Source organism: Peromyscus leucopus, chromosome 22 (assembly GCF_004664715.2).
Source record: "Peromyscus leucopus breed LL Stock chromosome 22, UCI_PerLeu_2.1, whole genome shotgun sequence".
NCBI classification, from domain to species: domain Eukaryota; kingdom Metazoa; phylum Chordata; class Mammalia; order Rodentia; family Cricetidae; genus Peromyscus; species Peromyscus leucopus.
The window spans coordinates 7,731,013-7,873,730 of record NC_051081.1 but is presented as its reverse complement, the minus strand read 5'-3'; the positions used below and the strand labels follow the sequence as shown (position 1 = coordinate 7,873,730).

General features: G+C 46.9%; 4 protein-coding genes, 1 long non-coding RNA gene and 2 pseudogenes across 7 annotated transcripts in view; 1 reads left to right on the top strand and 6 right to left on the bottom strand.

Moving 5' to 3' along the window:
- Positions 1-3,419, bottom strand: part of LOC114680865 (cytochrome P450 4F1-like) — a 16,743-nt gene extending 13,324 nt beyond the window's left edge. The window contains exons 1-2 of the mRNA XM_028854035.2: positions 3,380-3,419; positions 2,644-2,842 (exon numbers count right to left, since the gene is read on the bottom strand). Of these exons, the coding sequence (XP_028709868.1) occupies positions 2,644-2,841 (198 nt within the window). The 5' untranslated portion in view covers position 2,842; positions 3,380-3,419. The remainder of the gene's footprint in view (positions 1-2,643; positions 2,843-3,379) is intronic.
- Positions 3,420-29,220: 25,801 nt separating this feature from the next.
- LOC114680851 lies at positions 29,221-51,683 on the bottom strand (annotated as a pseudogene).
- Positions 51,684-59,534: 7,851 nt separating this feature from the next.
- Positions 59,535-61,751, bottom strand: LOC114680861 (annotated as a pseudogene).
- Positions 61,752-61,852: 101 nt separating this feature from the next.
- On the bottom strand, positions 61,853-75,077 carry LOC114680859 (cytochrome P450 4F5). Of its 2 annotated transcripts, none has more exons than XM_028854023.1 (13): positions 74,969-75,077; positions 74,450-74,648; positions 71,844-71,988; positions 69,635-69,688; positions 69,420-69,547; positions 67,813-67,934; positions 66,333-66,603; positions 65,943-66,009; positions 65,615-65,744; positions 63,250-63,383; positions 63,074-63,138; positions 62,856-62,938; positions 61,853-62,642 (listed from the first exon to the last, which is right to left on the bottom strand). In XM_028854023.1, the coding sequence occupies exons 2-13, from the start codon at positions 74,645-74,647 to the stop codon at positions 62,465-62,467; spliced, it is 1,575 nt and encodes a 524-aa protein (XP_028709856.1). In that variant the 5' UTR covers position 74,648; positions 74,969-75,077; the 3' UTR covers positions 61,853-62,464. The 2 variants fall into 2 exon arrangements, with proteins under 2 accessions (XP_028709856.1, XP_037053810.1); XM_037197915.1 differs by having other exon boundaries at positions 62,550-62,642; positions 63,263-63,383.
- An 8,004-nt stretch (positions 75,078-83,081) lies between these two features.
- Positions 83,082-99,664, bottom strand: LOC114680862 (cytochrome P450 4F5-like). Its single transcript, XM_037197914.1, has 13 exons — positions 98,710-99,664; positions 98,159-98,357; positions 95,083-95,227; positions 93,361-93,414; positions 93,146-93,273; positions 91,692-91,813; positions 90,033-90,303; positions 89,649-89,715; positions 89,272-89,401; positions 84,288-84,421; positions 84,130-84,194; positions 83,888-83,970; positions 83,082-83,516 (listed from the first exon to the last, which is right to left on the bottom strand). The coding sequence occupies exons 2-13, from the start codon at positions 98,354-98,356 to the stop codon at positions 83,282-83,284; spliced, it is 1,632 nt and encodes a 543-aa protein (XP_037053809.1). The 5' UTR covers position 98,357; positions 98,710-99,664; the 3' UTR covers positions 83,082-83,281.
- Positions 98,292-106,787, top strand: LOC119086424. Its single transcript, XR_005089708.1, has 2 exons — positions 98,292-98,378; positions 105,478-106,787. It is a non-coding gene; the product is annotated as an uncharacterized LOC119086424 (long non-coding RNA).
- An 11,528-nt stretch (positions 106,788-118,315) lies between these two features.
- On the bottom strand, positions 118,316-129,992 carry LOC114680860 (cytochrome P450 4F6-like). 2 transcript variants are annotated; one of them, XM_028854024.2, is made up of 11 exons: positions 129,819-129,992; positions 127,384-127,437; positions 127,167-127,294; positions 125,907-126,028; positions 123,779-124,049; positions 123,377-123,443; positions 123,049-123,178; positions 120,324-120,457; positions 120,176-120,240; positions 119,931-120,013; positions 119,285-119,562 (listed from the first exon to the last, which is right to left on the bottom strand). In XM_028854024.2, exons 1-11 carry the CDS (start codon positions 129,931-129,933, stop codon positions 119,385-119,387), a joined length of 1,347 nt encoding a protein of 448 aa, XP_028709857.1. In that variant the 5' UTR covers positions 129,934-129,992; the 3' UTR covers positions 119,285-119,384. The 2 variants fall into 2 exon arrangements, with proteins under 2 accessions (XP_028709858.1, XP_028709857.1); XM_028854025.2 differs by lacking the exons at positions 119,931-120,013; positions 129,819-129,992 and having other exon boundaries at positions 118,316-119,562; positions 127,384-128,506.
- Between the last annotated feature and the right edge of the window lie 12,726 nt (positions 129,993-142,718).

Below are 142,718 nucleotides of genomic sequence, written 5' to 3'. Positions count from 1 at the left end.
AGAGCAACCAGTGCTTTTAACCACTGAGCCGTCTCTCCAGCCCACATAATGTTTTGTTGTTGTTGTTGTTGTTTTTTAACCAACAACGTACTGTAAATACTGCCTTGGTTACATAAAATTGTAACAGACCTGAAGATTATCTATGGTTTACAACTTTTGCTACTATTCTTATGTTTAGATACATTTAGCTAAGTAAATACCATGATCTAAAACTTGTCTGCAGTGTTCTCAACAGTGTCGTGATATACAGGTTTGTATTTGTGAACAATAAGTGGTCTTTCATAACCTAGATTTGCAGTAGGCTCCTCCATGATGGTTTGACTAAGTGTACTTTGTAGTGTTAGTAAAACGACAAAATCACCCAGTGAATTTTTAGAATTTGTCCCTATTGCTAACTAGTGCAAGATGATGTTTGTATGTGCATGTGTAAATGTGTGTGTGTGCACTTGTGTGGGGGGGGGGGTTGTGGGTGTTACTGTGTGTGTGCATGCCTTGCTTCTGCTTCTCTGCGGGCACTGATGCACCCCCTCAGCACCTTCAGCAGGTTCCTCCTGAAGCCTTTGGAGGTAACACAGCCTCTGCAATGAACGTGCGTCTGGATGTTGCAGGATGGAGGAGGGAATCCCTGCTTCTTCTTGCTCTGTACCTATCAGTCATGTCTCAGTACCAAGCCTGCATCTTACCAAGAAGTTACATTGTCACACTGTCTGCCTCAGAGAAGCCCCCTTTGTCTTGAGAAGATTAACTTCTCAGCCCCAGCAGAAGCCTCAAGCTTCTGAAAGGGACATGTGTGGACCACACTGTGGCCTCAGGGTTTGTCCCCAAGGTTTCTCTCACATGCTCTTCTTCAGTTCCAACTATGCAGAAAGGTTCAAACACTGGAGCCCTAGTGGTGGCACAGTCTCAGCAGACCTCGGGACAGCAGAGGGGACCCCTACGTCTCCATGGGAGTGGCAGCTCACCTAATCAGAAACCACTCCCAAAGGGTAGAGGGTGCATGGTTGCAAGGACTTGTGTGCATGCTGTGAGCTCTGCTAGTTGTAAATGAAGCAACTGAGACCAAGTCAACCAATGGAAAGAATGGACCTATGTCAAAGTCCAAGTGCTGCGTAAAGGTTAGAGTCAGGGAAGGTTCATGGAAGGATGAATGGACACTCTAATCCAGGTTTTGCAACAGGCCTCAGTGATCCATCTTAGCTGAAAAGAGCAATCTAAGGAAAGTACTATCCTGGAGGTGAGGGATCAGAACAGAACTCTCCTATGACCCAGCTGTGCCCTGGGTTTATTGGGGGAGACATAAAAGTCCCTTCTGGAATAAAGTAGAAACCCAGAGATGGACTAACAGAAGGAAATTGACCAGACAGGAAGCTGGCTCTGAATCAAGGCCCTTCAGGAGGCCTGAGCAGCAGACAGTGCATGAATGTGAGGGGTCCTGGCTCTGTTGCAGCCCATGCTGGGAGCACTTCAGTATGTACTAGACAGGTAAAAACCGGCTAGAAATAAATCCAGAGTAGACTAGGGATGGAGAACAGTTGGCACGGACTGTATGGCAACCATCGCTGCTTGACAAAGTTCCAGCATTTCATCATTGCAGACCACACTTCTCCAGCACCTTTTTACCTTCATTTTTAATGATTCTCGACATTAATGCCTTTCCAATTTTGTGCAGGCTTTTGTAAATGAGAAAAATGTGTACAATGGTAGACTCTCTAAACAAAATATTTCTTTGGAAAAAAAATCCCCGCCACCACAGAACCAGGAATTCCATTGCGCCCTCCTAATTACATCAAGAACAGAAAAGTTAGAGATTTACTAGACACACCTGATCCCAAGGATGAAAAGCCTACAATCCAGATCCGAGCCTGAGGCCATAAGGGCAAGAGTTCAGTTAATAAATACAGAGCAATCAGAATGTATGGTATAATGGAAAAGAGTAGGACATCAGGACCTTCCCTTTGGGAGTGTTATGAGGGCAGCAGCCCCATATAGTAAGACTAAGAAATTGTAGTATAGTGACCGGTCCCCAAAAGTCCTTCTCCCAAGGTCAGGCATTTGGACAGGGGTCTCCATTCCCTCGGGGGCTTGAGAAAAGCTCCTGCTTGCTAAAGCACTCATTCTCCTTATCTCTGGCAAGTGGAACTTGTGGCCCTTTCATTAACATGACTGGTGTCTATTGTCAAGGTAGATTCCTCAGCCACTGATCTCAAGCCACACCCCAGCTCACATGCCCTCTTCTCTCCCATTTAATCCTACGTGCAACTATAGATTATAGAAGGTGTATTCTTCTTTCAAATAAACGCTGTTGACAACCATCCTGATTCTACCTTGGATCGTGTCTCCCCACACCTCACTGACTCCACACATGCTCTTTGAGACCTGAGCGCCAAGCAGGTCTCTGGCTAACACGGATGTGAGAAAGGCTTAAGACAGAACACACAAAGACCCTAATCCATTCTACCCCCAATTCCCTGATCTGTGGGGGAATCTCTGTACCCTCAAACCCCAGCTCCCAGCCCACGCCAATCCCTGGCTCTGTCCATGCATGGATACCCAGATCCCAGGCCACCCTACTACTAACTCCTTGACCACTGGGAGTTCCCTGCACTCTTATACACCCCTGACCCATCCTGTTGCCACACTCACCATGCCCAAGTGACCCCAAAACCAATTCCTCTTGGGTGGCTGAGAGAAACCACGGAGACGATGACACTTTCCATACAAAGTGAAGATCTGGATGAGGCAGTGGGCCAAGAGCCAGGAAGTCCCAACCAAGACAAAGAGAAGCCATGGTGAGGCTGACGTGGGCCCCAGTCCCAGCCAGGATAGGTCCAGATGTCGCATCCTATAAGACAGATGATAGAATGTGAGTTCCTGAACTCAGGGAATCGACAGGGGCATCCTGTAACGGTGGACGGGGGGGGGGGGGGGGGGGGGGGGGGGGGGGGGGGGGGGGGGGGGGGGGGGGGGGGTGGAGACTGTGACAGGGGCATCCTGTAACGGTGGAGGGGGGGTTGGAGACTGTGATGGGGGCATCCTGTAAGGGTGGACGGGATGGAGAGTGAGAACCTGGTGTCAGATCAGGTGGTGGTGGAGCCCCAGTGCAGGAGAGAGGCCGTGAAGCAGGACATGATGAGTAGGACAAGAGGCAGATGACAAGGGAAGACATGGAGAGGGGAGTCTAAATAGTGTCCCAAACTGCAGGATGACACTAAGATTTGTAGGAGCTGCTACCCAGAAGCCACCGTATTTTCAGGATCAGCTGGATCACTGGAGCCACCCCGCTTTAGCCATCCGGCTCCCCAACACCACCCCAGACATGGTCAGATCTCTTTCTAACCCAGGAAAGCACCCTTCAGGTCCACCTCCCCTAGCCTGGCACCTTCTCTCGGGAGCCGTGTCTCTCTCACAGCTCCTCTCTCTCTTCTGGGACCTCTCTGTCTTTGGTTTATTGCCTAAAGGAAATGACGGGAGGCTGGGCTCATCTGTGCCAGCCAATCCTTCCCAGACCTGACTGCTTCCTCCTAGCCTGGGCAGGAGGCCAAGAAAAGTGGGCTGAGTCACCCAACCGCACCGTGGAATTGAGTCAGGGTCACCTGAGCACGGGGACCAGATCCTCAGGACTTGACCCATCCCACATGTGGTGGGAGAAAAGACTCTTGTGAGCAAAGGTGACATGGAGCCCCACCTTTTCAGCCCCTCCTGCCCTTCCAAGGACAAGGTATATTGTATTTTTAAAAAATCATTAACGTGGGATTTCAGGTGCCAGGAGACCAGGGCCAGGCGTGTCCCTGAACTTCTCCAGAGCTCCTATGCATGTTGGTGTGGGAGGAAGGCCTGCAGGATTCCTTGGTGCAGAACAGGGAGGCTCTACACCAAGGAATCCTGTGTCCACCAGCAGCACAGCAGGCAGCAGTCAAGTCCTGCCCCCTAGCAAGGCAGGGTCTTGGTAGCCACAGTTCTTTTGGAAGCTGTCAACCATTGATTGGTTTCCCAGATCAGATTCCAGGGATCAACAGCCCAGCTAGAAGAGCCCAGCTAAGGCTGGACTGGGCTGGAGCTAGGGTGTGGAAGGAGGAGGGAAGTGTGTGAGAGTGAGGCCAAGAGGGGCTATCAACAGATGGGGGTCAAGATGGAAGAGCCCAGGGCCCTTCTTGTTCTTATATGAAGCATAGATGGCATTTAAAATAATATATCCTAGGGCTGGAGCAATGGCTCCATGGCTTTGATTCCCAGCGCTCACATAGTTAGTGACCTGCCCTTTGGAGACACACCCAGCATCCTGATGCCATCTTACTGTTAAAACCCCCTTCAGAGGGAAAAATCCTCCTCCTCTCTCTCTCCCCTCTCGCCAAAGGTAGCGCTCACCTCCTTCTTTTTCTCTCTCCCCCTCTCTCTCTTTCTTCCTATCTCTCTCTCCTCCCCACTTCCTTCCATTCCCTCTACCAGGGCTAACTCTTTTTCAGCCTCAGCTGTTAACTGTCTTGGACTGTTTCAATCTGAGTCACCTTGCAGAATTTGAAACAAATTATGTTAATTCTTGAGCAGACGATCCAACTGTAGGTCGCAACCAGTTAATATCACCCAATAATTTTTGAAAATCATTAAGAGTATGCAGTCGAGCTCTCTTAGTCTGTATCTTCTGCAGCTGAATTCTCAGTTTACTTAATTTATAGCCTAAATAGCTAAGAGAATCTCCTCTTGGTATTTTTTTTTTCAGGAGAAATTTGTAATTCCCAACAGAGTAAATTTTTAATGTACTACATTAAACATTTTTCTAAGGTATCTATCAGAAGCAGCCAAAAATATCATCCATATAATGATAAATAATAGATTGAGGAAACTGTTTACGTACCACTTCTAGTGGCTGATTTACAAAATATTGACACAAGATTGGGCGATTTAGCATTCCCTGTGGGAGGACATTCCAATGATACCTCCTTTGTGGTTGAGCATTATTGTAAGTAGGAATTGTAAAAGCAAAATTTTCTCTATCCTGTTCTTGTAAAGGGATGGTGAAGAAGCAATCTTGTAAATCAATAACTATAAAAGGCCAATTTTTAGGTAATAAAGAAGGTAACAGAATCCCAGACTGTAAGAATCCCATACATTGAATTATCTTATTAATAGCTCTTAGGTCAGTTAACAATCTCCACTTTACAGACTTCTTTTTTTATTACAAATACAGGATAATTCCAAGGACTAGTAGTTTCCTCGATGTTTAGCATCTAACTGTTCTTTTACAAGTTCTTCAAGTGCCTGCAATTTTACTTTAGTTAAGGGCCACTGCTCTACCCATACAGGCTTCTTGGTTAGCCATTTTAAAGGCAGAGCAGTTGAGCTATCCACAGAGATACCTACTCTAAATTTGGATAGCCAATTCCTGTCCTACCTTGCCTTTGTAAAACCTGCTAAGACTGTGACCTTCCCTTATTATTTTTTCCGGAGGCCTCTTCCAGGAATATGTCCCCATTTAAACATCAATTTACGAGCTGTTTCTGAAATTGTAGTAATATTAATTTGAGCTCCCCATTGTTGTAACAAATCTCTTCCTTATAAATTCATGGCTATATCAGCCACATAAGGCTTTAACATTCCCACCTGTCCTTCAGGCCCTACACATTTAATACACTCTATACTCTATTTTACTTGAGATAAGGTTCCAGTGCCAACAAATTGAGTGGAGACTTCTTGTAGAGGCCATATGGGATCCTCGTATTCTTGTGAAATTATAGATACATCCAGAATCCAATAATCCTTCAATCTCAATCCCATTAAATTTTATTTTTAATTTAGGTTGTTTATTATTGATAACTGTTTGCCAAAACATCTATTTTTCTGTACTTACAAAAATACTTCCTATTTGGAGTTCTACATATAGGCACCACTTTGCCTTTAAGATCTGTAAGCAATAATAATTGAGCAATTCTATCACCAGCTTCTATTTCCATGGTCCTTTTTACATATGACATCTATAAAAACATTAAATACAATATCTATAGGATTTTAAGAGGTAACTTTAGGTAATACTCTGGAGTATTTTTATAAAATCTTAAAAAGAGGATCCTGTTTTATAGATCCCAATTAACACATTAATGCAAATCACCAATTATTAACAATGTAGATGAAACAATTTACCTGTATTTTATTTACTGGAAAAAAAATTTTGTAACCTCTTTATCAGCAACGGATTATTTTCTATGGGCTTTTATCCTAGCAATCACATTATTTAATAACCTAACAACCCAATCTGTTTCAGGTGTTACATTTCTATAGATTTAAACAAGAATTTCTAGAAAGCAACTTAAAGAGCAGAGCCATATTCTCAGTAATGATCAACAGACAAGAGCATAACTAATATATAGTTGAAAATTATGGATCTTGTTCCTTTAGTTAATCTACCATGGAAATCAATCATTCATCTAAACGTTTATTAGACAATCAAAAGAAGAGAACATCTTTTATATATTGAATGATTAATATCCCTGGAAATTCAAACATCATTGACTTAGCATTCCATGTCCCGACCTCAACCATTCTTTACCGGAAGTTGGGTTGGCTTAAACTTCCTCTTTCTCCCATGAAGGGACTACTAATAATGAGTTATTCCCACCATTAGGGGAAAACAGAAAACATTTCCCATGAAGGGATCTTTAATATTTAGTTATTCTCTCTCTGAGGGAAAAATAAAATACATTTAAACCAAAGTTAAGCAAACAGACAACACAATTCTAAGCTCTGGGCTTGCTGTTCAGGCTGCAGCAGTGAGGTCCACCTGTTGATTCTGTGTAATTCAGATGCTGCCGCTCTGTGCAGGCAGGCAGAAAGAATTCTGAGTATTAGCTATCCTGAAACTTTTATATCAGAAAGAGCCTGTTCTTCCTCTATTTCTACTGGAAAGAGGCTTTTTACTTTCCTTTATTTTTCTTTTACAAGGCCTTATAATCTTTAGACATAGTTTCAATATTTTCCCACTTTTTAATGGGAAAATCACTTTTTCTTGATTAAAATTTTCTTCCTTTTCTATTGGGAAATTTATTTTTAGTTCCTTTCCTTCCTTCTTCTCTATTGGGAAAATTCCCCTTTTTATTTTCTTTCTTTCCCTCTTCTCTATTGAGAAAGGTCTTTTTCCTGTCTCAGGAGCCATTCTATTTCTATCTTTTAAAATTGTGCAGTTACCACTTTTTCTTTTGACAAGCATTTTAGCAACTGTACATTTTGTTGCTCCTGAGATGGGGAGTTTAAATGCACCGTGACCATGCCAATCCTGGAGTCCTCTTACCCTGAGAGCACTTCCCTCCAGTTCTTAAGACAGCCAGCTCCTCTGTCCTTCTCCAGCAGATCCTTTGTCCTTCTTCAGGCCACGAATGTGGTGTTGGGCACCAATTGTCGATGTATATCCCAGCATGGGTGTATGGGTTCATACGGATCCATAGAAAGAAGACTCAGAGACATCTTAAGAATGAATCTAGCCATTAATGGCTGGCTGCAGGGGGGTCCAGTCTCGAAGGACTGGAGCACTTTCCCTTTGCCTATGGCACTTTTATTTTCTCTATATTTACAGTTTGGCCAGTTAATTTCCATATGCTCAAAACAACCTGAAAGGAGCTCCCAAAGATACAATGCCAAGTGCAAATTCCTCGATTTCTCAGATACCATGGTTTTCCAGGTTTCCTGAACCAAGATTTGCATAGGCCTTTGTATCCTAAGGAAACTCTCAGACAAGATTCACATAGGGTGGCTAGAGAAACAAAAGGTATCAGTTACACAAAGGATGGGTTAGGGCTAGGTGCTACTCTCTGGAGCCAGGTCAGGTGTAGCTCAGCAGGAACGCAGCCACAGGGGCAGATTCTGGATTCTAAACCTCTGATGGGGCAGGAGTGAGGCACAGACCAAACCAGGATTAGTACTGGCATCCCTGCAAGGAAATTGGAAACTTATATACAAGTGATGTAGGCTATCTTTAATGTTCTGAAGCATCTAGTACTTTTTTTGTCTCAATTCTGATTGGCCTCCCTGTTAGAATTCTGCCCTTACTTCAGCTACACATGCACAGTTCAGGGTCTTGCATCTTACAGGAGTGCAGCATGGTCACATAATCTGCCCCTTTAAAAAGCCAGACGCAGACCCCACCCTCTCTCTGCTCTCTCTCTCTGCTCTGCTCCCTCTCCCCCCACTCCACCATCTTTCTCTCTCTTTCCTCCCCAGGCCTGGTCCTTTTATCACACCCCTCTCTTCCTCCTAATAAAGCTCTCTGTAACTAGGCAGTCGTGGCCATAGCTCGTGACATTTCCATGCAGTAACCAGCGCTGCTACCAGCACCATTTATCATTCATTTCATTGGTGTCATGACTCAAATAGGACATTCCGCCTGCTCTGTGTCCAGGGCTGAGCATTGTCAGAAACCTATACCAAGGACCTGCGACTACCTGCTCCACATTTTTATTTGCCCAGCTACCAGACCCTTGCACCACACCAGCCAACCAGATTGGTGAGTTTTTCCCCCTTTCCAGTCCCTGCTATTTCCCGCAACTGTAGCCTGAGATATATTCCTCGTGCCAGACCCCCAGGAGGTCCTCAGGCTGTGTTTGACTAAGAGGTCAATGCTGTCAGACCCCTGGGAGGTCCTTATGCTGCGTATGCTCCCAGCCTTTACTCCTCTCTTGCCGAAGAGGGGAGTAACCTGGCCTGATTCATAGATCCTTCTCCAGCCTTGGGGACACCTGGGACTGGAGTCTGATCCTGTTTCTTTATTTTAATTTTTTATTTTTCTCTCTCGGCTGCAGCCATGTGACATAGGGGCTTTCTTCTCGTGGTTCCATTCCTTCTCTAACAAATGCCTTAAATATCCTCAGATACCAGTAAATTTGGCTACTTGAGCCCCAATATTTCATGGGAATTATCTAACTTCTGCCAGCGAACAGACAAATGAAAAGTTACCTTAACCCCAAGCTTTCTACTGAAGCTCTGAACCCTTCTCACTCTGTTTCTGATTCTTTCTCTACCATGTGCAACCACTTCTGTCTATCTGACTTCCACTTACCGCTCTCTAGTATTGGGTGGTCCGTCTCTTGTCTCCCAAACCTTTCCAACATAAGGGCTAAAACTTAAGCATCTGGAGAGCAAGGCTCCTGACCGCACAGGTGGAAGTTTCTGCTGTGGCATTTAAGGTGTGCCATGGGAGAGATGAAAAAGCCTGCAAACAGAATTGCCAAGTGCTGGCACACGCTGTCCAACTGGCTCCCAAAAGCCGCTGGGTCCCTGTTTTAAGTGGGGTGGGGGTTGGCCATGCAGGCTAGTGCATGCCCTGCCAGGCCATCAGTTGAGTCTTGTTCAAAGTGTCACCTAGAAGAACAACTGATCAGCTGACTGCACCCAGGCACCAAGGGGCATGGGAGCATCAACCTAAGACTTCCAGCAGACCTAGGCTCGGCCACAGGCTTGTTCACAGGGAACCCAGAATGCAGCATGGAAGAGATCTGTTTCTTTCCTTATGGATACCAGAGCCACTCACTCAGTCCTGGGAGTTTTGGGGTCTCACCTCTCCTTGTTTCCCAATTGTAAGGGTAGGGAGGACAGCCTTACCCACCTCACCAGACTTAATTGCACTTTCAGGGTTACTTAATGGGAAAAGATTTTCCAGCTAAGACAGGAGTTTTCATTTCATTGCTCCCTCCATGTGCCTCATTCCAGACCTGTCAGTGTGTGTATATATATATATATACATATATATATATATGTGTGTGTGTGTGTGTGTGTGTGTGTGTGTGTGTGTGTGTTCTCGTGCACCACAAGCTAAGCTTTTCTCTTCTAAGTTCCCTTTTCTAACTCACTGCTCAGCTAATGGTACAGGACCACCACAGAACTGGAGTCCAGAGATCATCAAGTAAGAAATTGTAACAGCTAAAAGGTATTTACACTCTCAGGCCAAAAGTGTCTGTGTTCTACAAAAACAGACTTTAATATAAACGTCTATTACTGTTAAATACTCTCAGCAATTGATCACCTGTGTCCCCTGAATATGAAACTAATAAAAGAAACAGGTGCCTTAAATAAACTACATCTAATAAAGCTTATCTCAGGTAAAAATTAAGCAGAGTACTAAACACCACAATAGTCACTAATTTTCTCATGGCTGCTTCTTAACATGTTCACAATTTTTCCCAAGCTCCAGAAACCAGCTTAAATCCAGATATACTTCAGGTAAGTGCCAATTCCGCTGGTCTGGGAACACTCCAAAGAAAATAAAAATAATAATGACTCTTTTTTCCTAAGCCTTTTCTGTCTCACCAGTATCCTGTCTGCCAAAGAGTTCTGAACCAGAAAGAATGGACAACTCCAGGGCAGCAGACGACAGACAGTCCCAGGACTTCAGAAGCCCCTTCCTTATCCACTCCCCAAGAGCCAACTGACACCCACCAAGTCAGCTGGAAGCAGTTTTTCTGGGAGAAACGACGACGATGACCCTGTTCCTATTCACTCACTTTTTTAATAATAAGCAAAAAGGCTAGAATGTTAGGATCCTGCCCTCACTCCAGCTGCACATGTGCAGTTCAGGGTTTGCATCTTACATCATCAGTGGGTGCTGGCGACTACATGAGTGCAGCGTGGTCACATAATCTGCCCCTTAAAAAGCCAGACTCAGACCCCACCCTCTCTCTGCTCTCTCTGCTCTGCTCTGCTCCCTCTCCCCCCACCCCACCATCTTTCTCTCTCTTTCCTCCCCAGGCCTGGTCCTTTTTTTATCCCACCCCCCTCTTCCTCATAATAAAGCTCTTTGTAACTAGTAGTCATGGCCGTGGCTCATGACCTTTCCAAACAGTAACCTGCGCCGCCACCAGCGCCGCTTATCATTCGTTTCACTCCCACAAGATACAATTTGTGGCTTTTCCTGGTTATTGGAATGGTGAGGCCTAGCCCCAGTGTTGTTAGTCTGAAGCCTGTCATGGCTGCACCAATGTTAAGTTAGGCCTCTTCAGCATCTCTTTGAGGTGATCCCAAGAAACAGCACCAGCAGCATGGAAAAGTGGGACGGGAAGAGGAAGCACGGGTTAAAAGCCGCTTGCGGAGTGAGGTGTGCACTATGGTCATTGGGGCTCAGCTAGGTGGGAGGTGGGGCTCTGGGAGATATAGAACTGAGCATGCTTTTTAATCACCCCACTCAGTCCAAAGGAATATGGGCATTCATCCAGCCACACCCATCCCTGAGGCCTCAGGGCTGCTCCCAAGGATAGTGTTGGCACCGAGTGTGGGGCTTGCACTACAAAGGCCTGGCCTGGGAGCAAGGCCAGAGGACTCCAACAGCTGCTCCAGCAGTGTGCTCAGCCCTGTGTAGACAGTTTAGTCCCTCCGTGACTCCAGTGCATACACACACACACATGCTCAGATACTAATGCACTGTATAAACACACATACACAAACAGGCACATATGAAATCTCCAGGCTATACATAATTACCTCCCTCCATGCACATATGAAACATATATACATACTGTTGGAATTCCTGGGCACTCCCCCCAGCTACATGACCGCACATGTGCAGTTCAGTAGCCAAGTAAGGGACTTATCGCATAATTCGTCAGCATGATCATGTAGTTTATGTGCATGCATGGCACAGGCCTGTAAGCCCATATGCACATGTGCAGGGGAATCCATAAGAAGCGGATCACAGACTCCTCCCCCAGCTTCTCTCTCTGCACATGTCTTCCACAGGCCTGGTCACGTTCTTCTCTGTCCCTCCCTTTTCCTAGTAAAACTCTTATAGTGGGTTTTGTTGTACCTCGTGGCTTTTCTTGCATGGTAACAGCGCCGCTTAATGAATAACATTGTGCTGCCACATTAAAACCAACACACATACACCTGCACAACTGTACACACTTAACACATACTCATACATACAAACACATACATGTAGTCTATCACTTTGAACTACTAATAAGGCTTCTTAAGGAAATATTATTTCATTATATTAATATAATTAAGAATTGCATTCTTCCTTATATTAGTGTTATTGTTATTCCCAATCCTGTCCAGCAAAAAGTGAGGTTCCTCCACCCTCAGGAGACCATCATGCCCCACAGCAGTCAGGGACAAGCAAGCCTGGGCTTGTTTTGAAAATTACACAGGCAGCTGTAGCACAGACCCACATTGCTCCACTCGGTATTCATCCACCAGCCCAATCCTAAGCACACTCTCAAAGAAAGCCTGTTCAGAGCAGGAAAATGGACATTTAGTACCCCAAATATCCATCACTCTATGAAGCAGCTTGCAAAGATTGAAAAAAATAAGACCAAGCTGTGGTCAGCCTAAATGAGACATCTACTGTTAATCCCACCGGGGAATAAGACCAGCACCACAAATTTTCAGCCAAATTTAAAGTAAGCATTAATATATATTGGTTTTTTGAGACAGGGTTTCTCTGTGTAGCCCTGCTGCTCTGGCACTTGCCCTATAGACCACGTGGGCCTTGAACTCACAGAGATCCTCCTGCCTCTGCCTTCTAAGTATTGAGATTATGTTGTACCCATTTCGAAAAAACCCCAGAGACCACCAAGGAGCCAGTTTCTGATGCAAGCACATAGGTTTCTCTTATTGTCAGGTTCGAACCTGGGCCACTGCATGGCAGGTGGAGGGAAATGTGGCAGCAGTGGGCCCAGGGGTAGAGAGTTTGTATAGGGAAAAACCATGGGAACTACATGCTTTGGTAACTTGGGATTGGGTAGAAGGGATATGGGCAAGGTGATTTTTTGAAACTATTGGTCTAGATTTTGGGTGCAAAACCATATTTGAAACTATTGGGCTAGACTTTTTGGCAGGAACCACAACTTGCTGAGCAGTATTATCTGGGCTGCTCAGCAGGATTATCTAGATATCTTCAAGGGCCATAAACCATAGACAAGATATCTATAGAAGCATACTGCCCGGTATCTGTTCGAATTGTCATGGCACATTCCTGAAGTCCTTCCTGGAACTGAGGAGAGCAGGTGGTCTAAAATGGTGGCCCTCCCCTAAGATGGAGTCTGTATTGCCTTCACAATTAAAGGTGTGTGCCACCGCCACCTAGCAAAGCAAGCTTTATTAAATACTGACCAGGACTATGGACACTGGCCAGGTCTATACCTCAGATCCCAGAAAATGGTTGCAAATTGTGTTAGTTGGGTGTTTATAAAGGCAAAACCCATAAGGCTACATACTTCCTGCCTTCGTCCAAGCAGGGCCAAGCACACATTCTGACATACTTCCTGCATATGTATAATCAAGCACATCTTGTGAAGTTGTTTACAGAAGTGAAAACTTGTGACTTGTTATCTTCCATGAACAACAGTGCCCAGCCTTCTAGGAAGTTATCTGTCCTTAGGCAAGTGGGGCTTACAACAGGTCAGAGGCATTTTTGTTTTACAGATCTCCTCAGCACAACAATTTAAACTTAGAACATAACTTTTGGCCTCACACGTTGTCACACCATGTCCTTATGAGGTTCAGGAATCATCAAGGAAGAAGGATCGTAAATGCCAGAAATCATGGATGACTGTAGTGAAACAGTGCTTTCCAGATGTGACAATGCTGTTGCCCTGTTGGGGGGGAGGCACAAAAAGGCTTGACCACACAGCTGCCATGACAGGCTTAGAGGCCCAGACACAGCTTCTGGCAGGCAACACCTGGACCCAGGAAAAGCCATAAGCTGACCCCACCTAGTGGAGCCTGCACCTAAGGGGAAATACCTACATTCCCTACACCCCTAGAGAAATGTCAGTCCCTCAGGGTCCTGAACCCTAGAAATCCCCTCACCCCAACCTCTGCTATGCTAAAAAACAAAACAAAACAAAACAAACAAACAAACAAACCTTGCCAGGGCTCAGGCTTTCTGCTGTCATCACTGTGTTGGACAGACAGTTCAAGATCTGAGCTTGGAATAAAAAGGCTCTTTGCTTTTACATATGGGATTCAGCCTCCATGGTAGTCTTTTGGGGGTCCCACCATCTGGGCATAACATTGCCCACATGACTTCACTGTTAGGATTCTGTACATGCACAGCTCGGGGTCTTGTCTGGCACCTTACATCATCAGCGGGTGATTGCATCCCTGCCATAAAAGGCCACACACGGACCCCCACGCTCTCTCTGCGCTTCTCTTCCTGTGTTTCCTCTCTCTGTCCATGCTCTGTTCCCTCTGCCAGGCCTGGCTCCTCACCCCCTTTTCCCTCCATTACAGCTCTAAAAACTAATATTGGGTTCTGCCGTGGCCCTGACTCTTCCGCCGACCAACCAGCGCCATTCACCCTTTCATTGGTGCTGTGGACTCAGATCTCAGCTAGGAAGGTCTCTTCACACCCAGCGTCTGGGGCTGAGTGTTGCAGGGAACCCCGGTACCAAGAGCCTGCGAGTGCCCACCGCTAATGCCGACTGGGCTTGTGCAACCACCGCGACCTCCGCCATGTCCCACCGCTGCTGTATCCAGCAACTGCCGAGTCTCACTACTGCCGCCGCATCTCCCCAAGATTGGTGAGTCCTGTTTCCCTGCCGCGGCAGCCTGACCTATATTCCTCGCTCGCTGGACCCCCTGAGAGTGGTCCTCAGGCCATGCTAGCAATGACACATTTTTCTCTCCTGACAAGGAGGTCAATGCTGTCGCACCACCAAGTGGTCCACGTGCTGCATACACCTCAGCCCTTACTCATAAAGTCACGGCATTTTGGGTAACTTGTACTGATCCATAGATCCTTCTCCTTGCCTCAAGGATGCCTGGGATTGGAGTATGATCCCGGTTTGTTATTTTAATTTTTTATTTTTCTCTCGGCGGCAGCCATGGGTCAAAGGGGCAGATACCAGTAAATTTGGCGGATACCAGTAAATCTGGCCACATAACAGCTTTGCAGGAACTTTTGCCAGTGAATGGGCAAAGGAAAAGAGGTACTTTTGTTGTGCCCAGATCGTGACCCCCAGAGAGACCACCAAAGACGAGCATGCCGGAATGCAAAAGCAAGGTTTAATTCTGGATATCCAAAAGCAATACAAGCCTAGGCAGGGACTTCGTCCAATACATCCAACTCAGTGGAGGCTGGAGGAAGCGCCCACCTGTCTGCAAGCTCAGTTTTTAAAGGGAAAAGTCACAAGGTTACATCATTTAGGGGTGCTAGTACGGGTACAATTCTGATTGGCTCGCTTCTAGGGACTTGTAGAAATTACTTCTAAGGGAGTGGTTGCCCGCCACCATTTCTCATTGGCTGCCCTCAGGTGGAGGCATTTCTGTGATCAGTTACCCTGGAAACCAGGGAGAGGACATTCCATAGTCTGGCAGGCATTACCTCGTGACTATCTTGTGGCTCTGTACTTTTACACTTCCTGGTTTCTGGAATCTGAACTGACTGGTCTCAGTAACTTCTGGCCTGTTCCAGTAACTTATGGCCTGTAGCTAAAAGAAGCAGTCTTAGGCCTTTAGTTTTGGGGTGAGAGCATTTTGGTCTTATTTTGGTTCCACACTCCCTCCTCATTTCTGATGTTTTCTCTGCCACGTGCAACCATTTCTGTCTACCTGACTTCCGCTCTCTGCTCTCCGGCATTGGGCCGGCTTTAGCCCACCTCACCTTAACTCCTGAACGAGTGGGCGGGCTCTCCAGTGCTGGGTTGGCTGCTTCTGCTGACTGTCACCCTAACTCACCTTAACTCCTCCCACTCGTTCTCAAGCTGCTGTGAGAGGCATAGATGGGTCTGGAAGCAGGCTAGGATCCATGCAAATAAGTTTACAGTAGTCAGAATGGCTCTTGAGCCAGAAATCAGTTTGTAGTCTTCCAAAAGCGGTCCTCAAGCCAGCAAACATCAAGGAAAAAAAATTCAAGACAAGGAATAAAATTTGTCTCTTGTTCCCCAGACCTCCCTGACTAAAACTTAACCATCTGCAGAGCAAGGCTCCTGACCCCACAGATGAAAGTGTCATCTGTGGCATTCAAGGTGTGCCAAGGGAAGAGATTAAAAAGAAGAAAAAAAAGCCTGAGGACAAAATTGCCAAGTGCTGGCACACCCTGGCTCCTGAAAGCTGTTGGGTCCCTGTTTCAAGTGCGGGAAAGATGGCCATTGAGCCCAGGCTTGCACCACCGCCCCACGGGGGGTGGGGGTGGGGGACCGATAGGGCCTTGTCCAAAATGTTGCCAAAAGGATCACTGGTCAGCTGACTGTCTTAATGTACCTAGTCACATAGGAACACCAGATAAAGACCACCCTCTGGCTGACTTTGTAGGCTTGGCTTTCAAGGATGACTGAAGCTGCCTGGGTCCCACCCTGGCCATTTCCCTCTCACACAGGGAACCCAGGGTAGCAATCCATTTCTTCCCTTCTGGACACCAGAGCCACTGACCCAGTCCTGGGAGTTTTGGGGTCTCACCTCTCCTCGTTTCCCTATTGCCAGGGTAGGGAGGACAACCTTACCCACCTCACCAGATTTAATTGCACTTCCAGGGTTACTTAATGGGAAAAGATTTCCAGCTAAGATGGGAGCTTTCATTTTATTGCTCCCTTCCATGTGCCTCATTCCAGACCCACCCACCTGTGATTGCAGGGCCCTGCTCTCTGCCTTGACCCTAATTCCAAAGAAATAAGTTCTCATGCACCACAAGCTTTTCTCTTCCCAGTTCCCTGTTCTAACTCACTGCTCAGCTAATGGTACAGGATCCCTACAGAACTGGAGTCCAGAGATAATCAAGTAAGAAACTGTAACAGCTAAAAGGCATTTATACCCCCAGACCCAAAATTGTCTGGCCTCTACAAAAACAGACTTTAATCTGGGATCTACAAAAACAGACTTTAGAGCCGGGCGGTGGTGGTGCACGCCTTTAATCCCAGCACTCGGGAGGCAGAGCCAGGTGGATCTCTGTGAGTTCGAGGCCAGCCTGGACTACCAAGTGAGTTCCAGGAAAAGGCGCAAAGCTACACAGAGAAACCCTCTCTTGAAAAACCAAAAAAAAAAAAAAAAAAAACAAACAAAAAAAAAAACAGACTTTAATATAAACATCTATTACTGTTAAATGCTCTCAACAATTGATCACCTGTCTCCTGGATGCCAAACCTATAAAGGAAACAGGTACCTTAAATAATCTGTATCTGATAAAGCTTAACATGTTCCAATCTCTCTGTCTCTCTCCCATTAACACTAACCAATACAAGCAGAGTACTAAACACCACAAAAGGTCACTAATTTTCTCATGGCTGCTTATTAACATGTTCAATTTTTTTCCCAAGCTCCAGAAACTAGCTTAAATCCATCTGGACAGGTAGGATCTACTTCAGGCCTTTCCTGTCTCATCAGCATCCTGTTAGATACAAAAGCAGCCAGGGTGCCAAGCCAAGAGGGATGCACAGCTCCAGAGCAATGGACAACAGACAGTCCATCATCCCACAATACCTGTCTACCTCGGAAGACCCCCCCCCTTCCCTATTCCCCCTAAGAGCCAATTGACGCCCACCAAGTCAGCTGGAAGCAGTTTTCCGGGAGAAACGATGCTCCTGTTCCTATTTACTTGCTTTTTATAATAAGCAGAAGTCTAGAATGTTAGGATTCTGTATATGCACAGCTCAGGGTCTTGTCTGGCACCTTACATCATCATCAAGTGACTGTGTCCCGGCCTTAAAAAGCCACACAGTGGGACTGGAGAGATGGCTCAGAGGTTAAGAGTACTGACTGCTCTTCCAGAGGTCCTGAGTTCAATTCCCAGCAACCACATGGTGGCTCATGACCATCTGTAATGAGATCTGGTGCCCTCTTCTGGCCTGTAGACATACATGGAGGCAGAATACTGTATACATAATAAATAAATAAATCTTTAAAAAAAAAAAAAAGCCACACAGTGACCCCCACGTTCTCTCTCTCTCTCTCTCCCTGTTTCTCTCCCTGTTTCTCTTCCTGTGTTTCCTCTCTCTGTCCCTGCTCTGTTCCCTCCACCAGGCCTGGCTCTTCCCCCTGCTTTCCCTCCATTAAAGCTCTAAAAACTAATATTGGGTTCTGCTGTGGCCATGACTCTTCCGCCGACCAACCAGCACCATTCATCCTTTCATTCACCACAACTGTGACCTCATGCACAAGATCTGCACAAAATCAAGTCAGAGGAAATCCTAGCATGGATGGGGAGGGGCTCTAAAGTCCCACTTCCAGCTGAGAAGCTATTGACAGGTAAAGACTACTGGAAAAAAAGAGTCAATTTTCTTCAGGAATGTGGTCCTAAAAGTCTACTCATCTCCAGTATTAGATGGCACTACACCTATGTAGGTACTACCAACATTAAGTAGACTCATTGGGTTTAAAAAAGATAACATAAAAGTGGGAGGGTATTGGGGAGTAATTGGAGGGAAGGAAATGAGGGTGGCTTTTTGAAAATATAAACGTATATATGAAATTCTCAAATAACAAAAAGAAATTGTCTTTATTTGTTTTTTTAAGTGAGACCAAGGGAAGGTTCTATTTTGTATGTGACTGGTAGACATTCTGTTCAAAGGGAACTATTTCCTGATATGCATACAGAAATCAACTCTAGAAATTGTGGATTAGAAGCTGTGCCAGGGACCCCACCCTGTAACACACCCAGAGAACCTGGAGGATTACAGATGCAGATCAGAGTCCAGAAAGCACCTGGTCAGATCTCCAGATTCTGATGTCCCAGAGCAAAGAGTTGGACCTGGGGCATTTGGACGCATGGCAGAAATACAGACAATTTATCAAGAAAGAGAGCACTACTGAATGTGGAAGTGGGCCAGAGAACTGAAAGGTTAGAAGTGCTAGTGGTCTTCGGCCAGGGGGTGGTTACAGATCATTTACATAAGCATTCCTTCTTGGAAATCATGTCCTTGTCTCAGTTTGGGGAGTTTCAAGGTCTTGTTTGTTTGTTTTTGTGTTGTTTTGTTTTTTATCAATTGGCTTCTTTCATAGTTAACTATAATGCCTGGCTCTCTCCTTGCTCCTGCCCAGAAAGGTGCAGGTATCAGGAAGCTGACTCAGGCTGATAAAAAGCTTAAGGAGAGGCTCACCCTTAGATTGAAAGCCGAACAAATCTTGTCAAGTGAGAATCGCCCTGGAGTTTCATAGCTTCCAGCCAGAGACCAGAGGGCCTATCTAATTCAGTTGTTAGAGTTCTGTCTAGCTCTGCTGTAGAAACACTAAGGTTCCAGAGATGCACATGATGCCTACATCAGCATTCATCCAGCCCGGTGATTAATTCACAGGAAGCCTTGAAAATACAAAGGCAGAGCCTCTGCCTCGCCATTCTCAGGACCCCGGCTGCTTTTCACACTCCCAACACAGAGGGGAGACTCCCTACAGCTCCCACAGCCATCCTGAGGGTGGTCTGGGGAGTGAGGAGTCCCAGAGATCTGCTCAGCCCAGAATGCAAAGTTAAGTCCAGACACCAGAGGCGTCAGGTACGGAAGGAGGGAAAACAGTCACCAAAAATAACATCAGACACTTTTCCAACACAAACTGAGCAACAGTGTGAACTCCAGGAAAGAGGAGAGTTCACAGGCTCAGCTATTCCCCCATCCCCTCATGCTTACAACTCACAGTATCTAATTTCTTTTAAGACTTATTTTTATCTCCCCCACCCCATGTATGTGTGTGGGGGGGGGGTGTTGGTGCACACACACACACACACACACACACACACACACACACCCCTTATGTGTGGAGCGGAGGTACTTGCAGAGACCTGAAGAGGGTGTCATATTCCCTGGAGCTGGAGTTACAGGCAGTTGTGAACCATGCTATGTGGATGCTCAGAACCAAACTCAGGTCCCCTGGGAGAGCAGCAAGCTTTCTTAACCACTGCATCATCTCTCTAGCCCCAGCCTCTAATTTTTTTCTTTTTTTTTTTTTTAATGTAGTATTTTTTTTAAGATTTATTTATTTAGTATACAGAAGAGGGCGCCAGATCTCATTACAGATGGTTGTAAGCCACCATGTGGTTGCTGGGAATTGAACTCAGGACCTCTGGAAGAGCAGTCAGTGCTCTTAACCTCTGAGCCATCTCTCCAGCCCCTCTAATTTTTAAATATATTTTATTTATTCTTTAAGAATTTCATGCGGTATACAATGTATTTTGATTAAGTCCAGCCTCACCTAACTAATTAACTCCTTCCAGATTCTTTCCACCACAATGTTCTCTCTCCAACTCATCTTCAAAAACAAACAAACAAACTGTGGTGTTTTGAAAGAAAATGGCCCCCCAAAGGAGTGGCACTATTTGGAGGTGTGGCCTTATTGGAGTACATATGGCCTTGTTGAAGGAAGTGTGTCACTGTGAGGGTGGCCTTTGAGGTCTTCTATGCTCAAGCTATGCTCAGTGTCACAGTCTACTTCCTGCTGCCTGAAGAACAAGATTCAGAATTCTCAGCTTTTACCCACACACTGCTGTGTCCTACCATGATGATAATGGACTAAGCCTCTAAACTGTAAGCCACCCAATTAAATGTTTTCCTTTATAAGGGTTGCCATGGTCATGGTGTCTCTTTACAGCAATAGAAAACCTAAGACACAAACCAACCTTTTATATGTAATTTCTTTTTAAAAAGTTTTTCTTAGCCTGGCGGTGGTGGCAGACGTCTTTAATCCCACACTTGAGAGGCAGAGGCAGGCTGATCTTTGTGAGTTTTAGGCCAGCCTACAACTCTACAGAGCGAGATCCAGGAAAGGCACAAAGCTATACAGAGAAACCCTGTCTCAAAAAACAAACAAAAAAAAGTTTTTCTTTATTCTTGAGACATTCACACATGTATAATGAGATGTGATCATATCTACCTCCTCCAAACCCTTCCAAGTGCCTGCCTTTACTCTACCAGCACATCCCCTTCCCAACTTCATCTCTTATTTCTTTTCTTTTCTGTTCATGTACACACACACACACACACACACACACACACACACACACACACACACACAATTATAAATAAATATATTGTTTTTAAATTTTAACTCTAGTTGGCCTGGAATTTGCTATATAAACGAGGCTGGGTTGAACTCAGAGATTCACCTGCCTCTTAAGTTCAGGGCTTTAAAAGTGTGCCACCACTCACAGTTTAAAAAAAAAATCAATAAATATATCCCTCACCCTGACTTTATCTCAAAAGATTTTTCTCCCTCAGTCACAGCAGGTATTTTTACTGGGTGTATTAGTCTAGGTTGATAGCTGTGGTCCTTTTTTTTTCCCTCCACTTTTCAAGACAGGGTTTCTTTGTAGCCCTGGCTGTTCTGGAACTCACTCTGTAGAACAGGCTGGTCTGGAACTCATAGAGATCCTCCTGGCTCTGCTTCCCATTGCTGAGACTAAAGGTGTGCACCACCACTGCCCTGCTGACAGCTGTGGTCCTTTGAGACTGGGGATAAGGGCACAAATCTCTATTCCCAGTCCACCCACATATGTACTGCTCACTGAAACAGCAGGCCCCTGACAGCTAGATTCCCCTTGGCATGGCTCATGCTCTTCCCAGCTTCTATAAGGCTTAGAGCTGATCTCCAGAGAGCAGTCTCTTCCCTGTCCTCTTTGCGCCTGAAGGATATTCTGAGCCAGTGTCTGGGGCCAACTCTTGCTCCAAGTATGCATCTGGATCTGACTCTCATTCTGTATCTGGCTCCTGCTACAGTTTATGCTATGGCTTTGGATCATACCCTGGAAGTCATTACAAAGCCGGATTTCCATCCCAAGAGACAGTACCCCTAGGTTTCTTTTCACCAGGGAGCAGTTTATTAGGTCAGCAGGTTTCTCATGGGCTATTACCCAAACAGCTAGAGCCTCAAATGTAGCAAAGTTGAGACTTCTGTGTGTTTTTGGCTTTTTGTCTCCCATATATGGCTACATGCATTCTGGTTGGCTGCATCAGACTACCAGGCAGTCATGACTAGAATGAGAAGGTAGAGGGGAGGAAAGGAGTTGCAGGAGAAGACCTGGTCAGGCACCGTGTCCTCACTGGGGTGCTAACCAACTAGCACATACACAAACATGGACCCTGAGCAGCCTGCATGGCTGTTTCCTGTTTTGTTTTGTTTTGTTTTTTATTTTTCTTCCCTTGGGGTCTACAGTTATCAAGCATGCTCACCTTTTGAGCTAAGTTTCTGGCACTTATGCATAGAGGGAGCACTTGGCCCAGCGTTTGCCGTTTCCTTCACATTAGACTGGCCTGATTCGGATGCTACACCAGGTTCAGTTCCGGAGACAACCTGTGCTGATTCATGTGATACATGAGCATGCACATCACAAAGTCTCGAGGTGTGACAGCAGTATTTGGTTAGACAGAGAGAGTGGCATAGGTCTTTGATCTACTCAGAGCTGGTCCAAGGTCCCATGTAGTGCAAGAAGAGCCTGCTGCCGCACAGGGGCTAAGAGCGCCTTTGTTAATGTATGAATCTGAAATGCCCCAGGAGGCTCATGATTTGAACACTTGGTCTTCAACTTGTGGTACTACCTTGAAGACAAGGGATCTTTTAGGACATGGATGTGGTGATATTTTGTCTGTGCTCTAACAAATAAAGCTTACTTGGAGATCAGAGTGCAGAGCCAGGCAGTGGTGGCACACACCTTTAATCACAGCACTTGGGATCTCATGCCTTTAATCCCAGCACTAGGGAGGAGGAAATAGAAAGTGATATGGCTGGGCGGAGAGAGGAATATAAGGCGGGTAGAGACAGGTGTCAGAATTCTGTATATGGGCAGCTCGGCACCATATTACATCACCAGCAGGGGACTTCGTCCCAGCCTAAAAGGCCTGACATGCACTCTGACGCTCTCTTTCTGCATCTCTCTCTCTCTGCGTGCTCTGTCTCTCTGTCTCTGTCTCTGTCTCTGTCTCTGTCTCTCTCTCTCCTTCTCCTAATAAAGCTCTAAAAGGTATCACTGGGTTCTGTTGTGACTGTGACCTTTCCACGCGGTAGCCGCGGCCAGCCACCAGTGCCACCATATACCCTTACAACAGGAGCTCAGCCCCCTTTTCAGACTGAGGAGTTGGCGAGGTAAGAGGTGGCTGTGGCTTGCTCCTTTGTCTCTCTGGTCTTTCAGCATTTACCCTGAATTCTGGCTCTGGGATCTTAATATTAAGACCAATTATGATTTGTGTTACACATGGAACCTGGCTGGCAACAGTAAATCATGAATTACCAGCCTTCGGAGATTAGGCCTGATGTTGGTTCCAGACCAGGTCTCAGCTTCCATGCAGGCCATGCTAACACGCTCCCATTCCCATGCCCTGCCCGCGATGATGGACTGGAAACACGTAACTCTTCCCTTGGGTTGCTTCTGCCAGGTGTTTGGTAGCAACGGTGTGAAGCCTAATCAACCCAGGGCTCCAGTGAACACTCCTGTGCACATTTATGTCCAAGCACCTATTTTCACTGTGTTAAACGCACGCCTAATGAGGCTGCAAGATCATGTAAAAATGTGCCTTTGCTTCCCATATGAAGTTCTGAGCTGCTTTCCATGCGGCTGCACCATTCTGTATTCCCACCAGGAATGTAGGAGGGCCCCAACAACTCCACATCCGTCCTCGTCAACGCTTGTTACTCTTCAGATTCCAATCTGTCCTAGTGGGTGTGAAGTGCGTGTTATCATGGTTATCATTTACAGTTCTCTAGCGAGCATTCTTTTAGGTCCTTCACAGCCAGCAAAACAGCATCTTTAAATGGGACAGTGTTTGTGATATGATACTATTAGAGGTAAATACAAATATTCACGTGCAAAACTATCACTAGACATAAGCCATGAAAGCATGGGTGGCAGCGATAACAGTTATTTTCTAACTTGTTGGAATTATAGATGATATTGACTTTCTTTTAAAAGATTTTATTTGTATTTTTTAGATTATATGGAGAGGGGCGCTTCTGTATATGCTTGCAGGTGCCAGTGGTGCCAGAAGGAGCCGAATCCTCTGGAGCTGGAGGTATGGGCAATTGTGAGCTGGTGCTGGGACCGGAACCCCAGTCCCTACAACAACAGCACTACATGCTCTTAACGGCTAAGCCACCTCTCCAGCTCCTTATTCTTATTCTGCAGCCCCTTCTTTTATGGATATATGTAGAGGAAAAATTAGTACAACCATTGTATCTAGGGTAAACTGTAAGCCCCTTGAGCCACACTAGTGGCCAGGCCCCTCCCCCCAGGGCCTCTTGCTGCCGGGTCCCACCCACATAATACTCTAACTGCCCTAACTGCTGGACCCTGCCCCCACCCTACACAATAAAAAGCCCAATCTTGGGACATGAAATTCTACCAATCTGCACCCTGGCAAGTTCCACCTTGAAAAGTGCCCCCTCCTTCCTAAGTAACTCCCTGTAAGTCCTGTATCCCATTCGGTTCTCTGCCGTTCCTTACCTGAGCAGAGGCAGCCACCTTCCTGGGTTTTTCCCTCCCAATAAATCTCTTGGGTGAGGTTTGTTGTGCAGTGGTATTTCTTGGCTCCCAGTCGCCAGGATACCTTTCCATCCGAGCTGTAACTCTGGACAGGCTCTCCTAATGCCTGCATCTCCCCTCATGATCTAAGCTGCGCTGGGATCCTAGTCCTCATCTCCACCCATAGCAGACTCACCTTCTGGCTCATCATCACTCAGCACCCCATCCACCAGCAGCAATTAGGTAAGTTTCCATTTTGGTCAGTGTAAATGTTTCCCTGAGTCTGAGGAAGTGACCGTTGAGTGTCGGTACATGCTTGGTGCTCTTGGAGGTAGAGGTACCCTCAGCCATGGTCGGCCCTCTTCACCTGACCCCATCCCACCCCTCTTGAAGCTGCAATCCTGCAGTTTCCTTAGGCTGAACCAAGCTAGTGCACCCCTTCCGGCCCTCTTCTCCCACCTTCCCCAGCTGCCCAAAGCCCCACAGCTCCTTTAGACCCTGTGGCTTTTGTGACCCCATTCCCTGACCCTTCCCTGTGGATGAGACCTCTCCTCCTAGAGCTCAGTTTTCGTTCTTGCTTCTTGCCTCTACAAAAGCCCAGGCACCAGGCACCAAGTCTCTCTGCTGGCTTAGCCAGGCTAAACCCCTGACCCCTGGTGAGTGTGGTGATGACCCACTGAATGGCATGGTCCTCATTCAGTCCTTTCTGAGCCCCCACAACTACATTTTCCCTTTCTCTCATCCATGGGAACAAGTCTTCTAGACCCTCTCATTCCTCCTTAGAATGCCTCTTAGAAAACCTCCAGCCTCTCCACTGACACCCAACCTAAAGGACCGAAATTTATTCACTTTTGCAATCAAATGTGGCTTCAGTACCCCTTAGATAATCAATCCAAAGGGCCACCTAATGGCACCTTAGATCCTAATAGCATTTGGGGCCTTTACAAACCCTGTGAGCGACTGGGGAAATGGAAAGAGATTCCCCATTCTGTGTTTCTCTGCTCCAAGCCCTGTTTGTTTTTGTCTAGTCTTCCCTCCCTTCACACACACACACACACACACACACACACACACACACACACACACACTGTGTAAATGTCCTGTCTTTTAAGTTACCAGAGATGTATCTCTAAGTTTGTTGCAAAGTGGGAATGAAGAGGGAGACCCAGGAGGAGGGGGAGAAAGCAAAGGTGTAGGCCAGCTGCAGCGTGCACACGCCCCGCACATGCCCTGCACACACCCTGCACACACACACACACACCCCACACACACACACACTCCTCGCTGGCTGGTGCTTCTCCCAGCTTCCTCCTGCCCCATCCTCTGTCAATAGCCAGGACTCGAAATTTTCCTCCCTAAGCCTTCTCTGTTCTCAGCTTACTAGATTCAGTTTTACGGGGATTCAGGTGTCGTTTTAGGTACGAGTGGCATTGGACCGTTGTTTTATGCTGTCCCACTTCAATTAAAAGCTGGCTCTAGAGTTAGGGTGTGGCTCCCCCTCCTCTAGACCCAAGCATGCTTGTTTGAGGTTTCCTCCAAAATCTCTGTCCCATATCAGGAGAGCCACCTGCTGTGTGACAGAGAGAGGAGAGCAAAACAAAACAAAGGGACGGACCGTTCCCAGTGGGGACCATTGCTACTCATCTCATACTCCTGTGGTTTGGGTTTAACCCTAAAACTTTTTATAAGGTATAAATCTTATCTCAAGATTTGTAAAACTATTGTGTGAACATCCTGTACCTCAAGATTTGTAAGCATATTGGGTCTGATTAAAACCCTGTAAACTCTGTAACAAAAGGGTTAATTTAAGACTCATAACACCAGGGTTGGTAGTTAAAAATCTATACATAAGTATAGGAGACACGTGGCTTCCTGCCACCTTGGCTGCTGTCCCCCGCTGGGATGGAGGTGGCCACATGACTGACAGCCATCTTTGCTGGTGTTGGAAAGGATGGACTCTGCCGTGTGACCTCACTCCCATCTTGATAAAAGTGACCACATGACATAAGCCATCTAAGGAAAAACAACTCCTCCAGCTGTGAGGCCCAGAGCAGATGTTTCTCCCACTCTTTTCAATCACAGTAACAAGCCTCCACCCACATTCTCTTCTCTTCCTCTCCAGCCTCTCTGGTTTCCCTTTGTCCCTTCTCAGTGACAGGCTGCCCACGCAGTCAGAGCTAAAGCACTCCCTGAGCAGGACCCTGAATGAAATTACAATACCCCAGGGATCCTTGCTAGGGATCAGTTTGTAATCTGCCTCCTGGCTGGCCACCCTTAAAGAGGGAAACAATGAGAAAATCCAAGAGGTCATTCAGGACAAACACGATAACCCATCTCAATTCTTACACCGCCTCACAAAAGCCCTCTTACAACATACCAGTCTGGATCCCGAGACCCCAGATGGAAAACAACTCCTATGACCTACTTCTTCCCCGAGTTTCCCTGATATTAGGGCCAAACTTAAACATCTAGAGAAAGCACCCAACTCCACAGAAGGAAGTCTTAGTAGTGCCTTTAAGGTACCATGGAAGAGATGAAAAAGCCCCAAAACAAAAATTCCTGATGCTAGTGAAGACCTTTCCACTGTCCACAGCAACTGCCCAGGCTCTCTGACCTCCCAAAGCCTGAGAACCTCCAGGTCCTTGTTGCCGTAAGGAGGATCACTGGGCCCCTGGCCTGTTGATCCCTCATAAACCACCCAGACCATGTCCAAGATGCCATCAAGAAGGCCAGTGGGGTGTTGATTGCCCTCATGTCCCTCGAGGCGTGGGAACATCAAGCCCAGATGACCTTTCAGCCAGCCTCCTAGATCTGGCCATGGATGACTGAGGGGGCCCGGGCTCCTTTGGCCTGGCCACTGCCATCTCTCACTGGGAGCCTCAGGTACACATCACAGTATCAGGGAGATCTATCTCTCCCTTCTGGACACGGGGGCCACCTGTCTAGTCCTGACGGAGTTCTAGGGACCCACATCTTCTTGTTCCCCTATTGTCGAGGTAGGGTGACAGCTCTCCCTCCTTGTCAGACCCCAGTAAATATATCACCCAGGCTCAATACCCACTCTCTCCACAGCCTCAGGGGACTTAAGCCTCTTATCTCTGACCTTCTAAAGAAGACTCTTCTGCTCCCTTTGGCCTGCCCATGCATGGAAGTACGCCCTGCAACGCTCTTCAAGACCCCACCCACCACCTGGGCAGTTCTGCTCACTAAGACACCTGCACTTCTCCAGCTGTGTGCTCCTCAACCTGCTCTAACCACTAGTCTTTCCCCTCCCACCGAGTAAGTGTCACTATGGAGCTCCAGGCTTTGTTTACTTTTACTACAAAAGCCACACCCTTGTGCCTGGATACCTTTCCCTTCAGAGCTATAGGTGTTACTTGGCTTCCGACTGCCAGGAATCTGGAATTCCAGCTGAGATCTCCAGCTGGGATCCATTCCTGCCTCTCCAAACCCTGTCCTCTCAGAAAAACCACCCAGCTCCCCCTCCCCAAGCTGCTAGCTGCTCAAGACCCCGCCCGAAAGTGTACCACACACGGACAGACATGTCATCATCCCTCAACTACAGGGTACACAAACACCTGCTTTAAATTGACCATGTGATTTTTCTCCTGCCCCCTTTCCCCACCTTGACCTCTGGGGGCTGGAGGGTCACCCGGCAGTGCTTTGACCAAATAAAGCTAGTTTTTTACTTTTTAATCTGGCTTGATCTGGATTACTAGGTTAGAGGAAAAACCTATTATCCAGGTACAGAAAATCTATCAGATTCCTTTCCCTTCTGACCTGTAGGTATTCCTTGGCCTTCGACAGTGGCTATATCTGGCCTTCTGCTCTGCACACCAGAAGAGGGCAGCAGATATGTGAGCCACCATGTGGTTGCTGGGAATTGAACTCAGGACCTCTGGAAGAGCAGCCAGTGCTCTTCACCTCTGAGGCATCTCTCCAGGCCCCAGGTCTTTGTTTTTCTCATCCCATGTTGTCTGTTTTTAATAAATGTTGTGTTGAGAGGAAAATACACAGTATTTCCCACATGCTCAGAGCTCCATCAGTAGGCTACATTTCTACCCCACCACGTTCCTTCCTATTTTATAGATGTTATTAGTCCCACGTTCCCTGGGAGAAGTCAGTCACTGGACTCTGTCCTGAAGGAGACGCCTGCAGAGCAGAAGTCCAGATATGGCCACTGTTTGTAGTACTTTCCAAATCTCACCATCATCCCGGAATCCCTCACTCTCCTCTCACTAGATAAAACCTGTAGGATGCTGCAGTGATCAGACGTACTACAGAACAGCCAGGATTACCCGGTGTAGTGCCCGATGGGTTGTAGTCCCACAACTGTTGGGAAGGCAGAGGCAAGGTTTCTTTAACACCATAGTCTGAGACTGTCCAGTGAAACAAAGTGAGAACCCTCTCAAAAGTATCAACAAAAAAGGCCTGGCTTGTTAGCCTTAACAAGAAATTAGCAAACCATTGAAACAGTGAAGAATCCCAAGGTAAGAGAAGACAGGCATATGAGATTAAAACAGATGTTCAAAGGTGGAAATACAGTGTGGCCAAGGGTTTGCCTCTGAGAATCAGAGCCTTAATCTTGCCCTTCATCCTGGTCCCTCTCCTGCTCACACACCAACCCGTGGTTCTCTATTGCCCAGAGAACAATACAGCTTGGATGGAGGAGAATTCGTCATCATCATAGCGGTCTGTGGCCTGCCAAAGAAGTCAGAGGTCTTGGGCATTAGTTGGCCTCCTCCTCCCAAGTCTCGAATCTCTAGACTTTCCTGCAGGCTTTCAGTGAGTCGAACAGGCAACAGCTCCGTTTATTCTAGGATCCGCAGAAGTGGGTGGGTGGGTAGGGCGGTTCCAGGTCAGGTGTAGAGGGGTCACTTTGTGCCCACACTCAGCGGCTCCACCCTCAGCCACAGCCCTCCCTCTGAGCGCAGGATCAGCTCCGGCTTCCTGCGCAGGACGCGGAAGCGCAGCAGGGTGAGCGCCAGCGCCACCTTCATCTCGCTCATGGCGAAAGTCTGTTCTATGCAGTTCCTGCGGGAGGACAGGATAGAGATTCTTGACTGTGCCGGGACCCAGACAGACAGCGTCCGACACAACCTGACCGGGTTCCCTCTGTGCCAGGTCAGCATCAGGGACAGGAGGGATGGTACACAGGGCCTAGGACCCCTCTTGGGCATCCGCATCCACGGAACCTGCCTGGCTCAACCTCAGCTCCCATCTTGGGCTGGGACAGGGCTCTGAGCACAGGGCTACCCGCCCTTTACCTTCCAACCCCAGGTTCTACAAACCTTTACTCCTGAACAAAGGATGGGAAAGAGACTCAAAACAGACCCAAAACAGACCATCCCAACTCCCCCCGCCCCCCATTCTCACCCTCAGCTCCAGACTCGTCCTCTGGCCTCATCTGGGCCCCGCAGAGAACGGAATAAAAGCCAGGGGAGATCTGTCTTTGATGTTCTCTAGGTCAAAGCCGAAGGGATCATAGACCTGGCAGAAGACACGAAACCATGGTGCATAAGTGAATTCTCCCAGGACAGCCAAGAGAGTCCTGCGCGTGCTGGGGGAAGGTGACATCTGATTTCCTGTGTCAAAGCCCTGCCCCCTCCCCTAGGACCACCAACCCATAATATAGGAGAATAGGTAGTAAGACAGGCAGCACCTCGGGGTCCTGCCACACAGACGGGTTGTGATGAATCCCAAAGATGCTGATGATGCAGGCGACACCTGAGGGAGAAGAGGGGGGTGTACCGAGAAGCCTGGGGGATGCAGCTGCAGACTCTCCTTGATGCACATGGTCAGGAAGGGCAGCTGGGCCAGGTCGTCCCTAAGGAACCACCACACAGTTATCCAACAGCAAAACAGAAGCTGCCAGCCCATGTGGATCAGCAAACCCGGTTTCTCAACCACTGAAGGGCTCTAGCAGACCAGAGCGTGGCAAACAAGGCGCTGATAGGTTTGCCTTTTCCCCCTCCCCCAGACCCCCTCCCTCGCCTCTTGTTAAACCATAGATTACATCCCTAAAGCTAGCCACCGATGTCTATTCCCTTATTTGGCCATTTCTTCCTCCTGAGGCTGACCACCAAAGTCCAGCTATCAAAGTATTGAAGTCTAGCGATCAAAAGCCAACTTTGGCTCACCTAATTAGCATGCCCAGTCAAAACATCCCAGCACAGGCTTCCTCTTTCCCCTTTATAAACTGCCATTCACCTATGGACTACATCTGTCTCCTCTCTATCCAGAGGCAGTCTTTTGTCCCTCCAGGGTAAATATCACTTCCCCCTCTCCCTTTCCCCTTTTCTCCTCTCTTCCTTGTCTCCTGTCCCCTGACTTTGTCCCTCTCGGGCAAATAAATCTCCTTTGCGCTAAGAACTTGGTCTTGTTGTACCTCTGCTGACTCTGGGCCTTTTAACCAACTTAAAACAATTCCCAAAAGTATCAAATATGTAAGAATTAGAAAAGCAGAGACATGAGGGAGGAGGCTGTAGGGATGGCTCAACAGTTAAGAGCACCTGCTGCTCTTGCAGAGGACCTGGGTTGGTTCCCAGCACCTACATGGTGGCTCACAGCCATCCAGAACTCCAGTTCCAAGGGATCTGACCTTGTCTTCTTACCTCTGTAGACACATGTAGACATGCACATGATAAAATACATGCAGGAAATACACTATTGTGTTGTTGGAGGGCTTCTCTCCAGGTTCCCCAAGCCCCGCAGTCCCACAATCTACATATAAAATAATCACTCAGATGTTTATATCACTTATAAACTGTATGGCCGTGGCAGGCTTCTTGCTAACTGTTCTTTTATCTTAAATTAACCCATTTTTATAAATCTATACCTTGTCACGTGGCTGGTGGCTTACCAGAGTCTCTACATGCTGTTTGTCCTGGCGGTGGCTGCAGTGTCTCTCCCCCTTCTTCCTGTTTCCCCAATTCTCCTCTCTCTTTGTCCCGCCTATACTTCCTGCCTGGTCACTGGCCATCAGTGTTTTATTTATATAGAGTGATATCCACAGCACTATTGTGTGTAAAATAAAGCATAGAAATCTAACAAAGTGAAGAGTTGGGAAAGCGTCCTGAATGAGCACTCTCCCACCCTTTTGAGAGCTCCAGGCAGTCAGCTTCCTGGCCTGAACCAATCTCAGGTCTCTGGAGCCCAGATGGGGGCGGACACAAAACTGAGGTGGGAAGACAGTTGACAAGGTTTACTGAACGAATGAACAATGACGAATGGATGACCCAGGGGAACTGGACAGCACATAGATCACCACCAAGGTGTCCCTGTGAATCCCTGGACCTGGCAGTGCAGTAGGAACTGAGGTGAATGAAAAGAGCAAGCACTCAGGGAAGCAAAAGAGACTACTGGGAAGAAGGGTAGGTTTGTAACCACACGTGCATGTGTGGTTATTGTTGCCTCAGCAACACAAATCTCTCTGTCTCATAAGCCGAAAACCCTTCCCTTGCTGGCCAGGCTGAGTATCCCCCTCTGAACTCAGCTCCTGTGTGTACTGAACAATAAAAGAAGAATTAGAAGAATTAACAAAAAGAGCATCTCTTCCTCATCTGGGAAGCAGAGCTGAGAAGAAGGTCTACAGAAGAGACCACAAACCAGAGCTCACCATTCAATCTCCTCAGGCTCTCGGTCCCTCAGCAGCTCCCGCACCTCCTGCCGGCAGCGCTCCTGGTATTCCGGGTGCCTCGCCAGGTTGTACAGGACCCAGGAGAGTGCACTGGCTGTGGTGTCATGGCCTGAGGGGCAGACAGGCAGGCTTGGGTCTATGTATTGTTTCAGCACCACCAGCTGGATAGCACACACATGGTTATAAACCACAAGGGTGGTGGAATGAAGGAATAGAACCCCTCAACATGCTCCAAGGATGGAGTGTCTGCTCTAGTCCCCCAGTGGGACCCTCACCCTCAAACATGAAGGTGTCAGCCTCTGTTCTGATGTCCTCATCTGGCACCTCCTTTCCAACTTCATCCTGGAGACAAGGCAAGAGCCCAAACTCCAGACACCAAATCTCACAGTATTCTTACACTACATTTTTTAGTCATCGTCAATAAAGTCCCCCATCCCACAGGCTTCATGGTGGCCACTCTACCTCTTGATTTGTTCCTGAATAAATATTTCCATGTCTCTGTGTGATGAAATTTTTTTTTGAAAAAGTGGCTAGTGATCTGACATGCAAGATGAATTCGTGACAATTTGCCTCTGAAGGTAGAGGTGAAGGCTTACTGTAAAGACTTCTGCTCCCCGTCTAAAGTGCTGGGTCCAGGGAATCTTACGTCCTGTGGAGTCATTGGTCTGCCACTGTATAGACTTCTCCTTTGCCATGGAGAGAACATGTTTAACCTCAGAACACAGTCTCCTCTCTCTCCCACCCTCCCTCCATCAGTCTCGTCCTCTCTCATCCCTGTATCTCTTGCTCCCTCCCTGCCTCTTTGGCCTCTCTACCTCCTTGAGGGGAACTTGACCCGGGTGTACCCGTTATTCTATATGAACCACAAGATGCTAACCTGATATTCTTCTTCCTGTGATATATAAGCCCTGCTGCATGTACAGGTAAACACATTGCCTGGAAAATGGGATGCAGACAACAGGAAATCACTGCTACAGTCCCATTCTGGCTGTGCCTACTGCCATGACTAAGGAGACTGTTCTGATCATGGATTTGGTCAGCATAGATATGGACAGATATAACTGCCACTCAATAATATATTAATTTGAAAAAGCTTCAGGTTCTTCAAAGTTTCAAACTCTGTTGTCTTCTGCGTCTAAATCCCTCTATGCCTAAAGTGTCCTCCCCAACCACAAGGACATACCCTGGCTCCACAGCACCAGGTTATCAGACCTGACGTCTGGCATCAATACCCATTCCATTTCTTGAGAAGCTCACCTTGGTCAGCAGCAGCACATCAATGAAGTCCAAAGTCTTGGACTTGGACTTGTCTTTGAGGAAGTCATCCAAACCCTGACTGGGGAGGGTGTGGCGCCGCTCCTGGATGACAGCGTCAGTGAATTCATGCACAATGCTGCAAGCCTTTTGGAAGCACATCCCATCTGGGGTGAGATGGTACAGCATGTCCATGTGTAGCAGGGGCTGTGGTTCCTTCTAGATACCAGTTCACTGAGCTCCAAGGTGGTGGCAATATATTCACTAGGCTTCCTGCAGGATTTGGGTATAGAGGAGGAAAGTATTTAACACATGTGAGTCCCAAGGACCCGCTCTAGGAGGTTAAATCCATCTGGAACAGATGAACTAGAAGGCCACATAGATGCAGTATGGTGGGGGCTGAGACTTCTCTCTATAGTCTCTGCTCATTGCATCTCTGAGCTGACGCCACCTCCGTAGATGCTACAGTAAGTGGTGTGGACAGCAGACTCCTCTCCTTCCTCTACCACCCATGATCCAGACTGTCTCACTTCTTTCTTGAAACTCCTACCCAGCTCAACTCCCAAAGACCCAGTTCAACTCCCAAAGACTTCATTCTCTTTCAGCAGGTTCACACTCAGCTCCCTCTGTGATGTTTCTAAATCGAGTGTCAACTGATTGGTAGAGTCTGTAGGACAACCGGTGGTGACAGCTTAGTTCTGATCATTTCCAACATCAGCTCTACTACAATTTGGAACTGTCTCCCAAAGGCCATGGAGTAAATAATCCTGGTACCCTGACTGTGAGAGCATTTGGAGCTAAGAGTCTTTAAAACATGGTGTCTCAGGGCTGGAGATCTGGCTCAGAGGTTAAGAACACTGGTTGTTCTGCCAGAGATCCTGAGTTCAATTCCCAGCACCTATATGGTGGCTCACAACCATCTGTAATGAGATCTGGCTCCCTCTTCTGGCCTGCAGGGATACATGCAAATAGAACACTGTATACATAACAAATAAATCAATCATTAAAAAAAAAAAAAAACCATGGTGTCTCAGCAAGGGGATAATCGTTGGGGGTGGTCATAAATGAGATATTGGCACCCTGGTCTCCTCTCTGTCTGTCGTCTGTCTGCCCCCCCTCCTCTCCCTTTACTTTTTGGATACCATGAGGTTTTCAGCCTCCTCTCTCATACGCTCCTAGCTGAGACGTACTGCCTTTCTACGGGCCCCAAAGCATTAGACCCAGTGGTTCTATTTGCCTTAATTGTCAGCACAGCCTGTAGTCTCCTGACAGGACAACCTTGACTGAAGAATTGCCTGGACTGTAGGGACAGCTCCTGCAGATTTCTGCAGCTGGTTTGGTTCCAGAATGCCAGCACTTAGCTTTAATCTGCCTTTTGTCTCTGGTACCTTCTGATTGAAATATGTGAATCTTGTCTGAGAGTTTCCTAAAGGTGCAAAGCCTGTGCAAAACTTGGTTGGGGGAGAACCTGGCAAACCCAGGTGTCCTTTAATTGAGAATTTGCATTTGGCATTGTTCCCCTGAAGAACTTAGATAAGAGGTTTGGGTATACAGAAATTAACTTGGTAAAGGTGTAAATTGGATAACAATAAAAAAGCCATTTGCTCAGCAACAGTGAGTCCATCTGCCTGAGGCTGATCCCCCTGCAGCCGGAAAAGGCTAAAACTTCATCCTCAGAGTGCCTCTGTCTTTTCTCAGATTCACTTGAACCCACACATCATATACAACACTAGACCATGTCTGTGGGGATTGTCTTGATTTTTAATTGATGCAGGAGAGCCTACCCCACTCGGCAGCACCATCTCTAGAAAGGCGGTCCTGGCCTGTATAAGGAAGCTAGTTAAGCAGATCTGCAAGTTTCCGGGAAGCAGCATGCCTCCATGGTTTCTGCCTGAGTTCCTTCTCTGACTTCCCTCAATCTTGGAGCATGACCCGGAAGTGTAAGATGTGATAACCATTTTCTCCCCAAAGTGTTTTTGATCAAAGTGTTTGTCACAGCACGAATGAAACCAGAACTCTGACACCAGTAGCCAAAATAAGCCTTTTCTCATCTCAAATACTTTGGCACATTGCTGCTAGAAATATGGCTAATAAGACCTCAGGCACCTTCATAGTTGTCCTGGCAACCTCAGGAGTCATCACTTTGCCTGGCCTTTCACTGTCCTTATGGTCAAACTGATAAGGTTTTTGCACCCCGATAAGCCTTTCCGCCAATGCAGCAATCCAAATCAAACCAAATCAGACCAAATTAGAAAAGCCACGAGTCTGTTTTCTGGGATGCAGCGTATATCCCCTGTGGGAGTGGTCTTGAGCCTCTCTGGGGCAGGAACTGTGTTTGGCGGGCTTTGAAGGGGCGGGTTTAGGGAAAGAGACAAGTAGGGGAGTTGAGGTAGATCTTCTACCAGAACATTCCAGACTCTTTGGGTATAGGGATGCCAGGGTGCCAGGGGATGAGGTGGAGCTTCACCAAACACAAGCCACTGTCAATCCCCCGCCTTCTCTCCCTCACTTCCAGAATGCCTCACTTCCAGAATGCCTCCCCACGTGCCCCCCCACGTGCCCCCCCATGTGCCCTGCCGATCTGCATTCTCTATCTTATGCAAACAATCCTATTTCAGGGAACAAGCACTCTCTCCCTCTGCTCCCCCAGGTGCTTCCCTGACAGTTCTGATCCACTTCCTGCAAGAAGGCGCTCTAACCACTCCGCCTTACCCTTTCTCCTTTGCTTCCATGGCCCAGGTTAGGGACTCACTCACTATCAAAGCTGAAGACACATTACTGCAGACTGTCCAAGGTCATGAGGCTGACATGCTCAAATATATTCAGGAGGGTGTTACCCTCAGAGATCAAGCGCTGCCATTTTGCCTAGCCAGAGAGAGAGACATAGTCAATGTTTGGTTTTGGTCCTTGGCTCTCCCACCCCAAACCACCTCTACCCCCACAGAACCAGCCTCCTTATCCATGCTCTGTTGCAATTACACAAATGGTTATTGTAGATGAGAGCAGACATTGTAACCCTGGGCTCCAGGGACTCACGTGCATGATGTTGGTGCTGTCATTGAAAATCTTCATATAGGGCTTCAGGATGTTGAAATGGAAGGTGGGCATCAGTATGAACCGGTGGTGGCTCCATTTTTCACCAGCACTCACCAAGAGCCCATCTCCTGGTAAGGCAACCAACCAAAGAAGTGAGCGAGGACAGTGCCTTCTCCTGGCCTCCATCAGTGCCCCTTGCCCCTCGCCTACAGATACTCACCCAGCCAGGGTTTCAGAAAGCTGTAGAATATCACATCCTTCAGTGCAACAGCAGCTGACATGAACAAGGACAGTCAGGGAACATAGAGCATATGAGGGCAAATTGTGGGAGGGAATGGGGTCTACTAGCCATGGGTCTGCTGTTCCCCTCCAAACTCAGGATGGCTGGAAAGGAGGAGTTAAGAACTGAGTAAGCAGTGAAGGGGAGCAAACTGGGGGTTTGGGATGGGGAGACAAGAAAACAGCAAGTGGGCAAAGACACAGCCTGACATGGTACATCATGTCCCAGCATGCCTTCACATGGCTTCTACATAGACCAACATGTCTGCTACACATGAGCCAATAGCAACACTCTATAGACTTTTACAAAGACCTACTGCCCCTCTGACCACCCTGATAATCCCTTACATCTCCTAAAATAGACATGGAAAGCATGTCAGGAACACACAAGAGCTAACATGACCTGATCCCGCCTTAACACACATCTCTGCCCTGCCATGACACCACATGCTATGACATGGACCAGCAATGGTCTAACTGTTGGTGGATCAGTTGAAGAGAGTGAGCAGCAGCAGGGGAATCAGCCTCTGAGGGACAAGTGCCTTTTCGCTTCACAAAAGCCTCTTTCTTGTTACACAAAACGGACCTTTAGCAAGTCAGTTTCTGCATACCAAAACCTCTGATCTGATCTAGGAGTTGTCTGAAGGAACCATTACCTAAGCAATTCTCAGCCACACAAGGCTTCCTGGTTTGCCAGCTTTGTCTCAGGCTAAGTCATGCAAAGGCTGGGAATCCTTCAGGAAGAGCAACTCACGTAGCAATCACTGACTGTTTACAAAAGGCCACTTCAAAGCATGGGTGCCCTCACTCCAGAATTCACGCCAGACTCCATGGATCTGTTGCATCTTTCACTACAGTCTGGCAGGTCTCAGTGTGCCCCAGAGACAGGCCTCTGACAGGATTTGGAAGGCATCTCACTGGTCTGTTGTAGGGTGAACTGCTGTAATCTGTAAAAGGGAAGTTGCAACGGGAGAATTCGGAGTTTAAGAACAGCCTGGGCTAAGGTAGCAGGACCCTGTCTCCGAAAAAGTCCATCAACATGCCATACGTGGCCCAAATATGACCAGACTGGGCCACTGGTGTCACCCGGACTTATTTAAATCCCTTCCCTAAACAATACTCAGAAAAGATCTGTCACTTCTCAGTGGGACACCAGGTCCCACAATTTAGGCAAATCCCAAGCAGAAGCCAGATGTAACAAACAAGAGAAAATAGACAATCCAAATGCCTCCTCAAGCAGCACCTGACATGCCTCAAATATCAAGGTCACCAGCTCAGCCAAGGCGTGGCCATCATAGGGTCCCCAGTACAGCATGTACCAGATATGGACGGGACTCACATGTAAAAGGAAATGGGACCTTAGAGCCGATGTGGCTACACAGAAGACATCACAGAGTTGTGCTCCAGACAAGCTACATGACCAGAGGGAAAGTGGGTGACATCCACGTGAGACTGAGGCAGGGGCATAATTGTCATGGCCCAGGCTTCCTGCTCTTGGGGTACATGAGCAGGAAGGAGCACAAGAATTTCAGAGGTGGGCAAGCAGGGTTGAACTGGAGCAGAGTTTAGGAAAGATGGGGTGGAAGGTTGAAATGAACACATGTCATAGCCCCACTACCCACAGGAAATTCTGGGAATTCTATCCGGCACCTCTTCATGCTCCATGCTGAGCCCTGCCAGAGTTTCCACCCAACAACCTGGCTATACACCAATCCTAATCTCAGTTACCACAACAAAAAAAAAAAAAAAAAAAGTCATTCTCAACTTGAATCCAAAACACCATATTAGCCTGGGTTCCCCTCTATCCCATCTTCCATAGAAAGAGCCTGAATCTGGAGGATACAGACATTTGCCCATCATCTCTCATAAGTCAATAGCATACATGGGACTGAAAAATCAATGGCCTGAGTTCTCCATTCAACTGCTTTGTATTCCCCAAGCAATAGCACTGGAAAGATTGTTCCTGTCCAAATTGGGCAGAGTTGCAGTAACTAAATGAAGAATTTGCATTGTGAATCAGGCCAGAATAATTAAGTCAATCATGGGAATGCTGGGGGAAAGGCTAGTTCTCCCATAGTGTTGAACTTCTGGAACTCATTTCACTATGAAGAAAGATATGCCTTGAATGAACAGTGATACAGAGGAAGGTAAATATGAAAGAAAACAGATTCCTGGCAATGTGGTTTTGAGAGATGAATCCATCTGTGCCTCTGGATCAGTCTCCATGGTCTCTACAGTCAACAGATTCCTCTCTGTCTCTGGACCACATGAAGTTGAGTTTCACAACTGAAAAATAATTTAGCAGCCAGAGACAGCCAGGAACCTGCTTTGCAGGTGTCAGAGCCATGTTTTTTGTGGGACTCTGTGACTCCCCAAAATAGGAAAGGAAAGGGCAGAAGAAGGAGATCATAACACACTGAGAGGTCTTGGAAAAGATTTGTGAGCAAGACAGCAATGGATATAAAATGGCCAACCAATGGAAGGGGTAGAAAGATCAACCCAGCAGAACTGAGTGGTATAGAAACAGCAGCCTAGATCTTCCACCAGCCACAAGCCTTCTCGTTATTCCAGGCCTAGGGATGGCTCTGCTGATGCCCACTGAGCCACCCACCCCTGACTTCAACATTCCTGCAAATGGCTGGAACAACTCCTTCTACAGGAACCCTCTAAATACGTCCTAGTAGAGACCGCACTTCTCCACTCAGCTCTGAGGGAAAATAGACAGAGCGTGAGTTTCCAAGGCGAAGGAAAGGGATAAGGACCTCCGGAGATCCTCTGAAGGATCCTCTGAAGATCCAGGTGGGAACAACTTGATACTAGGGGAAGAGAGTAACAAGGGAGCTGGCGATGCCATGGAGAGAAGGGGAAGGAGCTGAGAGAGAAGAGCAAGAAGAGAGACTGGGCTACTGCAGGGGCCACACAGGAGCGTGGGGATGGGGACCAGAATTCTTGGCATCCCCACCCCACAGCCACACCAGCAGCAGCGTGCATAGATACCTGAGGCACTGAGGACAGATTTGGCGATGTCGGGGTGGCACATATTGATAATGGGGGCCAATGGGGTCATCTACATCAAAACGCCCTGGGGTAAGTTCCTACCAGTTTAGTCACTCTCTCCATGCCCTCTTCTGTTTGCAGAATCTGAAAAACAGGGAAGAACAGTTACCTCCTGTTCACTTGATGGATCAACTTGGCTGAGCTAAGGGATGCTCAGGAAGCTGATACAATGTGACTTCTGGTTACATCTACGATCCAGAAGTTTCCAGAAGAAGTAGTCTGATTTTTCTTTGGGCTCACACACACACACACACACACACACACACACACACACACACACACACACACACACACACACACAAAGACACAGAGATCAGCCTATAGCTTGGATTGTCCCACTAGCTCTTATAACTTAAATTAACCCATTTCTATTCATCTACATGTTGCCATGTGACTCGTGACTTTTACCTCTCCTCCTGCATGTCTGTTCCCTCTGCCTCCACTGGAGACTTTGCCTTTCTCCTTCCCAGAGCTCTCTCTGTCCAGAAGTCTGCTATACCTCCTGCCTAGCTATTGGTCATTTAGCTTTTTATTAAACCAATCAGAGGGAAGCATCTTCATACAGTGTAAAGTGATGTGTGATATTTTGATTGCATTCTGATGCTCCAAAGACTGTTGGTAAAGATTGTTTTGAAACAGAGGGTGGAGCTAGCTACTAGCTGACCAAAATTAACTATAGAGGTTTTGAAAGACTGAGGACAGATAGACACAGGAAGTAGCAGGACAGGGCTCAGAGAGGGTCTTGGCCATTTTTGGATGGAGGAATGAGAGAGAGAGAGAGAGAGAGAGAGAGAGAGAGAGAGAGAGAGAGAGAGAGAGAGAGAGGAGGTCACTGGTCACTTCTCCACTTCTCTAATCATTCAGGTTCTTACCCTGGTATCTGACTCCTGAGTTTTTATTGATAAAGAATAATTAGATAGCTGCTTCATCTGGCGTCTGGGGCATGCAATCATGAGGTAGCTGCTCACCCCTGGCTTTGCAGTGGCTGGAGCCACCACCATGGCTGACGTTTCCTCCCTTGCCCCAAGCACTCTGAGTGAATCGGGGATTTTCCTGCTGCAGCCTCTTTACAACACCCTCCAGCTGCTGCCTGCCCAAACTCCATAATGTGCCTGGGCTCCAAGCACCCCAAGGTTAGCTTCTCACCCCTGGCCGGCTCTGCCTTCGGGTGGCCCCAGAGCCCTCCCTTCCCACCACACACGCTTCTTCCACGTGTTCCCCTGTATCCACTGTTTGAGTGGCTAGCTCCCTCTCCCCATGGGTTGTGGGCATCCCCTGAACCCTCTCCTTGGGCTGCTTCCACACCGGATCAGCTGCCTTGGACACCAGCTCTGGCTTTTATTGCTGCTGTGACCACCACCCACTCTCATCCCTCAGCTATGCACGAGCAGCAGCAGCTGCCCTCAGCCAGGCTGTGCACCGCCTGTGTTCTCTGTCCAGCCACGCTATGCAGTGACAGCCATCCTCCAGCCTCACACTTCACTGTCATCATCAGCGGATCTGGTGACACACCTGGGAATTCTCAAGGTGGGGAATTAGTTTTTTAAAAAAAATTTCCCCATGTTAAAAATGGGAAACAGTATAACAATGCAGAGAGTTAGGTCTCTGTATGGTTTCCACAATGAATGGTTTGAAAAAGGAACAATTAAGTGAAGGGATAGTCACCTTACCTGGAATTGACATAATGTCAATTATAATAAATATCAGTTTGGCAATTATGTTTTATCCCTAAAAAAGTTGCTTGATATGGGTGCCAAATATGAAAAATTGACTGATAAGATACAATTCTTAGAAAAACCTTCTAATGAAACTAAGAAAAATATTCACACATAAACAAGAGGAGTTTAGGGCAGAACCTACTGCACAATTTCAATATGAAACTGAAGAGGAACGGCCCAAGGTTATTAGAAAACCAACTTTAATTTATCTAGTTACCATTCAAAAATGACCACCAAATGATAGGCACCCCCAAGGCTATTCAAAAGTTAACTGGGGTCCTATAGAAATGTTAGATTTGAAGAGATTTAATGAAGCAATAGTTTCATATGGTATGCATTCACCTTTTGTGAAGCAGATATTAAATTCATGGGCCACTCAGAATAGAATTATTCCATAAGACTGGAAAGATTTCATTACAGCCATATTGGAAGCTGGACCTCAGATACAGTGGAAAATACGATGGAGCGATAAAGCCAGGGGATGACTCAAAAGCAACTACATCACCAGAAAGCCCTCTTCAACACAGCTGGCAACTCCCAAATTGCCACACACCAGTCCTGGGGAGCAAACTCGGGTCACCAGGCTTGCCAGCAAAGGCCTTCACTCACTGAGCAGTCTTTCCAAGCCAACGCGCTCCTTCTTGTTAGCCACGGCCAAGCCGTTTTATAGACTCCTTTCATTTTAACTAAACGATGATGATTTGGCTTGTTTTGTTTTTTAAAGTTTGCCCTTCTCACCTAATGAGTTCTCAGCAATGGCTGGCCATGACAGATTCTTATTGATTGCCTGGCATTCTTTTTTTTAAACATGTTGATGAAATTTCATCTTTAATAAATAGTAAAATTGGGGATGGGGAGATGTCTCAGTCAGTAAAGGGACTGCAGCATAAGTGTAAGAAACTGAGTTCAGTTCCCAGCACCAATGTTTAAAATGCACTAAAACCATCGGAAAACACGATTTATTTATTTATTTATTTATTTATTTATTTATTTATTTATTTACTTTGAGACGGGGTTTCTCTGTGTAATAGCTCTAGCTGTTCTGGAACTTGCTCTGTAGACAAGGTTGGTCTCGAACTCACAGATGGCCTGCCTCTGTCTTCCAAGTGCTAGGATTAAAGATGTGTGCCACCACCACCCGGCAAAAACACAGATATTTACATTATTATCATAACAGTTGCAAAATTATAGTTATGAAGCAGCAGCAAAAATAGTTTTTTGGTTGGGGGTCACCACAACATGAAGAACTGTATCAAAGGGTCGCAGCATTAGGAAGGTTGAGAACCACTGATCTAAGGGGAGGTGAAACATTTCATGCTGCAGGGAATAAATAATTTAGTAGCTTTGGCAAGTCATTGAAACTGACCAGATTCACTAGACCCCCTCGGTCCTCAAGCGTATCTAAAGCAGTAAAGCCTGCTGGGAGATACTCGCAGGCCCGCTGAGCTGCCTGGAGGAGCAGAGATAGGCTGAGCTGTCAGAAAGAGGCTCAGAGCAGCGGAACTACCTGGAAAGGACATGCTCCACCCTGCAGGCTGTGCAGTGTGCTCCAGGGTCCCAGCTTTGTGAGCTCTCACCCACGAGGGGGTGGGCTTTGGTGAGGCAATTGTCTTTGAGTCATTTCTGGTCCTGTAAATAACCCCTCCGCCATACTCCTGTAAGCAACTAATAAAACCCATTGGTTCACCAAGTTAGACTTGGGTAGCATCATTGCTTTGGTCTGCCATGGGTTCCCTGTCTGTCTTGTTCACATCTTTCCAGATAGTGTCACACAGCATTGACTACAGACCAAAGCAGCAATTCACCAAAGTCCGACTGGGCAAATCAATGAGTTTTGACGGAGGTTTCTAACATGGGGATGGGTGAAGGGTTACGCACAGGAGCAGGGATGACTCAAGAGCCTCTGCATCGCCGGAACAGTCCACCACCACAAGGGTGACGACAGCTCAGGAAATCTGCAGCTCTGGATCTCCCTGAGTCTCTCCCCGACAGTTGTTCCTTCTGCAAAACTGGAGCGGGGGCTTCAAGAATCCAGATAGCTGCAGAAGACGTCTGTCTGTCTACTGAGTCTCGTGAGCCTTCCCCGCCCTCCTGGGCGGAATGTTTCAAATTTGAGGAAACCACAGGGCTTCAGGCTCTGCCGAACTTCCACAAGAAGTGGGTGTGGCAAGTCAGTGACCCTGAAGGTGGCAGGATGTTAGGGACCACCCCTCACATTCCCAGCTTCCATCTATCTAGCCTCACTGCCGCCTCTGTCCTGTCATCACGGACATCAGGAGTCAGGACTTAGAGCCTTCAGGAAAGGGGTATGTGCCCTTCCCAGAATTCCCACAACAAATCACTAGCTTGCTGCCTACACAGAACCCAGGAAAACTAGTCTTTTCAAGAGCCTGCTGTTCCCAATTTGTCCTGCAGAGGGAGGTCAGGACCCCACTGCAGCCAGCCTGAAGCAGGCCTCCTGTGTTTTTAAGAATTTCACAGGCACCTGTAGCAGTCTGTGGAATGCAAAGACCCACACCTTCCCAGCCTCTGCATCCATACATCACCACGATCCTGGGCAAAAACAAAGCCTGTTCGGAGAAGGAAATGAGACATTTAGTACTCCAGGTAACGACAACTTTATGAAGAAGACATTTGCTCCGTCGTGAAGCAAGGACAGATGAGAAAGCAAATCCAAAGGACAGGGTTTTGTGATTAAAGGCATGCCATTGTTTGTACTCTGATGGTAATGATACCTGGTCAGTACAAAACACCAAACCCATTTGTATCTCTAGCTTTCAGCAAACTGAACATTGGACCAAGTGTACATTGACCTTATTTTTTATGACCTATAGGCTAAAAGTGGTTTTTAAGTTTAAAACCGGTTTGAAAAAGAGGGCAGTAATGAACAGGTACAGTGAGATGAGGATGAAATGCCAGGCTGCAGCATGCAAGACCTAAAATATTCACTGGGCAGACCTTTAAAGAAAACAATATTTCAGTCCAAGCAATAAATAACTAGGAAAAAAACGCTTCGAATAATCTTTGTTTGTTTGTTTGCTTGTTTTGAGACAGGGTTTCTCTGTGTAGTTCTGGCTGTTCTGGAACTTGCTCTGTAGCCCAGGCTGGCCTCTCCACCTGCCTCTGCCTCCCCAGTGCTGCAATTAAAGGTGTGTGCCACCACTGCCTGACCTTCAATAATGACTTTTAAATGATATACACCATATAAAGTCCACTCGGGAGCATTTTAGGTCCCCACAGCAGGCCCCACAGTGGCAATGCTGATGGTCGTGACCCGAAGCCCACCTGAGCCGGGGGTTTGTTAGAAACCTAAAGCATTTCTGGGGAGCCCTCAACGGCTGCCTGAATGTGCCCGACCATGACCGTCAGCACCTTCTCTGAAACAGTCCCCAAACTAACCACCTGTCAGTTCCGACGTCTGAGCAGCCTCCCGCTGCTAGATGCCCAGATAAAACTCAGCAAGCTTTTGCAGCTGGGCGCTGTCCTCCGCTCTCCAAAGCAGCCTGGCAGTTTTGTATTATTAAACTGCTTCCTCTCTCCAGGGAGTTGCAGTGTTGGGTGGTCCTATGCTGCACCTACTTACACCGCACACCTATGCTGAAAACTTCAAGACACTGCTGAAAAAAATCTGAGAGGATCAAAATAAATGAAGAGGTATACAATGTTTATGTCCAGATGTCTCAATAATGTTGGATTCTCCTCAAATCACCTATGAGCTTAAAGAAATCTCAGTCAAAATCCCAGAACTCATCATAGAAACAGCCACATAGAAACCTCTATGAAAATACAAACAGCGTAAAAGAGCCAAGATACTAAAACTTAAGAATATAGTTAGCCAGGTAGTGGTGGCACACACCTTTAATCCCAGCGCTTCGGAGGCAGAGGCAGGTGGATCTCTCTGAGTTTGAGGCCAGCCTGGGCTACAGAGTGAGTTCCAGAACAGCCAGGGCTACAGAGCAACCCTGTCTCAAAAAAAAAAAAACACAATATAGTTGAAGGATTCCTGTTGTCTCTTTCAAAACATACTACTGTAAAAACCTATGATAACCATGCAAGTATATTGACCAAAAAAAAAAAAAAAAATCACACAATTAAAGTAACTGAAATAGTCCACACTAGTGTTTACCAAAATAGCCACTGTGAATACTCCCACCTAGACAAGGTAACATCCACAACATTTCCAAGGGCATCAAACCAAAGTTCATCTGTCCTCTCTATTTCCTTCCAAGTCTAAGACCTATGGGTGGTGTGTAATGCTCCCCTCAGTCGGGAAACTAAAGTCAAGGGTCATTATCACCCCAACACATTCAAGGATGGAGTCTTCAGTGGCTGTCATGCCCATTTAAAATTTCACACACCTGTGAAGAGGTGGCCTGGAAGGAGGAAAGGTAAGTGCACACCACTCGCCCGCCCATTCCCCAGCCTCCCTCTTACCCAGAGACAATCAGGAGCAGCAGGGAGTCAAGTCAAGCAAGAGCTCATTTATTGACAGGCAGTAAGCCTCTTTTATAGCAAAAAAAACCCCTCAGAATCCTAGGAGGAGGTGAAGGAACCGACCAATAATTTTAAAGGTCACCCTATTTACAAATTATTTATGCACTGACATCATCTCCTGGTCTTAGTATCTTATCTCAGCACGAACAACTTGTGCTAACTTCCTTCCTCACCATTTGTCTCTAATTTCCATACAAACAACCCAAGCTAACTGTTGTGCCCAGATGTAACCCCCAGAGAGACCACCAAGGACGAGCATACCAGAATGCAAAAACAAGGTTTATCTGTTACAAGTCATGACGGGGAACTCATCTCAAGCCATCTCAAGTGAGGCAGGGAAGAGTTACTCTTTCTTGGGGAAGTTAGTTTTTATAGGCAAAACCCATAAAATTTCTTAGAGGGGAGGGGGTTAGTACGGGTGCATCCTTGATTGGTCCAGTTTTTCCCAGGGCCTAGACTTTATCTTATTCTAGCTTATCTGTTTGCCCTGTCAGGAGTTTTACAACTCCTCTCCGGGGTCTGGTCATGTTATCTCCCAAGAGGGGCACCTCATGGTTAATTGGTTACCATCAGACATCCTGACTCTGTTCTTTTGTTCCTGGGGCTGGCACCATCATTTCTGGGGACTTGAAACTGGCCTGGGTCTATCTATATTGAGATATCTTTGTCTAAGGCCCCCTTTTTGAGACAATAGAGTGAGGGTCTTGTTGTGCCTAGATCACATCCCCAAAGCCACCACTGGAGACTTTAGGTACAGAATGCAAAAGTAAGGTGTTTTCTTCTAAGTTTACAAGCCTCCAGGGAGGCTCTTCCAAATCTCTCACTCACAGCAGGGAGATTGGAAGGAGTGTTCCCCTTTCTTTGTGAGGCTAGTTCTTAAAGGCACAGACCATATAATTTATTTTAACCCGCCTCCCTTTTTAGTCTTTTGGTCGAATATCCTGACTGTGTTTTCCAAAGTCCCTGTAGAAGATACAGCCACCTGGGGAAAAGGGGTCTAAGTTCTTATCTACACTTCGGAATCCTGGTTTAAGCTTCTCTTTGTCTGTAGGGGATAGAGTGGGGGGTTTTACTGAGGTATCACACTAACTTCCTCTCAGCCATCCTTTGCATCTACTCTCTGCTTAAACAGCTTAAACTAACTTCCTCTAGCACCATTTGTATCTACTCTCTGTGTAAACAGCTTAAGCTCTATTTGTCAAACTTTCTCTCAGCACCCTCTTTGTAGCCCAATTATGCCCCACAACAAGGAGCTAGAGAGATGCTCAGTGGCTAAAAACACTTGCTGCTCTTGCAGAGGACTGGGTTCCATTCCCAGCATCTACATGGTGACTAAGCATCTGTAGCTCCAGTTCCATGGCGTCTGATACCCTCTTTTGAGCTCCACAGGCACACATGTGATACATAGACATACATGTAGGTAAAACAACCATACATATAAAGTAAAAATAATCCTTAAAGTTTTTATTTAAAATTATACATGAGACCTGATGATTCAGACAGGGATGAGCTAATGTGAGAAATCCATGGGAGTCTGCTTAAGGAGTATTAGGATATAAATTGAGGCAATATACTCATGAATACAGAACCAAGTAGACAGCTGAAGTCATCCTCTGATCTGACTGGGAGTGAATCCATCTGGCAGGTCGATCACACCAGGAAGCAGGAAGCAGGGAGCAGGGACCTCATGACCTCTCTCCCTTTCCTTTTAAGAGGTCACATACAATGGCAAGAAGCACTGCCTCCTTCGGGCCACATAGCCCAAGGTCATGGGTGGAGCAAATACCACTACATTCCCTCTTTTCATCTAAAGTTCTAAACGTAATGTAAACCATATACAATAAGAATGATTATCAAGTATTGTCCAGGAAAACAAAGGATAATGACATAAACAAAAATGGAACTACAAGCAACAAGAACAACATCAGGTGAACAGGAATGGGGATGCCATGTCTCCCAGAACTGCTTGCAGCTGACTTGGTGGGCATCTGTTAATTTTTGGGGGTAGGAAAAGGGGCTTTTCTTGAGGTAGCCAGGCGTTTTGAGGTAACTGTATTGTCTTTGCCACTGCTTTTAGCCCCGTGGAATCGTCCATGGCCGCTTGGATCTGCAAGGTGCTGGCAAGGCAGAAGAGGAAGTCTAAAAAAAAATTTTACCTTGGGAGGAAAGAGGAGATGAGATGAGGGGTGAGGGGTCCCCGAGGGGTCCCAGGGTGAGGGGGGGTGTCCCAGGACCAGGAAGGTTGGAATGACACTTATCTGAAGTGGATATGACCTGTCTGCTCTGGAGCTCTGAAGAATTTTTAAGTTTACAAAGGAGACAAATTTTAAGCATATTAAGAAGCAACCAAAGGGAATTTAAAATCTTGAGCTGGTAGCCATGATATTATAGTGTTTAGTACTCTGCTATCAGAATTCTATTTGTTAGTGTTAGCAAAAGAGAGAGGCGGGGGAGAGAGAGAGAGAGAGAGAGAGAGAGAGAGAGAGAGAGAGAGAGAGAGAGAGAGAGAGAGAAATCTGGAACATGCTTTTTTTTTAAATTGTTATCAATTAAGCTTTTTATCTTCATCTGAGACAAACCTTAAGGCACCTGTTTCCTTTTATTATTTCAGCATCAGGAGACACAGGTGATTAAGTGCTGAGGGCATTTAAGAGAAATAAATGTTATATTAAAGCCTGTTTTTTGCAGAGTCCAGACCCTTTTGAGTCAGGGGGTGTGAATATCTCTTTTTCTTACCTCCTGGGTGTATTTGATGGTCCTTGCACCTCCGGCTCTATGGCTGATGGTGGTCTTCCTGTAACAGTCAGCTGAGTAGTTCATTAGAAATTTGAATATGTTACTAGAGACACAGAGGGAAACCGATGAAGCAGAATGTGGTTGGTAGAGACAGGAGAACTTGGAGGGGGAATCAGAAAGAAACAACACATGGGGTCCCAATCCAGTGGGATTGAGTACGATTGTGGGATGAAACATCATTCTTCTGGAATTTGAGACAAGGCAGTTGATCCTGGTGTCCTCTGGAACTTAAGAGAGCAGGGCCCTGTTTTCATCATCATGTATGAGGAAGAAATCCCTTGGGTTGGTGCCACACCAACTCCAGTGTCGTCCGTGTGACATGAACAATTATGTCAATAATAGCGGACGGGAGATACATGTCCCACAGGACTAAGCTCCCTGAAGGTCCCTGGCAGAGTGCCCGTGTTATGCCTCCTTCTTGAAGAAGACATGCTTCACAGATCATGAGCTCCCTGGGCTATGGGTTCTGTATAACTGCTTTTGATTAGAACTGATAATATTCTAATTAATCTATAAAGCACAGCCAAAATTAATAAATGCTTGCGTTGTGAACTATGGAGGAAAGGGGAAGCTGGACATGGATCTTAATCAAATATAGCAGAATGAGCTATTCCTTAAAGACCCCAAGCTGCTAGATAAAGTATAATAATTGAGGCACTTCTAGGGAATGAACACTCACCCACTAGGAATCCTTTAGGAATCCCAACTAAAGTGATTTATGGCAGAAGACGTTATCTCATAAGAGACAGATGCTGGGCCTCTCCATTGAGGAAGTTCAGCATAGAAAACTTAAGGACTACAGCAGAACCCTTTCCCCTTACAGGCAAAAAAGTACAAGAGTCCATATTCCAACAGATAAAAAGGTTTTATATTAAAAGAGATATGTGGTGAAAGAACTAAAGAAAGACTTAGAGAGGGTCTGCAGCATCCACATTGGCTAAGCGGGTCATGAGAACCAGAAAAGCAGAAATGTAAACTGCTGAGATAAGATGAAGGACACAGCCACAACCACAAAGAAGTCTACATAAGTCCAGGGACTGTACTAAGTTTAGAAAATACAGACTGCTCTTTGGGTCATAAAGTTCTTGTGAGTGAAGGGATATGTCTAGCGCCGATTAATAATTGTGTGCTTGTTGTTTTTTTTTTAAGATTTATTTATTTATTATGTATACAATATTCTGCCTGCATGTATCCCTGCAGGCCAGAAGAGGGTACCAGATCTCATTACAGATGGTTGTGAGCCACCATATGGTTGCTGGGAATTGAACTCAGGACCTTTGGAAGAGCAAGCAGTGCTCTTAACCTCTGAGCCATCTCTCCAGCCCCCGTGCTTGCTGTTTTTTAAAGATGATGTGATTGAATTATTGCCAAGCTCTTGTTGTTCCTTGTATGACTTGATTTTTTTCTTTTCTGTATATAAACTACTGATTTACAGAAATAAAATTGCAGCAGATTCAAACCACTTCTGAGTGTGTTGTCTGTCTGTCATTCGCCGAATCCTTGCCTTCCTGACTATCCAGGCCCTGGTTCTCCTACGATCGTGGTACCCACAATGGGCCAGTCCGTGACAGGTTGGGGATGGGGTAAAAGGCTTCAAGTGAGACAGATGAATCCAGTGGGAAAGCCCTTGAGCTTAGCAGCGTGGGGGCTACAAGAATTACCTTGAAGGGTCTCTGACATTTAGGGGGAAGGGGTGAGGGGCGCTGGTCTGGAGGGGAAAGAAGGACCTGACCCCCAATGTAGATTGGGGGTGGGCAGGGGTTATCACATGGCTGGGGTAGGGAATGGTCAGCAAAATTCCATAGGAGAGAATGGAGGTGATAGAGTAGGCGAGCAGATGGTCAGGGAGGGGTGAGGGTTTGGATAGGAGGCCTGGAGTTAGAGCCGGCCTCCCGTACATGAGTTTGAATGGCACAATTGAAAGGTGTTGCTTGGGAAGGGCCCGGAGCCTGAAAAGAGCCAGAGGCAATAATTTTACCCAGTCAAGGTGAAGTTCCTGGGACATCTTAATAAGAATTTTTTTAAATAGCGAGCGGTTGGTACGTTCTACCTTCCCTGAGGACTGAGGATGGCAAGATATATGGAAATGCCAAGGAACGTTAAGAACTCTAGATAGGGTCTGGGAAATCTGGGAGGTGAACTCCAGCCATTATCAGACTGAAGAGAGTAAGGATCCCAAATCAGGAAATGATTTCCGGGAGGAGGAGGTCAGCGACTGTCTAAGCCTGCCTATTAGAATTCAGAAACGCCTCCACCGAGCTGGAAAAAGAGTCCATGATCGCGAGAAGATCTTTAATTTGTGTGACAGTGAGCATATGAGTAAAATCGACTGCCAGTCAGTCCCCAGGAGGGAGCCTCTGCCTGGTGGGTTGGAAAAGGTTGGCTTTGATATTTAGAATTGGGATCTGACTTTTGGCAGATCTCACAAGAGGCAGTAATAGTTCTTAAGAACTGTAAGTCCTCAGATGTGGGCTGTAGGTGGGCTTTGATGAACTGGGACAGGGCCTGACTATTACGGTGAAAGAGCTGATGTAAACAGGACAGAATTTGCCTAGTGTCAGGGGCTGACTGTGAGGATGTGGGTTGTACTGTATGAATCCCTGTGGTGGGTGTGGGAAGTCTGGGCTCTGGAAGGCTGCTATCCTAGCTGCCTGGTTGGCCAGATTATTTCCCTTAGAGACGGTGGAGCTGTCAGTCTGATGAGACCAGCAGTGAATAATTCCGATAGCATTGGGAAGACAGGAGGCTTTTATCATGGCCATTATTTTGCCTGAGTTAGATATGAATCCTCCTTTTGCTGTAAGAAGCCCACGCTCTTTCCAGATAGCAGTGTGGGACAGGAGGATATGGAAAGCATATTTGGAGTCTGTATAAACATTTAGGGATTGCCCCTGTGCCAACTGGAAGGCACGGGTGAGAGCTATCAGCTCAGCCTGTTGGTGGGGAGTACCTGTGCTTCTATCACCCCAGTATCCGACACCGTGGCATAGCCTGCTTTATGGGTCCCCTCATGTAAAAAGGAGCCGCCATCTGTGTACCAGGTATAAATGGCCTGAGGCAACATGCCCTCCTGTATGTGTGAAGGATGGGGCAATAGTTCCTCTAGGGTTTCAGTGCAGGAATGAGATGGAGAATAGTCCGCATTAGGTTGAGGAAGGAGGCTTGAAATATTAAGGGGTGGGCAAGTCTGGAAAGTAAGTGTTGCATCTTCCAGTAATGCCACTTAGAGAGAAAGAACTGGAGAAGGAGGTAAAGTTTGTAAGCCTTTGTAAGTTAAGAGATGGGACAGGCTGTGGGGGGAGAAGATGGTGGTGGGTGACCCAAATGTTAACTTTTTGATTCATGAATAAGGAGCTCAGCAGCTGCTAAGACATGGATGCAAGGTGCCCAGCCTGAGTGGTGAGGTCTGGTTTCTTTGACAGATAGGCTACAGGTGCAAAGGAGGGTCCCAGCTGGTGCCCTAGGGCTCCAAGGGCAAATCCTTCTCTTTCTGTTACATAGAGGGAGAAGGGACAAATTGTATCCGGGAGGTGCTGCGCTGGGGCCTGGAGCAGAGCCTGTCGGAGCTTCTGGAATGGTTTAGTAACAGGGTGAAGGAGGGGTTCATGTGGGGAGCCCAGAACTGCCTCATATAAGGGGCGAGCAATGAGAGAAAAGATGGAACCCAGGACTGTAAGAAGCCAGCTATTCCCAGAAAGGATAGAATCTCCTGTTTAGTAGAGGGGACTGCAAGAGACTGGATTGGATGCTTTCTATCTACAGTAATACCCTTGTGGGTGGGGTAATGGTTAGACCCAAATAGGTGACCTGGGGAGTGGACAGCTGAACCTTGGAAGGTGAGACCCTGTAACCCCTGGATAAGAAGTTTAGGAGAGCAGAGGTGTTAGTTTGGCTAACTTGTAATGATGGGCTACAGAGTAGAATGTCATCTACACACTGTATGAGTTTAGAGCCAGGGAGGGTCAAAGAGAGCAAGTCAGAGGCCAGGGCCTAACCAAATAGGTGTGAGCTGTCCCTGAATCCCTGTGGCAAAACAGTCCAGGTCAGCTGTGTGGACCGGTGAGTGTCAGGGTCAGTCCAGGTGAAGTCAAAGATAGTTTGAGACTGAGGGCTGAGAGAAATAGAAAAGAAAGCATCCTTGAGGTCGAGAACTGAGAAATGGGATGTTCCTGAAGGGATAGTGGGAAGAAGTGTGTGAGGGTTAGGCACCACAGGATGGAGGGGGACCACTGCAGAGTTAATGAGCTGGAGGTCTTGAACCAGGCAGTAGGTTTCATTAGACTTCTTAACTGCAAGAATGGGGGTGTTAAAAGGAGAAGACATTGGGTGAAGTTGCTTTGTTCTGAGAAGGTCAGAGAGGATAGGCTTAAGTCCCCTATGCCTCCGGAGTGAGAGAGGGTACTGAGCTTGGGTGATGTACCAGGGAGGGTCCTGCCACTGGATAACAATAGGGGAATGGTGCCTAGCAACAGAAGGGTTTTGAGAGTTCCAGACTTGGGGGTCCACCTGAGAGGCTGGCAAGGGAAATGACGTGTTAGAGCTAGTAGGCTGGGTGGCTAGGAGGAGGAGAGGAGCTGCTGGAGAGTCTGGGGTCAGGTGAATGGGGGAAGCAAATGAAATAGAAGCTCCTACCTTAGCTAAAAAAAATTTTCTTCCCATTAGGGGCACAGGGCAGGTTGGCATGGCCAAAAATATGTGGGGGAAGAGGGATACCTCTGAAAATACAATTAAGTGGTAGGGTCTGATGAGGTAGGTAAGGACTACCCTCCCTTACCATGACAATAGGGAGATGAAGAGGAGAGGTGAGACCCCAAAACTCCCTCAGGACTGAGTAAGTGGCCACAGTGTCCAAAAGGAAGGAAATGGATCACACTGATACTGTAATGGCTACCCCAGGTTCCCCTTGGGAGATGACTGTTGTTGGGTCAGAACATGGGCATTTCAATCATCCATTGCCAAAATCGGCTGGAGGGTGGTCTGCATTTGATGTCCCCATGCCACGAGGTCCACGAGGTCAGTCAACTGACCAGTGTCCCTGTTGGTGGCACTTTGGACAAGGCCCAGGTGGCCCATGTGGGACAGAGCAGGTACAAGGCCCAATGGCCTTCTCGACCACATTTAAAACAGGGACCTGGGGGCCTTCAGGCAGCTGGTCAGATGGCCTGTGCCAGCATTTGGCAGTCTTGTTTACAGGATTTCTCATCTCTCCCAAGGTGCACCTTAAAAGCCAGCACTAAGACTTCTGCATGTGGGGCCAGAGGCCCTCTCTCCAGATGCTTAAGTTTGGCCCTAATGTCGGGGCAGCTCTGAGAGACGAAATGGGTCATCAAGAACTGTTTGCCCTCTGGGCTCTCAGGATCTAGATTAGTATATTGTAAGACAGCCTTTGTAAGTCGTTTTAGAAATAGAGACAGATTCTCTTCCTCATCCTGACTTATGTTCTTTAGCTTTTCATAGTTTACTTGTTTGAGGGCAGCCTTACAAAGGCCTGCGAGAAGGCAGGTCATAAAGCAATCCCTATCTAGAGAGCCACCTGGGGTATTATAATCCCATCGTGGGTCCCGATCAGGAACTGCTTCTGCTCTGGGAGGATGGGCTGCATTAGTCTGGTGGACCTCATCTGCATGTATTCTAGCCTGTTCCCAAACCCATCTGAGCTCCTCAGGAAGTAGGCTATTAGCAAGGATCATGTATATATCATGAAAGGTGAAACGATAGGATTGAGTAATATATTGGAATTTTTTAATAAAGGAAATAGAACTAGACATATAAGAACCCAGTTTTTTCTCTATCCGAGAAAGTTCTGCCAGTGAGAAAAGGACATGTACGTTAACCAGTCTATCCATCCTGCTACCTCTTGCAAAGGGAGAATGGCTGTCAGGTTGAACTGACTGGGGTGGAGTTCCTTAGCAGCTCAAGAACGTGAGCAGGATGAGTAAAAGTAGGAGCCAAAGTCGAGCTGTTGGAGTGGCCCGATATTGGAGAGGAAGAAGAGGCTGAGAGGAGGAAGGAGTTGGAGGAGCCAAAGAAGCAGTCACTGGAGGAGCAGGAGCAGGAGGTCGGAAAGGCGGGCGTTCATTAGCTGGGTCTAGAGTAGTAGTGCGGGGCTCCTCTGGTTCGGGTGGCACAGCTAGGAGCATGTGGGCAGGTGAACAGGAATCAAGGAGAGAGGGTTTGGAGCTGAGATGGAAAAGGCTGGGATATGAGGTAACTTTCTATTTGCCTGTTTGCGGACAGAAGTTAGATAATTCTCGTAAAATACCGGGGTCCACTGAGCCATAAGGTGGCCATTTTTTTATTGTTATCTAAGGGATACTTGGGCCATTTTTTAGTGCAGAGGCAGATAGTCTTAGAAGTCTTTAAGTAAGGCATTAAGCTGAGAGGTTTGAGGGTTTCCAAAGGCACCCCAGAGGAGATGTGGGGCTAATGAGATCGGAAGCCTTGTTCCCCATGGCTGCAGCAGAGAGAAAAGTAAAATGAAATAAAATAAAATAAAGAAGATCCAGTGGCTAAATATCTCAGGCGTCCTTGAGATCAAGCGAAGACTGATGAGTGGCACGAGTCAGTCAGTGCTTGGTGGAGCAAAGGAATAAGGGCTGGGGCAATGTAGCCTGAGGACCAGGGTCGACAGACGAGAAATGAACAAGAACAATATCTCAGACCACAGTTGTGGGGAATGGCTGAGGGTGTAGCCAGCGGTGGGGGCTGACAGTAGCTGATAAAGATCGTGGACAGGGGTACCCCTAGTCCCAAAGACACCAGAAGGATGCTGGATGATCGACAGTTGTTCCCATGGGTCCAGGGAACTGTTTACACTGGCTGGTGAAGGGAGAACTCACAAATCTAAACAGCCAGTGTTGCCCTGAGCGATCCAGCGGCCAGGCAGATGGAAAATGGGAGGTTGCAGATGAGCCAACCTCCGTTCAGGATCTCGGCACATACATCAGCAGTCGAGGCAAGGGCAGTTCTTTGCCAGCAGGCCATTTTGTACCAAGAAGAAGACAAACTTCCAAATGGAGTGTCTTAGAAGCCCAACATTCTCTCGGGATCAGATCAGTGCTGCCAGGAGCAATCATGTCTCATGTCAACAGAATTCTAAGTTATCAAAACATTTAAATGGCATATTCTCTAGGTCTATGAAGTGTTTGAAGATTACCTATCCATCTGACATAAGTTTATGTAACTCTGGAAAACCTAACTAACATAACTATGGATATGACACTCATGGGTGACTATTAATCTGTAAGTCTTCTCTACCAAAATAATCTAAGGACTATGGATTCACATTAACAGGGTAAGCAATCTGTAAACAGACGTACAGTATAAGGACAATGACCTCAAAATTGTGGCAATATACAAAATATCTTAAACAGAGGTAGAAGTGTATAGTGCAATATGATAACAATAGCCTAAACATGTCTCAATATACAAAATATCCTAAACAGAGGTAAGACATACATACAGTATGACAAATATAATTTTACATTTGTATTAATATATGAAATATATGAACATGTATGCAATATGACAATTATTGTTTTGAATTTATATCAATATACAAATTATCTTAAATAGGGGTAGAAAAATAGTTTACATTTGTATCAATATACAAGAATCCATATCAATGCAAATTATCTAAGGCTGATAGTTTGCTAAATTAGTTTACTAGTAGATACAATAATCTACCTTAACATCCTATACCTATCCATTCTCCTTTCTTCTTTTCCAAAAAAGAATCCTGAGTCTAAGTTTTATTGTCCTCTCCCCCACATACCCTATAACAACTTATCCATAACCCTGAGAAAATGAAAACTTTTGGGAGAGGGGGCATTGTTTTCTTAAAATTGTTTCCTGCTGTTTAGGGGGCGATGGTATCTCTGTGGAGTCCTGCAAGAAAGCCAAATGAGGCCAGGCGGTGGTGGCGCATGCCTTTAATCCCAGCACTCAGGAGGCAGAGCCAGGCGGATCTTATTGAGTTCCAGGCCAGCCTGGTCTACAGAGAGAGATCCAGGAAAGGCACAAAGCTAAGCTACACAGAGAAACCCTGTCTTGAAAAACCAAGAAGAAAAAAAAAAAAGGAAGGAAGGAAGAAAGAAAGAAAGAAAGAAAGAGAGAGAGAGAAAGAAAGAAAGAAAGAAAAGAAAAGAAGAGAAAAGAAAAGAAAGCCAAATGGTTAAGTCTCAATAGGACTAGTTACAATGTTTGTAGCCAGTCTCAGAATAATGGGTAAGGTTATCCGAGGTTCTGGCTAGAAATGTAATATGATGGACCATCTCATCTTGGAACTGTCCTGAAGAGTTTGCAGTACAAAGTTGATCACTGAGTAGTGTTTCTTGGTTCAATGGCATCGTTATGGATTGGGTAGAGTCATTGTTGCAGGGTTACATCTTCCTTCTGGAGACTTCAGAGATTGCTATTGGAAAGATTTATTTTTCACGGCTGAAAACTTGAACATTATTAATATCAAGATGGAAAGTTTGAATCTTAAGATGACAAGACATGTGAGAAAGGATTCTGAGAAATCAAGAATAAGCATGGAGAGAAATAGAATCTTGACAACAATGGTCCCTAGATTACTGGCTTTCTTCTGTCCCACACCAGGCAGCTCTTGTGATATGAGAATGATATGATATGAATTACTATGCTAATCACCATTATGGTGACAATTGTATATGTCCCAGGAATGTCATATATGTCTTGTAAAATTTCTTCCATAGTATAAACAAACAAGTTTTTGAATTCCTGAGTGATTATAATATCAGCCATTGTATGAGACTTAAAATCTGCAAACAAAATTTTATTTATTTATTTATTATTTATTTATTTATTTATTTATTTATTTATAGCTGTTTAAGGGGTAAAGTTATCAAGTAGTTTGCCTCAAATAAGATCCTCAAGAGATTGTTCTAAGTGTCCAGCTGTTCCAGATGTAATTGACCAGGTTGAGCAAATGGCTGGTTCGTTGGATGATTTTTGGATGAAGTATCAATGTTTTGCCAGTAGGTGTCGAAGGTGTAGTGCCAAAACAGGTCTGGTGTGAACTGACTCCGCTCCCTGAAGGGGCTCCTGGGAATCAAACACTAACCCGGGCAACCCCTACCCATGAGTACTGGGCAGAGCTGTCGGGATCACGACAGATGAGGTAATACACCCAACAATGGCAGCGGCTGTGCACGGAATGGCAATGGCGGCAGCGGCGATAGGAGTTTCAAACATGGAATTTGCAGCAGCTATACCAAACAATTTTAAAAGTAAAGGAACAGCCTGCTGGCCGTCTCTTCGGGGCGGGACCCGATCCAGCCACTACAAGCACAGGACTAGAAAGGCACCTAGCGCAGGCACCTTTCTCTCTGACACGGTGCTCTATCCACCACTGAATGCGCATGTTTCTGGCAGTGGTTACAGGAACCGCGGCTGCGTGAGCCGCCTGGGCTACTGGCTCCCCACACGGCCGCGGCATGCCGGCAGTCACCTGAGCAGGGGTCAGGCAGCTCCTGTGGGGTTTGGGCTGTGTGGGGGCTCTACAGTGCAGAGAAACTCACCAGCAGCCACCTGTGGGATTAGGATTTGGTCACGTGAGTAGCCCCAGTAAATGCACATGGGGCTCTGATCCGCGTGGTTGGGCACTGGATAATGGGAGAAATCCATGGGAGTCTGCTTAAGGAGTATTAGGGAGTTTATTAGGATATAAATGGAGGAAATATACTCATGAATACAGAACTGATTAGACAGCTGAAGTCGTCCTCTGATCCGATCAGGAGCAAATCCACTTGACAGGTTGATCACACCAGGAAGCACCAAGTAGGGAGCAGGGACCTCATGACCCTTCTCCCTTTCCTTTTAAGATGTCAGGTACGATGGCAAGAAGCACCGCCTCCTTTGGGCCGTATAGCCCAAGATCATGCATGGAGCAAATACCACTACAATGAGCTAAGTCATTTGTGTTAAGTTCTAGCTGTTTTACAGCCACCATGAAACCTGAATGATTTTCCAATCTTTCAGTGAATAAATGACATGAAAAGACAGTAGGAAATTAGAGTCACCTGAGGGACTAGCTCAGTGGTGAAGCACTGATTAGACTCTGCAAGGTCCTGCATTCCAACTTCAAGAAACAAAATTACAAAGGCACTAAAAATGAGAACAAAAATCTAGAGATAAGTTGAACATGAGGGGTTGGAGAGATGTCTCAGCAAGTAAAAGCACCTGCTGCAAAGCCTGATGAGCGGAGTTCATTCCAGGAACCCACAGAGGTCCTTCAAGTTGTCCTCTGACTTCTAGACACATGCACACATAAGCACCAAACAATCAACTCTCTCTCTCTCTCTCTCTCTCTCTCTCTCTCTCTCTCTCTCTCTCTCTCTCTCTCTCTCTCTCTCTCTCCTCTCTCTGTATGTGTGTGTGTTTGTCTGTGTGTCTGTGTCTGTGTAGCTTTGGAGCCTTTCTTGGAACTCACTCTGTAGACCAGGCTGGCCTCAAACTCACAGAGATCTGCCTGCCTCTGCCTCCCAAGTGCTGGGGGTTAAGTATGCCACCCAAGTGTGCCACCACTGCCCGGCCATAAGCAAATCTTCTTAAAATATGAATTACACTCTTCCTCTGAATCCATTTCTTTTTTGAACAACAATAATGTTTATTTACAATATAAACAAATTCCTATTGCTAGTTCCAGATGCCTGTGTGTGTGTGTATGTGTGTGTAGAATTGCTAATTTTCCTTCATAAAATTAGAAAGCAAAACTGGCATACGCTCTGGTGTATACTTATTTATACTCAGATATGTCTTTCCAGATTTGTTTGTTTGTTTGCTTTTAATGAGAGAGAGAGAGAGAGAGAGAGAGAGAGAATGTACAACATGGTTTGTTTGTGGTTTTCATTTGTTTGTTTGTTTTCTTTTTGTCTCAACTATAGCAAGGTTTTATTCTGCTATTCTAAAGAATCCCTGAATACCAAACCATCCCTGTGAGGTAAGATGTGAGCACAATTTGAAAAGTTTCTGCACTCCAATAGGCCTCTCCGCCAATACAGCAGCAATCCAAATCAGACCAAATCAAACCAAATTAAGAAAAAGCCCCAGTTTAATGGGTAAAATGGTCCAGGGTGATTTTCCAGCCCCCAGAGAGGAGGCAGGGAAAAGAGACTGAAAAACCACTTGTCTGTCTTCTGGGGTGCAGTTTAAATACCCTGTGGGCGTGGTCTTGAGCATCTCTGGGGGAGGAGCAGTGTTTGGTGGGCTTGAGACAGGGCAGGGTTTGGGGAGAGAAAGATGAGGGAGGGGTGAGGTGGAGCTTCCATCTGAACATCCCAGACTCTTTGGGTATTTGGGTGTCAGGGTGTCTGGTGGAGCTTCCACCAGAAGACAGTTTCCATGGCCTCTTTCACTGCCCACTGCCAATGGGAGCTCCATTAGGGACCCAAGCATTTCCCTTTCCCATCCCAGGCCTGGTGGTGCCTGGTGAGAACTGAGATGGAGAAGGAATAAAATGGAGGAGCGTTATGGAACCCGAGGCTTTGTGCTGTGGGTGCTAGAGTGGCAGGCAAGGTCTCACACTCCCTCCACTGGCCTGTCCTTCCCCACCTGCCACCGCCCTGCCATGCAAGGAGTGTAAGTTGCCTGCAGATAGAAGGCGTGGGCAACATAGACCAGGGCATGTGGGAATCAGGACAAGGGGCCAGGAGTAGCACCTACAGCAAAGCCAGTGAGGGTGAGGGAAAGCGCTGGGAATGCAAAGCTGTATCCCACCACACAAGCTTCACTCAGGCACCGGGGGGCACTGTGGCCCTGGCCCAAAGGCCGGCAAGGGACTCAGCCACTGATTAGCCTGGTTCTCTGGACAGAAGTGACATCTGTGGGTTCTTGGGGGTGGGCAACAGGCTAGGAACCACCCCCATGCCTCTGCACACACCAGGCCCTGTGGAGGGACGCCTCAGAGACCCTGGTGCTGAACCCACTGGTACATCAGGCTTCATGTGAACTCAAAGGTGTTGATCAGAAACAGGTTGTGGCTGGTGAGTGTGGAGAGGTAGAGCTGTTCACTGGGTGCTTGGCTGTGGCATGGCTGCTGAGTCCCAGTGTCTGCCCAAAGTCCAGCAGCTGCCCCATGAAGCTGAAGGTGGATACAATGTTGGACTTTTTCCTCTTGCTAGCAAGAGAGACAGGTTCATCTTTTGCGCCAGATAGGCTACAGTGACAGTCGCTGAGCAGCTGGTACCTGACAGGCATCAAGACGCCACACTTCATAGAGCCACTTCATCAGTGAGGTCGGTGGGGCTCCAGGAGGAACAGGGAAAGGTTCTGACCCCAGCAAATCTGATGCAAGTAAACTTGCCACCGTGCTCCAAAGCATTGGGTAGGTTGGGTACAACGTTGAGGACATATTCGATGACATTGCCATCTAGGTTGGTAGGGTCCTCGGCACAGCCAAGGCAGAGGTAGGCCAGGGTCTAGACCGGAAGGCTGTCTGGTTGGATGTCACGGTGCTGCCGTGTGTCTCAGTACTACTGCTAGGCAGCCCTCGGGCTACCTCACCATCAAAGCAGTCAGAGCCGATGCACAGCCCTCCCCTTCTCCGTACCCCCCCCCCGCCTTGCACCCCACCTCTTACCAGCACCAAGGTGTGTGGTGAGGAACCCAGAGAGGATGAGGTGTCCATGTAAGTCTCACAATGCTGAGTATTCTGTCTGGAATTACCTCGGGGGTAATAGGCCTTATAGCCTTGCTTCGCAGGTTGAGGATGGAGACCTGAGGGTCAGGCACCGAGGCCAACAGGCAGAGGGTGGTGAAGTACTCCCTGTCTGCCTGGTTGGGAGTGACGGAGCCGATGGGCAGGTTGTCCTTGCAGAGGCCAGCATGAGGCCAGGGATGGTCAGGTTGACTGCCATCTGAGTGTGCAACAACCCTCTGGACCAGCAATCCAGCAAGCAGCCTGTCTGCACTCTTTCAGGGCTTGGTTTAATTTTTATTTTTGGAGACATAGTTTTATTATGTCGCCAGGCTGGTCCCAAACTTTCTATGTATTCCAAGATATTCTCCAACTCATGATCCTCTGTCTCACCCTCCTACGTACTGGGATTTCAGGTACATATCCCCATGCCCAACTGACAGTTTTAATGGACTCATGATGAGGGGGAGGAGGAATCAAAGCCCAGAAGTGCTGTGAGAAAGGAAACATTAGATTCTTGTAAAGTCAGTGGGATTCTCGATGAACATCGCCCAGGACAAAAGTAAAACGAAGGATCCGGAAGAGTGATTTCATATATTTTAAGCTGCCTTAGTGATCTTAGGCATCACAAGCCTTGAATGCCATTTAACATGCTTCTCAGGGGCGCCAGGATTTCCCTTTTCTGAAAAATCACTTTACTCAAACATTATAAATATCCCTCTAGGTGTAGTGTAGCAGCCAACTCCTGTAAGTGCGTCACTAAGAAGACAAAAACTGGAGGATACCTTCAAATATAATGAAACAGACGAGGAGCAGGATGAAGTAGAAGAAAATGGAAACAATGTGATTAAGGCTTTGCTTCAATGCCTAGGAGTCTCAAGCGGGCCTGAAACTCTGCTCCCTCTCTTACTCTCCCTCAGAAAGCTCAGAAGCTCTTACAGGATGAAGTGCAAACTTGTGCAGGAAAAGAATTGTCATCAGCATGGGAGCCTTGCATGGCTAGCAAACAGTAAGGTTCTTTGGCTCAAAAACAGCAGCCCCGCCTCATCCCGCCCAGATCACAGCTGGTTCTGTTGGCCTTCTGCGCCCCCTGCTGGCGAACAATGGGGCTCGGCTTATTCTGGGATCCACAGAGTTCGTTCGGTAGGCGGGTGGGTGGGGGTGGTCCCAGGCCAGATGTTGGGGGGTCACTGTGCACCCGTACTCAGCGGCTCCACCCGCAGCCACAGCCCGCCCTCTGCGCGCAGGATCAGCTCCGGCTTCCGGCGCGGCTCCTTGTGGTCCGGCAGGACGCGGAAGCGCAGCAGGGTGAGCGCCAGCGCCACCTTCATCTCGCTCATGGCGAAAGTCTGTCCTATGCAGTTCCTGCGGGAGGGCGGGGTGAGGAGATGGAACCCAGCCAGGCACCATAGGGACATACTTTGACGCGGTCTCGCCGCAATTGGTCAGCCCCTCACCTTCCAACCCCAGACTCTGCAGACTTTTGCACATACCCCGAGCCAAGGTTGGAAAGAACCCAACCATCCCTATTCCCCTGTTCCCACTGACAGCCTGTTACCATAAACTCTCTGGCCTCACCTGGGCCCCGCGGAGAAGGGAATAAAAGCCAGAGGTGACCTCTTCTGAGGGTTTTCTGGGTCAAAGCGGAAGGGGTCGTAGACCTGGAGGAAAGGCAAAATTAAACACAACCAGCCAGCCCCAGAAAAGGCAAACACGGAGAGGAGTGACAGCTTCTTGTTTCCAAGTTAAGGCCGAACCCCTCCCCAGGAACCAAAAATGCCAGGAGGAGCCCCCACCTCAGGGTCTGACCAGACTGAAGGATTGTGATGAATACCAAAGACGCTGATGATACAGATGCTCCCTGTTGGGCACGAACATCCAGTCAGTATCATATCTGAGCTGCCCCTGGGGCCCACCATCATACTCAGGGGCCTCCCCTCTGCACCTCCCCTCACCCATGACTCTGAGGCACCTTTGGGGATGACCTTGCCATCGGGTAGCACAATGTCCTGGGTGCAGCGGCGAAGAAGGTCTGGGGCCGGAGGATGCAGCCGCAGACTCTCCTTGATGCACATGGTCAGGAAGGGCAGCTGAGCCAGGTCATCCCTAGGGAACCACCACACAATTATCCAGGAGGGAAAACAGCCCTGCTCAGCCTCACTGGCATGCGGTTGGATTCTAACCACTTCCCTCTCAACCTTAGTTCTGTAACAAACTGTATTCCAGATGCAGCCAAGAAGTTTGCCGGTCCCTTTGTTTGCCTCTAGCTACTAAGAACAACCTTGAACTCCTGATACCTCCCATTCTATTTCCCAAGTTTTGAGGTCACAGGGGTCAACTAAGATCTTTGATCTACAGCTCTGGATCAAAGATTAGTGCCCCTCCCCCCACCACGAAACACCAGAAAAAAAACTGAAATATTTATAATTAAAGTACACCCTTCCAAATCGATCCTTAAACCATTTAATAAATTTGCAATGCAAAAGCTTTAAAAATTTTTTTATACCATGACCTGGATGTGATACTCAAGAAAATGGAGGGTGGAAGATCAGGAATAAATAAATGGACAATCTGAGCTACAGGAGACCTCACATCAGAAAGAAATTATATAATGAAATAACAGAAGCAGAAATAAAGATCCTTAAAGGCCTATAAGGTTATTTAACTGAATAATTCTAGGAGCGTGGTGATGGGAGAAATGACCCATCCCCATACAGTTGTCAGTTCCTCGCTCACTCGCTCTCTCTCTCTCTCTCTCTCTCTCTCTCTCTCTCTCTCTCTTAGTTTTTCGAGACAGGGTTTCTAGGTGTAGCCCTAACTGTCTTGGAATTTGCTCTATAGACCAGACTAGCCTTGAACTCAGAGATCTGCCTGCCTTTGCCTCCCAAATGGTGGGATTAAAGTCATATGCCATCACCACCACCCAGATAGTCCTTTCTGTATTAATTTTCAGTACTATCCAATAAATCTTTAGTTTTTGTCTTCTAAAGATGCATTTTTTTAAAGATTTATTTATTTATTATGTATACAGTGTTCTGTCTGTGTGTATCCCTGCAGGCCGCAAGAGGGCACCAGATCTCATTACAGATAGTTGTGAGCCACCATGTGGTTGCTGGGAATTGAACTCAGGTCCTCTGGAAGAGCAATCAGTGCTCTTAACCGCTGAGCCATCTCTCCAGTCCCTAAAGATGCATTTTTATATTTTCAGACAAGTATGTAATGTATATTGATCATACTCATCCTACAGTACTCTCTCGTCCCCCTCCCTCCCTTGCTGAACGACCTTTGACCTCCTAACCAGTCTCCCTTCTACTTCGACATCTTTTCTGTTTGTGACCTGATGAAGTTAGAGTTGCTTGCATGAGCATGAGTGCAGAGAGAGAGAGAGAGAGAGAGAGAGAGAGAGAGAGAGAGAGAGAGAGAGAGAGGAGAGAATGAGGACCTGTATTTGAGAACCTGGAAATCCTTTCTGAGGACTAGATTTCACAGAGCCTTGAATGATAGGTAAGTGTCCACCATTAACTACATCCTCACTCAACAACTTTATTCCAGTTAGAAGAGCTAAAGTTCATGCAGAAACAAGTCAATTTAAAAATAAAAGATAGAACCAACCTACCAGTCACTGAAACCTATTATAAAACTGTAGTAAGCTTTTGCCAGGCGATGGTGGCGCACGCCTTTAATTCCAGCACTCAGGAGGCAGAGCCTGGTGGATCCCTGTGAGTTCGAGACCAACCTGATCCACACAGTGAGTTCCAGGCCAGCCAGGGTTACACAGTGTAACCCTATCTAAAAACAAAACAAGAATCGGCCCCTCCAAATACAGGGTAGAGTCTCTCAATGCATCAGGAACACTAAAACTATAAGTTAATGAGTATGTCCATTGTCCCAAAGATTTGTCATTTCTTTATGGTAAGAATATAGAAAATCCTTTTTTTTTTTTCACTTGGTATTTTCAATGAACAAAATATTACTGAAAAGCAGACCAAGATACAGCATGGGATTTCTCAAGGGTTGAAAAAGAGGTGTCCATGAACTACAAACAGAAGAATGGTACAACAGCCAAAGGAAATTCACAAGATGAGAGGAAGGGACTCAAGAAAACAGATTGGGTTTGAAAAGGGCTGTAATGAACCCTACCATGGTGTGTGTGATGCAATCAACCAAATGAAAAAATGTTGAAACTGGGAATGGAATCCCTAAATACAAAGGTGTTAGGATGCTGTAAGTCAGTCTTGGTTGCAGAGACAGACCCTGTATCAAAATCTCAGAAGTGGCACCATGCATGGTGACCAACAGCTATAACAGCAACAGAGACCACATGGACCTGAGCTCACCATTCAATCTCCTCAGGCTCTCGGTCCCTCAGCAGCTCCTGCACCTCCTGCCGGCAGCGCTCCTGGTATTCCGGGTGTCTCGCCAGGTTGTACAGGATCCAGGAGAGTGCACTGGCTGTGGTGTCATGGCCTGAAGGACAGACAGAAAGGCAGGCTTGGGTCTCTGGACTGTTTCAGCACAATGGAGTAAAGTAGCCAGAGAGTGAGGTCCCCAGAGGATGGGGAAGGGATGGATAGATGGAAAGAACGGAAGGGTTCTAGGTTCCCCACAATACCTACATGGGATTGATAGACCTCTACCTCTGGAGTCTCACACAGGGGCCCTCACCTCCAAACATGAAGGTGTCAGCCTCTGCACGGATGTCCTCATCTGACAGCTCCTTTCCATGTTCATCCTGAAGACAAAACAGGACCCTCAACTCATTCCATGCCTGAGGTGGTATGAGACAGGTTCTGATACACACAGTATACACAAGACACCTCCTCTCCAGAGCCTGCCTCCATTTCTTCCTTGGTGTTCTGCCCACTGTTTAGTCTTTTAATGCAGCCTTCAAAAGAGTACCCTCTAACATGTATCTCTGTCCTGTGCCTAGTTCTCATAAACACCATTTGTAACTCTTCAGTACCCTCCTGGTCAAGTCTAGCCTCTTCAATCTATATATACAATCTATATACTGAACATTGACATTCCTGTAACCCAGATCTCACATAAGCCCACCTTGGCCATCAAGAGCACATCGATGAAATCCAAAGTCTTGGACTTAGCCTTGGTCTTCATGAATTCATCAACACCCTGGCTACTGAGGGTGCGGCGTCTCTCCCTGATGACAGCATCTGTGAAGTTGTGCACCAGGTCACAGGCCTTGCGGAAGCGCCGCCCATCAGCAGTGAGGTAGTAAAAGAAGTCCACAAACAGGAGGAGCTTCTGGGACCTTTTTACAATGAGGGAGCTGAGCTCCAAGATGGCAGCAATGTATTCACTGGGAGACCTGCAGGTCAGGCCAGAGAGAGGAAGCAACTTAGCACACACAAAACCCCAGAGAAGCTCCAGCCAGAGAGTCCAAGGACCAGGGTCCATCCTGAAAAAGGCATCCATAAAGCACAAATTCTGTTTCCTACTATCTACAAGTAGCTCCTGACCCAGGAATCCAGGGCATAAGTAAACATCATTTCCTCCTCTAGTTCACCCAGCATCTGCTCCTGCTCTTCTCCTTTGGTTTCTGGTGACTCTGCCCAGGCTCAGACACTCCTCTCCTGGTTCCTTGCACCCTGTATCTCTATGAAGCTCCTCTATTGATTAGGGTGCCTAAAGCTCACTGTGACTAGGACTTCCTGCTGTACAGAACCTTCTCTTATGACCTGGGAAACTCAGGATGGAGTTCACACCCTTCTGGCTAGACAACATCTTTAAGATCTGGCCACCAGCTGGAAATGCTGGCTCCTGGCTATGATCCCAACACACAGGAGGTGGATGCAGGAGCATCAGAAGCTCAATCCAATTTCATCTGCACAGTGAGTTCCATCCCGGGCTAACTACAGACTGAGATGAGGTCAAGAAAAAGGAGAGGGGATAGAAGAGAAGAAGAAAAGATGTGTGGGCTGTCTAATGCTCTGTAATGATTAACTTTGAGAATCTATATTGCACCCAAGATTAATAAAGGATATTTCTGTGTATGTCAGAGATGGTGTTTTGTCTCCAGATCGAATTAAACGAGCATGTAAAACTTGCACTGAATATGGACTGCTTCTTCGCACTGGATGGGGTCACATGGATGAGAAGGGGAGGAGGAGGAAGCTTGCTGACACAGACAGGGTCTCCCTGTACTTCTGCGCCATCGTGGTGGGAACCTGTCATTCCCCCACCATGATGGAATGAAACCAGGGGAGAAACTATATTTCCCTCTTAGCTTGTTTCATTTGAGATATTTTACCACAAAACTGTAACATACCCTTCAGCGTCCTGTCGAAGATTGTCCTTCTGAACTGCCTCTTTCACCTGCTGCCTGTCTACAGCTCCTTGCCTTTATGCAAAGTATTCTGCCTCCTTGGAAGGACCACTCACTTTCTTTCCCTGACCATCACTGCCGCTTTTGACCTAACTCCTGTAGAGTCTCCTCTACTCCCTGGAGGCCGTCCTCCATCCCCAACCTCCTTCCTTGGTACAAGGCCCATGTTCCAAGGCTGGGACAGGGACTCACTCTTGACAGTTGCTGTCAAAGCCAAAGAGGCATTTCTGCAGACTGTCCAAGGTCATGAGGCTGAAGTTCTCAAACATTTCCAGACGTGCACTGCCCTCCAAGCATAGGCGCTTCCACTTGTCCTGACCAGAGAAAGGGACAGACATGGGGCCGAGCCTTTGATCCTTGAGCCCCTTCCCAACCCTAAACTCTAGAGCAGGCACCTGACCTCAGAGAAAAGCTGCCTCTGGCGGGAGCAGAAGACGGCACTGCCACAAGTAAAGCCCTTAGGTCACCCGCATCTAACTCGACCTTCCGTGCGCCTGGTCCGCTTGCTGCCTTCGTCTAGGTCCTGCTTGTCAAGCCTCCAGCCACAATTAGGTTGACAGGTTTGATTACCCAGTAAAATACACTCCAGTGCCTGCTCTACCATTCATGCCCTCTTATTTTTTTAACCTGGAGAATACTGACCTCTCTGACCTTTGGTTTCATCATCCATAATATAACAGTCATCCTTACCTCTGCCTCATAGCAATATGGAAATTACATCACTCAACATAAATGGCAGAATTGGCATCATGTTTTATAGCCAGAAGGTGCTCATTAAATGTTAGCTGTGGTTATCAGCCTCACTAACATAATTTTAGTTGGCTATAGAACGGCCCCAGTTTCGTTAAGTCCTCCATTCTCTGCCTTTGCAAAGAGCTCATGTAAAGTTTCTGCTTTTTCTCTTATGGAACCAGTATTTTCCATGCTTGAAATCCCAGAATGAACTCAGCTCTACACAATACTTTTAGTTTCATATGTAAGTGAGTTTTGACCCTAATCACCCCACTATCCAACCAACTTCTCCCAGAAGGACCTTAGTTGTTTTTTGTTTTGTTTTGTTTTGGGGGTTTTTGTTTGTTTGTTTGGTTGGTTGGTTGGTTGGTTGGTTGGTTGGTTGGTTGGTTGGTTTGGTTTGGTTTGGTTTGGTTTTTTGTTTGTTTGTTTGTTTGTTTGTTTTGTTTTGTGGGTTTATTTTTTTTTTCAAGACAGGGTTTCTCTGTGTAGCTTTGCACCTTTCCTGGAACTCCCTTTGTAGACCAGGCTGGCCTCGAACTCACAGAGATCCACCTGCCTCCCGAGTGCTGGGATTAGAGGAATATGCCACCACTGCCCAGCAGGACCTTAGTTTTTTGAGACAAGGTCTTGTTGTTAATGTAGCTTGGACTGGCCTGTAATTCACAATCTTTCTTCCTCAGTCTCCCTGGGCTGGGATGAAGAAGTGCATCACCATGGCCAGCTTAGGGGCAATGTAGTCTAACCTAGTATCCCACACAGAGAGAGCTACATCCATAGTCAGCGTTAACCAGATTAACTCTCCAGGGCCTCTGTGAAGGAGAGTAGGTACTGGTCTGCTAGGAGCCTCATCTATGTGCTAAGAGCACCACCCCATGGTGTCATCCTGATCACCTTTTCAGTACAGACTGTTACTCTTTTTTTAAAGATGGAGAAACTGAGGCTTGGAGATGAAAACTGATGTCCCCAAGACCACGCAGCAGAAACACATGATCAGATTACATCTATCCAAAGCCACTCCCTGTTCTGCAAGTATCTACGTGGGACCCTGAGTCTGAGGAACTCACGTGCATGATGTTCACACTCTTGTTAAAAATCTTCACATAGGGCTTCAGGATGTCAAAGTGGAAGGCGGGTGTCAGCAGGCGTCGGTGGCGGCTCCATTTGTCACCAGAACTCAGGAAGAGCCCGTCCCCTGGGAGGGAAGCCACTGCAGTGAGCAAAGGTGGAACCTTCCTCTAACCCCCAAGGTGTCCCCCGACCCTCACCTTGATGTACTTACCCAGCCAGGGCTTCAGGAAGCCTAAGAAAGTCATGTCCTTGGGGGCCACCAAAGCTGCCGTGAAAGAGGACAATCAGGGGCCATGGGGAGGGTGAAAGGTGGACTTTGGGAGGGGTGGGGACTCCCAACCCCAGGGATGCCCACTTCCCCTCCAAACACAGGGAGGTAGGAAAGGAACCAGGACAAAGACAGCAGGGAAGAGGAAGGAGGTGAGACAAGACCAGACCAGTCTGCAGCAGCAGAGAGAGCAAAGTTCAGCCTGGCAGGAAACAAGCATGTCCCAGCATGCCTTCACATGGCTGCTACATGGTCCACTATGTCTTCCACATCTGAGTGCATCACAGCACTCTACAGGTCTCTGCAAAGACCTAGGACACACTGTCAATTGCAGCTCTCTGACATGTCCTAACACATCCTGCTATATATGACAGGCACACATGTTATCATGACCTGCCTTAAACACAACACACATGGTATTCCCTGACATGACACATCATGGGTGTGTAACAGTCTGGCATCACCTAATTGTGCCCTCCAGATAATCCCAGATTGGCATTGAAATATGGTCCCTTTCGAGTCCTAAATGTGACCTGGATAGTTCCCAGACCCCTCTAGTTCTCTCCTCTATGCCACACTAAGCATTAACTGTTCAGAATAAGGGCAACTCTATTCTCAGAGCCACGTGCATGCCCACTGGGAAGAGTTGCCTCTGCCCTCTCCAGCCATCAAGCAGCCCCAGAGCCAACCAGACACAGCTGACCCATCTGGACTCTAGTGGACAGTCCCCACAGCACTCTGCATACCATCTTTGTCCCAAATCATCTCCAGCTTGGGGTCCCTCCTATCGAAGGTGGCTGGGGCAGCCAAGACTCATTGAACATGGGAGGTGGTGAGGAGTTCACGCAATGTTACATGCTTCCCCAACCTCAACTGTTCACCTAGGAGGTACCCTTCTTGCAAGAATGCTATTGAATGTCATTGGGGACAGAAGGGAAGTTAAAAAAAAAAGCACTATACCATACAGAACCATTTGCACTCCATATTGTGAAAGGAATCTGCACGTACACATTGTAAATAGTGCAAGACGAACACATTGCTAATAGTTTGCAGCTCTGAAGTGATTATGGAGAATACCAAGAAGAATGTGAGACACACACCACAGAGCTTCATCAAACTCAATATCTTTAGGAATGTGTGAACCCAGGAGCACAGAGAATTGATAATAAAGGAGAAATACAGACTATGACAATGAAAGCAGCCTTGAATCAGAGGACTGGAACTGAACTCTGGAAGGTCTGGCTGCTTTTGCTGCATGCAGAGGAGATGCAAAGTCATTTTTAAGGCTGTGGACTCACTCATTGTCTTCTCAGATCACAAACTTTCTAAATAAAGCACAATTTAAAGATTCAATCCCTGGGGCTGGAGAGATGGCTCAGTGGTTGTGAGCACTGGCTGCTCTTGCAGAAGACTTGGATTTAGTTCTCAACACCCACATGGCAGCTCACAATCACCTGACTCTACTTCCAAGGGATCTGACACCCTCTTATGGCCCCTGAGGCACGGCATACATGTGGTACACACATATCCATGCAGGCAAACACTCACACAATAAAATAAAAAATAAAGGCCTACCATGGTCACGCACACCTTTAATACCAGCACTCAGGAGACAGAAGCAGGTAAATCTGTGAGTTCAAGGCCATCCTGGTCTACAAAGTGAATTCAGACCAGCTAAGGCTATACAGTGCCTCAAAATAAATAAATTACTTAAAAATAAGTAATTTTTAGAGACAGGAGGGTCCCTGGGCTTCCTGGTCAGACAGTCTAACTTAATGGGAGAGCTCCAGGTGAATGAGAGAGCCTGTCTCAATAAAGGTATGTGAGGTCCCAAGGACAGCAGCTCAGATTCCCTACTATCCTCCACATGCATGTGGCTTTGTTCATGGTAGACAAGTGTTCCACCTCTGAGTACATCCCAAGCCAATATGTTCTCTTTCCTGGCTTAGATCACACTGGGCTGAACTTCCCTCTCTCACAACTCAAGCAGATCTCAGCCACAAGGGAGACTAGGGACCTAACCCAAGTTCACTTAGCAGGTTCACTGTCAGCAGCAGCCCCATCTGTTGCTCAGCCTGGTCAATCCAGTGATGGGAAGGGCTTGGACAAGAGACAGAGGAGAGGCCAAGTGTTGGGATCCTAGAAGGGATACCTGGGGCATGGAGCAGGGGGGCAACAAATGCAGGGTCAACGAGCCTCAGCACAGGGATGACAGGTCCCAGCCAACAGAGGTGGACATCTCGGAAGGTCTTGCCCATTTCAGTCACCAGCTGCATGCCTTCCTCGTTGCTCTGGATCTGTGGAGGGAGAATGTTGAGGCAGTCCAGGCAGGGTGTCTCAGATGCTCCCACCCCCTGCCCACCATGCCATACCCCTCTAACCCCCCGGGAACTTGGGTCATTCATCTGTGTCTCTGAATGAGTCAACCTGAGTTCAACTACAGGTGTCCCTTCCTGGATCCGTGCATCTAGCTGCATCCCTCTTTCTGATGCATCACGCTCACCTTTTTGTTTTGTGACCTAGATATAGATAGTTGACGGATCAATGGATAGAAAGATACATTCATACACACATATTTTGAATAGTAGGTGATAGAGGTATGAACTAATTGATAGAGGGGTTGAAGGTGATAGATAGATAGATAGATAGATAGATAGATAGATAGATAGATAGACAGACAGATTGGCTGCTGATAGCTATATAGAAGATATATAGACAGATATAAAATAACTAACATAGGTATATGACATTGAGAAATGTGATAGGTAACTGGTAGCAAAAGAAAATAGAGAGGTAGGTCTAAATATGTGTGTGTGTTTACCATAATTCTGCTTCTTTTGTCTCCTTCATTTCCACTCTCTCTCCCCCTCTGCCCCTCTCCCCCTCTCCTCCTCTCCCCCTCTCCCCCTCTCCATGTATGTGTATCTCTCTTTTTCTTATGGCATTTTTCCCTACGGCTAAATCATCTCTCCCTCCTCTTGCCTCTCTCATTCCTTGAATCCCCCACTCCAGTTAGGAGTGCACTCATAGATCATCCTATGCCACCCCCCTCTCTCACTTGTCCCTAACTCCAGCAGAGCCCACTAACACCAGCTCTCCCTAGATTTGCAGCAAAGAATCGTTGAGGTTTCCAAATCTTGGTTCCCAGATTAGGAGAGATGTGAACCTGGAAGTCATCTAAGGAGGGAACTGGTGGCCAACTTAGGAGCTGGACCCTGAGGTCAGAAGACAACTTTAAGGAAGACAGAGGAGGGGAGACGGGAGAGGGTGGCAAGGAGCCATGGGGAAAGGTCAGGGGAAGGAGGACCCAGCAGTGGACCCCGAGGGACCTCAGCGAACTCAGGGGGGACCAGTGAGGATGTAATCCTGGACCAAACTGGAGCTTCTGGGAAAGATGGAGAAGTCAACAGACCAGAAAGCTGTGAGGAAGTGAATGAGACCGAGCCAGGACTCAGGGACCTGGAAATCACAAGTGGGACAGGGACGAGAGGCAGACCAGGAAGAGACAACCAATGAAGATGATTCGTGGTCCATAAGAAGAGGGCAGAGCAAGCAGACTAGGTCTAGTGCAGAAAGAGGCATATTGGAGGTATACAGATGGGAGCTGACATGTTGTCTGACTGGACAGCGTCACTATGGATAATACATAGAAGACATAGGAGTCTGCAGTCATCAAAAGCAACAATTTTCCAAATGTCTAAAGGAAAATTGAATTGTCAAGAACTTCAGACCATGACTCCTGATGGGAATCTGAACTAAGGTGGAGATGAAAGGGGGATTGTCAGGAAACTGATGAGTTAGAATGTACGAGGGATGGAGATGCTGAGGGGACGCTGGATGAGAGATGGTAAATGAGAATGTTGGTGCGAAGAGGGCTCTGTTGAGAGAAAGCAGTACTTGAGTGAACAGCTTTGGAGGGGATATATATATATTAGGAGTGACACTGAAACCCGACTGTGGTTCTACGATAGGGAGCAAGAGCAGCATGGAGCAAGGGGACCCAGGGTTTGGAGAGGGTGCTGAGTAGGAACTCCCCACCCCCAGGAAGTGTAGCCATTATGACTGAGATCAGAGAGAAAGTGCTGTGGTGTGGCTCTGGAATAAACTAGTTGCCTAGCATGCACAAATACTAGGTAATTCATATAATCACTACCAATGTTAAAAAGTGTTCCGTTTTTACCGAGATTGGATAATGGAGCCCACTAATGCATCTTCAGGACAGGCGGCAAGCGGAGAAAGGGGAGGGGCCAAGGGATTGGAGGGAAGAGAAACTGTAGTCTCTTTTCTACTCCCCAAGAGCTCCTGCAGGGCAAGGTAAGAAATCACCGCGACTCCTACAGTAGCAACCCAGAGAGCGCGGACGCTGATCTGAAATCAGGAGAGATGGGCCAGGCAGGGCAAGACCATGGACATGCTGCAGGATGGGCTCAAATCCAACAGTGAAAACCGAATACACCAGGGATGTCACTGCTCTGTGCTGCCCGCCATGGGAGCCACCGAACAGGACAAGCATCCAAGAACGAGAGGAAGCCTCAGCCCTGGTGAGAACACTGTGACCCAGAGTGGGGTTGGTGCCAGGTAAGGAGAAGAAAAGGGCCTGTGAGCACAGGTGTGACAGGAAGGCAAATACATGTGCTGGTGTGGGGGGGACGGAGAGGCTCACTTTGCCACTCTACCGTCACGCGGCCTCGGACCTTTCCTGACCCCTCGGGAACACACCCACCCCGATACCCCAGTCCTGTATGCTGCCATACTCACCGTGCCCAGATGACCCAAAAACCAGTTCCTTTTGGGGGGCTGAGGGAAGCATCTGAGGCGGGAGCAGTTCTCACAGAATGAATAGGTCCAGGCAAGAATTCTGGCCAAAAGCCAGGAAGCCGCTCCAAGCAGCAGAAGATGCCACGGGGAAGCCAACACGAAGTCCGGGACCAGCCCAGACACACTCAGCTGCAACATCCTGTAGAGCAGATAAAAAACGGGGGGATTCTGTGGCTCAGGAGAGAGACGGGGAAACTCCCGGATTCCTGAGCAAGGGCAGAGACTGGGAGCACAGCGAGGACGGGGAGGGAGAGAAGAGACAGGATGGAAGGGATACACAGACAAGAGCTGGTTAGAGTCTGAAGTAGCTCTGCCTCAGGCACAAGCAACTGGACCCAGGCAGTTACCCAGAACCTAGGGTCACTTATACCAGTAGGCTCCACGAAGCCACCCCAACACTGTTAAGCTCTTCCTGACCAGCATCAGGGCCCTCTCTTGCCTCACACCCCAGGCCCGTACCTTATTTCAGGGGCAGCCTGTACCCCCAAGACTTTCTCTCCCCGTTCTGTGAAATGCTTTTATCCCCTGCTTCTTAACTGCCGGGAGCTGTGTAGGAGGCTGGGCTGCAGCTAGGCTGAACCAATCAATTCCTCCCAAGCTCAGCCACTTCCTTCCTGCCCGGGCAGCAAGCCAAAACTAGCTGGAGTGCAGATGAGAACTCAAGGCGACAGACACACACACACAGGCAGGGCATCTTTAGGGTGCAGCTCTTCTGAGTCAAGGCCAAAGGTGACTCTGAGCCATCAAATTTACAGCTACCCTTGCCCTTCCAAGGCCAGCGGTCTGCAGACTAGATGATGAAGGCGGAGTACAGCTGCCCGGTTCAGGACAGGACAGTCGCAGAGCGTCTCCCCAGGTTTCCTGCACATCCAGCTGGTGGGGATGCAGCATGCAGAATGTCTCACTGCAGAAGTGCAAGGCTGGCTCTGAAATGCCTCTGCTCACCAGATGCTAAGTCTGGCGGAGTTAAGTCCTATCCTTTAGCAGCCCAGCCCCTGGGTGGAAAAAAGAATTACAAACTAAAGAGAATCCAGCCATGGCCAGACTGAGGAGATGAAAGTCCTACCTGGGAAAACACAGCCAGAGGCTGAAGAGCCACAGTCCAGCGTGCAAGTGTGGAGGAGAGGAGTGAGACCGAGAGAGGCTACGAGCTGAGGCGGTCAGGCCAGGAAGAGCAAGCCCGGAACTCATTGCCTTCCCAGCGTCAAATGGGGCATTGCTCTTAAGAGTGGCATATGCTGTCCAGCAACTGTCCTACATTGCCGTGTCTTGGACTTAGCAGTCACTGAACCCATGGTCATGCTCCCCATTTGTTAGGCAAATAGGAGGAACCAATAGGCCCCCAAAGCCAAGGCATAAAGAATAGGTGGACCAGCTCAAAGGTTGGCAGACAAAAGCAAGCTCAAAGTCCTGAAAAGGGAAGTTGGTTGGCATTGATACAGAATGATAAGGGACGGTGGACAAATCCAGATGTGTCAGCTCAGGACCCCCAAAACAATGAAGGGCAATGGAGGCTAATAGTCCATGATAGGGAGATCAGAATAAAGCAACTTGTGACTTCCTCCCCAGGGGATTTGTCACAGTGTTCTTCCCCTCCCCCCAGTGAACTTTTCAACTTCACTAAAAGTGCTTAAAAGCACACGCGAATTCTTGCAGTTACACAGCTAAGCATAGCACTGAATTCTGGGTGAAACAGACATCTGAGGGAAACACTCACCTTTTCAAGTCCACACTGGAGGAAACACGAGGAAGGACACTAAGGACCATACAGGGAATACAGCAGTATAAGGCCCACACTTGTCAAGGCTGAGACCATGGCTATTCAACTTGACCTGACCTTTTCACCTTTTATTTTATTTTATTTACTTGACTTATGTGTTTTGTCTACATATATGTCTATGTACCACATGCATGCCTGATTCCAGAAGATTTCCAGAGAAAGGGGTGTCAGATCCCCTAGGAATGGAGTTACAGAGAGTCTTGAGCCACCATGTGGGTGCTGGGAATTGAACCTGGCTCTTCTGGAACAATAATCAGTGCTCTAACCACTGAACCACCTCTCTAGATCTGGATGGCTCTTTTTCAAGGAGTATATTCTTGCTTCCTTCCTTGCTCTGATTAAACTCTTGACTGCTTTCTCTACCACTGTGTCCCAACCAACTTCTCTTTCAGAAGTACGGGCCCTCAGAATGCTGCCAGTGTTGAGAGCAGAGGAAACCATTGTGAATCCTTGACCTGATAACAGGACCTTAGAGCAAACAATGACTTTCACAGACAGGAGGAAGTCTGCTCTGAAAATGCAGCTTCCGAATCTGTCTGAAGTTCTACCAGGTGCTATATAGACTTTGGTCTTGCCAACCCCATAATCATAATTCACAGATGGCAGTTTCTAAAAATAAACCTGCTAAGCTATAAATAGGCAAGAATTACACTTATAATCAGGCCATTTGGGAGTTTGATGCAAGAGGAATATGAACCAAGGTCAACCTAGGCTATGTATGATAAGCTAAATACATGACATATAGCATAATTTAATCTTCAGATAAATATACATAGACACGGATGTAAGGGTCATAATAGTCAATCATCACTGTCATCTTGACTGTATCTAGAATCACCATGAAAGCAGACTTCTGGCAGTGCCCATGAGAGTCATTCTGAAAGGCTGAACCAAGAGCAAAGACCCACCCTGAATGTAGACAACTTCATCACCGGGACTGTCTCTCCTGGCTAAATAAAAACAAGGAAATGAGCTGAATACCACACACAATCTCTTTGCTTCCTGACTTAAGATATCATGTGACCAGCTGCTGCATGCTCTTGCCACCACGACTTTCCCACCAGGATGGACTGGACCCTTCACCTGTGAGCCAAAGGAATCTCTTCCTTTCTTAGCTTACTTTTTCCTTTATTTCATCACTGAGAAGGGACAGGTAACTAATGCATGAAGGGGACCCCCACACAGCAGGGGCTCCCTCCAAGACCCCAGATTAGACACAAACCACAGCCAAACACCTGTTTTCACAGAGAGATCCTTTATTAAGCAGGAAAAGTTTAAGTGGCTGCTTTCTGACTCCGGCAGAAAAACGGCAGCAAATGACCTTGCGGGTGTGATTTTTAAGAGGAGAAAAATGGGAGGTCTGTGTTAGGATGGGCTAGGATGTGGGTAAAGGAGATAGGGGACAGGGAGAAGGGGAAAGACACAAGGGAATGGGGAGGGGGTACTTGTCCCAGAGGACAACAGACTGCCTCTGGAGAGAGAGGAGACAGAGTGGCACACGGGCAGGTGACAGTTTATAAAGGTAAAGGGGGGAACCCCATGATAGGGTGAGGTGTTTAGTTTTACTTGGGCATGTTAATTAGGTGAGCCTAAGGGGGGCTTCTGATTGCTGGACTTTGGTAGTCAGCCTCAGGAAGAAGTGGAGCTTGGTGCCTAGCTTTAGGAATGTAATCTAATGGTTTTTAGCAAGGCAGAGGGAATGGCCTGCCAGAGTCACCTGTTTGAGTGGGCTAGTGTCCCTTCAATTCAGAAAGTTTGTATAAGGGAGGTGAGGTCATTGGTGAGATAACCTGGCCGTGTGGTGAGGAGGAAGTTGGCTGATTTGCTGAAGGACTATGGAAGAGTTTGGTCCTCTGTGATATAAAATCCTAAATTCCTGGAAGCAGGTCTGGATGAGACACTCTGATCAGTGCTCAGGGCACTACAGTCCTGAGAGAAACAGTGACAGTGAAGGCCGAGTTCCCAAGGATCCGGAGGGAAGGAGAATCTTCTTGGGAAGTGGGCTGGAGAACAGCCATTTTAACAACGACTGTTCAGCTGAACCTCTGCTCTAGTTTTTTTTTTTTATAAACATAATATTTTTATTGATTATTTGAGAATCTCACACCATGCACGCTGATCTCACTGACCTCCCAGTTCTCCGATGTTCCTCCCCCGCCCCCACTGTGACTGCTGCAAAGTGGTTACCTAGAGAGCTGTTTTCCCAGGATCAACTATAAAGGCACGCAGAGGCCATTGGAGCTACGGCCCAGGGGAGCCAGGCTACGTCTCAACCTGGCAACAGAACTTGGGAGCATCATCCTGCGGTCCTGGCCTTCGGAGCATGAGAGGCGTGAGAGCGGTGTGGAGACCCTAGAAGGGTGCAGATGCAAAGCGCTTTAAGCACAGCGTGGAGTTGGTTCACGAAAGAGACCGTCTACTGTCTGCAGCAGAGCTGCGGGGACGAGGCTGCCCACAAGCTGCCGGAGCAGAGCTGCAGGGACCAGGCTGTCCACAAGCTGCCGGAGCAGAGCTGCAGGGACCAGGCTGCCCACAAGCTGCCGGAGCAGAGATGATTCCAGCAGGGGCCCCAGATGCTGGACATGGAGTGGTAGGATATTTTTTGTTTGGTTTTGTTTGTTTGTTTGTTTGTTTGTTTGTTTGTTTGTTTCCCTTGCGGGTGTTAGACTTGACTTGTGTGAATTATTTTTCTGTATTACTCCCATATGATTGGGTATTTATTCCATACCATTGGATATTGAAAATATGTAACTTGGTTATTTTATTTTCTATGGCCTCACAGTTTTATTTTATTTTCTATGGCCTTACAGTTGAGAAGGCACCTTGAGTCCATTAACAGACTAGCATTTCCTTGAGTAAATGATTTTTGCACTGTGAGATGAAAATGAAAGTTTCTGGGCCAGGACCAACATCTGAAAGTTGACCTCTGCTCTCCACACACGTCCACAACCCCCCCAACAAAGAGCAATAAAACAATCATAACCAGAGCCGGATACCTGGCTCAGCAGCTAAGTGCTTGCTCCTCTTTCAAAGGACATGAGTTGCTCCCAATACCATGTCAGGCATCTTACTACCACCTGGAGCTCCAAATCCAAAGGCTCTGACACCCTCTTCTGGCCTCCCTTGCTACCTCCACTGAGGAACAATACACACACACACACACACACACACACACACACACACACACACACACGAGACACACAATGTGTCCAAGTGAGTCTAACCCAAATTTCACCTGTCTCCTCTATTTTGCACAAAGTTCTTTGGGTGGCATCTATACTCCCCTTGAGTACTGTTGTGGGTTAGTGTGATCTGAAAATTATAAAATCAAAGGTAATAGTCACTCCAACATATTTAGCAGAGTCAGGACTGGATTGTGCCAGTTTGGAATTTCAACTGAGACTCAGTGCTCCAGTCAACAAAACTAAGTCCTTTGAGTTGCATGTCCAGCTGTTTTAAAACTCTCAAACCTGAAATCTTTTCCAGTTCCTTCAGTGAGGAGGTAACATGAAAAGAGAGTCATAATATGGAGTCAGCGGAGCGTGAAACTCAATGAGAGGGCAGGTGCCGCGTGAGACAGGCCCTGGACTCCAAACCTAAAACTGACAAAGTAATTCCAGAGACAGTATTTAGTTGAGAGCATAGGGACTGTGAGATGGATCAGCAGTCAAGAGTACTTGTCACACAATCACGAGGAACAGAATTCGGATCCCAGCACCACATAAAAAGCTAAGCACCGCACACATGCCTGCAATCCCAGCTCTGAGGGGAGCAGACACAAGAGGATGCTGGGCTCAATGGCTTCTAACTTAGCCAAGAAAAGGGGAGCCCTAGGTTCAGAGAGACTCTGCCTCAAAGGGCTTGGCAGAGAGTCATAAAGAAGGACACAAGATGCACCCTTCTGGCCTCTGTACACACAGGTGCATTCCCCAATACACACATGAGTGTGTATATACTCACAAACATACAAATCTATCTAAATGAGTAGAGAAAACTAACAAAAATAAGCATATGTTGCACTTTTGTTTTAAAGCCATTTATCAAGACAGGAAAATGAGAAACTATTTTTATTTATTCATTTTTTGAGACTCACTTTCATTTTATAGCTGTAACTCATTATATAGCTGAAATTGACCTTGACTTGATCTTCCTGCATCCTTACCCCAGTGCCAAGAGTACAGGCGTGTGCTACTATGTCTAAAATTCTGTATTAATAGTCTTATGACGACAGGGCACTAATAAAAGTCAGAAATCACAGGGAAGGGAAATGTTTAAGATCCCCCTGCATAGGTTGGAACTTCAGTGGAATATATCACTAGGGAGAAGGAAGTGGCTGAGCCTGCTAGTGTGATCTCATTTTAAAACTAAGCTGCCTTAGTGACCTTGGAGATCACAAGTGATGAGCACAATTTAGCATCATCCTCAAAGGCTCCAAGACTCCTGTCTTCTGAGAAACTGTCCTTCAGTTCTACAAATATTCCTTTAGAGATGACATGAGAGACCTAATGTAATGGCCCACTACTATTATCATGCCGAGGCAGGAGAATCACTAAGGATTAATTACAGGGAACCATGGAGTTGGCCTGGTTTAACTGCCATGAGAGGCATGTGTCGTATGTTTTTGGGGTTCAAGTCCATAGCTCCTGGAGCACAATGTTCCTTCCAGTCCCTGAGAGACTGATGCACTCCCTCAAGCAATGACTCATTCAAGCTGCTTTGTGTTTCTCCATGTGTTCCCTTAGAAGTCAAGAGAACATGGAAGCTTGACAGGACAATTGGCTCGAGACATCAATCTTGTGTACCCAGGATAGCTTGCAAACATCAGTGTATCCTGGCACCCGAGGTCTCGCTCCTCGCTGGGGAGCTGTCGACAGTTGAGGGTTACTGAGGGGTGGCTATCATTCTTCTTCAGGAGTGTAGGCACCAGCAAGCTGCACACGATGCATGCATGCAAACAACTGTATTTACCATGGCAATTGCCATTATATTCTGTTTCTGATAAAGGTATAAAAAGTCCAATTGTTCTCAATAAAATTGCTACAGATTAAGTTTTACTGTGGACCCTCCAACTGGCCTGGTTACATTCATCATGGACATATCAGGTGACCTTGGCCTGGTAAGTAAGCATCAACAATTACAATGGATAAAAACAAAGTGATGATGGACATGTAATACAATTAAGAGTAGGCCTTACAATACAGAGCAGAGCCTCAGACCTACCCATGAACTGGATCCCTCTGCTCCTCAGACACCTACAGTTGCTTTCATTCCCACAGGATAATGTCTATGTCTGATTGTTGGTCAGGGATTCTCTACAAGCCCCCTACACAATACAAGCTCTGTTCATATTGATCTTAGTTTCCCAGCAGGAGAGGGTAAGACCTCATTGCTAATTATACAACATACTTTCATTGTAAGACATAGAGAAATCAAGGTGGAACCGACCTGGAAAGTTCTCTTCTGGCTAGTTTCCAGTCAGAAGGTCTTAGGCAAACAGCTGGGTGTGGGGGTGTCGAAAGTCACCAACGGCATTACCCAGCACTGGACCCTAAATGCTACAGTACTGACTTTCTGGGCAAGATATGCAGATTAATGCCACAGTGATGTGAATGTTTTGATAGTAACCAAACACTTTCTTGGATTTGAAGTCTGCTCCACAGGAGAATTCATGCCTGGAGATGTAAACCTGATCAAATCACACATGAGTGGGAAGATCATGGGCCACAGCGGGGGACCTTAGGACCATTGTTTTGATTAATGGATATGTTGTTGTCAAATTGTCTCCAAAATACTTATGTCTATACCCACAGAGTAATGTTATTCTCAACCTTGGCCAGAGAAACATCATTTAGCTGTGAGCAGCTGTTATCTAAGACCCTTATAACTAGTCAAAGTGCTGGGAACAAGCTACTCTTGAGTGTCCAGCCCTAAATGGGACAGCGACATCCCACCCCACTCCTGAGGCTCAGAGAGCATCCAGGAAGCAGGGAGAATTTAAAACTGAAGGATGGGGAGAAGTGCTGTGAAAACCAGTCTTCTGGACATAAAATGGCCATTACACTCATGAATTCATTGCTACTGTGGTCACCTGCCCATCAACATCCCACCATGGATGGGGCAGGCCACCTGAGGTCTCGCTCTTCGCTGCGGAGCAGTTGACAGTTGATGGTTACCGAGGGGTGGCTATCATTTTCTTCAGGAGTGTAGCCACCAGTAAGCTGCCAAAGATGCATGCATGCAAACCACACTAATTAAACTCAGTGGAAAAGGAGGATGGAGGGTAAAACGAAGAAGAGTGGAGAACATAGCCAGAGCAGGAGGAGGAGGAGAGAGGGGAAGAACAACAAAATGGGGAACAAGGTGGTCTCCAGGTGGCCCACACCTTCAATCCCAGCACTCAGGAGGCAGAGGCAGAGGGATCTCTGAACTTGGGGCCAGCCTGGTCTACATAGGGAGCTCCAGGACAGCCAGGACTACATGGACTCTCTCTCCCTCTCTCTCTCTCTCTTTTCTTTCTGTGTGTGTATGCATGTATGTATATGTGATATATATATATATATATATGTTTTACATGTATGTGTTTTTATTTTTTAGATATGTATATGAAAGTAGATGGTGGCTTTAGCTTCAGATCCTCTGGTTTCTGTCTCCTGAGTGCTGGTGTTGCAGGTTTGGTGCTACCAGGCATGATTAGAAAGTATGGGCTGGGAAGGGAGAGGGAGAACAAGATAAGGGTAAGAGAGAAATGGAGGTGAATGTGAGCAAAATGCATTATAAACACTTACGGAATTGTCAGAGTAAATAACAATTATTTTTAATAAAACCCCTTACTTAAGCTGGAGAAGAACTCTCATCAGCCTAGAAAGTCAATGGTGAACAAAGGCAGTGGGAATCTGGATCAGAGACACCGACCCAGCCTCTCCCCCAACACACCAACAGGATCTCTGTTTTCCTCCGGACCCACTGCTGGCACTCAGTTAGACTCTGATTATTCAGGGACCCGCAAAGGCAGGTGGGTGGATGAGGAGGTCCTCGGCTAGGTGTGGGGGTCTCTGCACACCCTCGCTCAGCGGCTCCACCCGCAGCCACAGCCCGCCCTCTGCGCGCAGGATCAGCTCCGGCTTCCGGCGCGGCTCCTTGTGGTCCGGCAGGACGCGGAAGCGCAGCAGGGTGAGCGCCAGCGCCACCTTCATCTCGTTCATGGCGAAAGTCTGTCCTATGCAGTTCCTGCGGGAGGGCGGGGTGGGAACTTTGACTGTGCCAGGACCCAGTTAAGAGTCCTCAGACCCAACCTGACCGGGTCCCCACCGCGCCTGATCAGCATGAGGAACAGGAGGGACAATGACACGCCCGGGACCCTGCTTGTACATCCTCATCCCAGGAACCTGGCTCAGCCTCAGCGCCCGATCCAGACCTGGGTGGGTAGGGCTCTGAGCATGAAGCGGCCACCCTTCACCTTCCAACCCCAATTTCTGGTGACCTTTAACAAAACCTGTGCAGAGGGGGGGAAGGAAACACAGAATCCGACCATCCCGGCCCCCCACCCCCACCCCATCATGCTTAGATCCCACCCCTTCACCCCAGCGCTCTAGCCTCACCTGGGTCCGGCAGAGAAGGGAATAAAAGCCAGAGGTGACCTCTTCTGAGGGTTTTCTGGATCAAAGCGGAAGGGGTCATAGACCTGCGGGTCAAGCAAGACTAAGCTGATGGGTCGTGTCTCTCTGCACACCCAGCCAGCCCCAGAAAAGATGGGTATGGGGACAGGAGAATGACAGCCTCTGGGTGTCAGGTAGTACCGTGCCCCTCTCCCAGGTCCTAGAAATAAAGGGAGGAGCCTCACCTCAGGGTCTGGCCAGACTGAGGGGTTGTGATGAACTCCGAAAATGCTGATGACACACGCGCTGCCTTTTAGGTAGAAGAAGACAGTCAGTACCAGACCGCGCTCCCTCTAAGGACCGTCATCCTACCCTGGGGCCTCCTCCCAACTTGTGTGGACACCTTTGGGGACGACTCGACCATCAGGCAACACAATATCCTGGATGCAGCCCCGGACCAGGTCTGTACCGGGAGGATGCAGCCGTAGACTCTCCTTGATGCACATGGTCAGGAAGGGCAGCTGGGCCAGGTCCTCCCTAAGGAACCAACACAATTATCCAGGAACAAAAACAGAGCCCCATTCAGCCTCACTACCATCCAGGGGTACTAATCACCTCCTTTAAATACTTGCACTCCAGATGAATCAAAGATGTTTGCTTGTTTTTTGATTGTTTATTAAAGAAAGTCTCAAACAATGAAGAATGACCTTCAACTCCTGATCCTCCTGCCTCTACCTTCCAAATTCTGAGATTACAGAGGTCAGCTATCAAGAATGGAAAAAATACCAGAAGAAAGCTTGACCTGGTATTGGAAATGTTTATAAGGAAACACACCCCTCAAGAGATATCCTTAAATGCTTGCATACATTCAAAGCGAAAAAGTTTTAAAAAATGTATTCACCTGACCTGGGTGACATGGTACTCAGCCTCAGAAAGTGGAGGCAAAAGGATCAGGAGTTAAAGGCCAATCTAGGCTACAGGAAATGCTGCATAATAAAAAAAATTATATCATGAAATAACAAAAACAGAAATACATATTTCTTGGCTGGTCAGACAGATCAGATGGTAAAGGCGCCTGCCACCAAACTTGATTACAAAATATCAACCCCCAGAACACATGTGATGGAAAAAGAGGACTGACTGTAGCCTACCTGTCCGCCACATGTGGGAGCGCGCACGCACGCGCGCGCACACACACACACACAAATAATTAAATAAATAAACGTAATTTAATTTTTTAAAAGAAAAGTGTCCTTAGGTGCTGTGTGGTGTTTGGATGAGAACGGCCCCCAGAGGCTCATATGCTTAGTCTCCAGTTGGTGAACTGTTTGGGAAGCATTAGGAGGTGTGGCCTTGTTGATAGAGATGTGTCACTGAGGCTGGGAGGTTTCAGAAGCCCATGTCAGGCCCTTCTCTCTCTCTGTCTCTCTCTCTCTCTCTGTCTCTCTGTCTCTTTCTCTCTGTGTCTCTCTCTCTCTGTCTCTGACTCTTTCTTTCTGTGTCTCTGTCTCTCTCTCTCTCTCTCTCTCCCTTTTCCTCTCCCTGCCTGCTGCCCTCAGCTACTTCTCCAGCACCATGCCCACCTGCCTGCCAACACACTTCCCACCATAATGGTAATGGACTAGCCCTCTGAAGCTGTAAGCAAGCCCAGTTAAATACTTTCTTCTGTATGTTGCCTTGGTCACGGTTTCTCTTCACAGCAGTAGAGCCCTAAGACATATTGTAAGATGTTTTGAATGCGTAGATGCCTTCCATATTCAAGGCTAGAGTGATCTATTATTATAAATGTGTCAGGTTTTCTAAATCATCAACATTTTCAATATCATCCAATCAAACTCTTGCCAAAGTTGGTTTCTTTTTAGAGTTTTTTTTTTTTTTTTTTTTTTGTTTTTTTTGTTTTTTGTTTTTTCAAGACAGGGTTTCTCTGTGTAGCTTTGCGCCTTTCCTGGAGCTCACTTGGTAGCCCAGGCTGGCCTCGAACTCACAGAGATCCGCCTGGCTCTGCCTCCCGAGTGCTGGGATTAAAGGCCTGCGCCACCAACGCCTGGCATTTGTTGCTATTTTTAAAGAAGTGTAAGTATTCTGATCATGTTCACCCTCCACTACCCTCTTTTGTCCTCTTCCCCTTCCTGAGGAACACCTCCCTGCTTTGACGTTTTGTCTTTTATTTATTTATTTGCTTATTTATTTATTGTACATGACAATCCTTTTTTGCCAGCACTGGGCATCAGAGAACTTGCACACTAGGCAAGTATCCAAAACTGAACTGTGTCCTCACCCAAAAACCTTATTCTAACCGGAAGAGTTAAAGTTTACAAAGGTAAGTCCATCTAAAAATAAAAGAGGGAGCCAGTGGCAGGTGGATTTCTGAGCTGAAGGCCACCCTGATCTACAGAATAAGTTGCAGGACAGCTGGGGCTATAGCGTGACTCTGTATTTATTTTTATTATTTAATATATTTATTATATATTAAAGGAGCCCACCTATCATTTACTAACACCCATTACAAAACCGTAGTAGTAAAAATGAGACTAACTTTTTAAAACGATGTTGCCGCACATGAACAAGGACATGAAAACATGTTTCAGCAAGAACATGAAAAGAGACATGTGGAATCCTGAGTAGGTGGGCACAGGGATGCCTGAAAATACGGTATCTGCTGAAGACCGTGCTCATGTTGCTGGGAATTGGATAGGTAGATTAGAGGAAGGGTTTTTAAAAAACAAATCAGCGACAAGCAAACAAAAAGTGTGACATCAACCAGGTGTGGAACTGCAGCTCTGAGGAGGTGGAGGCTGAAGGGTTAGAATAATCAAGGATAGCCTCAGTCATACAGCAAGTTGGAAGCCACCAAGACCTTCATGAGAAGCTGTCTCAAAAAAGCTTGTCTCTCCCAGATTCTAAAACACGAAACCTTTAAAGTCAATTAGTGTTACAAGGCTGTGGTGGCACACTCCTTTAATCCCAGCACTTGAGAGGCAGAGGCAGGATCTCTGTGAGTTTGAGGCCAGCCTGGTCTACAGCGTTCCAGCACAACTAAGACACAGAGAAACCCTGTCTCGAAAAAACAAAAAAAAAAAACAAAGCAAAACAAAAGTTAATTATTGTTATCTGTCACTTCAAAGATTTGTCATTTCCTCGTGGTGAGAATATTCAAAATCCTTTCTTCTGGTGATTTTGAGGTATACAACACATTCCTTTAAACTGGTAATACTAGTGTTCATAGAACAGAAAAGAAATGCAACTCTACCAACTTATCAAGTCTGCATTGGACCAACCCCTCCCCAGACAGGTGAAAGGGAAGCAATATCTTCTTGGGGTTTTGTTTGTTTGTTTTGGGGTTTTTTGTTTGTTTGTTTGGTTGGTTGGTTTTGGTTTTTGGTTTTTCAAGACAGGGTTTCTCTGTGTAGCTTTGGACCTTTCCTGGAAATCACTCTGTAGCCCAGGCTGGCATCGAACTCACAGAGATCCGCCTGGCTGTGTCTCCCAAGTGCTGAGATTAAAGGCGTGCGCCACCACCGGTGGCTGGGAAGCAGTATCTTCATTACTTACCAGTAAGGATGTCTAAATGTCTAAGAGTAGAAAATACAAGAACAAATAAAGAAGAAGTAAATATACATGAGAAAATAATTTCTGTATATGAAGAGACCATGGATCAAATTAGAATTCAGATTAGAGATTCATGATATCTACAATGACTGATATATATAAACATACATATGTGTAAATGAATTGCTGCAAATCAACGCTAATGACATGTGACACAAAGGATATATTTTAGGATTTCAGTAGGGTCAAACACAAGATATTGAGAGAGGCCATGAAAGCTGAACAGAGGCCAGGGCTGAGAGGGGGGAAGGGCAAAAGTGGTCATAGAGATGATGCTAGAGATGGCGGTGAGAACCACGAAAAACAAATTAGGTTTGAAATGCCATAATGAACCCTAACACACTGTATGCAAACTAATTAACTAATGAATTAGATGGAGATGTGTCCAAACTGGGCGTGTAACTCCTGAATGCGGAGGCACTAAGATACTGACTTCCAGGCCATGCTGTATCACTCAGTGTTGCCATTTAGGCATCGTGCTGGCCGGCTCAGGGTCCTCAGCTGCAGCCACTAAGAACACCCGCTGTGCGTAGGCACTCGTCAGTATTCGGGCAGGTACCGTGGTCATCTCAAGGTCCTCAGAATACCTTGTCCACTACCTCGCTACATAGTCTCTGTGCACATGAGCTCTGTCCCCTTATAAAGACTGGCGACCACCTCCTGTCCCTTACCTGCCACTTCTCCCTCAAAGGCTGGTTTCTGCACCCTTTGATAGGAATTCTAGCCACGCCTCCATGACTGCGCATGCCCTGGCGCTGGCGAGACACTTAGTCATTTCAGCCTAGTCGTTTCCAGCGTATGTCCTAGTAATCAGTGCGCTGCATGGTCACGTAATTTGTTGCCAGCGTGATCACGTAATCTCTATGGACATGCGTGGCGAATTCACTTGGGCCCATATGTGCGTGGGGGGGGGGTAGTCCATAAAAGGTGGATCCCATGTACCCTCCCCTCCTCACATGTCTATCCAACAGGCCTGATCACATCCTCTCCTGTCCCTCCCTTCTCCTAATAAGCTCTCACAGTGGGTTTTGTTGTGTCTTGTGACTTTTCCTCACAGGATAAACAGCGATGCATAAAACCAACACCCTTCCTCATCCCTTCCCCAAAAAACCTCCCACGTGATTTTGTTGTATGGTGTGACTTTATCTCCCGCCATAAACATTACACATTTGGTGCCACGAGACTCGGCAGGCCCTGCCGGCAGTTGCAGGCACACCAGGATCCTGGACCCGGTCCACCTACGACAGCCTCACTTTTCGAATTAACTGACCTCAGGGCTCTCCATGCAACATCAACTGGATTAGTGAGCTTCCCCTTCTCCCAGTGGGTGTAAACACTTTCCTGGACTCGTGGGAGTGACTGTTGAGCTTTTTGCGCTCACTGGCATCCTTGGAGGTGGGGGAACCCCCAACCACGGCCTTAAAGGCTACAGTTGGCCCCCTTTGGCAACAATCACCCTCAGCCATTCCCTACTAATGAGGCCTCAAACTCTTGACTGTGGTTTCTCACCTCTTGGCCTCACCCGCAAGCCCTGCTACCAGGCAACCACCTGTCTTTCTGGACTGAGAGCTCACATCGGCCTCTGTCCTTTGGGTGATGACCCACTGTGGCCAGCCTGTGCCTCCTCAAATCAATCCTCCCTGAATTTCTGGGATGCTAGAAATTCCAGGTCTTTGGATCTTGTTTATTCTCTCTCACTCATGGGAACTGCCCCTATCTCCATAAGCCCAACTTTCCCTCACAGCTATAACAACAGCTGTAGAAACCACAATGCTCACCATTCAATCTCCTGGGGCTCTCGGTCCCTCAGCAGCTCCCGCACCTCCTGCCGGCAGCGCTCCTGGTATTCTGGGTGCCTCGCCAGGTTGTACAGGGTCCAGGAGAGCGCACTGGCTGTGGTGTCATGGCCTGAGGGGCAGACAAGCAAACTTAGATCTCTGGCCCCCTCAGCACTACAATGCTCAAGTATTAAAGCCCCCAGGAGGATAGGAAGAGGTGGATGAGTAGACATAGATACTAGATGAAAGGGGTCAGAAGACATGTATCTAGGCTCGGTGCAGACTCACAAGAAATCATGAGTATAATGGAGTCTCCTCTATGAGGCCCTTGGATTGACTGACCCCTGCCTCCTCTGTGGCTGTACAGGGGCCCTCACCTCCAAACATGAAGGTGTCAGCCTCTGCCCGGATGTCCTCATCTGACAGCTCCTTTCCATCTTCATTCTGAAGACAAAATGAGACCCTCATTGCTTGCCATGTCTGAGGGCTGCTGAGCCTGATCTGAGGCAGCTCTGATAGCCTTTGTACTCACAGGACCCCGCCTTGTCTCCCCCAGAGCCCGCCCCACACTTTCCTCCTTAGTTTCCTAATGTTCGCTCCTTCCACACAGAATTCAACAGAAGCACGTCTGTTGGACTTCTTTCTAACCTGTCCTTCGTTTTACAAGTACCATCGAATGCTCTTCAGCATCCTTTTGTTCAACTGCAGCATTTTCTATCTAACAATGCACATTAATGTTCCTGTAACCCACATAAGCCCACCTTGGCCATCAAGAGCACATCAATGAAGTCCAAAGTCTTGGTCTTAGCCTTGGTCTTCACGAATTCATCAACACCCTGGCTACTGAGGGTGCGGCGTCTCTCCCTGATGACAGCATCTGTGAAGTTGTGCACCAGGTCACAGGCCTTGCGGAAGCGCCGCCCATCAGCAGTGAGGTAGTACAAGAAGTCCATGTACAAGAAGACCTGCTGGTACTTTTTTGCTACCAGGGCGCTGAGGTCCAAGATGGCAGCAATGTATTCACTGGGAGACCTGCAGGTCAGGCCAGAGAGAGGAAGCAACTTAGCACACAAAACCCAGAGAAGCTCCAGCCAGAGAGTCCAAGGACCAGGGTCCATCCTGAAAAGGGCATCCACAAAGCACAAATTCTGTTTCCTGCTCTCTACAAGTAGCTCCTGACCCAGGAATCCAGGGCATAAGTGGACATCATTTCCTCCTCTTTTCACCCAGCATCTGTTCCTGCTCTTCTCCTTTGGTTTCTTGTGACTCTGCCCAGGCTCGGACCCTCCTCTCCTGGTTCCTTGCCCCCTGTATCTCTACGAAGCTCCTCTGTTGATTAGGGTGCCTAAAGCTCACTGTGACTAGGACTCCCTGCTGTACAGAACCTTCTCTTATGACCTGGGAAACTCAGGATGGAGTTCACACCCTTCTGGCTAGGCAACATCTTTAAGATCTGGCCACCAGCTGGAAATGCTGGCTCCTGGCTATGATCCCAAGACACAGGAGGTGGATGCAGGAGCATCAGAAGCTCAATCCAATTTCATCTGCACAGTGAGTTCCATCGCGGGCTAACTACAGACTGAGATGAGGTCAAGAAAGGAAAAGGTAAAGGAAGGAAGGATAGGCAAAGGAGAAGGGAAAGGGGGAGAAGAGGGAAGAGGTTAGGAAAGAAGAGGTCTGTGTACTTTAGAACTATCTGTGATGGTCATCTTGGTAATCTATGTAAGATTGAGAAGCATCTTCAAGATTAGTCAACCATGCATCTGCAGGAAGGCGGAGGGTGTTTCTTTCTTTCTTTCTTTTTTTCGAGACAGGGTTTCTCTGTGTAGCTTTGTGCCTTTTCTAGAACTCACTCTGTGGTCCAGGCTGGCCTCAAACTCACAGAAATCCACCTGGCTCTGCCTCCCGAGTGCTGGGATTAAAGGCGTGTGCCACAGCGCCTGGTGTTTCTAGAGGAGGTAAACACCTTCTCTCGGTGTGGACAGCAGCAAATCTCTAGGGGAAGGAGGAAGCTTGCTGGCACAGACATGTTCTCTCTGTACTTCTCAGCCGTCATGGCGGGAGCTGCCTTGCTCTGTCATTCCCACCCTGATGGACTGAAACCAGTGGACAAAAGATGTCTTTCCTTCTGAACGTGTTTTGCTTAGACATCTTGTCACAAAAACAAGTCAAATACATCCTCCAACCTTGTTTCCGAGGTACCGCTTCGTTGCCTGTTCCATGTATCACTCATCCGCACCTCCTTGCCTTTACCAAGATAATTGAAACTCTGGAAGAACCACTCACTCTCTTCTCTGTCCTTCTCCGACAGTTCTCACCCACCTCCTCAGGGTCCCCTCTGCTCCCTCTTGCCTGTCCTTCCTCCCCAACCTTCTCTCTTGATCCACAGCTCAGGTTTCTGACCCAGGACAGGGACTCACTCTTGACAGTTGCTGTCAAAGCCAAAGAGGCATTTCTGCAGACTGTCCAAGGTCATGAGGCTGATGTTCTCAAACATTTCCAGGCGGGCGCTGCCTTCCTCGGCCAGACGCTTCCACTTCGCCTTTAGAGAGAGACAAGGATGGGGCTAAGCCTTGGCTCCCGAACCCCTGCCCAAGCCGAAACATCAGGATAGACCTCTCTGCTAGAACCAGCTTCATGGTCTTCTGCCTCAGGTTCTGCCTGACCCCAGAGAAGCCAGACTTGGATGGGAACAGAAGGTGGGACTGTAGAAAATGAAGATGCAGGGTTAGAAGTCAAGAGCTTTCAATTAACTCTACCAACTTCTGTGTGTCCTTGGTCAGGCCACTGCCCTCTCCAGGCGCAAGCAATCGAGCCTTCAAATTTGAACTTATTTTTTGCCCCCTATGCCATACTCACGCTCTTACAGCCGGTGTGCTTGGAAGCTCCCCCCGATCTCTGTGACCCTCAGATTCACCATCTATAATGTAACTGTCATAGCTGCCTCTGCCTCAGAGCAGCCCAGAAATTACAACAGACAACATAGATCCCAGAACTGGCATACAGTAGATGCTCAATAAACGTGAGCATCAGTTATCACCGTCGTTAGCACAGTAGTAAGTGACTATAGAAGTGGCCCTAAGTATTCACAATCCTTCTATCATCAGCCTTTGCAAGGACATTTGGAGAGTAGTTCTATTGGGAGGTGGGGTCCATCTTCCCAGGTCTTCAATCTGAACTGAACTGGGAACTTGTTCTTACCTAAAAAGCATTGTGAAAAAGACTCTATGCTGCTGGGGATGAAATGTAGCTTGGAAAGCCATGGAACGTTCTGCCTTCCCTGTCTTGGAAACACTATCTCCATTCTAGCAAAGCAGTGATTCCCTAAGGGTGATAAGGGATGAAGGGGAAGGCCTGGCTGCCCTGCCAAGACCAGTTTTAAACTGTTTTTTTTTTTTTTTCCCTCAATACTGATGATACAAACCAGGGCCTTGCCCATGCTAGGATAGCTAGGATACTCAAGACTTGACTGACCTTGAACACACAATTCCTCTGCCTCAGTTCTCTCAGTGCTGGAAATAGAACTGCCCAGCTTTAAGCCAGTAAACTAAGACTGGTGTACTAAGCAAAAAAGACCTACTATGTGATACTCAACATTAACATGTTGGCTTTCCAGAACTTTGGTAAGTTCAGAAAGTAGATACCGGTCTTCTGTGAGCCCTGTCTACATGCAAGGAGCATAGCTCCATGGTGTTATTCTGACCATCTTAAGTTGTTATTATTCACATTTTAAATATGGAGAAACTGAGGCTTGGAGATGAAAACTGATGTCCCCAGGACCACGCAGCAGAAACACATGATCAGACTACATCTATCCGAAGCCACTCCCTGTTCTGCAAGTATCTACGTGGGACCCTGAGTCTGAGGAACTCACGTGCATGATGTTCACGCTCTTGTTAAAAATCTTCACATAGGGCTTCAGGATGTCAAAGTGGAAGGCGGGCGTCAGCAGGCGTCGGTGGCGGCTCCATTTGTCACCAGAACTCAGGAAGAGCCCGTCCCCTGGAAGGGAAGCCACTGCAGTGAGCAAAGGTGGAACCTTCCTCTGACCCCCAAGGTGTCCCCCGACCCTCACCTTGATGTACTCACCCAGCCAGGGCTTCAGGAAGCCATAGAAAGTCATGTCCTTGGGGGCCACCAAAGCTGCCATGAAAGAGGACAATCGGGGGCCATGGAGAGGATGAAAGGTGGACTTTGGGAGGGGTGGGGACTCCCAGCCCCAGGGATGCCCACTTCCCCTCCAAACACAGGGAGGTAGGAAAGGAACCAGGACAAAGACAGCAGGGAAGAGGAAGGAGGTGAGACAAGACCAGACCAGTCTGCAGCAGCAGAGAGAGCAAAGCTCAGCCTGGCAGGGAACAAGCATGTCCCAGCATGCCTTCACATGGCTGCTACATGGTCCACTATGTCTTCCACATCTGGGTGCATCACAGCACTCTACAGGCCTCTGCAAAGACCTAGGACACACTGTCAATTGCAGCTCTCTGACATGTCCTAACACATCCTGCTATATATGACAGGCACACATGTTATCATGACCTGCTGTAAACACAACACGTATTCCCTGACATGACACATCATGGGTGTGTAACAGTCTGGCATCACCTAATTGTGCCCTTCAGATAATCCCAGATTGTCATTGAAATATGGTCCCTTTCGAGTCCCAAATGTGACCTGGATAGTTCCCAGACCCCTCTAGTTCTCTCCTCTATGCCACACTAAGCATTAACTGTTCAGAATAAGGGCAACTCTATTCTCAGAGCCACGTGCATGCCCACTGGGAAGAGTTGCCTCTGCCCTCTCCAGCCATCAAGCAGCCCCAGAGCCAACCAGACACAGCTGACCCGTCTGGACTCTAGTGGACAGTCCCTGCAGCACTCTGCATACCATCTCTGTCCCAAATCATCTCCAGCTTGGGGTCCCTCCTGTCAAAGGTGGCTGGGGCAGCCAAGACTCATTGAACTAAGCAGAGGAAACAGGGAAGGTTATCTATAACTTTATCTAGAACCACAGAATTTTCCCTGATGTTTGAATGACTAGAAGCCATCTTTCCCAGCAAGAAGATAAGGTCCTCAAAGAGGAAAACAGAACTAGAAGATGAAGATTCCTGATTGCACTGTAAGGAATCTAGACTCAACTGTACCTAAAGACCCCTCTTGTGGACATAACTCTTGTGGATGACAAGATAGCTCAGTCAGTAAAAAAATTTGCTTTGCAAGCATTAAGAACACAAGTTTCATGAAAAGAGCACATGTAAAAATGCCAGCAGGAGCTGGGCGTTGGTGGCGCACGCCTTTAATCCCAGCACTCGGGAGGCAGAGCCAGGCAGATCTCTGTGAGTTCGAGGCCTGCCTGGGCTACCAAGTGAGCTCCAGGAAAGGCGCAAAGCTACACAGAGAAACCCTGTCTCGAAAAACCAAAAAAAAAAAAAATGCCAGCAGGGTGGTGTCACTGCTGGGAAGGGAGAAACAAGGAGGATCCCTGGGGTTTGGTGGATAGCAAGTCTAGCTTAACTGGTGAGCTGCAGCCAGTGAGGGACAAGATTGACAGTGGTCCTAGAAATGACAAGAAGGGTTGTCCTCTGTCCTCCACATACATGTGCACATGCATACACATACATAGACACGTGCATGTGGACCCACATATGCATATGCACATACATAAACATTCATAAAAGAGAGTCTTCTTTCTAGTTCTAGGGATGGAACCTAAGGCTTTGTTCTTGGTAGGCAAGTGTTCTACCACTGAGCTACATCTCCAGTCAAGATGAAAAACAGGAGAGGCCAAAGATTGGGACCCTGGGAGAGGTACCTGGGGCATGGAGCAGGGGGGCAATAAATGCAGGGTCCACAAGCTTCAGCACAGGGATGACAGGCCCCAGCCAACAGAGTTGGACATGTCGGAAGGTCTTGCCCATTTCAGTCACCATCTGCATACCTTCCTCATTGTTCTGGATCTGAAGATGAAGAAAGCCGAGGCTAGTCCTGGCAGGTGTATCAGATGCTCCTCCTCTGTGCCCACCACACCTCACCCTTCTTACCCTCCTACTTGGTTTATTCATCTTTGATTCTTACTAAGTCAACCAGGGTTCACTATATGTGTTTCTTAGTGTATCCATGTTTCTATCTACATACCTTTCACTGATGTGTCTCTCTCCTCATCTCTCTATTTTGTGATCTAAATATGGATAGTGGGTGGATGAATCACTAGATGGATGAATGGATAAATACATACATACATGCATATATACATAGAATAAATGATACATAGATGTATAGATTAATATACATGGACCAAGAATGATAGTAGATAAATAGGTAGATAGATGACAGATAATAGATATAGATAGATAGATAGATAGATAGAATGATAGATAGATAGATAGATAGATAGATAGAATGATAGATAGATAGATAGATAGATAGATAGATAGATAGATAGATTAAATAGATACATGATAGATCATATAAGTAGATGACATGGAAAGATTGGTATGTAACTGAAAAAAATTATTAGCTAAATCTAAATGTATAGCTATGTATTTTTCTTTATTATAATTGTCTTTCTTTTTTTTCCCTCCATTTCTTTCATCTGCTCACTCCCTGTGCTTGTTAGTTTTTTAACAGCTTGACACAAATCAGAGTCATTTGGGAAGAGGGAGCATCAATTGAGAAAACACCTCTATGAGATTGGCCTCTAGGCAAATCTGTAGGCATTTTCTTTATTAATGATTGATGTAGGGGGCCTAGCCTTCTGTGTGTGGTGCAGCTATTGGAGAGATGGTCCTGAGAGGTGTAAGACAGCCAATTGAGCGTGATCTTAGGGAACAAGCTGGTGAGCAGCATTCCTCCATGGCTTCCGTGTTGCTTTTGGTCATGGTATTTTATCACAGCAACAGAGAAACAAACTAGAACACGCTCTTTTCCCTCCTTGTCCTTTCCCTCTGCCTCTGCTCTGTCTCTGTCTCTCTCTGTCTCTCTCTGTCTCTCTCTCTCTCTCTCTCTGTGTGTGTGTGTGTGTGTGTGTGTGTGTGTGTGTGTGTGTGTGTGTCTCCCTTTATCTCTATGGCATTCCTCCCATATGATTCTTCTCATCTCCAACTTCTAATTCATCTTTATTTTTTACCCCCCCACTTTCTCCATCCTTTCCATTAGGAGTAAACTCACAGCTATTTTATTCCACCTCTCTCTCTCTCTCTCTCTCTCTCTCTCTCTCTCTCTCTCTCTCTTGTCCCTGAACCAGAACACAGCCCACTAACACCAGCTCTGGGCAGGCATCTCCCCACTTTCACAGCAAAGAATCTTGAAGGTTTCCAAATCTTGGTTCCCTGCTCAGGAGAGATGTGAACTTGGAAGTCATCTAAAGAGGGGACTGATGGGCAGCTCAGGAGCTGGACCCTGAGGTCAGAAGGCAACTTTGGGGGGGGGGGGAGACAGGAATGAGAGGAGACTGGCAGGGGGACTGTGTGATATCAGGAGAAGACACAGAAAGACGACAGATGAGGATGTCATCCTGAAGCCTGTGATGATCTCCCTGGAAAGAGGGGACCTTGGCACAGCAGAGCACTGTGGAGAGATGGATGAGGTGGGGTCAGGATTCAGTGACCTGGCAACCACAAAGTTGAGGGGATAAGGAGCAGGCCGGGGAAAGCAGGCAGAGAATGAAATTACTCATGGGATTATAGGGCAAACAGTCAGGAGGTTTAGTACAGAAGGAATCATATTGGAGGCAGACGGTTGGAAGCGAAGATGTCACCTGTGAAAAACATATCAGAAAACATGGATGGGTGAGTTCATCAAAGGTAAAGATTTTACAAATGTCTGTGAAAGAAAATCTAATCAACAAGAACTTCAGAGATGATGGGAGTCTGAGCTAAAGCGGTGATAGGAGGGACTAGAAGGAGGCTGCTGCATTGTAGAGAAGGAGGTCCTGGGGGGACAGTGATGAGAGGAGGTGAGAAGAGAAGCTGGAAGGAAAGAGAGTTGTGGTGACAATGGCATTGGCGGTGGAGCCTGCCAGATGGCATCCCTAGAAACACAAGGCATGGCTCTAGCAATAGGGAGCCAGCGCAGCATGGAGCAAGGGGCACTGGGGATGATGGGAAGGTGCTGAGTTGGAGCCTCTCTCAGGATCTAGGCCTGTGTGAGAGCCAGAGAGGTCCCTATTAAAAAAGGAAACGGTCCTTCTGGGCTGTGATGCTGTGATAGAGTGCGTCCCTGGCACACACAAGACACTGGGTGTTATATTCTGACACTACAGATGTTAAAAACTCCTAAACTTTGACCCAAAATGGACATTAGAGTCAGCTGGTAAACCTCGAGAGCAGATGACAAAATCCGAGGGGACGAAGTCCAAGCAGAGGGGTGACAGTGTACGCATCTCTCGCCTGCCCCAGAGCCCCTGTAGGTGGAGGTCGAGAAGCCAAGTAACCGCCCAGAGAGGTACAGACACTGGCCTGAGATCAATAGAGATGGGTCAAGGAGGGCCCAGACTTTGGACATGCTACAGGGGAGACCTCAAATCCAACAGCAGAAACTGAAGGGATCGGGGATGTCCTCGCCCTGTGCAGTCCACTCTGGGAGCGCCTGAGTAGGACAGACATACACAGATAAGGGCAAGAGACCTCAGACCATGACTCCCGGTGGGAATGTGATGCAAAGCAGGCTTGGAGCGGGAAATAAAAATTAAAAAAAAAAAAAAAAGGAAGGCTTCCGAGCATAGGAGTGTGAGGTGCCAGAAGTGGAAGGGCTGGCACAGTGAGGCAAGAGGGGCTCCCTCACCTCACTGCTGTCCTACGCCCCAGCCTTTTCCTGCCCCCACCCACCCCGATCCCCATTCTTCATGTCTGTTTATTACCAGATAGCCCCCATCCTCCTGACACTCTCACCGTGCCCAGATGACCCAAAAACCAGTTCCGCTTAGGGGCCTGAGGGAAGCATCTGAGGCGGCCGCATTTCTCATGGAAGGAGTAAGCCCAGGCCAGAATTCTCGCCACGAGCCAAGAAGCCCCGAAGAGCAGCAGAAGATGCCACGAGGAGGCCAGCACTGGGCCCAGGCCCAGGCCCGACAGGTTCCACGCCTGCATCCTGCAGGGCAGATGAACACAGGTGAGATTCCCAGGCCCCGGAGAGCAAGCCGGATCTCTGCATAATCACTCCAGCGCTGTGAGCTGTGACTCTGTGGATTGCGAGCACGGCAGGCATGGAGGCGGAGATGTGGGGCCTTGCTGGGAGAGAGGAGTGAAAGCAGAGACCGAACAAGACCGGGAGGGACTAACAGAGGCCACTGTTTAGCGTCTAGAATGGACCAGCATGAGCTCAGGCTCAGTTGCCCAGAAACCACTGATCTGCTGGCCCAGCTAGCTTCACAGAGCCATCTAAGTTGTAACAGAGTTGTTTTTAGAGCCAGGACCCTCCCTGCCAGCCCCCCGCCTGGTACCTTCTCTCAGAAGCAGCTTGTGCCGGAGGGCCTCTCCTCTCCTCTGGAACTTATTTGTCCCCTGTTTCTGACCCACAGTAGCTGTGTGGATGGCTGGACTGAATGAATCAACCCCTCCCAGGGTCAGCTGCTTACACACACACACACACACACACACACACACACACACACACACACACACATACACACACGCCCCTGGCAGTCTGGGCTCAACTCAGGTTGGACTCTGACCCGGTAAATACTCCGCATTCCTCAGAAATCTTGAAAAGTGGGCTTCTGTTTGCCAGGAAAAGCCATTACATTCTTAGCGCCCCCACAGCCCCCCAACCTCCAGAGAAGGCATCCAGTCCTTTATTAACTCAAGCAAGCCTCCAGCGGGTCAGAGCCCCCACACTAGCTCTCAGGCTGCTGCAGCTAGCCTGTCCTCTGCTGCAAAATAACCCCTATACGGGCAGGACTCTCATCCTTTTTGCTGTCTTCTCTGGCCTAGCTGGGGAAACAAACCTGGAGGATAAGAAGTCAGAGTTCAAAACAGAAGCATGGCGGGGAGGGGCCAAACTGAAGAAGGCCAGAAGCAGACAGTGTGCAAGCAGGCAAGACAGTCAGGAGTCAGCTGTCTGCCCAGCATGGAAGTTTAGCGTTATCATTAAAGGATACACATTTTGTCCAGAAACTGTCCTGGATTTGCTGTTGTGTGTTGGACTTATCAGCCACTGGAATCTCCCACGGCCATGTTTCCTATTTCTTAGACAAGAAACTAGGTCCTTGAGGAACTCCAACAGACCTCCCCCAAAATAGGGCATGAAGAACAATGGGTGGGCTAGCTCAAGGCCCTGAAACAGGGTGTAAAGACAATGGTGACAGTCAATATATAGAAAGGGTAAGTGGTCAGTGGCCAACTCCTGATGGGTCAGCTCAGGGCCCAAAAGCCAGGCTTAAGGACAACAGAGTCTAGTGGTCCATGATCAACTTCATGACTTCCTTTCCACAGGAGCTTGCCCGGAGTGCTATTCCCCTTTCTGCCAGTCAGTTTTCAACCGCAGGAGTGCTTATACCTATATGCATGTTTTAGCATTTTACACAACTATTTCTGTAAGAAACTGATATCAGCTCAGGACCCCCAAGACCAAGTTCTCAGCACAAAGGAGATTTATTTACCTGAGAGGGACAGAGGGCAAGGAATAAGAGACAAAGACAGAAGCCAGGAGATGAGGGAGAAGGGGAAGGGAACAAGGGAGAAGGGGAAGGGCTATTTGTCCTAGAAGGCACAGGACTGCCTCTGTATAGAGAGGAGACAGATGTGGTAGGGTGAGATGTTTGATTTTAACTGGGCATGTTAATTACATGAGCCAAAGGGGTTTTGGATTGTTGGACTTCAATGCTTTGATAGCTGGACCTTGGTGGTGTAACGTCAATCCCAATGGCGGGAATCAGACCACTACCATAGTTTAAAGCCAAATGTGAAGCAAGCTTTTGTTATGCCCAGATCACAGGGACCCCCAAAAGACCACCACAGAGACCGAATCCCATATGTAAAAGCAAAGAGCCTTCATTTCAAGCTCAGAGCTTGAACTCTGTCTGATGCAGTGGTGAGAACAGAGAGCCCCTGGGCCAGGCAAGGTAGGTTTTTATCATAACAGAGACTGGGGTGAGGGAATCTCCAGGGTTCAGGACCTTGATTGACTGACATTTGTCTAGGGGTATAGGGAATGTTTGGAATGTCAGGTATTTCTCCTTAGATGCTAGCCCTCCGTGGGTGGGGTCAGCTTATGGTTTTTCCTGGGTCTGGGTGTTGCCTGCCAGTAATCCTGTCACAGAAGCTGTGTCTGGGCCTCTAAGCCTGTCATGGCAACTATGTGGGTTCAGTAAAGAAACCAAAACAAAATAGCTGTATGTTAATGGAAGGGCCATAAGTTCCTTTTACCAAAGATAAGGAGGGTGACTCCTTTTTCTGCAATCAGAAACTTTTTCCAAACCCCTGAGGGAATGGGAGCTTTATCTAAATGCCTGACTTTGGGAAAAGGACTTAGTAGTTTTATTTCTGTTAAGTATGAGCCCTAAAAAAATAATTTCTCAAATGAAGCTCCTTCTAGTATCAAAATAAAACATTTATATGACTTGGTTTATCCACATACCTTAAGCTTAATAAATTTAGCAAAGACAAAAAAGCTAGCCATACATTCTTAAGCCTGAATGGACCTTGAGTACGGAGAAACATCCTCCAAGCCACTGGTTCTCAACTTTCCCAATGCTTTGACCTTTCAATATAGTTCCCCATGTTGTGATAGCCACCTATTACAAAATTGACCCATTGGTATTTCATAACTGCAGTTTTGCCATTGTTATAAATCTGAAGTCAAACATTTGACATACAGGTGGTCTGAGGCTACCCCTGTAAAAAGGTTTTTTAACACCCCCAAAGGTTCGAGACTCTTTGGAGTCAGAGGCTGTTCCAAGCCCTTTGCCAGACTGCTTAGGTCATTGTCTTGCTGCATCACTAGAAATGAACATCTCAGTTTCTGCTTAGTATTTGGTGCTTATGGTTGTGACTCTTAATTTTTAGCCTTTAAGTCCAAATATTAACAATATAGAACATTTTATAAACTTAAAATGTCCCATAGCCTTATAAATTTAAATATTTTAAAAACTTTCTTTAAAAGGTTTAAAATCTCTCAAATGTCTTCTTGCAATATCAAAAATAAAGTATCCTCTTTACTGTAAGAGGGAGAAAACATGGCATCACCACAATCTGTGTAAGGCAAAACCAAGCTCCAAAGTGCAAACAATCCCAAAGTTCAATATCTGGGATTCATCCACAATTCTTTTGATTCTTTTATTTAGAGGCTTGGATCATTTCTTTGGCCCTACCCTTGGCAGCACATACATAGCCTGCCTGCTCCAGTTCATTGTGGCTGGTGCTTCTGGTGATCATCACCTGGACCATCACCTGGTGCTAAGGTCCACCATTGCAATAGGACTCTCTTTGGAGCTCTAGCCCTGCCGTATATTCGCAAACCTCAGCTGTTCCCTATGATCCCTTCAGGTCTTTAAAGCCATTATTACTTATCACCTGGGTGACACATTACAACGTTTACCTGCCACAGCAAGGCACATTCTTGTGTATAAAAGCATTGAGGTGCAGCTTTAGTATTTATTTATCAAATACCTTATTTATTAAACACATGTAAACATCTATTTAAATTCTCTAGAAACTTGCTGTTGAACACTTGGCAAAGACATAAGTACTTAGGTGTAAATCTCTAAGTTAACTTTTGTTAATCTGAATAGATCTTTATAACCTTAGTAAAAGATGGCTTTTATCATGATGAGGTCACCAGCCAAGATAGTGGAAAGCCACATGTTTGCTGTTTAAAACATGTTCTTCTAAACAAAATTACATACATACCTATGCACAGTTGAATCCAAGTTACATCCACATACATACAGAGTTAAAGCTAGCTTATATTCATACATATAGAGTTAAATACAAGTCACATAGATGTTCGCATACACACGCATACATATCTCTATTTTTTAACATAAATATTTTGCAATGAAGAATCAGCTGTTTTTAAAATGAAAACCAACCAGAATTAATCTAATATGCTCAAATTTCAAACTCAGTATTTGCAGAAACCATAACATAGTTCACATCCCCTGTGGCCTTCTACAACCTTCTATGTATCTTCATTCCATTCCCTTGATTCCTCAGACATTTATTTTTGACAAATTTCTCTTTTTCTTTCCTTCTCTTTATTATTCCAGTCTCCTGCCTTCTCTCTTATTTTTTAAACATAGAAAGTTTCACCAAAGTTTCTTGTGGTTCCCCTCAGTAGTCTAGGATATATTGTATACCTACAATATTTTAAACAAGAACAGAAATACATGCATATACCATAACAAGAAAAACTTTAAATTTGCATCAACACTGTACCAACGTGAAGCATTTGAAACTAGCGGTAGGTTTTCTTCTTCTTCTTCTTCTTCTTCTTCTTCTCCTCCTCCTCCTCCTCCTCCTCCTCCTCCTCCTTCTTTTTCTCTCTTTATTTAACCAATAATAATTTGTAACCAATCCCTCTAAATGATGACAATTATTTATAATCTATTAGTTCTGACTGATCAAAGCAGCCCTGGCTACAGCATTATAACACAGCCTCCATACCTTAGCAACCATAGGCAGTGATACTCCATTCCACCTTCAGAGCCAAACCTTGGTCAGGTTTGGCAGGCAGCTCCCAGGGCAGGTTTTGGGAGCACCACCCATCAGCATGGAGCTGGAGGCATGCCCCATGGGGACAAGAGGTTGTTGTTAGCCCCAGATTCTCAAGTGCATGAGAGCGGCAGAGTGGAAGTGACTCCATGCCCCAGCCAGGCCCCTCCAGAAGAGGGCTCCTGTAGGCCACTCCTTGGCTGTGACCCCAGAGGGGCAGTTTTCCACCAGCCCTGAGTCCCGTGGTGCGCCCAGGTCAGGAGCGCTCTGAGCTCTGTGAGGCACCCCCACCAGCTCCTGCCTGTTCTGCACTGCAAAGTCTCCACCCCATGGCTCTCCCTGTATAGGGGCCTGGCCTCAGAGCTATTGTGTCCAGCACTGCAGGGCTCATGGTCCACCCTAGCGCCCAGCCACTGGGTGGCGACCCAAGTCTCTGTCCCGGTCACTGATCACCCAACATGTGGCACCACACCTGCCACTGTCTGTGTTCCAGGTCAGAGAGCAAGGAAGCAATGGGGGAGGGGGGTAGAAATACTCTTAGTCTGTCCCAGTTCAACCAAAGGGACCCTCTGTCCCTTCTACTGGCCATCCAGACCCAAAGGTTGTCCATGTACAGTTTCTATCAAGAGTCACAACACACATACAAGCCCAGGCATAAAACATGAATACTTGTGGCCACATTACTCACACATTCACACATTCATATAGGCAGGATATTCAAACAGAAAGGCAAATAGAACTTTTCCCAGGGAAGCGGTGTCAGCTGATCAACTCAAAAATCTTAAAATAAGAGTCTACAGTTTTTCTAAGTCAGAAAAAGAATAAAATTACAACACACAAGAAAACAAAACAGCTCTCTTGGCGCCTGGAAACAAAACCAAAAGGAAGACACCAGCCTCGTGCCGTCCTGAGGGAGTAACTCGCATCACCTATACAAATCAAATTCAAATACAAATCAACCAAAGGGATCCAAACCCGTCCAAAGGACCATCTGCAGGCACTTACACATTTTGGGCTCACTTACAAAAGGATATCCAACAGGCCAAAAGGCCCACTTACAAAAGGATATCCTAAAAGTCCATTTACAAAAGGATATCCAAATGAAAGTAAACACAGAAAACACAAAACTCAGCACAGACACAGAAACACAGAAAACTTACCAGCTGGCTTCAGGCTCTACGGGCAGTGGTCCCAGTGGGCTTGGGGGAATCCCAAACAAGCCCCCAAGTGTTATACCCAGATCATGACCCCCAAAGACCACCACAGAGACCGAATCCCATATGTAAAAGCAAAGAGCCTTTATTTCAAGCTCAGAGCTTGGAGTCTCTGTCTTACACAGTGGTGGAGCCCAGGCAGGGTGGAGTTTTTGTCATAGCAGAGGCTGGGGTGAGGGGATTTCCAGGGTTCAGGACCCTGATTGACTGACATTTGTCTAGGGGTATAGGGAATGTTTGGAAAGTCAGGTATTTCTCCTTAGATGCTGGCCCTCCCTGGGTAGGTCAACTTATGGTTTTTCCTGGGTCTGGGTGTTGCCTGCCAGTAATCCTGTCGCAGAAGCTGTATCTGGGCCTCTAAGCCTGTCATGGCAGCTGTGTAGTCAAGTTGTTTTGGGCCCCCTACAGCTTTAATTAAATACTGGCCAGGTAGATGGGCTCTGGCCAGGTCTATACCCAGGTTCCTGGGAAATGGCCCAGAATCACGTATGGCAAGGGCTTAAGAAGGAAAACCCACAATTCATTGCATTTCCCATCAGGTCCAATCAGGGGCAAGTATGGTGATATTTTATTTGTGCTGAAATGTGACTTTATTTGTATATTAATAAATAAAAGTGCCTGGGGGGTCAGAGCTAATAGCAAGCCATAGCAGAAGTCTGGCAGTAGTAGCACTTGCCCTTAATCCCGATCACATGACAGGCAGATCTCTGTGTGTTCAAGGACACCACCAGCATGGAGAACACACGCCTTTAATCTCAATACCAACCATAGAAGATCTAGAGGTCTGTATAGATGGGCAGTGATGAGGTCATGTGGTTGGGTTTAGAACCAATGAGAAGGCAGAACAGAAAGTCAATAAAAAGACAGACACACAGGAAGTAGGTCTCTTTCTCTGGGAAAGGACAGCAGCGGGTGATAAGAAGGCGGTTTTGGTCTCAGCTCTTAGCTACTGCTCTGACCTCTTGGGCTTTTAACTCTGCATTTGGTTCTGTGTTTCTTATTTAGTAAGTCCGTTACATCTACGGGCAAGCATGTATCCTGGCATATTTCCTGCCTACGTACCTCCTGCCCACATGTGAGCAAGCACAGCTGGTTCAGACAAGTCAAACAAACTTGTTTAGGAGAGTGAAAGCATGTGGCCTCCAGCATTTCAGGAACTGTCTGTCCTTGGGCAAGGGGCTTGCAGATCAGAGGCATTTTTGTTTCATTGAAACTTAAATGAAAATTTGACTCTCACACCTGCTCATTTTCTAAGAGTATATTCTTGCTTCTGTCCTTGCTCTGATTAAATTCCTGAGTATTTTCTAGGACACTGTGTATCAACCAAATTCTCTTTCCACACAGAAACTGATACTGCTTCTGGGGTCAAGACCAGAAGAAACTGGCGACCTCCTCAGGACATTGTGACTACTTGGAAGGACCTGAATTTCACAGTCAGGAAGAACCATCCTCTGAAAACACATCTGTCTGAAGCCCTACCCAGGCTTTGGAGGCCCTATAGACTTTGGTCTTGCCAACTCCATAAGCACAGGTGCCAGTTCCTAAAATTAACTTATTAAGCTATAAACAAGCAAGGATTATACCTAATCAGGCCATTTGGGAGGTTGATGCAAGAGGACTATGAACCAAGACCAACCTAGACTATGTATGATAAGATAAATGCATGACATATATAGCATTAATTTGATCTTCAGATAAATATACATAGACACGGATGTAATTGTCATAATAGTCAATCATCACTGTCATCTTGACTGTATCTAGAATCACGATGAAAGCAGACTTCTGGCAGTGCCCATGAGAGTCATTCTGAAAGGCTGAACCAAGAGCAAAGACCCACCCTGAATGTAGACAACTTCACCACCAGGACTATCTCTCCTGGCTAAATAAAAATAAGGAAATGAGCTGAATACCACACACAATCTCTTTGCTTCCTGACTTAAGATATCATGTGATCAGCTGCTGCATGCTCTTGCCGCCACGACTTTCCCACCATAATGGACTGGACCCTTCACCTGTGAGCCAAAGGAATCTCTTCCTTCCTTAACTTAATTTTCCAGGTATTTAATCAATGAGAAGAAAAAAAGTAACTAATACAGGAAATTTGTATGAGGAATGAGGTCATTGGTATGATAACTTGACCTTGTTAGGAGGAATTTGGGGCTTATTTGCTGAAGGAACATTGGAAGAGTTTGAAATTCTGTGTTATAAAATCCCTAGATTACTTATAAGCAGAACTGAATGGGATGTTCTGATTGTGATGGCTAACATTATAAGCTTAAAATGCTTGAGAGATCTATGAAACAAAAGCACCTCTAACCTGGAAGCCCCACTTGCATTCCTGGAATGATGGAGGCTGTTGTTCATATAAGATAACAAACCACATATTTTTGCTTCTGTAAATGAGTTTGGTTGTTCCAGTTGCACAGGATGTGATCACACGTAGACAGGAAGTACATCAGGATGTGTGCTTGCCTCTGGTTGGTTGGAGATAGGAAGTGCATAGCCTTGTAAGTTTTGCCTTTTTAAGTCCCTGATTTAATGTAATGTAATTTAATGCAATGATTAATGTAATTTGGCACAATACTCTGAGCATGAGTTTCAGATATGGACCTGGCCAATGTTTAATAAAGCCTCTTATTTCTTAAAATTTATTCATGGTCGGACTGGTGAATCTCTGAATGACCCCATACCCATAGCACTGATTAATGTTCAGAGCACCCACAACGCTGACAGAAATGTGGACAATGAAGATTAGTAAAATTCTGAAGGGAACAGGACTCCCTTGAGAACTGGGCCACAAGATATCCATTGGTTTCATTCTGTTCGTGTTCTGAGAATTTGAGTGAGGCTGGATTCAAAAGTCATGGACTGATGTGATTGGCCAAGGAAATCTGAGGATAGGCTGTACTCGGGCTGTGCCATGGTGACCGCTCACCACTCTTATCTAGTCTCCTGTGAGAAAGCACAGTGAGCAGAACAGAAAGATATAAAAACATGAGGTTTGCACAGAAGGAGCGTGAGAGTTTGAAGTGGCAGACAGGAGGGTGAGGAGAAAACAGCTGTAATGCTCAGGAGATTACCCGTTCAAGAGAAACCTCCTATCCTGGCTGGGACAGTAGGGGAGGTGCCTTGAAGGCAAGACCCCAGACACTGATGGCTCCACTTGAAACAACAGAAATACATTTGAAAGGAGGAGTATGGTCCAAGAGTGCTGCTGACAAGGTTCCCCACTGCCAAGTGGTCACCCAGGGAATTGTTTTCCTGGGACGCAGAGGTCATTAGAGCTGGCACAACCCGTCAACAACATCACATAGTCCTGTTTTGTGGGCGTGAAAGATATGAGATTGATTGGGGACTTGGAGGCTTGCACCAGGCTACCAGAAAGCCGCTGAAGCCTGGTAACGTGCTTCAGGAAGGCCTTGAGAGGCTGGTGCATACAGCTGAGAATTTGAATACTTAGTTGATATGGAGACCCCAGTATACTGGGAGAGGCCAGGAAAATGAGATGTCTCCTGTGGAATGATTCTGGCACAAAGTGGAACTGATTCAAAAAGAGAAACTGTTTGCTGCAAGAAGCCGCTGCAGGGACAAGGCTGCCAAAGGCTGCAGGAGCAGAGATGCTTCTGTCAGGAGCCAAAGGCTGCTGGAGCAGAGATGCTTCTGTCAGGAGCCAAAGGCTGCTGGAGCAGAGATGCTTCAAACCGGAGCCCCAGGTGCGGATACGCAGCAGCTGCGTTTTGTTGTTGTTCATTTCAGTCTTGCGTTTTTACCTTTTCTTTTCTTATTCTTCCTTTTTTTTTTTTTTTTTTAAAGATTTATACAGTGTTCTGCCTGCAGGCCAGAAGAGGGCACCAGATCTCATTACAGATGCTTGTGTGGAGCCACCATGTGGTTGCTGGGAATTGAACTCAGGACCTTTGGAAGAGCAGCCAGTGCTCTTAACCTCTGAGCTACCTCTCCAGCCCTTATTCTTCCTTTCTATGCCCACATTATTCCATCTTAGACTGAGATGTTTATTCCATCCTGTAAATATTAGAAGTGTATTGGTATGTGGGTTTTTTGTTTGCTGTATGTTTCTTATAGGACCTCACAATTAAGGGCTTCCCCTCACATCTCATGAGAAACTGTGGAGTTAAGACTTTTGAGTAAGTGTTGGCATTGTTTTAAATGATGGCAGGTTTAGAAAATGGATAAATACATTTTGCATTGAGAACAAAATTAGAGCTTGTAGGACAGAGGTAGGATGTTTGTAATCCCCACTGTGCCTCTGCAGGTAGATGGGAGCTGGAGACAGGAGAATCTCTAGATCAGTGCTTCCGCTGTGACCCTTTAATAGAATTCCTCATTTGTGGTGACCCCCCAACCATAAAATTAATTTCATTGCTACTTCATAACTGTAATTTTGCTACTGTTATGAACCATGTTAATATCTATGTTTTCCGATGGTATTGGGCATCGGAATTAGGCATCAAATTTCCCTGTGAAAAGATCATTTGATCCCCCAAAGGGATTGAGATCTCACAGGTTTAGAACCACTGCTCTAGATGCTCAAGGGCCAGCAAAAACCGAGAGCCTGTCTCAAACCCATGGAAAAGTAGGGACCAATTCAGATTGTCCTCTGACCTCCATGCTCACACATTCATACCTGCACGCACGAGCAAACGAGCTCACACAGATACAGAACTACCAGTAAGTTAAATACTTAAAATCCCATCAGGACTCCCTGTGGAAGTAGATACCCACATTAGAAAACTTTATATGGAACAAAAACAACAACAACAAAAATGGGGCTGGAGCGTTGACTCAGAGCTCAAGAACTTGTACTACTCTTGCCAAGGACATTAATCTGGTTCCTGGCACACATATCAGGTGGCTCACAACTGTCTATAACTCTACCCTCTGGGGTATCTGATGCCTCTGGCCTCTGGGCCACACACTCATAGAGGTGGGGGAGGGAGAGAGACAGAGATGGGGGGGGATTTTTTGTTTCAATGAAGACCCTAACTGACTCAGGGATGAAGCCAAATTCCTCTCTCCTTGAGTCTACGCAGTATGTATGACTTCTTGCACTGTGGAGTTTATGTCATAAAGGGAGTACAATTTCTTTTGCATCCCCTTCAAATATACACTCTTGGCTCCAACATACATGTTAAAGGGAAGCCCAAGCAGCCCTGTGGAGAGTCCCTATCTGAAAGGACACGAGATCCTCAGCCACTTGTCTGTCGTAAGAGTCAGCCATCTTGAAAATGACTCCTAATGTTCAATGAAATACAAAAAGCCAGTCCTGCTGAGCCCTGCCCAAAGTGTACATTCCTACATGTATAAGCAAGTTCTGACAGTTAACAGATAGGGGAGGCTCACAGCACTCCTTAGGACATGGTTGGAATGGACACATGGTCAGCAAAGCGCGTGTGTTTGACTTCTTCTTTATGGCAGAATGATGACATGAGCACCAGGTACGATGCTTGGTCCTTTGGCACACAGTCAAGGAACCCCTGCTGTAAACACCCCACATGAATCCTCTGACCCTTAGCAGGCTGTTAGGAAAGCAATGAGCACCTGGCTTGGGATCAGACAGACCAAGGTCAAGGCTGGGCTCTGCCACTCACCAACTATGTGGGACTTGAGCAAGTGATTTACCCTGTAAGATCAAATCCCTCCTTGGTAATCAGGACACAAGACTATGACTACAGGGGTCGGGGGAGCCAGCCAGCATTATGTCTGGTGAGTTTGAACCTGCAGGTCCTGATACAAGGATTCCAGGTCAAAGACTGGGTTTCAACTGCCAGGCATCTCTTTGGGAGGAGATGCCAGGAAACACCAGAAACACTCCGTGGGAAGTGGGATGGAAAGGGAGACAGGAGTTAAAGGCAGCTTGAAGGGAGTTTGCACTATGAATAACCCGTGCTCAGCTCTGGACAGAGGTCAAGGAACACGAACCTCAGAGTCATTTCTGCCAGAGCGAAGACCTGGGGATGCTCCTAAGGACAGTGTCACTCTGGAGTGTGGAGCTTGGGGACTAGGGAAGACAGCCAAGACACTAACCATGAGCACAGCTAGTGTGGACAGTTTCACCACTCAGTGATTCTAACACAAATACGCTCACACACATGAATGCACTCAGACACCGGTACAGTGTACAAACACATTTAGCACATAATAAAGCACACATGTGCATGTATGTACTTGCACAAATGTACATACTCACATATACACTTACACACAGTCAAACACACCCACAGTCTCTCAGGTAAACACACACTGAACTAAAAAGAACACCAGACCCCCAGAACACTAGAACCTCTTGTCCCCATACTATACAGTAGAAGGAGCCTCCTCCCTGCTCAGGAAACCAACATGTCCCCAGCAGCCAATGACAGAAGGCCTAGCTGAACTTTCACAACTAGGCAGTCAGCTGTAGCAGAACCTCAAAGACCCACAGACCCACATTCCCCGACTCTCCATTCATTCACTGTCAGAGTCTCAAAGCCTGTTCAGTGCAGGAAATAAGAGACTTAACATTCCAGGTACAGATTGTCCTATAAAGATTTTGTTTATTCATTTTGGAAAAATCTATAAAGACTTTTTGTTTGTTTGTTTCATTTTGGAAAAAAGACGGGAGCATCAGCTTGTAAAAAAGCAAGGCTGTGGCTAGAGAGATAGTTCAGCAGTTAAAAGCACTGCTTGCTCTTCCAGAGGACCTAGGTTCAATTCCCAGCACCCACATAACAACTATCTGTAACTCCAGTTCCAGGGGACCTGATACTCTCACACAGACATATATGCCAGCAAAACATCAATGCATATAAAATAAAAAATAAATAAATTATTAAGAAAGAAGGAAAGAAGAGAGAGAGAGAGAGAGAGAGAGAGAGAGAGAAAGAAAGAAAGAAAGAAAGAAAGAAAGAAAGAAAGAAAGAAAGAAAGAAAGAAAGAAAGAAAGAAAGAAAGAAAGAAAGAAAGGGAGAAAGGCAGACAGGCAGACAGGCAGACAGGCAGACAGGCAGACAGACAGGCAGACAGGCAGACAGGCAGACAGGCAGACAGGCAGACAGGCAGACAGGCAGACAGGCCAAGGGAAGGGAGTTTTGTGATTGGGACACGCCATTGTTTGTATTCTGACAGCAATGATACCTAGACAAGGCATGAAAATCATTCTATCCAGTGCTCAGCACACACTCATGCATCGGGCTTCTTTGTATATTGCTTATGGGTTAAGAATGGTTTTTAAATTGCAAAAAAGTTGGAGTAAGAGAAGGGAGTAAGGAGAGCATGAACTGGAAGACTGGAACACCTGCAAGTCTGAAATATTTGCTATATTCCACTTTAAGAAAAAATATGACAGTGGTGGAGCACGCCTTTAATCCCATCACTCAGAGGCAGAGGCAGGAAGATCTCTATGAATTTGAGGCCAGCCTGGTCTACAGAGTGAGATCCAGGACAGCCCGGGCTACACAGAGAAACCCTGTCTCAAGAAAGAGGAGGAGGAGGAGGAGGAGGAGGAGGAGGAGGAGGAGGAGGAGGAGAAAGGAAAGGAGGAAGGAAGGAAGGGAATGGGGGACTGAAGAGATGGCTCAGTGCTCTTCCAGCCGTCCAGGATTCAATTCCCAGCACCCACATTAAAGTTATAGACAGTTGTCTATAACTATATGGGATCCAATTCCCTCTTCTAGTATATAGACATATATGCAGATAAAATGTACATCAAATAAATAAGTAAATCACTTTTAAAAATGAGTTCCAACTCCTTCTATGTATAACAATAAACAGTAAGTAATTTTTTTCAACAATCATTATTGAATATACACTATGAAAGCGAATCAGGTAAAAGTTGAACAAAATATATGTGGTGTATCTGTGATGAAAACTTCAAGTCACTGATGAAAGAAATTCAAGACAACCCAAATGCAGAGTCATACAATGTTCATGGATAGGACGGCTCAATAATGGTAAGATGGTGATTCTCCTCAAACTGATCCTTTAATTACTGAAAACTCAAAATCACAGCAGGACTCTTTGTATGAGTAAAAACACTGATTGTGAAATTTATATGAAAACACAAAGGGCATAGGAGATCCACAAATTATTTAAAAATGAAAATACAGTTGCAGGATTCCCATTATCCATTCAAGACATACTATAAAACTATGGAAATCATCAGAGTATAGTGACCAAAAATTACACAATTATCAGTTGCTGAAATAGCTCACCCCAGTGTCTACCAAAATACCTACTATGTCCTCTCCCTTGCAGACAAGGGTTGCACTCAGAACATTCCCCAGGGAGTCAAACCCAAAGGCCACCTACCACCTCTATTTTTCCCAAAGTCCAAGACCTATGGATGACGAGTAATGCTCCCCCATCGTGGGTTTTTTGTTTTTGTTTTTGTTTTTTATGATGTATGCAGTGTTCTGCCTGCAGGCCAGAAGAGGGCACCAGATCTCATTACAGATGGTTGTGAGCCACCATGTGGTTGCTGGGAATTGAACTCAGGACCTCTGGAAGAGCAGCTGGTCCGGCCTGTGGTTTTTTGTTGTTGTTGTTGTTGTTGTTGTTGTTGTTGTTGTTGTTGTTGTTTGGGGTGAGATAAGGTTTCTTTACACAGTCCTGTCCAGGAACTCACTATATAGATGAGGCCGGCCTTGACCTAAAAATGATCCATGTACCTCTGCTTCATAAGTACTGGGATTATAGGTGCGTGACACCATGAGCATCCTTTCTTCTCATGTTCTGATGTGAGTGTCTATGGACTAGAAACTATGGAATCAAGGGTAATTATCACCTTGAGCATCTTAAAGTGAAGACACTATTGGAAGTGGATTGTGCCCATTTAAAATTTCACTTAAGGCTCTAGGACCTAGGCCCTGGGACACAACCAGTCCCCGGGAACCCACACCCATCTCTACCCCAGTTGCTGGCCAGCAGGGAAGACTCCTGTGGGCAGGCTCCCCCACCAAAAACACCCATTGGACCCAGCAATCTACAAGACCCATGCCCTACCCCAATACCCATTTCCCTGTGGCACCAGTGGCTTCCTGAGACACAGAATCTGCCAGCTCTCATTGGACCAAGAGAGGCTTCTTGAGACACAGAATCCACCAGCTCTGACTGGACCAAGAGCCCTGATGAGAACAAGAGTGGCTCCCTGAGCCACAAAATTAGCTGGCTTGGATTGGACCAAGAGCAGCTCCCTGAGACACAGAATCCACCAGCTCCAATTAGACCGAGAGCTAACATTGGACCCAGAGTGGCCCCATGAGACATAGACACAGCAAGCACAGATTGGACCAATAGCAGCTCACTCAGACACAGGCACCTCTTGCACCTATTGGAGGAAGAGATGGGTAGATGCCGGTGCAAAAATACATACAACAGAATAAAGAGCAATATGGCATCACCAGAACCTAGCCCTTCTACAACAGCAATACCTGAATATCACAATATTGAAGAAGCAGAAGAAAGTGACCTTAAAAATAACTTCATGAAGATGCTAGAGGCCTTTAAAGAGGAAATTTAATTGGCTTTTTAAATCACCATAGACGGAGTGAACAAGACATTCCAAGACAAAACCAGATTTAAACAATACCTATCCACAAATCCAGCCCTACAGAAAGCACTAGAAGGAAAAATTCCAACCTAAGGAAGTCAGACACACCCACGAAAACACAGGCAATAGACAACCCCACAGCAGTAAATCTCAAAGAAGGGAAATACACACACACAACCACCAAAAGACAACAGAAATGAACACTCACCGGTCATTAATATCCCTTAATATCAATGGACTCAATGAACTCAATTTACCTATTAAAAAACACATGAGCTATGAACCAATAGCTGAGGAGCCCCCAACTGGATCAGGCCCTCTGGATAAGTGAGACAGTTGATTAGCTTGAACTGTTTGGGAGGCATCCAGGCAGTGGGACCTGGACCTGTCCTTGGTGCATGAGCTGGCTGTTTGGAGCCTGGGGCTTATGCAGGGACACTTTGCTCAGCCTGGGAGGAGGGGATTAGACCTGCCTGGACTGAGTCTACCAGGTTGAGCTGAATCCCCAGGGGAGTCTTTGCCCTGGAGGAGATGGGAATGGGGGGTGGGCTTGGGGGAAGGTGGGGGGCTGCGGAAGGGGGGAGAACAGGGGAATCTGTGGCTGATATGTAAAATTAAATTAAATTGTAAAATTTAAAAAAAAATAAAAAAAAGACACAGGCTAACAGAATGGATACAAAGTCAGGATCTATCCTTCTGCTACATTCATGAAACACATCTCATTGTCAAAGACAGACACTACCTCAGAGTAAAGGGCTAAGAAAAGACTTTCCAATCAAATGGACCTAAGAAACAAGCTGGTGTAGCTATTCTAATATCTAACAAAATAGACTTCAAACTAAAATCAATCAAAAGAGATCGGGAAGGACATTATATACTCATCACATGAAAGATCCACCAAAATGAAGTTTCAATTCTGAACATTTATGCCCCAAATACAAGGGCACCCACACATGTAAAAGAAGCATTACTAAAGCTTAAATCATACATCAAACCCCACACATTAATAGGGGAATACTTCAACACCCCACTCACATCATGGGACAGATCTGCCAGATTGAAACTTAACAGAGAAATGAGGGACCTAACAGATGTTATGACTCAAATGAACTTAATAGATATCTACAGGACATTCCACCCTAACAAAAAAGAATATACCTTCTCAGCACCCCATGGAACCTTCTCTAAAATTGACCACATACTCAGTCACAAAGCAAATCTCAACAGATACAAAAAAATTGGAATAACCTCCTGTATTCTATTGGACCACCATGGTTTAAAGTTAGATTTCAACAACAACAAAAATTACAGAAAGCCTACAATCCCATGGAAACTGAATAATGCTCAACTAAATTACTAATGGGTCATGGAAAAAAGAAAGAAAGAAATTAAAGACTTCCTAGAATTCAATGAAAACGAATGTACTACATACCCAAACTCATGGGACACTATGCAAGCAATGCTAAGAGGAAAATTCATAGCACTAAATGCCCACATAAAGAAGTTGGAGAAATCTCACACTAGTGACTTAACAGCACACCTAAAAGCTCTAGAACAAAAAGAAGCAAAGTCACTGAGGAGGAACAGACACCAGGAAATGATCAAATTGAGAGCTGAAATCAATAAAATAGAAACAAAGAGAACAATACAAAGAATCAATGAAACAAAGAGTTAGTTCTTTGAGAAAACCAACAAGACAGACAAGCCCTTATCCAAACTAACCAAAAGGCAGAGAGAGAGCATCCAAATCAACAAAATCAGAAATGAAAAGGGAGACATAACAACAGACAACGAGGAAATCGGGAGAATCATCAGGTCATACTTCAAACACCTGTACTACACAACATTGGAAAATCTAAAAGAAATAGACCATTTTCTAGATAGGTATCACATACCAAAGTTAAATCAAGACCAGATAAACAATTTAAATAGACCAATAACCCCCAAGGAAATAGAAACAGTCATTAAAAGTCTCCCAACCAAAAAAAAGCCCAGGACCAGATGGTTTCAATGCAGAATTCTACCAGATTTTCAAAGAAGAGCTAATACCAATACTCTTCAAATTGTTCCACACAATAGAAACAGAAGGAATGTTACCAAACTCCTTCTATGAGGCTACAGTTTCTCTAATTTCCAAACCACACAAAGATGCAACAAAGAAAGAGAATTACAGACCAATCCCCCTCATGAGCATTGATGCAAAAATGCTCAATAAAATATTGGCAAACCAAATCCAAGAACACATCAAAAAAATTATCCACCATGACCAAGTAGGCTTCATCCCAGAGACAAAAGGATGGTTCAACATGCAAAAAGCTGTCAATGTAATACACCATATAAACAAACTGAAAGAAAAAAAAACACATGATCATTTCATTAGATGCTGAAAAGGCAATGTGTAGAAGACTGCAAATAGATGCATATTTATCACCATGCACAAAACTCAAGTCCAAGTGGATCAAAGACCTCAATATAAAGCCAGTTACACTGAATTGATGGAAGAGAAAGTAGGAAGTAGTCTTGAACACATTGACACAGGAGACTACTTTCTAAATAAATAAATACTTTCTAAATCAGCAGCTCAGGCACTCAGAGGAACAATTAATAAATGGAACTTCCTGAAACTGAGAAGCTTCTGTAAAGCAAAGGACACAGTAAGACAAAATGACAGCTTACAGGATGGGAAAAGATCTTCACCAAACCCACATCTGACAGAGGGCTGATCTCCAAAATATATAAAGAACTCAAGAAACAATTCAATTAAAAAATGGGCTACAGAGCTAAACAGAATTCTCAAAGGAAGAATCTCAAATGGCCGAAAGACATTTAAGAAATTGCTCAACATCCTTAGTCATCAGGGAAATGCAAATCAAAATGATTCTGAGATACCACCTTACACCCGTCAGAATGGCTAAGATAAACACTAAAGACAGCTTATGTTGGAGAGGATGTGGAGCAAGGGAAACACTTCTACACTATTGATGGGAATGCAAACTAGTACAGCCACTCTGGAAATCAGTATGGCGGTGTCTCAGAAAACTAGGAATTAATCTTCCTCAAGACCCAGCTATATCACTCTTGGGCACATACCCAAGGAATGCTCAATCTTACCACAAGGACACATGTTCAACTATGTTCATAGCAGCATTATTTGTAATAGCCAGAACCTAGAAACAAGCTAGATGCCCATCAACTGAAGAATGGATAAAGAAAATGTGGTGCATATACACAATGGAGTACTACTTGGCCGAGAAAAACAATGACATCATGAAATTTGCAGGCAAATGGATGGAACTAGAAAATATCATCCTGAGTGAGGTAACCCAGACTCAGAAGGACAAACATGGTATGTACTCACTTATAAGTGGATACTAGATGTAAAGCAAAGGATAACCAGACTACAACCCACAACTCCAGAGAATCCAGCTAATAAGGTGGATCATCCTGGGAAGGGGAAATAGATGAGATCTCCATGAGTAAACTGGGAGTGAAGGTTGGGCAATGGAGAGTAGGGGATAATGGATGAGAACATAAGGGAACAGGATGGTCAAGCTGGAACAGGGATGGAGTAGGAAAGAAATGAAAGAGATACCATGATAGAGGAAGACATCATGGGGATAGGGAGAAACCAAGTGCTAGGGAATCCCCAAGGATGACCCCAGCTTGGACTACTAGCAATACTGGAGAGGGTGCCTGAACTGAACTGGCTTACTACCCCAGGAACCAGATCGGTGAATACCCTAACTGTCATCACAGAGCTTTTCTCCAGTGACTGATGGAAGCTGATGCAGAGATCCAAAGCCAAGCACCAGGCAGAGCTCCAGGAGTCCGACTGGAGAGACAGAAGAGAGTTTCTATGAGCAAGTGCATCAGCATCATGGTGGGGAAACCTGCAAAGATGACCAAACCAAATTGATGGGAACTCATGAAAGTTGGTTCACTGGCTGTGGAGCCTGCATGGGACTGGACTACACCCTCTGTATGGTGAGAAAGTTGTGTAACCCGATTTGCGTGAGGGTCCCCTGGCAGTAGGATCAGAATTCATCCGTGGTGCATGAGGGGGCTTTTTGGAGCCCACTACCTATAATGGGAGGGGCTCGGACTTGCTTCTGCTGGATGTGCCTCCCCATGGGAGGCCTTGCCTTGTTATGGGGAGGAGTGGAGGTGTGGGTTGGGAGGGGAGGCTGCGGGGGGATGAGAGGAGGGAAGAGGAGGATCTTTCATTGGTGTGTAAAATAAATTTAATTTTTTTCTTAATAAAAAAATAAAATAAAATTTCACTTAAGGGGCTGGGGAGATGGCTCAATGAATAATGTGCTTGCCTTTTAAGCAGGAAGTCCTGGGCTCAATCCTTAGAACCATCATAAAATTGGGTGTAAAGTAGTATGCAAGTGTACTCTGATCGCTGGGAAGGCAAGGGCAAGAAGATTCCTAGAGTTCACTGGCCAATGAGGTGAGCCTAAATGGTGGCTCCCGGCCAATGAGAGACCTTGTCTCAAAGGATGTGGACGGAATTCCTAAACATCAACACCTGAGCGTCCTCTGGTCTACACACACACACACACACACACACACACACACACACACACACACCACTAAAAAATAAATAAATAAATAAATAAAATAACAGAATCAGCAAGGTGTGTAGCTCAATGGTAGAAAACTTGTGTAACACATACAAGGCCTGGTCTTCAACAAGAGTATTGCCCAAACCACAAAGACAGTCTATAAACAAGAACAGAACACTAGAGATTTAAGGGGGGGGGGTGCACATTATTTCTCTAAAGTCATTTCTCACTTTTAAGTTTTGAGACCAGGTCTCACAATGCTAGCCTCAAACTTTCTATAGAGTCCAGGCTAGCTTCCAACTCCAACAGTTTTTAATGACTTTCTGGTAGAATGGAAGAAACCAAATCCTGGAAGAGATAGAAAAAGGAGTTTGTGTGTGCAGGGCACACAGAGACATGGCCATGAGGAGGCCAGGGGTTTATGTCGGGTGTCTTTGTTCATTACTATCCACCTTATTTCCTGAGACAGAATCTCTCACTGAACCAGGAGCTCTCTGATTGAGCAAGGCTGGCTGACTAGTGAGCCCCAAGAGGAGTAAGGGGGAACCCAGAAGAACAACACCACACAGGGAGCCTGCTAGAGTGATTTCACTTTAAATTTAAGTTGCCTTAGTGGCCTTGGACATCACAAGCTTTGAACATCACTTAACATCATTCTCAAGGGTTCCCAGGCTTCTCTCCTGAGAAACTGTCCTTCATTTCTATAAATATCCCTTCGGATGTAACAAGCCAGGCACAGTGACCCACTCTTCTAATTACAGCACTGAGGATAATGAGGCCAGCCTGGTCTGTGCTGTGGGCTCCAAGCTACTAAAAGCTATGTAGTGAGACCCTATCTCAAAAACGAAAGAAAAAAGAAAACTGTCGAGTATGCTTAGGTGACAGATCCTAAGCTGCAGGTAAACATCTGTGGTTCCCCATCTCCAAAAGAATAAGTCCATGCTTGAGCTTGGGTGCGACTCCCATCAGCCTACATGTCCTGTGGATGACCCAGGAGGAAACCAGCCCCACCTCGTCTCATCCAGGCCGCCGGTGGTTCTCTGCTGTCCTGCATCGCCCCCTACTGGCTCTCGGTGAGGCTCCCCTTATTCGGGATCGTCTGAGAAGGGTGGGTGGGGCAGTTCCAGGCCCAGTCACTGAGCGCCTATGCTCAGCGGCTCCACCCGCAGCCACAGCCCGCCCTCTGCGCGCAGGATCAGCTCCGGCTTCCGGCGCGGCTCCTTGTCGTCGGGCAGGACGCGGAAGCGCAGCAGGGTGAGCGACAGCGCCACCTTCATCTCGTTCATGGCGAAAGTCTGTCCTATGCAGTTCCTGCGGGAGGGAGAGGTGGGAACTCTGTGTCCGGACCCAGCCAGGCCCCAAGGTTTGAACTTGGCCAGGTCTCTGTCGCTCCCGGGCAGCCTGAGGGGCAGAAGGGGCACTGACGCTCCTGGGACCCCGAGTCTTGCATCCGCATTCCCGAAGCTGTCTCAGAGTCAGCCAGCGCCCAAAACGGACCAGGGCGAATCTCTGAGCACAGAGCTTCACCACCCTTCACCTTCCAATCCCGGCTCTCTAGACCTTTGCACATACTCTGAGCAGAGGGTGGGAAGGAGACCCAGAACCTAACCACCCCAATTCCCCTTTCCCCGCTGTCAGGCCCAGATCATTCTCTATCACCCTAAGCCCTCTGGCCTCACCTGGGCCCGGCAGAGAAGGGAATAAAAGCCAGAGGTGACCTCTTCTGAGGGTTTTCTGGATCAAAGCGGAAGGGGTCATAGACCTGTGGGCCAAGCAAGACTAAGCTGATGGGTCGTGTCTCTCTGCACACCCAGCCAGCCCCAGAAAAGATGGATATGGGGACAGGAGAATGACAGCCTCTGGGTTTCAGGTAGTACCGTGCCCCTCTCCCAGGTCCCAGATTGGGGGTTGGGCGGGGTCGCACCTCAGGGTTTGGCCAGACTGAAGGGTTGTGATGAACCCCAAAGATGCTGATGATACAGTCGTTCCCTTTGGACAAGAAGGGACAGTCAAGAGGAAGTCAGCGCTGTCACTGGGGACCACCAGGAGCCACCTCCCCATTCAGTCCACACCTTTCGGGATGACCCGGCCATCTGGGAGCACAACGTCCTGGGTGCAGCAGCGGGAGATCACCGTGACCGGAGGATGCAGCCGCAGACTCTCCTTGATGCACATGGTCAGGAAGGGCAGCTGGGCCAGGTCGTCCCTGAGGAACCACCACACAGTTATCCAGGGAGTAAAACAACGCCCTGGCCTGCTAGATGGCTTGGCCTTAGAGGGCTGGCACCCACGCTTGACGACCTGAATTCAATTCCCAGACCACACAAGATTATAAGACAGAACCAACTCTCAAGAGTTCTCTTTTAACCTGGACACATGCACCGTGGACTGCATGTACACACACACACACACACACACAGAAACAGTACTGACCAGTCTCCCTGCTGCTTGTTGAAATTCTTACTGCCCCCCCTTTGATTGTTAGTCCTATAACAAAATTCACTTAGATGAATCAAAATTACTTGTTCATTTTACAATTTTTATTTTTATTTGTGTGTGCATGTATTGTGTAGGCCAGAAGTCACCTTTGGGAATCTTCCTCTCTCCCTCTACGTCTTCTGTTTTGCGATAGTGTCTCCCTGAATGTAAGAATGTTTAGAGTAGACTGGCTGGCCAGCGCAGTCCAATCTCCTGCTCCCTGAGCTGCAGTGCTGGGGTAACCTTTTACGTGGATTCTGGGGATTCAAACTGAAGTCCTTACACTAGCAGCAAGAACATTACCCACTGAGCCATCTCCCCTGCACTGTCTTACAGATTCTACTTTGTTTTCCAGACAAGGTGTCATCGTGTAGCCTTGGATACCCTAGAACTCCCTGTAGACCAGGCTGGCCTCAAACTTAGAGATCCACCTGCCTCTGCCTCCCAAGTGTTGGACTTAAAAGACTTGTGCCACCATACCTGGCTATATGTTGTTTTGTTTTGTTTTGTTTTGCTTTGTTTTGTTTTGTTTTGTTTTGTTTTGTTTTGTTTTGTTTTGTTTCTAAACAAGGTCTCCATATAGCCCATGCTGGCCTTGAACTCCCTATAAAGCTGAGGATGGTTTTGAACTGATCCTTCTGCCTCTGCCTCATGAGTGCCGAGAGAAGAGGAGTGAGCTACCGCCCTTAACTCTGAATCAAAGATTAAACCATTAGAAAATCAAAAGAAAAAATATATATATATATATTTTTTTTTTTTGGTTTTTTCAAGACAGGGTTTCTCTGTGTAGCTTTGCGCCTTTCCTGGAGCTCACTTGGTAGCCCAGGCTGGCCTCGAACTCACAAAAGATCCGCCTGCCTCTGCCTCCCAAGTGCTGGGATTAAAGGCGTGCGCCACCACGCCCGGCTGCTTAATATTTTTAGAAACATTTCTAATAAAAACATACTTATCAAAAGATATCTTTACCAAAAAAAAGAATATTGTTAAATGCTTTCATATATTTATATGAAAGACCTTTAAAAAATTAAATGGCAGCAAGATTCAGAAGGTGGAGGCAGGAGGATGAAGACCAGCTTAGTCTATCCATTGAGTTGTAAGCCAGCCTTAGCTTTAGGAGACTCCGTCCCAACAAGGTTAAGAGTTCTCACTGCGATTCTAGAGGAGCTGATCTCACTTGCTAGCGCCCACACAGGACAGCTCACAACCACCTGGTACTCCAGCTCCAGGGGGTTTACACCGTTTGGCTCTCGAGGGCACCCACACTCATGTGTACATACCCACAACCAAACATAAATAAAAATAAATCTTTTTAAAAGTGAGTAAGTAGAAATAAGTGTTTGCCTGTGCTGACTAGAAAATGGAGTTCTCCATGATATCTGAAAAACTGGACCTCTAACATTCCTTACCACATCTAGCATTTCCAAGATCTGTCACTTCTTTAAGGTGAGATTAATGTTAACTACGGCTGGGATAGTATGTGGAGTGCCACTAACCAAGTGCAATTCTGAACCCACTCACCAATTCTCCACCTGCCCCGCCCATTACCAGACTGATTCAGGAGGACAAAAAAACCTACAAAGCATACGAGACACTTTTCGTGACAGAACACCAGGAATTCTTAAAACTCCAAAAGCTTGAACTTAAACACCAGAAGGAAATGTCAGTATATTATTCACAAAATTGAAGAATCTGTATGTCATAAGATACCATGAACCACAATAGTATTCAAAGGAGTCATTCAGGGATGTCTACAATCCTCTGTCTGTCTGTCTGTCTATTATCATGATATGTGTGTGAGTGAATGTAAGCGTGTGTGTGTGTGTGTGTGTGTGTGTGTGTGTGTGTGTGTGCAATTTCATGCAAATCAACAAACAAAGGACACATAATCCAAGAGGAAAGTGGAGGATATGATCCAGGAACCCTCGGGGGTCATACAGTAGAGATTTAAGAAGTGACGGCCAAGCTGGTCAGGTGATTCCAAGAGGCAGACACAGGAGAAGAGAATGGTGAGCTCCAGACCAGCCTGAACTATATAACTAGACCAAAAAAGTCAAAGGTAAAGCCAAGGAGGTGGCTCTTCGGGTAACGATACTTGCTGCTGATCCTGACGACCTGAGTTCAGCCCCTAGAACCCACAGTAGAAGGAGAGGCCAGTTTCTGAAAGTTGTCCTCCGACCTCCACATGCGTACTTGGCACATGCACACCCCCGACAGAGACAGTCACACACAAATAAATAAGTCAATGTAATTTTACAAATCAAAAACAGCAACTACCATTCTGGATCTCAGCTATGTTCATGGCACTGAACCTATGCTCACCATTCAATCTCCTCAGGCTCTCGGTCCCTCAGCAGCTCCCGCACCTCCTGCCGGCAGCGCTCCTGGTATTCCGGGTGTCTCGCCAGGTTGTACAGGATCCAGGAGAGTGCACTGGCTGTGGTGTCATGGCCTGAGGGACAGACAGGAAGGACTGGGTGTCTGGGCTGTTTTAGCACCTCAGAGTAAACAGTACTTGGGCATCCATGTCCCAAGGAAAGATGAAGAAAGGATGGATGGATGGAATGGAGGGGTCTGGTGGCTCCCCACGATATCTAATTGGGATTGATAGACTCTTATCATCATTGTAGCCCTAAACAGGGGCCCTCACCTCCAAACATGAAGGTGTCAGCCTCTGCCCGGATGTCCTCATCTGACAGCTCCTTTCCATGTTCATCCTGAAGACAAAACAGAACCCTCAACTCATTCCATGTCTAAGAATTCCTGATGCTGACCTAAGACAAGTTCTGATCCCATTGTGCACACAGAATGCCTTCTCTAACCTTTCCAGAGCCTGTCCCTGCAGTTTCCTCCTTAATTTCCTGCTGTTGTTTGTCCTTCCACACAGCATTCAATGGAGTCACTTCTAAAACGTCTCTGTGTCCTGTCCTTAGTTATTGTAAACACCATCTATTGCTTCCCAAATGCCCTCTTGATCAAGTCCAACTTCCATCTAACACTTAATGTCAAGGTTCTTGGTTAAATTCTCAGTTGAGATCCCACAAAAGCCCACCTTGGCCAGCAGGAGCACATCGATGAAGTCTAAAGTCTTAGACCTCGTCTTGGCCTTGAGGAAGTCATCAACACCCTGGCTAGCAAGGTTACTACGCCTCTCCTGAATGACAGCATCTGTGAAGTTGTGCACCATGTCACAGGCCTTGCGGAAGCGCCTCCCATCAGGAGTGAGGTAGTACAGGAAGTCCATGTACAGGATAACCCGATGGTGCCGTTTCACTATGAGGGAGCTGAGCTCCAAAATGGCAGCAATGTATTCACTCGGAGACCTGCAGGGCAGGGGCAGGCCAGAGACGGGAAGCAGCATAACACACATGAAACCCCAGAGAAACTTCAGCCAGAGTCTCAGGACCAAGATCTATCCAGAAAAGGGCTGCTGCCTACCCCGTATGAGTAGCCTGGCACCCCAGGATTCGAAGGTAGATGTGGTTGTCCCCATCTTTTTTTCACTCAGCGTCTGCTCTGTTTTTCCTTTCCTGATTTCCTGCAAGTCTGTCCTGTTTTCTGTATCAAGTTCATGTCCTCCTCTTCAGGTCCCTTGCGTCTACCTGACAGTCCTCTACTGGGTCAGTTGTCCAATCTCAGCTGTGACTATGACTCCCAACTGCTTAAATACCTTCCATGACTCCTTGGAAAACCCAGAATGGAGTTCATGCCCTTCTTTCTGGGTATACAACATCCTTAAGATCTGCCCACTAGATAGACATGATGGCTTCTGACTGCAATCCCAACATCCGGGAGATGGAGGCAGGAGGATCATGAGTTCAAGGCCAGCCTGAAGTACCTACTCAATTCCAAGCTAGCCTAAACAACATAATAAGATACCATTAAGAAAGAAAAGGAAGGAAGAAATGAAGGGAAGGAGGGAGAAAAGAGGAAGGTTTGAAGGGAAGTGTGTCCCAGAGGCTCGTGTACTGAAACACTTGGTGCCCAGTTGATGGCACTTTCAGGGTGAGAGGCTTGTTGGAGGAGCGGACCTGGAGAACTTGTAGCCTAGTCCCACCTCCAGTGTGTGCTCTTTGCTTCCTGGGTGCAGCTGAAACCTGATCAGGCAGTTTCCTGCTTCGGCAGCCAGCTACCCTGCCTTCCTTGCCATTATGGACTTCCATTTTAGAACTGTAATCCAAAATACCCTGTTCCTTCTAGACCATCACAGTATTTTATAACAGCAGCAGGAAGGTAAGTAATACAGAAAGGCAAGGGGGAGCACTGTGAAGTCTGTGTCTGAGAGAAAAAGAGAAGCAGGGAGCACTTTCAACTCCCTGTGATTGGGTTGGTTTTTGTTCTGTTTTGTTTTTTGGAGTCTCTTTTCGGGGGAGTAGTTCAGAGACAGGATCTCGCTGTGTAACCCTGGCTGTCCTGGAACTCTCTTTGTAGACTCCCTGTGATTACTAACCTTGATGTTCAGCTTGATTAGATTAAGAAGTGCTTAGATTAAATCGCTTATTTTCAGTGTCTCGGACATGTGTCTTGTATGTACATTTCCGTGTAGTTGCACTGGATTGCAGATATCAGTCACCCTGGTTTTGCTTTGATGGGGAGCTAGGGATCGGAACTCAAGTCTTTGGCCTTGCATGGCAAGCACGTTACTGACCAAATCACATCCCTAGCCCTCATAAAGCACATCTCTGTGTTCGTCTATGAGGATGTTTCCCAGAGCATTGGCTGAGGGGTAAAAGCCCACGCTGATGTGGACAGTCTCATCCCACAGGCTGGAGGCCAAGAAGGAAGAACAGGAAACAGAAGAGGAAGCTTGCTGGAACAGACCATCTCTCCCACTTCACTTCTTGTCCTTCTTAATGCAAGAAGCTCCATGATGCCTTCCCACCAACCACGATGAACTGACACCTTTGAAACCAGGAGCCAACACCAGCCTTTCCTTCTTCAGTTGTTTCTCAGATAGTGACAAGAGACCCTCTTTGCCTGTTTGATTTACTACTTAGCCACACCTTGCCTTTATCCCAACAATCCTACCTCCCTGAAAGGACAGCACCCACTCTCTCTCTCTTCACTGTCTTTCAATGCCTCCAGGGAGTCCCCTCTGCTCCCTCCAGCCAGTCCTCCCTCTCCAGCCTCCTCCTTTGGTCCATGGTTCCTCACGCTCCCAGGCAAAGACAGTGACTCACTCCTGACAGTTGCTGTCGAAGCTGAAGACACATTTCTGCAGATTGTCCAACGTCATGAGGCTGATGTGCTCGAACATGTCCAGACGGGCGCTGCCCTTGGTGGTCAGGCGCCGCCACTTGGCCTGGCCAGAGAAGGAAGCAGAAGAAGGCATTGGCTCCTGAGCTCCTCCTCAACTCCAAGCACTGGGGTTCACACACACACACACACACACACACACACACACACACACACACACACACAGCACACTTGGTCCATAAGCCTTGGTGGGAGAAGAGAAGACGCAAGGCTGGAGTCAGGAACCTTGCGTTCAAGTCTAACATCTGTGTTCCTTTGGTCAGAGCATTTCCCTCTCCTGGTTCAATTAATTTGACCTCATCTGTTGTCCCACAAACCATACTTCAATGCCTGCTCCCCTCACACTTATTGCTGATGAACTTGGATGGGCTCCCTGACCTCTGTGGCCCCCAGTTTCATAACGTAACTGTCATAGTCGCCTTTTCTTCAGGGTGGTGTGAAAATGACAACAGGCAACATAGATTATGGAATTGACATAGCATTTATGATGTGGATATTACTCTGTATGCTGTGAATGTGTTGCTCTGTTTGGTTAATAAATAAAATGCTGATTGGCCAATAGCCAGGCAGGAAGTACAGGCAGAACAAGCAGAGAAGAGAATTGTGGGAACAGGAAGGCTGAGTCAGGAGTCGCCAGCAGACACAGAGGAAGCAAGACGTGAAGGCAGAACTGAAAAAAGGTACCAAACCACATGGCTAAACATAAATAAGAATTGTGGGTTAGTTTAAATGTAAGAGCTAGTCAGTGGTAGGCCTGAGCTAATGGCCGAGCAGTTTTAATTAATATGAGCTTCTGAGTGATTACTTTATAAGCGGCTGCAAGGTCTGTGGGGCTGGGTAGTACCAGAAAAAACATCAGTTACATTATAGTAGGTACTCAATAAATGTCAGCTGGTATGTGAGTACAGAAATTACGCCATACAGGGATGAAGAGATGGATCAGAAGTTAGGAGCGCTTGTTGTTCTTACAGAGGACCCGGGTGTAATTCTCAGTACCTATACCGTGACTCACAACATCTATAACTCCACTTACAGAAGTGCCAGTGCCCTCTTCTGGACTTTACAAGCACTAGGAATGCATAGTCATACATGCAGGCAAAACACCCATACACATAAAACACGTATATATTTAAAATATTTAATCTTAAAGAAAGTATTCCATACAAACATGTACACACACTCACGTGCATGATGTTCACGCTCTTGTTAAAAATCTTCACATAGGGCTTCAGGATGTCAAAGTGGAAGGCAGGCGTCAGCAGATGACGATGGTGACTCCATTTCTCACCAGCACTCACCAACAGCCCATCCCCTAGAAGGGCAGCCATGGCAGTGAGCAAGGGTGGCACCTTTCTCCGGGCCCACAAGGGTGTCTCCTGACCCTGACCTTGAGGTACTCACCCAGCCATGGCTTCAGGAAGCCATAGAAAATCATTTCCTTAGGGGCCACCGCAGCTGCCGTGAAGGACCATCAGGGGCCGTGGAGAAGTGAAAGTTGAATTTGGGGAGCGGATGGGGACTCTCAGCCCCAGGGCTGTGCACTCCCCCTCCAAGACAAGAGGGGACAGGGACAAAGGAAGCAGGGAGGAGGAAGGAGGTGAGACAAGGCTAGACCAGGCTGCAGCAGCAGGAAGAGCCAACTTGAGCCTGACGCCTTCATGTGGCTGCTACATAGTCCACCACATCCTCCATATCTGAACCCAGTACAACACCTTTATAAATGTCTTTATGGAGGCAGGGACACACTGTCTATTTCAGCTCTCTGACATGTCCTGACACACCCTGCCCCTTAGACAGGGGCACTGTTATGAACATATATGATCTTCCCTGAGATGATACAGTATGGTCCTGCACTAGAACACAACAGTCTGACATGATCTAATGGTGCCCATCAGATAACCCCAGGTAGAATTTAAATGTGCCCCATTCATGCTCCAGATGTGTCCTACACATGCCCCGGGGTTCCCAAGTATCCTCTTATACACCATGCTAAGCACTGAGTCTTTAAAGTTAAGGGTTCCCCTGCCCTCCAAGACTGCAGGATGCTGCCCCCTCCAGCCATCAAGCAGCTCCAGGGCCAGCCAGACACAGCTGGGTCCATACAGATCTTCTCCTCCCTCCCAAGTCACTTTGCAGTTTAAGGCCCCTTTCATCGGAATTGGCTGAAGCAGCCCAGAATCTGGGTGGGATCCTGGTGTGCTATATTCCTCTTTCTGCACCAGTTTCCCGAACTCTAAACCTTTCTGCTCTGTTCAGCTCTCGTCTGCTTCGTCTACTTCAGAACTCTGCTAGAAGGGATGCCATAGCCTCCATTCCTGGCAACAACCTCTCAAGAAGTGTCCTGATAAACAGATCTGATTACGCTAATGACCCCATAAAAATGATGAGTGATTGTAATGATGTTTGGCCATGCTATATTCTGAATCCTATGACAAAATGACCATTAAGTGGATTTGTTTGTTTGTGAAAAAATAAATTTCTAGACCAGTGGGACTCGAACACATAGAGATCTGCCTGCCTCTGCCTCCCTACTGCTGGCCTTAAAGGAGTGCACACCACACCCAGCATATCTCCATATTTTTATTTCATTTCATTACTAGAGATGTTTTATCAAGGATCAAAAAGGTAGGGAAAGATCATACCTTAAGTATGTAAAAGGCCTTCGTCTTCTAGCCTTTTATTTTCATTTTAAGAAAGTGCTATCCGGGCAGTGATGGCACATGCCTTTAATCCCATCACTCGAGAGGCAGAGGCAGGGGGATCTCTGTGAGTTCGAAGCCAGCCTGGGCTATAGAGTGAGATCCAGGACAGGCACCAAAACTACACAGAAAAAAAACCTGTCTCAAAAGAAGGAGGAGGAGGAGGAGGAGGAGGAGGAGGAGGAGAGGAGAGAGAAGAAGAAGAAGAAGAAGAAGAAGAAGAAGAAGAAGAAGAAGAAGAAGAAAAGAAAGAAAGAAAGAAAAGAAAACAAAGTGCCATTTGTTCTCTTCTATTTTGCTTCTTTTTAAGAACACACAAAACAGGCTGGGCAGTGGTGGCGCACGTCTTTAATCCCAGCACTCAGGAGGCAGAGGCAGGCGGATCTCTGTGAGTTCGGAGACAGTCTCATCTACAGAGTGAGTTCCAGTACAGCTAGGGGCTACACAGAGAAACCCTGGATGGGTGGGGGGGATGCACTTTGAATTGATGGAGTGGTTATTTGTCATTTTATGTCTAAAATAGTATGAGGCAATCAAGTCACAGTGGTGGGTGAAGAATCTGTCCTATCACCCAAATGAGACAAAGTTAAGGAGTCCCAGAACTCATCCTGGACCCACAGGGATCTTTTTCAAGGTGTTGAGCTATTAGGGGTCATCTTTTTCCACATGAGAATGCAGTTGTCCCAGAGGAAGATGGAATTAAGAGATAAAGGTCCTGCAACATTGTTGAGACCTGAATCCAGCTGTGCTTGAAGACCACTCTCCCACTCTCCCTGGACTTTTCTGCCAGCAAATTTCTTTAGTTGTTTTGACGTTGTTGTTTGTTTGTTTGTATTTCAGTGCCTAGGCATGCAGCCTAAGGCCCTGTACATTGCAGACTAGTGCCCCACTGCAAAGCTGCACCCCCAGCCAATAGAAGACCACACTGGGTTGAATTTCCATCATTCACTTAACAGACCTCAGTATCTAGAGAAACCCAAAACCTTGTCGAGGGTCAGTCCGGTTAGCAGCAGGGTTGGCTCGCCTTCTGTCTGACATGGCTCCACCCTCCCCTGCCCAGCCTGGCCTGTGCAGAGATGGGAAGGGCTTGGAGAAAAGGAAGGGAACAGACCAGTAATTCGATCCTGGGAGACATACCTGGAGCCTGGAGCACGGGGGCAATGAACTTGGGGTGGATGAGTGTCAGGATGGGGTAGAAAGCCCCAAACCAGCAGAGGTAGACATCATGGAAGTAGTGGCCCATTTCCGTCATCAGCTGCAGGCCTTCCTCGCTGTTCTGGATCTGGGGATGGAGAAGGCTTTTGTTGGAATCTGGCGCTAACTCTGCAATTTGATTAAACCTAAACTTACTGTGGTGGTTTGAGTGAGAAATGCCCCACGTAAGCACAGTTATTGGAACACTTGGTCCCCAGTTGGTGATGCTGTTTGGGGAAGTCATGGAACCTTTAGGAGGCGGAGCCTTGCTGGAGGAAATACATCACCAGGGACAGGCTTTGAGGTTCTTCTTTGATTCCCCTGGACCACTTCCGTCACAGAATGGACAGTGTTTTGTCCATTCCGAAATAGAAACTTACTCTGGTTATGAATTTGCCTTTCCTGCATGTAATGCTTCTGCCAAAACTACCGTCTATTCATTTACAGAATGACTTATGCACCACTGTGGTATGCCACGTAATTTGGTTGCTAATAAAGGAACTCACTTCCCAGCCACAGAAGTGAGGCAGTGGGTTCCTGATCGTGGTCTTACCATGCCCCACCAACCTGAAGCGGATGGCTTGAAGGAAGGGCAGAATGGCCTTTTAAGGGCACAGCTACAGTGAAACAGGTGGAAATAACTTAGATAACTGGACAGGTTTTCCAGAAGGCTCTATCTGCTCTGAATCTGTACATGGCATCGCTTCTCCTCTGACCAGGGTTTATAGTTCAGGAATCAAGCAAGAGGTGGAGATGAGACTGGTGCCATGCCTGATCACCTCTAGGGACCCACCAGCAATTGTTTTTCTTCCTTGTTCACACAATCATATGCTCTGCTGACTTACAAGACTTGCTTCCAGATGGAAGGTTGCTTCTGCCAAGAGATATGATAAATATCCATTGACTCAGAAGCTAATCCTCCCCCTTGACCAATTTGTGTTCCTTATTCCCTTAAATCAACAGGATAAGATATGTGTTATAGTGTTAACAGGGTGACTGATCCAAACCACCAGAGGAAAAGTGGGTGGGCTTCTTATCCACAATAGAAGGAAGAGTGTTGCCTAGACTGCAGGAGATCTTTTAGGGCTTCTCTTGGTGTTACCATGTCCTGCAATTAAGGTCAATGGGAAGCTCCAATAACCCAAACCAGGCAGGATGGTTATAGTTCTTCAAGGAAGATGAAGGTATAGATTACCCCCTCCAGATAGAGCCAAGACCTTATGAGACATTGTTGAGGGTAGAGGAAATATAGAATGGGTAGTAGAGAAAAGCAGCAATGAATACCATCTAAGATCTCATGATTAGTTACAGAAACAAGGATTTCATTATCATGAGTGTTTCTGTCCTGTTTTGTTAAGGATACGTTTATGCACAAATACATAGATATTTATGTTTTCTTTTCTCTCCTAATCCTTTACCATGTAACACAACATTGGTTAAAATAACATCAGTAGTTAGGCATTCCTCATGGGACTTTGCCATCTACTCTGGAGAAATAATAGTATATTCCTTTGTGAGTGTGAAGCTTAGATGATGTTAGGTGGAACTGAGACTTTATTATCTTCATTTGGTAATTAAGCATGACACAGAGATATGGTTAGATGTCAGGCTGACAACAGGTAGGGTTTCAGACCGTTAATCTTCACTGTCAACCAGAACTCACTAAGATGATCCTCTGGGCTAGTCTGTGAGGGATTTCCTGGAAAGATGAACTGAGGGGAAAAGACCCTCCCTGAGAGTGGGCATTGCCTTCTGACAGGTGGCCCAGATTTAAAGTCTGAGGTCAAACCTGCTGCTTGATCTCTGGGCCTTCGCTTCCTGGTGGTAACTGTGTCTCTTCTCCACCAGAACTCAGCTGCTGATGGGAGATCAGAAACTCTCCTGAATCTTCCAGGCCTTTAGCACCAGACCAGAACTGCCAAAGCATCCAGCATCATGGTCTGAGCAGCTACTGGGTCCTCAGCCTCTCCAACATGCAGATAGCCATGACTGGATTCCCCTGCCTCTGCTGGTTATGCACCATTCTAGTCAGGTAAATATATGATGTATATGGGTCTATCATCTGGGGAAACCCTGCCTAATAGGAAGCTCCTGGATGGGAGATGGAGAGGAGGAGGTCCCGAGGAGATAGGAGATGAGAGAAGGCAAACAGTGAAGCAAAGAGGCCTGTGGTGAGAGAGAGCAGCACTTGAATCAATGCCGTTGGAGGTGGTGCCCTCCCGGTGACACTGGGGTGCCAAGGGTGGCTCTGGCAGTAGGAAGCTCTGGAGCAAGAGACACTGGATATGAGAATAAGAAACTCTTCCCAGAAAGTGTAACCATTATGGAAGAGGTCACATAGGGAAGAAGGGGCAGGAGGAGAGGAGAAGGAAGAAGAAGAAGAAGAAGAAGAAGAAGAAGAAGAAGAAGAAGAAGAAGAAGAAGAAGAAGAAGAAGAAGAAGGAGAAGAAGAAGGAGAAGAAGAAGAAGAAGTTGCTGTTGTTGGGATAGTGATGGAACCCTTTCATAGGGAGCACAGGACATTCAGTGTCTTATCTCAACACCACAAAGGAAAACAGAGTGCTCAACTTGAGCACAACTTGGACAGTAGAGTCCTCTGACACACTTTGAGAATGGAGAACTAGATAAGAAAGAACAGAGCCTGAGGAGTTGGACAGGAAAGATCACATCTCTTCTTCTGACATTCAGTGTCCCTCTGGGTGGAGGTATAAGGATCATAGCTCATTCCCACAGAGCAAGAGGCATCTCGGAGAGGTACAGACACTGGCCTGAGGACAACAGAGATGGGCCAGGAAAGGGGCACACCACATGCCTTCCACTACAGGGCCTCAAACCCAACCGTGGAAAATGAGGAGAGCACATGGGGGAACCTGTCCTGGGGGCCTGGAACTACAACACAGAACAGTACTGAACAAACAACAGGATGAGACCTCAGACCATGAGTCCTGATGAGAATGTGACCCAAAGTTAGCTAGGGATAAGAAAGGGGAAAAAAACAAAAGAAGAAGAAGAAGAAGAAGAAGAAGAAGAAGAAGAAGAAGAAGAAGAAGAAGAAGAAGAAGAAGAAGAAGAAGAAGAAGAAGAAGAAGAAGAAAGAAGAAGAAGAAGAAGAAGAAGAAGAAGAAGAAGAAGTTGAGGTGAGCGTTATATTTGGGTTAGGGATAATGGAATTCAGGTGATAGAGAAGAAAAAGTGTAGTGTGTAGGCGACGGAAACGAGACGCATGAGTGTGATGTGATGGAGATGGATTCGATGCCTTTCTGGAATATGTCCAGTCAAGGGCGGGTAGGTCACTGTATTCGTATCAGCAGGTGCAGCAGTCAGTCTGTGGGATTGAAGTCGGTCGTTAGTGTAGACAAGTCTGAGTTTTAGTCTTTAGTCCGGAGGGGAGGTGATAGAGAATAGGAAGAAGAAGAAGAAGAAAGCCCTTCAGGCATCGCTGTCGTGGGCAGACAGGGCAAAGGAGGTGGATCTTCTGGTGTGGATGAGCAGAAGCCTCCCTCACCTCGTCGACAGTTGTGGGCCCAGACTCTCATGACCCCGCCAAGAATTCGCTAAGTAAGCCTTATCCTGATCCTCTGAGAGACACTTTTCATCCTGACACAACACCAGACCCACTCTGCTGCCATACTCACATGCCCAATGGTGACGCCAAAACCAGTGCCCGTGAGAGGGGGTTGAAGGGAAGAGTGGAGCCGCAGGAGTTTGTCATACCCAGGAATAGATCCAGGCCCAGAATTCGGCCAAGGAACAAGGCCACTGAGCGATTCGTACGCATGCGCAAAGAGCGGAGCGGCTATAGACTCTGTGCACAGTTGTTACTCACGAGTGTTCGGGGAGTGCAGCCGCAGTGCCAGGCCGGCCCCAATTGATCAGCCTCCGCGGAGCGCCAGAAATGTCTGAGACACGAGGCTGGCTATTAGCGGGCGTAGGCTTGTAAGCATCGTAGGCTCTAGCGGTGTCTGCAAGGGAGTCGGCAGACTATGGGCAGAGGGTGTGAAGATGTGCTGGCGTAGAAGGCCCACGAAGACGTGAGGAGGGACTAGCGGTCGGAGAGTGAGTCGTTGAGATGTTTGGGCCGCGTGGTGGAGGTTGGCGAATCGATCTGTCGCGGGTTAGCGCTGGGAGAGGAAGCATATTGAATAGTCATGCGAGTGGAATGAGTTCGCCATAGCGCAGCGGGATGAGGCATAGTCATGGTTCCCTTATTGGGTAAGGACGAATTGAGTGTCATCGGATAGGGAGGTTATGTGAGCGCGAAGCTAGTGCGACTATGCATCGACGGTTTCGAGTTCGATAGACGTTAAAGTAAGCAAGCATTGATCGTGTGCTAAGGAGCAGGGCTCCGTGTGAAGAGTGGTTTAAGGATAGGAGAAGGGAGATAGAGTCATCGGAGTGTAAGCTAGTCGCAGGCGCGGAGTAGAAGGAGAAAGAGTGTGCGCGCGCGAAGAGACTAAGATATGTAAGTTAATGTTGTCGCCGAGCTTCGTGCGAAGTGTCGAAGGAGATAGAGGGTGCCGAGCAGTGGGCGTTCGTCGAGGAGCGACCGCGTATTAGACGTGTATAGAGCTTGTACTGAGTGCTCCGGTACACCGTGTATGGGGGGACGTAAATAATCTAGGGCGCGGGCTGAAGATCGTATGGTCGCCATGAACAGAGAATGCTGCGTATAAATCGGGGTAACGGTCAAAATGACGGGTTGGGGAGGAGATAATTACGTGAGGCAGTTAATATGAAGAGTAGAGACTCTGTAATGTGAGTGTCGGAGAATGATCGATCTGTAGAGCTGACGATGAGGTAAGTCTGGTGAGCTCGTAGAGCAGGATGACGGTTATCATAAGTAGGATGCTAGGCCTCGTACGTGAGAGGAGTATGATGATAATGATAGGGAGAGTTTAGACGATGAGATTGCACCAGTAGTAGGATGCATTGCGATCAGAGGCGAGGTGAAGGCCTCCATGGAGCGACTACAGCAGTGATCGTTCACGGCCGCGCACTAGTAGGACTTAGAAGGTCAGTAAGCGTTCAGTCTGAGTAGGAATAATGTACGGCAGTGAGAATTACGAGTGGGAGTGCAGATGTGATTCTTCAGTTCTGCGACTATGTCATGATAGACGGATAAGCCTCTCGGAAGTACAGGCCGATAGAGCTGGGATGGATGCAAAGAATCGCTGAATAGGTCGTGTGTGGATGGCCGGATCGTGAGCTTTGTCGAAGCCTTTTAGCCTCAGGCGCTAGGAGGTATGGAGGGTGGCGACGTTGTCAGCGCGAGTCCCATAGAGGGAGGGTGAGCAGTAGCGTGTTGGTAGAGCCAGTGAGTCTTGGAGCGATCTTCTAAGCGTCCGTGCCGACGCCGCAAGTGAATGTAGGGTCTAGATCAGGTCGTGGGGAGAGCCAACAGTGTCGTCCGATAACGTCGCGGATGAGAAGTTCTGTGCTTCCTCGGGGTGGTTCCGACCGCTGTGGCAGGCGCGTAGAGGGACATTGAAGCCTGGCAGTTGATAGTCTGATAGTAACGGTTGAGATGTTGAGAGTGGAGGTGTTTGTCGTGGTGTCCGTCTCAATATGATGTCTGACGCAGAATCTTGAATGATTATAGATGATGATAGGTGACTGATAGCACCGCGGATGGACTGGTAGGTGCTGTGTCTCATGTGCGGGTGGGAGAGTCTCTGTATTTATAGCGATTATTCAGACAGGACATAGCGTGTGGAAATGTTTTAGTTACCTTATGTTGGCGTGGTTCTGGACGTGTGGTCTGTGATTAGTGCGGGACAACTGATGATCTGGGCATGAGCAATCATACTTCCCAGGCCTAGCTGCGCTCGAGAGTAGAAATTGCTAGATTTGATGTGTTGCATCTGGGCCGAAGACGTGTGGTAGCGAGGGGATACGGAGCATTTCAACGACGCTCGCGAGTGTCGTGTCGCAGCTGGTAACCGTCCGCACAGTGCTTGGCTGGTCGTGTAGATGTAGGGGGTGAGAGTCACCAGGCGCAATATGGAACGTGGTCGAGCGGGGGGAGTGAGGCGAGTTTTGTGATTGTACGACGATATGATGAGCAAGATGGTGAGTTCGATTATGAGATCTATCCACGCGGCTTATAGGCTGAAAGCCAGGGTTGGCGTGTGACTCTGCGCGTCCGTAGAGTTGCATCGAGATGTGTGTTCTGAGCGAGAGTATAGGAGAAGCGTTTCAGTGCGGAGTTGCAGATATCACGGCGAACGCGTGTGCCGGATTGGAAGTGCGCGTAGTGGTTCACGCGAGGGCAGCCGAGTATCGTTTGCGACGGAGATCACTCCCTTCTAATCAGTTGACTAGGAGATGCAGGAAGGGAAACGAGCTGATATCGTATGGGGTGGAATTAGAAGTATGCCGATTTAAGCGCATATGGGAAGAGCTGGATAGTATGGGTGGTGGTCCAAGAGCTGGATGTAGAGTGATCTGCTAGGAGCGTGGCGGATTTAGTACCTAGCACTCGTCAGATGTTCGTTATATGTTGGATACATGTCGGCAGAGTTGAGAGCTCGACTGTCGCAGTGGGGCTGATGATAGACTGGTACGGTGGTCTGCCTGGCTCCTGCAGGCCACTTCGGTGCCACACGCAGGCATCGCTGGGGTACACTGTATCAAGGAGTATTCAGATCTTGGAGGACGTACAGGGGTCGAGACGCGACCCAGGATTTATGGCCATGGCTACTTGGTTTTTGCCTGAGTAATGATGTTGCTATGATCACATTGAGGCGAGTCTAGGGTACACAACTGCGAACGAGAGTCGCGTGCTGACTGAGCCTGGAGCGCTGTGATGCGTATAGCCCTTATGTTAACCTCGAGCCTCTGCCCACGTGTTCAAGAGGGGTCGTATCTGCGGTACAAGATTCTAGCACGCGCTACCGGCGTATGGTAATTAGATAGGATGAGTGGAGCATGTGTCGTGAGGTTGGTCGAAGAGGACTTAAGTTAGAGGAGGAGTGTAGTGTGACAGCGCGTAGTCGATCTCAGCTAGCACACGCCGAGATAACTGCGCACGACGATATATGATGGCTGTCAGCTTTAGAGCGCTCGGCTCGAGAATGTTATATACATAGTGGCAGAAGGTGTGAGCTCGGGTCTCGTGTGTGACGAGAGTAGACAGTTCGGAAGTACGGACGATCAAGGTCTAGGCCAAGAGACGAGACCGTGGTGGAGAATGGATGATGTCCAGCTGATCGGGATCAGAGGTGCTCCGGTGAAAGGATAGGCGTGTGGTGCCTGATGACCCGATGTCTGGTTTACTAGGTCCGGAGGCCGATTGAAACGCATGAGATCGAAGACTGTTGTGTCGCAGGAGCTAAACCAGTTCGGATGAACGTGAGTGTTTCGTCCAGACGGTGGACGCAAGCCGGATGTGGCCGAGATATTCATTGAGGTGTGGAGTGAGCGATGCAGAGGTAATGTGCAGTAGTGTAGGGGACAAGAGAGTCTGCCGGTATGTGAATGGGTCGCGTCGTGGTAGTATTAGACGGATGACCGTCGTCGAGAATGTGGAGCTTATTTTGTCTGTGTTGGAAGGGCGGATGGGAGATCAGGTATTTGGAGATGTCGTGGAGAGGTGGGGGGTCGTAGAGGGAGAGATTAGTACGTGTATGAGGTCTTGTCGGATGTACAGAAGGCGGGAGGAAGGTTGAAGATAGGAGTCTGACCGGCATAGAGACGTACGTAGGAATTCTGTAGATCGAGTCGCATGTTGGTGGAGTAGGTGTGCGGGAGATCAGGTGGGATTGGCTGCATGAGATGCTAGTGAGGTGCGTGTGGCTGTGGTTTGCGCGATGGCACTCGCTCATCCTCTTCGACGTAGAGCACTGCCTGTTTGATTTCGAGTTAGAGTGAGAAGCGCAGCGCGTTGGTCGCCTGCTAACTGACAGGAGCGTAGAGAGTATAGCAGGATAATTTACGACGAGAACTAGGATGGCTAGTGACGTGAGTTCGATCGATGGTAGTATGCGCATTAATTCTGTAAGCGATAGATGAAAAGTCAGCGGCGTCGCGAGGTGAGCATTAGTCATCGGAGAGATACAGATACAGATACAGTAGTCGTGATGGTAGTAGGGTGAATAGTTTGGTCGTTACTGATGAATTCGGGCTATGCTTACGTGTCTTGCTAATGTCATGGAATACGGAGGATCAGATTGCAGCATGAGATATGAGATATGGTTGGAGAATATAAGACGTCGCGTGCGAGGGCACTAGTTGGGAGCGTGCGGTAATAGGCATGGGAACGAATGAGATGTCCTGAGGCGTTCGGGAAGTTTTTGGATGATAACACTGTTGGTGCTCTTCCCAGAGGACCTGGGTTCAATGGTTCAATTCCCAGCACCCACATGGCAGCTCACACCTCCCTGTAGCTCCATTCCCAGGGTTTCTGGTACCCTCCCACAGACATACATGCAGGCAAACTACATTCATGATCTAAGTAGTGTTGATATCAGCCGGATAGGACATAGCGATTAGGATATAGAGTTACACACGTTCGAGTCAGTACCAACTAGATGGACCTTAGGAGACAGATAGGATAGTGGCATAGAGTTTGTAGTGCATGTATAGTAGATAGTTTTAGGCTTACGATAGCTAGAACGATAGATCAGTATTTGGTCCGAAGGTCAGTGAAGTAGAAGAGAAGAAACGAGCTAGGTGGGGAAATAAATGGGGCGGGGACAATAACAGGTAATGGAGAGTGATTATGTCCAAACACATCACATATGTATGAAATGTCACAATAAGACCCATCGTTAGGCAGGATTGATATGTGTCAACTAAAAACATTAAACATTAAAAGGAACAAGCTTCTCTGCTTCCTGACTTCAGATACAATGTAAAGAGCTGCCGTCTACCACCCCACCAGGACTTCCCCACCAGGAAGGACGACGGTACTCTTTTTATTTTTAATTTTTATTTTTATTTGTTTATTTATTTATTTTGGTTTTTCAAGACAGGGCTTCTCTGTATAACAGTCCTGGCTGTCCTGGAATTCACTCTGTAGCCCAGGCTGGCCTCGAACTCACAGAGATCCGCCTGCCTCTGCCTCCGGAGTGCCGGAATTAAAGGTGTGCACCACCACCGCCCATCGAAGGCCTGTACTCTTAAACTGTGAGCCACAATCACCCTCCCCTCCTGCAGCGGCCTTCACTGGGTATTTTGTCACAGCAAGCAAAGTAACTAATGTGCAAAGCTGGTGTCGAGTGATGTAGCGGTAACGCCCGCGTTACCGATACCCATTCACCATGTCCGAGCGAGGGGCTGTGGATTAAAAATAGAGACAAGAGACAGCGAGTCATTCGCCACGGCTGAATGCCGAATGCCAAATGCCGAATGCCATTTATTGAAAGAGGGAAGAAACCTTAAATACAGGCTTACAACACAAATGGAGGATCCCCGGAGGGCAGTTCACTACCAATGGTCTACATTCCAGACCCAATGTTCTACATTCTTGCATCTTAGTTGTTTACACCAAATACAGGATGTAGGAACAAAGAACCTCTGGTGAGCTCTCCGGTGATCCTTAGGTGAGAAGGACACCGGCAGGGAATCTGAATAGGGAGGACATCTGGTCAAGGTCAGCAAGCAAGGCTGCAGCCACTCACAGTTGGGGGCCAGGGCCCACGGGGCCCACAGAGTGAAGAAGCCAGTGCTGTGATCAGTCTGACTGTGTGGCTCACAGGCTTTGGCCCTGGCTTGCAAGAGGAGTGAGGATGAGTTTGGAATTCTATCTAGAAAAGCTCCAGAATGCTGTAAGCGGAGAGCGATGGGCCACGACGGTAGGAGTTGGGACAGTAGTGTGCCGAGAGATGTGTGGACAGTGAAGACTCACAGTTCGTGAGGTTTCAGCAGGGATCAAAACTCCTTGGGGCCGGGCAGTGGTGGCGCACACCTTTAATCCCAGCACTCAGGAGACAGAGGCAGGTGGGTCTCTGTGAGTCTGAGGCCAGCCTGGTCTATAGTGTGAGTCCCAGGACAGCCAGGGCTGCACAGAGAAACCCTGTCTCAAAAAAAAAAAAAAAAAAAAAAAAAAAAAAAAACCTCTCTTGGAAACTGAGCTAGAGGTCATTCATGTTGTAATATGGTAAAGAATCTTGCTGCAGGGCTGGAGAGATGACTCAGTGGTTAAGAGCACTGGTTGCTCTTCCCAGCACCCACATGGTGGTTCCCAACTGTCTATAACACCAGTTCTTGGGGGATCCAATGTCCTCTTCTGGCCTCCACAGACACAGGCCATGCATGTGGTACATAGACATAAGTGGAGGCAAAACACATACAATGAAAAGGGAAAAAAAATGTTTTTAGAGAATCTGGCTCCATTCTGCCCATGTTGTGAGAACCTGAGTAAAGCTGAATTTAAAAACAATGGACTATTTGTTTGACAGAAGAAATTCTAAGATGTGCTTCCATTCAAGCTGTGCCATGGTTACTGTTCAGTGTTCTTATCTGGGTACACAGTGAGAGCAAGTAGAGCAGAAAGATTTTTTAAAAAGCAGTTTGAATAAGAAGGAAGCGTGCACATTTGAAGTCCAGTAATGTTAAAAGATAACACCATCAAAAGAAATCTCACACTTGCATTGGTCCCACAGGACTGCATTGGTCCCACAGGATATGTCCTAGCGCAAGGTCCCAACCATGAATGGTCCCAATAGATCTGTGGGACAGCGGGGTGGCTCAGAGGACAGTTCCTCAGTGTTATTCTCTGACCTCCTCATATGTACCATACACATATGTACCTACACACACACCAGGAGGAGGAGGAATAGTGATGGTAAATTTTATATATGAGGAATATTGCTGAAGGGAAAACTTACTGCAAAATGGCCACCTAGAGGGGTTTTCCTAAGGTTAACCTCAAAGACACACAAGGTCACAGCAGCTGTGGTGTAGACAAATTGCTAAACTGTCTTATTAAACAAAAAAACATGGAGCCGAATATAACGGTGAAAACCTGAGAGATCAGGGAAATAGGGAAAACCACAGCTTGTTGTGCCCAGATCGTGACCCCCAGAGAGACCACCAAAGACGAGCATGCCGGAATGCAAAAGCAAGGTTTAATTCTGGATATCCAAAAGCAATACAAGCCTAGGCAGGGACTTCGTCCAATACACCCAACGCAGTGGAGGCTGGAGGAAGCGCCCAGCTGTCTGCAAGCTCAGTTTTTAAAAGGAAAAGTCACAAGGTTACATCATTTAGGGGTGCTAGTATGGATACAATTCTAATTGGCTCGCTTCTAGGGACTTCTAGAAATTACTTCTAAGGGAGTGGTTGCCCACTACCATTTCTCATTGGCTTCCCTCAGGTGGGGGCATTTCTGTGGTCAGTTACCCTGGAAACCAGGGAGAGGACATTCCATAGTCTGGCAGGCATTACCTCGTGACTATCTTGTGACTCTACTTTTACACTTCCTGGTTTCTGGAATCTGAACTGACTGGTTTCAGTAACCAATGGCCTATTCCTAAAAGGAGAAATCTTAGGCCTTAGTTTTAGGGTGAAAGCATTTTGGTCTTATTTCTAAGATGGCTCATTTTGGTCTCACATTTCCCCCTTCTCATGTGCCTAGTGGAACCCAATCATGGGTTTTGGACAGTTAGCTCCTAAGTATCCCTCTCTAATAATGGCCATGTATAGTTAGCCATCTTGTCTCTATGCCAGGGAGTTTCATTTTGACTCAGCATTTCAGCCTTTTCTGAACAGGGAACATGGGTGATGTATTCTCTTCTGGAACTGCTTCGAGCTGGCATTGGGGCGCCACTGTCAGGGGCCCACAGAAGGCTGAAAAGCTAGTCAAAGACTGGGCAAGGGGGCATTTGTCAGAAGCATGTAGCTGCCTGACCCCATAGGGACAGGGAAGAACCATGTTAGCTGGGCTGGTCCACGTCAGCTTTTAGCAAGTCTGGAGCTCACAGTCGTCTGGAGCAGTGGAGTCAGCGACTGAAACCTGGAGGTGACTGCCAGCTAAGTAGAAATCTGTTGAAACTAGGAACAGAAGTTAAAATTTATGAACTTATTTGGAACCCTTAGGTCCATACCCTTAGTAATGGGAAAAGCAGTAGTCCCAAGACCAGGAGAGAGGAAAAATACCATCTTTAGGAATACTTATCTGGGGTCCTTTCAACCTCTGTGATAGGGGTCTAGGTTTTTATGGCTCTTTTGATCATTTGAGGCCTACTTACAAAATGACATATGTAGCTCGAGTTTTCCTGCCTTGCCCACAGTCAGGACAAATCTCTGTCACCCGCCAGTCCCACAGCCGCTCAGACCCAACCAAGTAAACACAGAGACTTATATTGCTTTCAAACTGTATGGCCGTGGCAGGCTTCTTGCTAACTGTTCCTCTATCCTAAATTAATCCATTTCCATAAATCTATATCTTGCCATTCCATAAATCTATACCTTGCCACGTGGCTGGTGGCTTATCGGCGTCTTCACATGTTGCTGGTCGTGGCAGCGGCTGCAGCGTCTCTGGTCATTGCGGCGGCTGCAGCGTCTCCTTCTGCCTTTCTGTACTTTTATTTCTCCTCTCTGTTAGTCCCGCCTATCTTTCCTGCCTAGCCACAGCCGATCAGGTTTTATTTATTAACCAATCCGAACAACTTGACATACAGACCATCCCCCAGCACAGCCAAGTGCAGACCATCTCAAACACCTGCACTCAGGCCCATGGTCCTAATCATCCTCTATACGGACCTGCTGGGTAACGCCACAAAGAACCCAAGAAGGGCTCCCACAAGACATACAAATCATCCCACAGCAGACATAAAAGTTTTAGATACATTAGTATTACCAATCTGTACTGAAATCCATATTGTAGACAAAGCAGGTAAT

Excerpts from the sequence above, each read along its gene's own strand:
- LOC114680859 (XM_028854023.1), bottom strand. The coding sequence starts at position 74,647 with ATGTTGCAGCTGAGTGTGTCTGGGCTGGTCCCGGACTTCGTGTTGGCT. Across the intron at positions 67,935-69,419 it reads AGAGTGTGAACATCATGCAC|GACAAGTGGAAGCGCCTATG; the intron begins GTGAGTTCCTCA and ends TTCTCTGGTCAG. Across the intron at positions 66,604-67,812 it reads TTTGACAGCAACTGTCAAGA|GTCTCCCAGTGAATACATTG; the intron begins GTGAGTCCCTGT and ends CCTGACCTGCAG.
- LOC114680862 (XM_037197914.1), bottom strand. The coding sequence starts at position 98,356 with ATGCAGGCGTGGAACCTGTCGGGCCTGGGCCTGGGCCCAGTGCTGGCC. Across the intron at positions 91,814-93,145 it reads AGAGCGTGAACATCATGCAC|GCGAAGTGGAAGCGTCTGGC; the intron begins GTGAGTTCCTCA and ends CTCTCTCTAAAG. Across the intron at positions 84,195-84,287 it reads TGGTCGAGTCGTCCCCAAAG|GCAGCGCGTGTGTCATCAGC; the intron begins GTGTCCACACAA and ends TCTACCTAAAAG.
- LOC114680860 (XM_028854024.2), bottom strand. The coding sequence starts at position 129,933 with ATGACGGAAATGGGCCACTACTTCCATGATGTCTACCTCTGCTGGTTT. Across the intron at positions 124,050-125,906 it reads TTCGACAGCAACTGTCAGGA|GTCTCCGAGTGAATACATTG; the intron begins GTGAGTCACTGT and ends CCTGCCCTGCAG. Across the intron at positions 120,458-123,048 it reads GAGCCTGAGGAGATTGAATG|GGACGACCTGGCCCAGCTGC; the intron begins GTGAGCATAGGT and ends GTGGTTCCTCAG.